The 130,784-nt window shown below is 44.7% G+C and overlaps 1 protein-coding gene across 2 annotated transcripts; it reads right to left on the reverse strand.

Moving 5' to 3' along the window:
- Positions 1–10,752: 10,752 nt before the first annotated feature.
- ZMPSTE24 (zinc metallopeptidase STE24) lies at positions 10,753–91,379 on the reverse strand. Of its 2 annotated transcripts, none has more exons than XM_030538893.1 (10): positions 91,196–91,379; positions 89,125–89,271; positions 76,331–76,417; positions 61,774–61,890; positions 55,134–55,286; positions 42,698–42,839; positions 30,431–30,591; positions 28,328–28,432; positions 24,942–25,085; positions 10,753–11,610 (listed from the first exon to the last, which is right to left on the reverse strand). In XM_030538893.1, exons 1-10 carry the CDS (start codon positions 91,316–91,318, stop codon positions 11,386–11,388), a joined length of 1,404 nt encoding a protein of 467 aa, XP_030394753.1. In that variant the 5' UTR covers positions 91,319–91,379; the 3' UTR covers positions 10,753–11,385. The 2 variants fall into 2 exon arrangements, with proteins under 2 accessions (XP_030394753.1, XP_030394754.1); XM_030538894.1 differs by lacking the exon at positions 91,196–91,379 and adding an exon at positions 90,957–91,186.
- Between the last annotated feature and the right edge of the window lie 39,405 nt (positions 91,380–130,784).

A 130,784-nucleotide genomic window follows, 5' to 3' on the forward strand; every position in this document is an offset into this window, starting at 1 on the left:
TGCAGTCATACTGCACCGTCTTCTGGCGAGCAGCCAGGAGATGACAATGGCTAGCAGTCGTACTGCACCGCCTTCTACCGAGCACCCAGGAGCAGCCAGGAGATGACGGCTAGCAGTCTTACTGCACCGTCTGCTGCCAGCCTAAGATGTATAAGAGAGATGAAGTAGATCAAAACAAGAGACCAGATTTGTTTTGTATTCATTTGCTCCCCGCCCCCTCAATAGTCAGGGGAGGGATAGTTTAGTGGTTGAGCAATGACCTGCTAAACCCAGGGTTTTGAGCTCAATCCCTGAGGGGGCCATTCTGTGTGACAGTTGTGTGTGCTTCTCCTTGATGCAACCTGTTACCAAAATATTGGATTTGCCTAGCTGAGAGCCAATAACAGCCTGACAGGGATAAGGAAAAATGCTTTATTTTGCAGAAGAAAGGAGAGCCTGTACCTTGGTATAAAAGACTTTGTTTTACATAAATTTTATACATTTTATACACATTTAGATAAAGATTTTTGTGTGATAACACTTGATTGGTAGTTGTTAAATTTTATATTTTGTTATTTGTTTAGTAAAAACTGGTTTGACGCAAGTTTTCTCTGCTTTGAGGCAAAAGAAAAGAGAGTTTAAAAGTTTAGGCTACTGTGTTTGTGAGGCTTTGCCCCCCCCCTACTGGCCGCTTGTAAGCTATTAAGGGGGGCCAGCAGTAGCTTTTACAGTCCCCCCTTCGGGCCTGACAATCTGTGTGCCATTTAGCACACGTTTATTTTGCAAAGTTACTTTTGCTATTTTATTAATTTTTTGTTGCAGTTTTTGGAAAGTGTTTATTGATGCATTAGCTGCTTTTTTACGTTTTGCAGAAATATTTACAACTGCTTTTTTAAGCTTAGCTATTTTTAACCCAGGAATGAGTGCATGGACAAAAGAGTGGAATCCTATCTGTTTGTCTGACAACTTAGGGATTGGGGCACTGACTATAAATTAGTTAGGTATACCAGGTGGTTTAATTTTTTAAATGTTTTAGTGAATAATTTAGTTTTACATGCATCATTCCCATGGACCTGTCAGGATCTGGTATGTGGGATCCCACACCCCCCTAACCGGTTTAAATGCTTGGAAGGAGCACTGTAAATGTTTACACTTTTACCCAGAAAATGTTTAAATATGTTTTTATGACCACAGATTAGATGGTACTTTTGATGTGTTTGTAAGGGCAATGGGCCAAGTCTGGTGTTTAAGATTATTTTGAATGGCCACTAGCTGGTTATTTAGGAAATTTTGGATTTTTAAACATACTAGATTTTATTGCAATGCCCTTTTAGCCTTAGTGATATTTAATATTATTTTTTTTGGTGTAGTACTATATTACATTTGTTATTTAATTATTTTTGATATTTTAAAAAGGCATTAACATTAATAGCCTTGGAGGGGGTGTATTACAGAGTAATGGGGGAGATGGCAGGGGCAACAAGGTGCCTTTGGTACCTGTTATTTAAAAATTAATTAGGGAGAGCAATACATACTGAAGGATTTATTTAGAAGACAGGGCGCAGCCTGTAGAACAAACTTTAAAATTTAATTAATACCACATGGGTTTTACAAATTTTTATTTGTCAGTGTATAATTTTTTGTTTTTTTACCAGGATTAGTTTTCAATACTTTTTGTAGTTAGGAATTTTTGGACTTTGGCAATTTTAGTGGAGTGTTTTTTTTGTGTGGTTTTTTTTTTTGAAACAGTTGTGGTTTAGCACTTTACCGGGGAGAGGTTACCTGCACATTACCCTGTAATGGTTTTGATTTTTTTAGAAAAATCCAAAGGCACAGTAGATTTGTTAGTGGGCAAGGGAGAGGTTATTAGCATTTCACCTTGTTGTTGTTTTTTTGCTGTTTAGAAGGCACAGCAGAGCTAGGAGGAGGAATAGGGTAATTATTAGTAGGAGAATTTTTTTGAGGTGGAGGGGTCTTTTTGCAGTGAGAATTATGGGTCCAAGCAGTTAGTTTTTGGCACTTTACAGCGGTGTTGGTAGTCAGCAGGACTTAATAAGGGCCTTTTTAGCATGGAGCCAAAGCAGTTTTTTGTTGGTGGACCTTTATATAGATTTAGTTTTTTTATTTTAAGGAGTGGCAGGGCTGCTAGGGTCTTTGGATAGCACTTCTTTACCTGTGAGAAAGGAAATCTAACATATTTTATTAGTGCCTGGCAGTGTTTTGCAGATTTTATAGCTGTTTGGGCACATTTAAGCCCCCTCCTTTCTTGGTTGTTAGCCAAGTTTAAGCTGTGAGCAGTGTTCTTGAATGGGGCCAGTTTTATTTTTAGCTTAAGCATGCTATTTTTAGTTAATTTATTTTTTATTTTTTTTTTAACTTATAAAGGAAACTTTTACTTTATATATATATATATATAAATAATGAAAGCATAAAACATTGCCATTATACAGCATATTGGTATTATTATTTAATATATGCCATATATACTTTTTTACTAAAATTATTTTTTACAGAGCTTTGGAGCAACAAGCCAGGACAAGCACACCTACTTTGAGGAGTTTACTTAATACAATTTTTAGTTTAATAACTTTTTACCATTTCCATCCCTTTGGCTAGAAACTTGAGGTAGCCAGAAGGATTTGATGTACAATATGGGGAGTGGGTTAACTTTTTATGTTTTTGCTTTTAAAGACTGTTTGTAGGCAAATTTTAACAACAATTTTTTTAATTAACAATTTGGCTAATGAAGTTTTTTTTTTAATTTAAGCAAATGTGTTAGACTTTAGTATATTACATTGTTTTGATTTATTTAAACACTTTGTATTTTAAGTTGAATAAAACAAGTATTTACATTTAACTTTTTTGTTTGATTTTAAATTACTATTTTATGAAACTATTAAACATAACAATTTTAGCCATGAGACAAATACCACAAAACAGAACATAGAACATAAAATATAATTTTTATTGAGCCAGTAAATGTATGGTACTTTAAATGCTGTTTAGCTGGCATTAGTTGTTTTTTTTTATTATTTGAAAGACAAAAAAAAAAGAGGTTTACTCTTTTGGGCAGTTAATTATTGCTTAAAATATACAAATACTTTTGTTGATTTTAGACAAAACAGAGGAATTACCTCATATTTTTTGGTATTTGTTTTATAGGCAGCCCAGGTTTTAGTGACTTTTACCTTATCAGTTAGATAATTTGCATTAATATAGATGCTTTTTGGCTTCCTTTTGGATTCAAAGTTATTTACAGCTTACCTTAAAAGGGACATAATTAACTTTACCAGAATTTTGATTGCTTTTTATTTTTAACTTTTGTTTTTAACACTGAAAGAAAACATTACTATTTATAGTGCCCCTTAGAGCCTAATAAAACTTTAATTACATAGCACTGTATACATTTTTAGCTAATTTAACTAAATTGTTTATAGGCAAATGATTGCAATTTAATAATTTTTGCCTGAATTTATTTACAAACATTTTAAAGACACCAAGAACTTTTTTTTAGCATTTTTACAAAGTTCAACTGCTGTTTTCTTCAGCAACTACAGTTAACTTTTTACTTTTTTTTAAATTACTTGCTTGTTTTCCAACAGCCACTTTTACTAACTTAAATTACCATTTTAAGTATTGTCCTGGGTATTTGAAATTCCTATGCTTATATTTACTTTTTTTTTTTAGCTATACTTTCAGAATTTTTTAACCAGTTTTTAAATTTTTGTTTGTTGCCTGCCTGCCTGGGCCCGATCCTGCTTTTCTTGCTGAACCGTCTCTTCCATGGGCACCAACTTGTTCCGCTACCAGTTTAGCTAGGAGGGTGGGCTTCTCAACTAGCCCCCAACCTTTCTGGTCTCTTCCCTTAAACATTTTTACTTACAAGACTACCCGAGTCCTCCCTCGTGAGGCTTGCCACCTGGACAAAACACATGGCCCATTGGCGTTTAACTTTTTAATTTTTTTTGACATTCCTTTTTGAACACTGGGTAAAGACCATTTACTTAACATATAATTCAAAGGACTATTCTTAGAGGGTTTATTCAGAGACCCACCCATCTGTCTGCTGACACTCAAACCGGACAGAGAATTACACAGAGAACAGAGGGAATTACGGTCTAATCCAGGTTTTTCTACTTCTACACACTGACCGCTACAGGGGACGAGACAGAAGGATATCAGTTCGACCTCAGAGTTTCATCACACGCAATAGCTTCCACCCTGAGGAATTACGAACGAGAGGTTCAGTTCTGCCCACACACCTAACGCCCAAATGAACAGAGCAAAAAAACAACAGTAACCAGTTAAACAGAACCGAACCAGATCCAGATAACAAACCAAACCAGATAGTTTCCTTATCCTATTAGTGCTCACCTTATCGGAGCACGAACCCCAGGGGCTGCGGTGAAGTGAGGAAGAGGGGTTAAGCACCCCAGTGGCGCCACTCCTAGTTTGCCGCAGCCATCTGGAGTCCAATGTCCGAGCTAGGAGAGTCCCATCTGGGTCGCCAGAAACTGTTACCGAAATATCGGGTCTGCACAGCTGAGAGCCAATAACAGCCTGACAAGGATAAAAGGAAAAATGCTTTATTCTGCAGAAGAAGGGAGAGCCTGTACCTTGGTACAAAAGACTTTGTCTTACACAAATTTTACAAACCTTTTATACACATTTAGACAAGACCCTTGTGTGTTAACACTTGATTGGTAGCTGTCAAATCTCACACTTTGTTATTTGTTCAGTAAAAACTGGTTTGAAGCAAGTTTTCTCTGCTTTGAGGCAGAAGAAAAGAGAGTGTTTAAAAGTTCAGGCTACTGTGTCCATGAGGCTTCTGCCCCCCGCTACTGGTCGCTTGTAAGCCATTAAGGGGGGCCAGCAGTAGCTTTCACAAACCCATCCCCTTTGTTGATTTTAATTCCCTGTAAGCCATGTCGTCAGTTGTCCCTCCCTCCAGACAGACAATGGCAGACAATTGTTTCATGCCTTTTTTCAGCGCAGCTGCCATAGCATGGGGCAAGCATGGAGCCCACTCAGATCACGGCGGCAATTATGAGCACTGTAAACACCACACACATTATCCTGCAGTATATGCATAACCAGAACCTGCAAAAGCAAAACCAGGCGAGGAGGCGACAGCAGCGCGGTGATAAGAGTGATGAGAACAGGGACACAGATGTCTCTCAAAGTACAGGGCCCAGCAATGCGGACATCATGGTGTTAATGGGGCAGGTTCATGCTGTGGAACACTGACTCTGGGCCCAGGAAACAAGCAGAGACTGGTGGGACCGCATAGAGTTGCGTATCTGGGACGATTCCCAGTGGCTGTGAAACTTTCGCATGCGTAAGGACACTTTCATGGAACTTTGTGACTTGCTTTCCCCTGCCCTGAAGCGCCAGAATACCAAGATGAGAGCAGTCCTCACAGTTCACAACTGGCGATAGCCCTGTGGAAGCTTGCAATGCCAGACAGCTACTGGTCAGTCAGGCATCAATTTGGAGTGGGCAAATCTACTGTGGGGGCTGCTGTGATCCAAGTAGCTAACACAATCAAAGAGCTGCTGATATTAAGGGTAGTGACTCTGGGAAATGTGCAGGTCACAGTGGATGGCTTTGCTGCAGTGGGATTCCCTAACTAGACGGAACCCATATCTCTATCTTGGCACCGGAGCACCAAGGCAGTGAGTACATAAACCGAAAGGGGTACTTTTCAATGGTGCTGCATGCACTGGTGGATCACAAAGGATGTTTCACCAACATCAACGTGGGATGGCTGGGAAAGGTACATGATGCTCGCATCTTCAGGAACTCTGGTCTGTTTGAACAGCTGCAGCAAGGGACTTTCTTCCCAGATCAGAAAATAACCGTTGGGGATGTTGAAATGCCTGTAGTTATCCTTGGGGACCCAGCCTACCCCTTAATGCCATGGCTCATGAATCTGTACACAAGCAGCAGCTGTTCAACTATAGGCTAAGCAAGTGCAGAATGGTGGAAGAATGTGCATTTGGACGTTTAAAAGTGCGCTGGCGCGGTTTACTGACTTGGATAGACCTCAGCAAAACCAATATTGCCATTGTTATTACTGCTTGCTGTGTGCTCCACAATATCTGTGAGAATAAGGGGGAGATGTTTATGGCGGGGTGGGAGGTTGAGGCAAATTGCCTGGCTGCTGATTACGCGCAGCCAGACACCAGGGCAGTTAGCATAGTACAGGAGGGCACGGTGTGCATCAGAGAAGCATTGAAAACCAGTTTCATGACTGGCCAGGCTACGATGTGAAAGTTCTGTTTGTTTCTCCTTGATGCCCCACCCCACCCCCTTTGGTTCACTCTACTTCCCTGTAAGCTAACCACTCTCCCCTCCCCACTTTGATCACCACTTGCAGAGGCAATAAAGTCACTGTTGCTTCACATTCATGCATTCTCTATTAATTCATCACACAAATAGGGGGATAACTGCCAAGGTAGCCTGGGTGGGTAGGGGGAGGAGGAAAGCACCAGGTGGGGTGGGGGAAGAGGGAAGGACAAGGCCACACTACACTTTAAAACTTATTGAATGCCAGCTTTCTGTTGCTTGGGCAGTCCTCTGGAGTGGAGTAGTTGGGTGCCAAGAGGCCCCCCCACCATGTTCCTGAGCTTCTGGGTGAGGATGCTATGGAACTTGGGAAGGAGGGTGGTTGGTTACACAGGGGATGTAGCAGCGGTCTGTGCTCATGCTGCCTTTCCTGAACCTCAACCATACGCTGGAGCATACCAGTTTGTTTCTCCAGTATCCTCACCCTTGCCTCTTGCCTTCTGTCAGCAAGCTGACACCACCTATCATCTTCAGCCCGCGACCTGTCCTCGCGTTCATATTGTGCTTTCCTGGACTCTGACATTGTCTGCCTCCACGCATTCTGCTGCGCTTTCAGCGTGGGAGGACTGCATGGGCTCAGAGAACATTTAATTGCAAATGTAGTTTTTTTTGGCCTTCTAATCTTCACTAGCCTCTGGAAAGGAGAAGATAGTGTGAGTGTTAAAACAGTTGCAGCTGGTGGAAGAAAAAAAAAAGGGAGTGTGGTAGTTAAAAAGACATTTAGGAGAACAATGGGTAGACTCTTTCATGGCAAACCTTGCTGTTAACATTACATAGCACATGTGCTTTTGGTACAAGGTCGCATTTTGCCTCTTATTGAGAGTAGGGTATGCTGGTTTGGTGTGAGAGATCACTCACGCAGGGCCGGGCAACAGAATTCGGCTTGCAGGCAGCCATGGTAAGACACAGTCTTTTGGCTTCTTTAACCTTCATAACATGTGGGAATAGTTTCAAACCGCAGCACCCTCATTTCCCATACCAAGCAGCCATTGGGTTGTCCATTTAAAATGGGTTGGCAATTTAAAAGGAGGGGCTGCAGTTTTCGGGTTAATGTGCAGCACAAACCCAACTAACACCCTCCCCCCCATTCTCTGGGATGATCGCTTCACCCCTCCCCTCACAGCGTGGCTAACAGTGGGGAACATTTCTGTTCATCCACAGGCAAACAACCCAGCAGGAACGGGCACCTCTGAATGTCCCCTTAATAAAATCAACCTATTTCAACCAGGTGACCATGCATGATATCACTCTCCTGAGGATAACAGAGACAGACAAAGAACGGATGTCTGAATACCAGCAAACACTGGGACCATATGCTGTGTTATGCAATGATTCCAGATTACGTGCTACTGGCCTGGCGTGGTAAAGTGTCCTATCATGGAGGACGGAATAAAGCTGCCCTCCCCAGAAACCTTTTGCAAAGGCTTTGGGAGTACGTCCAGGAGAGCTTTATGGAGATGTCCCTGGAGGATTTCCACTCCATTCCCAAACACATTAACAGACTTTTCCAGTAGCTGTATTGGCCGTGAATGCCAGGACAAATTAATCGTTAAACATGCTTGCTTTTAAACCATGCATAATATTTACAAAGGTACACTCATCAGAGGTCTCTTCTCTGCCTGGCGGGTCCAGGAGGCAGCCTTGGGTGGGTTCGGGGGGTACTGGCTCCAGGTCCAGGGTGAGAAACAGTTCCTGGCTGTTGAGGAAAATGGTTTCTCCACTTGCTTGCTCTGAGCTATATTCCTCATCCCCAAAACCCACATCCCTGTTGCGTGCTACTCCATTGACGGAGTCAAAGCAAAGGGTTGGGGTAGTGGTGGCTGCGCCTCCTAGAATGGCATGCAGCTCATCACAGAAGCGGCATGTTTGGGGCTCTGACACGGAGTGGCCGTTTGCCTTTTTGGTAGGCTTGTCTCAGCTCCTTAAGTTTCACGCAGCACTGCTGGGGGTCCCTGTTATAGCCTCTGTCCTTCATGCCCTTGGAGATTTTTTCAAATGTTTGGGCATTTCGTCTTTTGGAACGGAGTTCTGATAGCATGGATTCCCCATACAGCGATCAGATCCCATATCTCCAGTTTGGTCCATGCTGGATCTCTTTTGTGATTCTGGGACTCCATTATGGTCACCTCCGCTGATGAGATCTGCACCCACCTGCAGATTGCCACACTGGCAAAACAGGAAATGAAATTCAAAAGTTTGCGGGCCTTTTCCTGTCTACCTGGGCAGTGCATCTGAGTTGAGAGCGCTGTCCAGAGTGGTCACAATGGAGCACTCTGGGATAGCTCCTGGAGGCCAATACCGTTGAATTGTGACCATACTACCCCAAATTTGACCTGGCAAGGTCGATTTCAGCACTAATCCCCGCATTGGGGGAGAAGTACAGAAATAAATTTTAAGAGCCCTTTAAGTCAGAAAAAACAGCTTAGTTGTGTGGATGGGTAGAGGGTTAAATCAATGTAACGCTGTTAAATTTGACCTAAACTTGTAGTGTAGACCAAGGCTAAGACTTTCAACTATTTACAGAGTGAAAAGGAGAGTACATTAGGGAATCATAGAATATTAGGGTTGGAAGAGACCTCAGGAGGTCATCTAGTCCAATCCCTTGCTCAAAGCAGGACCAAACACCAACTGAATCATCCCAGCCAGGGCTTTGTCAGGCCAGGCCTTAAAAACCTCTAAGGATGGAGATTACATCACCTCCCTAGAGTAACTCTTTCCAGTGCTTCACCACCCTCCTAGTGAAACAGTGTTTCCTAATATCCAACCTAGTCCTCCCCCACTGCAACTTGAAACCATTGCTTCTTTTTCTGTCATCTGCCACCACTGAGAACAGCCTAGCTCCATCCTCTTTAGAACCTCGCTTCAGGTAGTTGAAGGCTGCTATCAAATCCCTCCTCACTCTTCTCTTCTGCAGACTAAATAACCCCAGTTCCCTCAGCCTCTCCTCGTAGGTCACGTGCCTCAGCCCCTCACTCATTTTAGTTTCCCTCCGCTGGACTCTCTCCAATTTGTCCACATCCCTTCTCTAGTGGGGGGCCCAAAACTGGATGCAACACTCCAGATGTGGCCTCACCAGTGCCAAATAGAGGGGAATAATCACTTCCCTCGATCTGCTGTCAATGCTCCTACAAATACAGCCCAATATGCCATTGGCCTTCCTGACAACAAGGGCACACTGCTGACTCATATCCAGCTTCTCGTCCACTGTAATGCCCAGTATCACAGGGGTAGCCGTGTTAGTCTGGATCTGTAAAAGCAACAAAGAGTCTTGCAGCACCTTATAGACTAACAGACATTTTGGAACATGAGCTTTCGTACGTGAATACCTACTTCGTCAGATGCATGTAATGCCCAAGTTGTTTCTGCAGAACTGCTGCTTAGCCAGTCAGTCCCAGCCTGTAGCGGTGCATGGAATTCTTCCTTCCAAAGTGCAGGACTCTGAACTTGTCCTTGTTGAACCTCATCACATTTCTTTTGGCCCAATCCTCCAATCTGTCTAGGTCACTCTGGACCCTACCCCTACCCTCCAGCATATCTACCTCTCCCCCAAGCTTAGTGTCATCTGTGAACTCAATGAGGGTGCAATTCATTCCATCACCCAGATCATTAATAAAGACATCGAACAAAACTGGCCCTAGGACCGACCCCTAGGGCACTCCGCTTGATAGCAGCTAATGCAAGAGAGGAGCTGCTCCAATGACCGTCACTGGCAGCAAGAAAGAACCGAAGAGGCGGTGGGTTGGCAAGGACCTATATACACCACAATGAAGGTGCCACTCCAGGGGGCTCCACAGTCGATTTGATGGGTATTGCTAGGGAAAAACCATCCGACAATCGTGCACACAGCACACACACACCTACGTGGAATGGATACGAACAATCACTCGAAGTATTATTTATCACTTCACATTACACAAGAACCAGGGTCACCTCATGAAATTAATAGGCAGCAGGCTTTACAACTTTAGGTAAGTTTGAGGAGGATTAGTCCATCAATGGCTATTAGCCAAGGTGGCCAGGGGGACAATGGATATTCTTTTGCCTCTGACTGCCAGATGCTGGAGCCCTGTCCTGTTCATTCCCTCTGAGGCATCTGACACTGGCCACTACTGTAAGACAGGATACTGGGCCACATGGACCATAGGTCTGACCCACTATATCCATTCTTATGAGCAGCTGCCACTCCTTGGAAGCAGCAGGAGTTTTGGGGAGGTGGGGCGGGAGGGGGGGACACAGGGATGACAAAAAGTTGAAAGCTTTCCTCCCTTCTATGGATCTTCTTGCTACCTTTCTGTAGCCCCTCCTCCATTGTCCACAGCCCCAATGAAGGGTGAGAAGATGTCACTGGAGCTGACACCAAGCCCCAGTATAGGGCTGCTGGTTAGAGTGCACAAGTGATGACTTCATCAAGAATGATCCCACACATTCTGGAGATGGAATTTATTGTTATTCCTCCATTGAAAGAAGAGGCAGTTTTATTATACCTAGGAAAGTAGCTTTTTCATTCATTGCACACAGGAATTTGAATCCATGGAAAAGGTGAGCCTTCTATCCAATACAACCACTTTTTAAATACATCTGAACAGTGATTAACTAGCATAAGCATTTGTCACATGAGGAGTTAAGTCACCCAAACCTTTTTCACTGTGAATTAGGAGCACAGGGCTGAGGTGCTGCCAATCAAACTGATGAGGGCAAAAAGCTACAGTTCACCTTACAAAAAAACTGAGAAATTGTCAAAAGCCGCATTCAAAATTTACACAAACTCAAAGGGTGTTTGCTTCTGGGGACGAGGGGAATTGCTTTCCCTCAAAGTGTTCTGTCATGTAAAGATAAAATTTAGTGAAAATGAAAAGCCTTTATACAATATATTCTCCAAATTCAGTCCCACAAGTTATTTTCTTAAAAATTCAGTTCAGTAAATTTAAGACACATTTCAGAAGCTAACTGCATTCAGATCAGGGAACATTGGAAGGATTACTTTAAAAAAAATAAAAAACAGCTCTGAATTTTGCTTCTGAGATGGAAGCACTGTCTCTGAACCAACAATGATTCCAATCAGTCTTGCTTTGCATCCTTCAAGGCTTGAAGTCTTTCTAACAGGGGAGGGTGGGAATAATGCCACATTGAAAATATCCAGTCAGAAACAGGAAATCCCAAGTTATCTTTGTTTAATTTGATCAGAGCAGAGTACAGGTCTTTAGCCTTCCCAAGCTCCTTGGCAAATGCATCAGCTTGAAACTCAAATCGTCGGCTCAATACAGTCAAGCAAAAGGAGAGAACCTGTAGTAGGAAAAACAGATGAAAATGGTATAAAATCTCAGCTGCCTACAGTTTCCTTATAGTGTCGGTAAATCATCCAGCAGGAATACCATCCATCAGCAAACCAGCTGGAAAGTTTTAACATCAGGGCTGTGCAACATTCTGCATTTGAGCTCAGCCCACCTTCCCATACCACCAAGTTGGGAAGTGTTCCAGGAGAGTCCCCAACCAAGTACCCTGTAACCTAGGGGAAGCTCACTGATCTTGAAATTAGTAAACAAATTCAAATCTCACCTCTATTGTGAGCTAATATTTCAGTGCACTTCATAGCCCTTAACACTGAAAACCTTGCACCCCCAATCCTAGAAGATAGTCAAATATTAATCTCCCATTTTACAAATAAGTTAACAGAGGATGCACAAGGCCTCTTCACAAACTGCTGGGAGTAGAGTCTAGGTCATTAATATGGCAGACACACATCTTATCCAATCAGTCACACTTCTCAATATAAAAGTGCCAAATCAGTAGGCATTGGTTATTCCATCTCTAACCACCAGATCGCAACCAGAAGGAGAGGAAGACTCTGAGAGTTCCATTCTCCAGTATTCTGCTCATGTCTAGCAGCATTACCCATAGAAAGAGAGTAAATCAAGTCTATGGTCAGTCTACACAGCAATTACTTCTGTTGCTCAGAGGCAGCAAGATTTCAACACAGCACAGATCTCTGAGGAGTTAGGATTGTGAGAGAACTGTGACAGAACTGTTTAGAACACTGCTTTATTTAATCCACAGAGTGAGAAAGCACTCTCAAAATAGACTTGATAGCTTAAAAACTATTTAATTATGGTGTAAAAAACTGCTGTTTCACATTTCATTCATTTTCACACATTTTGAATGATGGTGTCATAAATGGGCAGGTTGGAAGGTTAAAGATTCGGCTAACATTTTGGTTAGTAATGGAAGAGTACTGTCACATGGGAGAAGCTCATAGCTACAGCAGCTTCTCCAACGTCTACATCAGTGGTTTTCAAACGTTTTTTCTGGTGACCCAGTTGAAGAAAATTGTTGATGCCTGTGACCAAATGGAGCTGGGGATGAGGAATTTGGGGTGAGAGAGGGGCTCAGGGCTGGGGCACAAGGTTGGGGTGCAGGGGTGAGGGCTGTGGGGTGGGGCCAGGAATGTGGGGTTCAAGGGGGGGCTTTGGGCTAGGGCAGGGGGTTGGGGTGCAGAGAGGGGGCCAGGGCTCTGGGGTGGGACGCTAGTCCAAGATGGTCAACGCTAGTCCAAGATGGGCCAGAGACCCCCTTTGGCCTTTGGGATTAGGAAATAACAGAAGTAAAACCCCTTCCCTCTCAAATCTCGAGGAACCTCCGCCACAGCCCCCATACGTAGGAGGATTGCACCTCCTGGATGAGGAGCTGCTCATGAGAAGACTCCCTGAAAAGGGACAGGGATGAGGGGATGGATAAAAACTGAAGGATATTCTGACAGTCACTATACTCAGGATCCAATGGGCTGATGTTATGTATGACCATGCTGGGCTGAAGAGGAATAGACAGTCCAAAAATAAAAGGGGAGGCAGATCTGAAACAGCGACTAGTACAGTGCCCTTGGGCACACCTTCAGAAGGCCTGCTTGGGCCTGCCACTGCATCTGAGACCCCAACTGGAAGGCTGAGGTGGATGGGAGTGGTTGGTGCCATTTATAACTTCCACCTTTTTTTTGTAGGGCTCCTGTCTTGGAGGTGCCAAAAACTAATGAGGGTGCTGGGGCCTGTATTGCTTCCTGGAAGCTGACGGAGTGTACAGGGCTAAAGAATATAAGATGGCCCTTGAGTCCTTCAGGCTGTGAAGTCTTGTGTCCAAGAAAAGAGAGGAGCCTTCAAAGGGAAGGTCCTGGATAGACTGCTGAACCTTGTGAGGAAGGCCATTCGACTGGAGCCAAGAACACCACCTCACGGTGACAGCAGAGGTCACTGTCCTGGCTGCCAAGTCGGCAGCATTCAGAGCAACCTGGAGAGAGATCCAGGCCAGATTCTCATCCTCCTCCAAGAGGACAGCGAACTCCTTTGTTGAATCTTTGGGCAGGGAGTCTTTAAATTTAGTCAAGTAGTTCCACAGATTAAAATCATATTTCCCCAGCAAAGCCTGTTGGTTGGAGATACGTAGTTGAAGGCCACCCATCAAAAAGATCTGGTCTCTTGGTGTCTTTGTGCGTAGGGATAGTGCTTGACTGGCCCTGCCTCTTCCTTTCATTTGCTACAGACACCATCAGGGACCCTTGTGGGGGAATGTGAGTACAGGTATTCGAACCCGCTTGCTGGCACATAATACTTCTTCTCTGCCTTCTTTGAGGTAAGGGGCAGAGAAGAAGGACTTTGCCACAGGGCCTTGACCAGTCATATCATTACCTCACTGATGGGCAAGGCAACCATGGAGGGAGCTGCTGCAGCCAGGATATCAATAAGGCCGTGAGACGTCTTTTTGAGCTCCTCAATGTCAAGACCCAGTTTCGCAGCAAACTGCTTCATTCAGGTCCTGATGAGCCCTGAAGTCACCCTGTGGAAGCTGGCTACTGGGTCCCATGACAGCCTCATCTGGGGAGGATGAGGAGGATTGCATCAGAGGAGAGGTTCCTTCCTCTTTCTCTGGCTCAACTACATCTGCTGGAGCCATCTCCTGGACGTCGGTACTGCGGTCAATATTCGAGTCGGGGTCTGCTGCTGAGCAGGAGGGAGTGGTAGCCAGTCTCTCGGAAACCACTGAGTAGGAGCAATGGGAGGGAGGGCCCAATACTGGGGGAAACCTCTGGGGTTCCAGTAAGGCTACTGTATCAGCCACTGACCTGCTGGCCAGGTGCTGGTAAGGGGGTCGTCACCAAAGTCTGGTGATATATAAGCTGGTAGGCTTTAGATGGCATGTAAGGTTCCCCTTCAGACTCAGAAGAGGAGTCCTCTCAGAAACCACAGTGGAGCGGTACTCGCTTCTGCCTCCATGCAGTGCTGGGGTTCCAGAGAAGGACTGGTTATTGGGATGCCAGGATCAGGGAAAGCTTGACCCTAGAGGGTGCCAGGTATCCAGTGCTGGGAAAGGAGCCCAATGCTCTTTGTTCCCTCCCTTGCCTCCAGTCACCAGAGCCAGCAGGTGTCCCACTGGAGTTGACAGGACCGGTAGAGAAAAAAGATTCCTAGCTGCTTGGAAAGCCTCCAGTATTAATGCAACCATCAGATTGCTGGCACCGCGGTAGCTTCCAGGTATCAGCAGAAGGTCCCGGACTAGACTCAACACTTTAGGCAGAGATGACGGTGCCATTGCGGGCCCAAGAGTGGCCTGGCACAGGTTTCACTGTGCTGCCTTCCCCCGCTTGTCTTTCTTCTGTGTTGGCAAGCGCCCTCTGTTAGTGCACTGCTTCTTGTGCTTCTTCCTCAGCACCAGAGATGGTGAACCATTCTGGGAAGAGCTCCGTCCTGGAGGAGTGCTTCGCACCAGTGCTGAAGTACTTGGTGCCAAATGGAAGCAGCTTGGCTCTGAGACCGGTCTGAGGGCATCTTCAACGAAGATAGCCTTCAGCCTAATGTCTCTGTCCCTTTTAGTGCAGGGTCTGAAGTCCTGACAGATCTGGTACTTGTCCCTCACATGAGTTTCCCCCAAGCATTTTAAGCAGCTGGAGTGTGGGTCTCTCATGGGTAGAGGCTTGCCACAGGAGGCACAAGGTTTGAAGCCCAGGGACCAGGGCATGCACAGTTCCCGGGGCAAACAAGTCCCTTGACAATAGGAACTTACTAACTATATAAACTAACACTGATTACAAAAAAATATATACACCAAACTATGATAACTGCAAATGAAACACTGAGAAGAAAGACTTGCAGGAGCAAAAAGGGTTGTTCCAGCAAACGTCAGGGGAGGAAAGAAGGAACTGAGAGGGTGAGAGGCCGGCAGCACCCCTTACACTGGTGCATAAGTATGTGGCTCCAGAGGGTGCAAGAGCTGGCCCAACGGATACCAGTGAGGGAAAAATATCTGGCAATGGTGCGCACACACTCTAACATGGAATGGACATGAGCAAGCACGTGAACTCTCTCTTTGTGAAATGTTGTCTAGGGAAGGTGTGCTAAGATGGCTTCCAGCTCACTGGCTCTCCTGACTGAAGCAATGCCCACTATGAATGGCCACCTTCATGGACAGTGAGGCCATGGCACATGTTGCCATAGGTTTGAAGGGTAGACCGGTGAGTGTTGACAGGACAAGGTTAAGATTCCACTGAGGAGTAGGTTTAAGGATCAGTGGGAAGGTTCTGATAAAGCCCTTCACAAATATATGAGTTGAGTGTGTAAAGATGGAACTCTTCTCCAGAGGGATGAAGGCACTAAGCGCTGCTAGATGTACTTGCATTGAACTAAGAGCTAGACATGTATTCTTCAAGGGTAGGAGTGCCCATGGTACCTAGAAAACTTGGTGGAGTTGTGCCCAGTCCAAAAAGTGTCTCCATTTGACTAGGTAGCAGGTTCTAGTAGATTCTTTTCTACTTTGGTTAAGGGTCTCCTGAATGGCAGCAGAGCAAGAACATTCTATTTCCAGTGCCCATCCAAACATCAGACTGTGAGGTGAAGTGAGCATGGGTTGGGGTGCTTGATTTTCCCCTTGTCCTTGGTTAGATCAGGAAATGAGCAGATCCTGATAGATTGGTGGGTGGACATCATTAGAAGTTCAGTGAACCAGAACTGTCTGGGCCAGTAGGGTGCTAGGAGAAAGATGGTGGCTTTGTTGTGGCCTACTTTCCCTATGACTTGTGGGTGTAGGCAGATGGAAGCAAAGACGTATCTGAGGCCATCCATCCAAGAACTAAGAGATCACCACTCTTGGAGTTGTGACCCATTGCTCCCCTGGAATAATATACCAGTCTAATAGGTGTTACTGGTGGTAGAATGTCTGTGCCTAACCGGGTAAAGAATGTCAGTGAAGCCAAACGGCAAAAATTAAGATGTCTGTACACTAATGTGAGGAGCCTAGGTAACAAAATGGAGGAACTAGAGCTACTGGTGCAGGAAGTGAAACAGGATATTATAGGTATAACAGAAACATGGTGGAACAGTAGTCATGACTGGAGTACAGGTATTGAAGGCTATGTGCTGTTTAGGAAAGACAGAAATAAAGGCAAAGGTGGTGGAGTAGCATTGTATATCAATGATAAGGTAGACTGTAAAGAAATAAGAAGGGATGGAATGGGTAAGACAGAGGCTGTCTGGGTAAAAATCACATTGGGAAAGAAAGCCACTAGAGCCTCCCCTGAGATGGTGCTTGGGGTGTGCTACAGACCGATGGGATCTGATTTGGATATGGATAGAGACCTCTTTAATGTTTTTAATGAAGTAAACACTAATGAGAATGGTGTGATCATGGGAGACTTTAACTTCCCAGATATAGATTCATAGATTCATAGACTCTAGGACTGGAAGGGACCTCGAGAGGTTATCGAGTCCAGTCCCCTGCCCTCATGGCAGGACCAAATACTGTCTAGACCATCCCTGATACGACATTTATCTAACCTACTCTTAAATATCTCCAGAGATGGAGATTCCACAACCTCCCTAGGCAATCTATTCCAGTGTTTAACTACCCTGACAGTTAGGAACTTTTTCCTAATGTCCAACCTAAATCTCCCTTGCTGCAGTTTAAGCCCATTGCTTCTTCTTCTATCATTAGAGGCTAAGGTGAACAAGTTTTCTCCCTCCTCCTGATGACACCCTTTTAGATACCTGAAAACTGTTATCATGTCCCCTCTCAGTCTTCTCTTTTCCAAACTAAACCCAATTCTTTCAGCCTTCCTTCACAGGTCATGTTCTCAAGACCTTTAATCATTCTTGTTACTCTTCTCTGGACCCTCCCCAATTTCTCCACATCTTTCTTGAAATGCGGTGCCCAGAACCGGACACAATACTCCAATATAGACTGGAGGACAAGTGCTAATAACAATAATAGGGCTCAGATTTTTCTGGATGTGATAGCTGATGGATTTCTTCACCAAGTAGTTCAAGAACCAACAAGATTTGGTTTTGGTGAGTAGTAAGGACCTCAAAGAAGAAATGGTTGTAGGGGACAACCTTGGTTCGAGTGATCATGAGCTAATTCAGTTCAAACTAGATGGAAGGATAAACAAGAATAGATCTGGGACTAGGGTTTTTGATTTCAAAAGGGCTAACTTTAAAGAATTAAGGAAATTAGTTAGGGAACTGGATTGGACTGAAGAACTTGTGAATCTAAAGACAGAGGAAGCCTGGAATTACTTCAAGTCAAAGTTGCAGGGACTATCAGAAGCCTGCATACCAAGAAAGGGGAAAAAATCATAGGCAGGAGTTGTAGACCAAGCTGGATGAGCAAGCATCTCAAAGAGGTGATTAAGAAAAAGCAGAAAGCCTACAAGGAGTGGAAGATGGGCAGGATTAGCAAGGAAAGCTACTTTATTGAGGTCAGAACATGTAGGGATAAAGTGAGAAAGGCTAAAAACCATGTAGAGTTGGACCTTGCAAAGGGAATTAAAACCAATAGTAAAAGATTCTATAGCCACATAAATAAGAAGAAAACAAAGAAAAAAGAAGTGGGACTGCTAAACACTGAGGATGGAATGGAGGTTAAGGATATTCTAGGCATGGCCCAATATCTAAATAAATACTTTGCCTCAGTCTTTAATAAGGCTAATGAGGATCTTAGGGATAATGGAAGGATGACAAATAGGAATGAGGATATGGAGGTAGATATTACCACATCTGAGGTAGAAGCCAAACTCGAACAGCTTAATGGGACAAAATCAGAGGGCCCAGATAATCTTCATCCAAGAATATTAAAGGAACTGGAGCATAAAATTGCAAGCCCATTAGCAAGAATTTTCAATTAAATCAGTAAACTCAGGGGTTGTACCGTATGACTGGAGAATTGCTAACACAGTTCCTATTTTTAAGAAAGGGAGAAAGAGTGATCCGAGTAACTATAGGCCTGTTATAGTTCGACATCTGTAGTATGTAAGGTCTTGGAAAATTTTTTGAAGGAGAAAGTAGTTAAAGACATTGAGGTTAATGGTAATTGGGACAAAATACAACATAGTTTTACAAACGGTAGATCAAGCCAAATCAACCTGATCTCCTTCTTTGAGTAACAGATTTTTTAGACAAAGGAAATGCAGTGGATCTAATTTACTTCGATTTCAGTCAGGCATTTGACATGGTTCCACATGGGGAATTATTAGTTAAATTGGAAAAGATGGGGATCAGTATGAAAACTGAAAGGTGAATAAGGAACTGGTTAAAGGGGAGACTACAACAGGTTGTACTGAAAGGTGAACTGTCAGGCTGGAAGGAGGTTACTAGTGGAGTTCCTCAGGGATCAGTTTTGGGACCAATCTTATATAACCTTTTTATTACTGACCTTGGCACAAAAAGTGGGAATGTGCTAATAAAGTTTGCGGATGACACAAAGCTGGGAGGTATTGCTAACACAGAGAAGGACCGGGATATCATACAGGAAGATCTGGATGACCTTGTAAACTGGAGTAATAGTAATAGGATGAAATTTAATAGTGAAAAGTGAAAGGTCATGCACTTAGGGATTAATAATAAGAACTTTAGATATAGATTGGGGACACATCAGTTGCAAGTAACAGAGGAGGAGAAGGACCGCGGAGTATTGGTTGATCACAGGATGACAATGAGCCGCCAATGTGATATGGCCATTAAAAAAGCTATTGCAGTTTTAGGATGCATCAGGAGAGGTATTTCCAGCAAAGATACGGAGGTGTTAGTACCGTTGTACAAGACACTGGTGAGACCTCATCTGGAATACTGTGTGCAGTTCTGGTCTCCAATGTTTAAGAAGGATGAATTCAAACTGGAACAGATTCAGAGACGGTTTACTAGGATGACCCGAGAAATGGAAAACCTATCTTATAAAAGGAGACTCAAAGAGCTTGGCTTGTTTAGTCTAACCAAAAGAAGGTTGAGGGGGGATATGATTGCTCTTTATAAATATATCAGAGGGATTAATATCAGGAAGAGAGAAGAATTATTCAGGCTTAGTACCAATGTGGACACAGGAACAAATGGATATAAACTGGACACTAGGAAGTTTAGACTTGAAATTGGATGAAGGTTTCTAACCATTAGAGAAGTGAAGTTCTGGAACAGCCTTCCAAGGAGAGTAGTGGGGGCAAAAGACATATCTGGCTTTAAGACTAAGCTTGATAAATTTATGGAGGGGATGGTATGATGGGATAGCCTAATTTTGGCAATTAATTTAGCAATTGATCTTTGATTATCAGCAAGTAAGTATGCCCAGTGGTCTGTGATGAGATGTTAGATGGGTTGGGATCTGAATTACTATAGAGAATTATTTCCTGGGTGCTGGCTGGTGAGTCTTGCCCACATGCTCAGGGTTTAACTGATAGCCATATTTGGGGTCGGGAAGGAATTTTCCTCCAGGGCAGATTGGCAGAGGCCCTGGAGGTTTTTCGCCTTTCTGTGCAGCATGGGGCACGGGTCTCTTGCTGGAGGATTCTCTGCAGTTTGAGGTCTTCAAACCACAATCTGAGGACTTCAATAACTCAGACGTAGGTTAGGGGTTTGTTATAGAAGTGGATGGGTGAGATTCTGTGGCCTGCATTGTGCAGGAGGTCAGACTAGATGATCATAATGGTCCCTTCTGACCTTAAAGTCAATGAGTCTATAATACATAGAAAGCTTTCTGTTTGGGATGCAAAGAAGTCCCACAGTGGAGTACCCACTGTGTAAATATCATGGTTAGGACTGTGCATGAATCTGCCATTCGTAGTCTGTAGAGAAAATTCTGCTTCTTTGCTGGAAGGGAGCTGTGAATATCCAGGAGGTAGGCAGCCTGTATCATGATGTAGCTCCTGACACATCAGTTCCAAAGTCTGATAGGTCACAGGTAGAGGGGACAGGATCTTGCTCCTCCCTGTTTATATACACCGCTGTGATAATATCGTCCAACATTGTCTGCACATGGAGCATGTGTATGAGGGAAAGGAAGGCCTTGCACCCTAGGCAGACTGCCCTCAGTTCCAGTAAGTTTATACGTAGCCTGGCCTCTTGTGGGGTCCAGGTACCCTAAGCAAGGTGGTAGTCCCGATGAGCACCCCACCCCATGAGAGAGGCATCGGTCACAGTTGTGGTCCTGAGTGCAGGAGAGCTGAAAGAAGTCCCCACCATGACCTTTTCTGGGCTTGATCACCAAGTGAGGGAGGTGATAACTCTAAAGGGAAGAGTCACCTTGGAGTCAACGTGATCCCTGTTTGATTGGTAAATCAAGTGGAGCAAAACTTCCAGACATTGCAAGTGGAGTCTGGCAAACTGCATCACAAAGGTGCATATGGCAATGTAGTATAACAGAAAGAGAGACCTCTGCACTGCTGTTCATGGTCTGCAGGTGATGCAGGAAATCAGGTTGCTCATCGCATAAAATCTGTCTGCAGGGAGGAATGCTCTTGCTCTTTTAAAATTTATTGTCCTTGTGGGTGACAATATGGACTTTTCTTCCTTTATTCAAATGCATAGGGGCGCAGGAAGTTGCACAAGAAACCGGCCTAAGTCATACAAGTACAGAGATACCCAGCAATTGATAGCCTGCTGGGCAGCTGCTGCACAGGGAACTTAGGGGAGCAGGGAGCTGATGGGAGGCTGGAGGTCCACACTGGTTCCAAGCCCCTACAAGCTAGTTCCAAAGGGCTGCTCTTTCTGCAAGCAGTGGACGAAGCAGAGAGCATTGCGCAAATGTAATAATGAAACGTTAACCGGGACAACTTTAAAGTGAGGAGTTCCTGTAGCTGGGAATCCCATATGTCCACAGAAATACGGTACAGCTCTCTCCTCTGATTCTGAGGACTCTTCCATCAGTAGTGGCAGTACCATTGGTACTGGGGCACTCCTACCTAATGGTTGGAAATGCAACTGCTCCTCAGACATTGATATAGATTCCTCCTCTGGAGTAAAGATCTCCCTCAGGTGGACAGAGTCAGAAAGGCGTGGAGACTGTGGATAGGGAGGAATAGATCCTCTGTTGTTACGTAAGTCTCTGAACAGCCTGGGGTCCAAGAAGTTCCAGCAGTCATGCCTGAAGGACCCTACTCATCTGTTGCAGCTGAACGATCATTAGATAAACAAGGTGGTGTTGATGACAGGTCTGGACCAGCACTCATAGATAGAATTGGCGAGCGTTTGTGCTTATGCTTCGGTATCACAGTCACCATGGGAAACAGATGGATCTCTCCTTTTACACATCTTGCCCTCCAACCTGGGGATCTTTGGCAGAGGCAGTTCCATGGGTTCTGAGCACAATGCCTGACCTGACTTGGACCAGCTTGGGAAATGATCGTGTTTCTTATGGACAGTCCACCCTAGGGATCTATTCTTGTACCCATGAGTGTATCTTCTACTCTCAAGGGGAGCCATGGAGGAAGAGTCCTGGGGCTTCAGTGTTAGAGGTTCTTCTCCAAGGCATATGCTTGGAGGGACATTATTGGTCAGTTGAGGCCAATGGACAGGGAGACACCTCACCCAGACAGTACAGGCACCACTGATGTTCGTCACGGATGGAGAAGGAACAAGGGCAGGAGATGCAATTCTTGAATTTCCCTCAACCGGGAGGGAGGAGAGGGAAACTACTCTCTACCAACTACAAATTTAAACTGTTAAGCTAAGAGAGAAAACTATTTACAAATACTTTCTACTTTACTGGTTATGCACAGAATGGAGGAGCACGTTTCTGACTCAGGCCATGTGGCAGCAAGAAGGAACTAGAGAGGCATCAATCCGCACTGCCTCGTACACCCTCAGTTGAGAGCACGAGAGGAGCTACTGTGCATGTGTGGGTCAACGAACACTGATTTTGAAGAATTTCTGGATTTGGGTGCACGGTGTGCATGCACACCCACATGTGGAATACACATAGGTACCATCACTCAAAGAACTTACTTTAGGGGTATAGTCTGGACTGATACAAAAAACAGCACAATATATTGCAATTTCAGAGAAAAGTTGCCCACTTCAGACACTACATGCGGAAGTTATAGCCATCATAAAGGCTACTTTGACACAAAGAGTGTAAAATCAGTGACAGAGGTCTGACTAGTAGTATGGCAATTATATCTATGATGAGGTTTCACTGTGCCGCTCAGCATTTTCTGAAGAATAATCCGAGATGACTTTCTCAGAAACCACTTGAGATGAAGATGAAAAAATTACTTATTCTCCTATTATCAAGAAGAGATTGCTGAGGGCTGTTCCTGGAAAGCAGTTTCAAGTGTAGGGCCAGCAGTTCTTGCTGCCATTCTAGTGCAAGGATTTTTGCCAATTTTGTGTTGATGTTTTTTGCACTGTACCCAGTCACTGAATTTAAACCAGTTTTTGGCATATTCTGCATGAAGAGATTTCCTGGATGCCTGTAGGGTCTCAGTTACTTTAGTGGACTTGCCTGTTTCAGGACAGCTAGTTCACAGCAAAAAGGTGAGATGAACAGAGAAAAGGATATTAATACCCTCTTTGCAAGTACCTAGCTGGGAAACAAATATGTGATAACGGACTCTTATCTAGCAGACAAATGTGTAACACGACTGCACTGGGAGCTCATGTTCAGTTGACTATCCATCAGAATCCCCCAAAGCTTTTTCAGAGTCACTGTTTCGGCAAAGCCTACATTCTTTCTTCGGAGATGAATATATTTACATGCTGTTGGAATCCAGATATATTTTGATTATATTTACTGTTGGAAAAAACTTCACCATCATTTCCAACCTCATGAACCTGGCTGCCTTTCCAAATACAGTTTGTGATCCAGAGGCCACACTCACTAACATTACATAAATAAAAGCACTGATATACTGACGGTCAATTCAATGCAAAGTGAGAGCTGAAAGTGAGCAAGAGAAGTCAGTAGGGCTTGAAGGGGTGGAGGAAAGAGGCAATTTAAAACTTAACTGCCCTGCTGCCTTTCCCTCACACTAGGGTTCAGAAAGGCCAAGGGGATAGTAGGAAGTGAGGCAGGAATGTACAAGTTCTGACAGCCTTTGCAGCTCTTGTATCTTATTTCATTTTGGTGTCTGAAAACATAGCGCTCTCCAGAGAAATGACAGTGCAACAAACAAATATCTCCAACAGCCAGAGATGGGACACTAGAGGGGAACAGCTCTGAGTTATTCCTAGATATCTAGTTGGTGGGTCTTGCCCACGTGTTAACTGATCGCCAGATTTGGGGTCAGGAGGGAATTTTCTGTTAGTTAGATTGGCAGAGACTCTGGGGGGGATTTCACCTTCTTCTGCAGCATGGGTCGCTGATTTCAACTATTGTAAATGGTGGATTTTCTGTAACATGAAGTCTTTAAATCAAGATTTGAGGACTTCACTAACTCAGCTAGTGGTTATGAGCCTATTAGAGGAGTGGGTGGGTGAGGTTCTGTGGCCACAATATGCAGGTCAGAGTAGGTGATTATGATGGTCTCTTCCGGCCTTAAAGTCTAAACAGAACACAACATAACTCACTGAGCTATAAGTAAACATTGAGAGAAAAATAAACAACAGATGGGACAAACAAAAAGCAAACCAGTAGCCATTTTACCAGAGAACATTTTCTTGCAACAGCCCTCAAGTTTCAGAAAACAAAATCAGTAAAACTGCATTTCTGTACTGATTGTCACAGGAGTCATGGATTCCATGACTTTCAATTTAAAAAAAAATATCCCTAGCTTGATGCTTTGGGGTGTGTGTGACCAGACAGATGCCATAGTAACAGCTAGACCGACACGGCTGCCAAGTGAGAGACTGGATGCAGAGGAAACTGAAACAGCAGGAACTCTTGAAAGCGCTAGTGCTTTGTCAAGTAGTCCCGGGACTGAGTCAGGAATGCAGTAGGTGCTGCAAGGCTCCAATGATGGGCACCAGAGTAGCAATTTTAAAATAGTCTTAACTGTTAATTAAATGTGAAAATTATTGTAAATTACTTTTACTGAAAATAAAAACAGGCTATTTTGAATAATGCAACCTGTGCATTGGGATTTTTACTAAAAATTCATGATTTCCCTTTTTTCACTTTGACCAGCGGGATCACTTACTTATTATTTGAATTGTAGTAGTGTTTTACACCCTGCAGTCAGAGACTGTGAGGCTTATTGTAATTTACTATGACAAATCACTAACCTGAATAAATTAAAAAGAAATAACAATCTAGCAATCAGAAACCTCAAACTATTCCCTGAAATAATAACACATTAGCGAAGTGATTATCAACAAAACACAGTATGATATTCAAATGTATATCTTTTTAAGAGGCCATTTCACAAAGCTAAGTTTTACCTCATTATAAGGTGAAAAAATGAACTGGAAAATAATCATCAGTCCTATCAGGGTGGGCTGAGTCTCATAGAAACCAAATGCAGCAAAGAGTTCTTTCTGACCAATTAATACTGCAAACAAAAAGAAGCAGAGGAAGGAGTTCATCTATAAAGAGAGGAAACAGAATATTCTCATTAATATAATCCTTTCAACCATCCACAAAATGATTGCTTAAATGCTTATTACAGAGATGCTCAGAAGCAGGAGTCCTGCTGAAAAAACAGCCTGTGATCATATAATTAAACACTGAATCATAATGCATATGCACAAGGGGAGGGAGGTGCTGGAAAAATCTTTGAAGATCCCAACAATAACCCTATCTTGAGTTCCCTTCCCAACGTTCTGGAATCATCCCTTAATCCATCAAAATTGCTCGTGTTTGCTCCCTGGCAGTCTACATGACAGTTCCCGAGCATTCTTTGCTATTGTCTCCTGTCCCATCCCAGGGTGCAGCACACTTGCTGCTTTCTTTATCTTGGTCACCACAGATGTTCCACATTATGTCGTCACTGTCAGGTTACCACTTGGGATCAGTCTCCATTTATTCCTTTCAGGAATTTTATTTTTATCCACACAGCTAAAACTCTCACCCAGGTGCTCATCATCTCCCCCTTGACTTGTAACTTTTTTCTCCTACTTCTTTATGTAACGGGATCTCCAGGGTGCAGCCTGGGACTGTGGGACCGCTGTGCCCCTTTATCTTTCCAGTTTGGGCTGTCTCTCACAATGCCTTGCTGGTGACAAGGAGCAAATCCCTCCTGGCCCTATTATCACTCAGCACAACAGCATGTGGAGCCCCACACCCAGCTAGATTGCATGAATTCTCCCAGAGTCTGGTAATCAACAGCAGTTTAGAACGGAATACTGGATATCTTCTATGAAGACAGAAAACTGTTCGAACTAGACAATGCTGGAGCGCAAGGGAGATTTGGGGAATGTTTCTCTAGCTCTTGTGCATTGTCTAGATTGGTTTGCATGAGTAAACTTATTTTGTCAGACCTTGTAGCCAGATGCAGCCCCGTCCATGGCTTGGCCTCTGCCACGCAGGAGCAGCTCCTGCTCCATAGGGAGGAGGGGCAGCCACAGCCCCCTACATCTGCTTTTTAAAATGTGTCTGTGTAGACTTTCTGTTATGCCAGCATCACCATGCTCTTAAAGTGCAGTTTGCAGTTTTCTGTCTGAACCACAAACAGCAATGGAAGTCGTCGCTGATGTGAGGGGCTTGTTTAAAGCTATACTACCAGTTGTATTCATGGTTATGAATATGTAATCAATATGTGAGGAGTGAGAGAGATAGTATGAGTGTATGAAACCAGTTGCAAGGCTTAAACTAAAATATTACCATGTAAGGACAATCAAGGTGCGTATGGGACTGCATATACACCTATGGCAGTAGTGGCCAGAGAGAGGTAACCCACAACAGCAAAAACTCAGGACCAGACCAGAAGTAGCAGAGCCCTCCTGCAGTCCCGAATGGGCTTTGGTGACTCTCGTCGCCTAGCGGTTCGATCTCTGGGAAGCTGGAACCTGGCCAGTCTCAGTCACCTAAGATCAAAAGCAGCACCCGCGTCTGCGGCCTGTTATCAGTATGCATGGAATGTGTGTGCGAGTATAATTGCGTAAATAAGGGAAGCAAACAATAAATCAGCCCTCAGTATTACTTCAGTTTGACCTTTGTTTGTGGTTATTTCTTGACTGGTTCCAAAAAAGGGTAGCAACCTCAATTCAGAATGTTGGGGTGGCCCTTTCATTGCAGCCTGTCCAGTTACCTCATTTTGGAGACCATGGGGAAGTGCTCTACTCCCCAAGTAGAAGGGAACATAAGAACGACCGTACCAGGTCAGACCAAAGGTCCACCTAGCCCAGTATTTGTCTGCCGACAGTGGCCAATGCCAGGTGCCCCAGAAGGAGTGAACCTAACAGGCAATGATCAAGTGATCTCTCTCCTGCCATCCATCTCCATCCTCTGACAAACAGAGGCTAAGGACACCATTCCTTAGCCATCATGGCTAACAGCCATTTATGGACTTAACCACCATGAATTTATCCAGTTCTCTCTTAAACCCTGTTATAAGTCCTAGCCTTCACAACCTCCTCAGGTAAGGAGTTCCACAAGTTGACTGTGTGCTGCGTGAAGAAGAACTTCCTTTTATTTGTTTTAAACCTGCTGCCTATTAATTTCATTTGGTGACCCCTACTTCTTGTATTATGGGAATATGTAAATAACTTTTTGTTAACCACTTTCTCCACATCACTCATGATTTTATATATCTCTATCACATCCCCCCTTAGTCTCCTCTTTTCCAGGCTGAAGAGTCCTAGCCTCTTTAATCTTTCCTCATACGGGACCCTCTCCAAACCCCTGATCATTTTAGTTGCCCTTTTCTGAACCTTTTCTAGTGCCTGTATATCTTTTTTGAGGTGAGGAGACCACATCTGTACACAGTATTCGAGATGTGGGCGTACCATGGATTTATATAAGGGCAATAATATATTCTCAGTCTTACTCTCTATCCCCTTTTTAATGATTCCTAACATCCTGTTTGCTTTTTTGACCGCCTCTGCACACTGCGTGGACATCTTCAGAGAACTGTCCACGATGACTCCGAGATCTTTTTCCTGACTCGCTGTAGCTAAATTAGCCCCCATCATATTGTATGTATAGTTTGGATTACTTTTTCCAATGTGCATTACTTTACATTTACCCACATTAAATTTCATTTGCCATTTTACAGAGCACTCTTGTCGGGAGTAGAACACCATTCTTCTAGAGCATGATGGAAAATGCAACACACACACCCCACTCAGGGAATCCAGAACTTCAAAAAGATGTAGTAGAGGAACGATTTGGGGAACATGAGAGAAGCTGAGACTTTGGGGGATAGGGGGATGTTTTGTAGTAAGAGGAGGACTAAAACGCTGGCTGTTGTCTCTCTTTGTTTGGACTGTACTAAGCTTTGCATTCCCTGAGAGTGTGACTGGATGTGCTTGGTAGAGGAGTTGCATGCAGGATGCAGAACTCTAGATGGGAATTGTAAACAGGCATCGATCCTGTTTCAGATTCAGAAAGAAGTAGGGGAGCCAGACAAAGTAGACAGGAATAAAGTGCCAACTTGGGCACTTTGCCATGGGTTTACAATACCATCCCCAAATAGCTGCGAAGATGCTAGTGTAGGACATTGGACACAAAGACATCTGAATGGCCCAAGGCCTGCTACAGACCTTCCCTTCCAGAAGAGTTCATTTGCTGCAGGCAGCATGATTGTGTGTGAACCATGGAGTGTGACAATTCTGGATTGTTGAACACAGTAATGCTTCAGGAATACCACCAATATACTACTATTTACCTGGCTGATGACAATATTTTTGATAGTGTGACCTAGCTTCCAGTGACCCAGTTCATGGCCAAGCACTGCCAAAACTTCTTCATTTTTGCATCCTTGCTTCTTACTCTGTGCAAAACGAGAGAAAAATCTCAAACATCTCACATAACATGAGTAATCAATTTCCTGTCTGCTGTTCTGTTTTCTCCAAACTACATGGTATGCCAGCTCAGAAAGCAGTTATTTTCCTCTTACAAGCAGAGGAATACAAGTAAAAACTAACCTCTTGTAATATTCTACCCCTTTTTTATAGGGACTCACTCATAGGAGCTGGACTGTGCCTAATAACCATTAATGAAGCTACAAACTTTTAAACAATAGTTCAGTGATAGCTGAATAGGGATAGGGATAGCTCAGTGGTTTGAGCATTGGTCTGCTAAACCCAGGGTTGTGAGTTCAACCCTTGAGGGGGCCACTTAGGGCTCTGGGGCAAAATCAGTACTTGGTCCTGCTAGTGAAGGCAGGGGGCTGGACTCCGGGGTCCCTTCCAGTTCTATGAGATAGGTATATCTCCATATATTATACTACATAGTCTTATTTATCAGCAGATGGTTCTATCAACATAGACACACTTTTATACAGAACTTTTATAATGTCTCTCCACTTATAATGGAACTGAATGAGTTAAATTAACAATATAATGAATAATCATTGAGCTTTATCTGTTTGTTCTCATTTGCTATGTCTGGGGGCCTTAATATACCTCTAAAATAAAAATTCTGGTCTCTAGGCAAGGAGACAACAAAATGAGCTACTGAAAACCAGGAGACATTAACTAAAAGGAAGCTGGACACACAGAGATGGTGCAATGCCCTACCCAGAGTGCTCCATAGAGGAGACAGAAGCAAAAAGAGAAGATTGAGGAAAATTCTTGTTCAGGTATGAACATAAGAACAGCCATACTGGGTCAAACCAAAGGTCCATCTAGCCCAGTATTTTGCCTTCTGACAGTGGCCAATGCCAGGTGCTCCAGAGGGAATGAACAGAATAGGTGATCCATCCCCAGACGCCCATTCCCAGCTTCTGGCAAACAGAAGCTAGGGACACCATCCCTGCCCATCCTACCTAATGGCCAATGATGGACCTATCCTCCATGATTTTTTCTAGTGGACACAGAAAGGACTATCTGCTGCTTGGAAGAAAACTCTGCTGAGCCAGCTATCTTCATAATGCTGAGGATGTCCTAGATTTTGTTTTGTCCTTGTCCTCTCTCTGCTGGTACAATACTGTCCAGCCTGACATACAGGATGGTGGAGAAAGTTATCACTGTGCAATCAGTCTTTGTAAAATAAATGTGCTTATACTACTGAAGAACACATCATTTGGAGACATCTAAATGTGTTCTTCCAAACAGTTCAAGTCTGAACTATTTCCCCAAAACCTTTATAACCTTTATAATTGGGGCGGACTGAAATCTACTTTTTTGGTTCAAGTCAGTTTTACAAATTCAGTCTGGTGGATTACATTTGCTATCCTGACTCTCTGAAGATGCAGACTTTGTTCTGCAGAACAGGTCTGTTTCTGGCCCCACGGCTGAAATATAACCAGGAGACCAACCCACTCCCTCTCCGCCCCTGACGGCCCTTCCTGGATTGAAGTCAGGAATCTTTTTGCCAGTCCCTCAAGACTCAATATGAAAACATGCTGCTGACAGCCTGGAAAAGATTTTTTAATGGGGATAAAAGTAAATTTATCAGGTCTCCAGCTGAAGATAGATACAGGTGAGGGATATACCAAGGTCTAATGAGGGAAGAAATGGTATAGGAAGGTAGAACCCAGAACTTTTGAGGTGGAGAGAGAGGCCAGCAGAGTTCTCAAGAGGTTTTTAGGAACCTCGAGCCAAGATTCTAGAACTCCTGGTGTTGCACCCATCCACAATCTTAGAAAGTGCATTTGTACCAGTGTCTCAGAGAGTCTCTTGTAAATAAATCATGAAGTTACAAATACTTTCAAGGTTTTGTTTTTACAGGTTCACAATCCTACAACAGAATATGGAGAAGATGTAAGGGAGAATCTCGCTGGGGAACCAGGAAAATTACATGACAGGAGAACAAAAATAAAGCTCACTTTGACTTTGGACTTTGTGTCATCATCTTCACCATCTTCTCCCTCTGGGTGATCTTTGTTCAGTGCAGAGTAATCTTCCAGGAGGGTGTCAAACAAAACTATCCGCTTATTCTTGAAGAAGCCATAGAAATAAGCATTGCTATGGGAGGAACGCTTGGAACCTAGCGGGGGTGAAAATTCACATTAAAAACATAGGTCAAAGTACTTTGTGTGCATTAACGGTGCAACCTTCTATTTAAGTCTTTCAAGGGCATTTCCTCTCCACCATGAGATCAGTAGGCATTGATTCATTGCAAAATGCATTAAATCTCAGGTTCAAGCACATTTTTAGACACTCCGTTAGGTTTGTTTAATCTATTACTGTACTACATACATACTGTAAAACCTTTTATAGAGGCACTGTGCATAACATCACAGTTAAGGTTGTGTTCTGAAAAGGACTTACAATGTGGCACAAAATTTTCTCTGTATGAAAATAGCCTTTAAATGTGAAATTTTTTTTAGTTTTAGTTTAGCACCATACAAAAATCAATGCATCATATTCAATGGATTTAAAACTAGCTAGCTGATACATCTCGAAGAGTAATTCCATATGGGGAATAGTTATGCAATGGGTATATTTCTATTGGGGTCTTATAAGGATGTGTTCTTGGTCCACTTCTATATGAAAACTTTATCAATGAGAGGGAAGAAAATATAAATTCCTTGCCAGAAAAGTTTGCAGATGACACAAAAATTGGTGGAGTGGTAAACAGTAAGAATGAGTCAGTTCTACACAGCAACATGGATTGAATAGAAAGCTGGACTAACTTGAACATGCATTTTAGTATAGGTTAATACACGTCATACATCTAGGAACTAAGAAGTTAAGTCACACTCTTAGGATGGAAGACTATCCTGAAATGCAGAGATTCTAAAAAGGACTTAGGGCCCTCGTGGAAACCAACTGAATGTGAGCTCCCAGTGAAACATGATGGCTAACAGCATATCTGACAGGTGCATATATAAGAGTAGAACACTGAACTAAAAAATATTAAGGTGTTATTACCACTGCATACAGCATTAGTGAGACTGTTACTGGAATGCTGTGGCCACAGAAGCTACAAGAATGATTTAAGGTCTAGAAACATGCGTCACAGTGTGAGTCTAACGAAGCTCTATCTATTTAGCTTATTTAAAAACACCATTAAGAGATGCTTTGTGCACAGCCTAAGCTCAAACACAGGAAGAGGGTTTCTGACTGTAAAGGGCTCTCTCGTCTAGCAAGCGTAACATGATCCAAAGGCTGGAAGCAAAGTAAGATAAGTTCAATCTAAAAGAAGGCATACATTTTTAATGGTGAGAGTAATCAACCATTGGAACAATTTATCAAAGGATGTGGTGGATTCTTAATCACATGGGGTCTTTAATCACAACTGGATATCTATCAGTGCAGGGACCACTGGGTGAAATTCTCAGGCATATGTAATGCAGGAGACCAGACAAGATCATCATCACAGTCCTTTTTTGGCCTTAAAAATATATGAATTATGCCCCTTGAGTTTTATATAGTTTTTGTTTAGCTCTGTGTAAGAAATATATCTCTTGTTAAAATTTTTCAGGAGAGTTTCTCATGTTTGATTGTTGGTGTGTGTATTTAAAATATTATAACTGAGCTTCCAAAAAAACAGTCAGAGGAAAATCTTGAGTAGATTAGTATCAGAGGGGTAGCCGTGTTAGTCTGGATCTGTAAAAGCAGCAAAGAATCCTGTGGCACCTTATAGACTAACAGACGTTTTGGAGCATGAGCTTTCGTGGGTGAATACCCACTTCCTCAGATGCATGTAGTGGAAATGTCCAGGGGCAGGTATATATATGCTAGCAAGCAAGCTAGAGATAACGAGGTCAGTTCAATCAGGGAGGATGAGGCCCTGTTCTAGCAGTTGAGGTGTGAAAACCAGTTTGGCCGATGTACATAGCAGAGGGCCATTGCTGGCACCACCCTATATCGAAAACCTACCGACCGCTATGCCTACCTTCATGCCTCCAGCTTCCATCCTGGACACATCACACGATCCATTGTCTACAGCCAAGCACTGAGGTACAACCACATCTGCTCTAACCCCTCAGACAGAGACCAACACCTACAAAATCTCCACCAAGCATTCTCAAACCTACAATACCCGCACGAGGAAATAAGGAAACAGATCAACAGAGCCAGACGTGTACCCAGAAGCCTCCTACTGCAAGACAAACCCAAGAAAGAAACCAACAGGACTCCACTGGCCATCACATACAGCCCCCAGCTAAAACCCCTCCAACGCATCAAGGATCTACAACCCATCCTGGACAATGATCCCACACTTTCACAGGCCTTGGGTGGCAGGCCAGTCCTTGCCCACAGACAACCTGCCAACCTGAAACATATTCTCACCAGTAACTGCACACCGCACCATAATAACTCTAGCTCAGGAACCAATCCATGCAACAAACCTCGATGCCAACTCTGCCCACATATCTACACCAGCGACACCATCACAGGACCTAACCAGATCAGCCACACCATCACCGGTTCATTCACCTGCACATCCACCAATGTAATATACGCCATCATATGCCAGCAATGCCCCTCTGCTATGTACATCGGCCAAACTGGACAGTCTCTACGGAAAAGGATAAATGGACACAAATCAGACATTAGGAATGGCAATATACAAAAACCTGTAGGAGAGCACTTCAACCTCCCTGGCCACACTATAGTAGCCATCCTGCAGCAAAAAAACTTCAGGACCAGACTTCAAAGAGAAACTGCTGAGCTTCAGTTCATCTGCAAATTTGACACCATCAGCTCAGGATTGAACAAAGACTGTGAATGGCTTGCCAACTACAGAACCAGTTTCTCCTCTCTTGGTTTTCACACCTCAACTGCTAGAACAGGGCCTCATCCTCCCTGATTGAACTGACCTCGTTATCTCTAGCTTGCTTGCTAGCATATATATACCTGCCCCTGGACATTTCCACTACATGCATCTGAGGAAGTGGGTATTCACCCACGAAAGCTCATGCTCCAAAACGTCTGTTAGTCTATAAGGTGCCACAGGATTCTTTGCTGCTTGAGTAGATTAGGTACAGATACTTCTTAAAGGAAATATTTATGTATAAAAGACAGTTCTAAAGCAAACTCCTGAGCAGTGAACAGGAGTTTCAACCAGAGCACTTTCCTGCTAGACGTATAATCCAACTCTGGTAACATCATAACTAGTGAAAAAACAGTTATTGTGATCTTCAAGGGATGTGCTACATTTTCCTTCCCTCCTGAAGGGAGAGTTTTCCTTCCTGTGCATAAACTGCAAGTAGCAGCTGCATTGGACGAAAGTTTGTAATCTTGAAAATACCAAATTTAGAGTCTGACTACATGGATTTTGTGCTACTATAACTATAATCTGTTGGAAACCAGTATAAAGCGATACAATTCCCTAGTATACCAGTGTAAAAGTTGTTATAGCAATGTAGCTTACTCCTTTACAGGTACAGAAATAAACTATACCAGTATAAGCACCTTCATACTAATATAACTGCATCCACACCATGATGAATGCTGATTTCACTAGTTTCATTATAAAAGGCACACTCTGAACCAAAATAATTCAAATTGGTACAAAACTATGTGAAGACTCAGCCTTATGCAGCATTAAAGAGGCTGTGATCACAAAATGAAAGAACCACATACGTCTACACAATTAGATGTACCACACTGATAGGAAGTACTTAGTGTGACAACCATAGGAAATATCACTAGGGAATTAACTAGAGCAATGGTAGCGAATTGCAGGGGACAGACCAGACATAACTCAGACTCAAAGTGTCACAAACGTAACAAACTAAGGTATCACAGAATGTGAAAAGAACACTTTTTTAATTGTTCTCGTAGATATCAATGTTAAGAGCCTGGACTGGAAGGACTGGAAATTTGTGTGAGAGAGAAAAATTCTTCAATAGTTGCTATTATAGAAACCTGGTGGATGGAGTCATGTGAATATTTAAATCCCTGGTTACCAACTATTTAAGAAGGAATGGGTGGGTAAAATTATAATACCCAAATCTTATGTAATGTTATCTCTATTTTACAGATGGGGAAAACTGAAGAAGAGAGAGGTGAAGCGACTTGCCCAAGCTGTCCAGCAGCCAAATGACAGAGCCGGAAATAAAACTCTGGTCTCCTGATTATTCTAGCCATCAGACCAAGCTGCTTGCATAAAAAGTAGCATTACCTGTTTTAGTTACTACAACTTTGAAACACAGTCTTTTGACTGATTATTGTCCAGTGTTTTAACTGGTAAAGCATAAGATGAGGTACTAGCATTTAACCTGGATGACACATGAGGATTTAGAAGAAATAGTACTGGAACAAAGCACCAATTTAAAAAGCCACTTGGTCCAGGTGGTATATCTCTGCTAGTGTGGGGTTTTTTACACCCTCCTTGGAAGCATATGGTACTGGCCATTGTTAGAGGCAGGATACTGGACTAGATGGACCTTTAGTTTGAAGAAGAGTGAGGGGGGATCTGATAGCAGCCTTCAGCAACTTGAAGGGGGGTTCCAAAGAGGATGGAGCTCGGCTGTTCTCAGAGGTGGCAGATGACAGAACAAGGAGCAATGGTCTCAAGTTGCAGCTGGGGAGGTCAAAGTTGGATATTAGGAAAAACTATTTCACTAGGAGGGTGGTAAAGCACTGTAACAGGTTCCCTAGGGAGGTGGTGGAATCTCCATCCTTACAGGTTTTTAAGGCCCAGCTTGACAAAGCCCTGGTTGGCATGATTAAGTTGGGGTTGGTCCTGCTTTGAGCATTAGATGACCTCCTGAGGTCTCTTCCAACCCTAATCATCTATGATTCTACGGGTCTGATTTAGAATGGCAATTCTGGTACTTGGATACATGGAAAAGATATCTGATAGTGGAGGACTCTGCAACCTTGCTGACAAAGGCATAACAAGAGGCAATGACTGAAAGTTGAGGTTAGAGAAATTCAACCTTTAATTCAGAGGCAATGTCCTAACTGAGAGGTTAATTAAACATTGGAACAGTTTATGAGGGGAGGTGATGGGTTCAACATTGCTTGGAGCCTTTCAGACTAAACTAGATATATTTTTTTAAAATGTACTTTTATCCAGCTTCTGGGAGAAGTTCTGCATCCTGAGTGCTGGGGTTGAGCTGGATAGTTGTAGTGGTCCCATCTAGCCTTGGAAACAGTGGATCTATGAACCCCCTTCATTCCCTTCCTTCATGGGCCTTGGGAATTAACACTTACAGCTCTGCATTAAGTTAACATCTATAATCAAATCTCATGCTTCAGGGCTTCAGATGGTCATCAGCACAGGTCAGGAAGGTATCTTCCCCGGCTCTCCCCCAGTACACAAGTGGCCAGATGTATTCTCAATCTCTCTTGCCTTTTTTTTTTCTCTGCTTTCCTCTGAAGTATCAGATCGGCCACAGCTGGAATGGAGGCTACATGTAGTGGGCAGTGCTCTAAGACGGAATAGAGAATCCTCTTTCTAGATGCTTGACTAGTATCTTGCTCACGTACTTAGGGTGATACTGATAGTCATATCTGGAGTCAGAAAGGAATTTTCACGTGGTCAATTTGGCAGGGATCTGGGGGAAGAGGTGCATTTTTATCTCTGCAGCTTAGAGTATGGCTCACCTGTTGTGATCATCTGGGCATATCTCACCTAATCAATCTCCTGTCACTGCAGGGACCACGGGCATTGGTGGCACCTTGGTGGCTCCCTGTGGCACACAGTTTAATCTCCTGAGAACTGAAATGCTTTTGTCTAACTAAAGTCTTCGGACTTAATATGGGGTATCTTGGTGAAAATTAATGGCCTGTGCTATACAGGAGGTTAGACTAGATGATCTCATTGTCCCTCCTGACCTTAATCTCTATGAAATTAAGAAATTTGTATGTCCCCAAGTTTATGTTGATGACTCACATCTACCTCTTTACTAGAGACCAATCTCCTTCCATCTAAACTAATGTTTCCATCTCCTTTTCTGAAAACTCCTAGTGGACATCAAGCCAGCAACTAAAACTTAACATAGTCAAAATAGAGCTCCTGATCTTTTCCTAGAAGCTCTCCCCTGCACATCTTATCTCTAAATCAGTGAAGAAATGGTACCTTCATCCTTTCTGTCCCTCAAGTCCATAATCTTTGATTAATCTTTGACTCAGTTCTCTTCCACTGTGTCAAGCACAAACTTTTATTCTTAACTACAAAGCCCTTCACATCATCTTCCCTATAATTTTATTGCACTGCCCATCAGGCCAGCATTGATAGCCTGATCCTGCACCACTTCCACAAGTACAGGCTACTCTTCAGCATGGGAGAAGCTTATGCATGATGCCGCAAATAATCACAATGGTGCCTTCTGGCTTTATAAATTTATGTAATTAATGTTGCAAAAGAGTTAAGCTGTATGAGACCAGGGACCCTGATTACATTGATACTGGCACACAACCACTTTAGAATAGCTATGATGACCTGACCCTCCTCCCCTCATATAGATGCAGCTATGTCTACAGAAGAATCCTTTTGTTGACATAGCTATTGTCTTTCAGGAATATTGAGTTTCTGTACCAATGGAAAACCCCCTTCTGACAGTGTAGGCTGCATCTACGCTACAGGGTTATGTTGGCATAGCTAAGGTGACATAGTGATACTGCTATAGTCTTCATATTGTAGACATAACCCTAAGGCTCCTTTTGCTACTGGGAAACTCAAATTTCTGCATTTAAAATATGTTTCCTCTTTTGGATAGTTCATACTGAGGACTAAATCCTTTATTTGCTACAAACAGAAAATTGTTCAAAAACGCTGTTTCATAAATATGTGGAGTAATTTTTGCTAGTTTTAGGAATTATTAAAGCCCAAATGTTGTAAGTGCTCTAAAATCTGTATGGTTACTTGGAATGCCTCATGGGAGTGTGGGGTTTGGTCAGTGACCCAAATTTGGGGTCATTTGAACCAGGGGTTCCCAAGACAGAGTCCATCCCAAAAAACAGTTTTTCTTAAAGTTCATATATCTAGCAATGAATTTTTGCTCACAGGGATCAAAGCAGAGCTGAGATCACACCAGGGTCTCAGGTGCTTGAGAGTTAGCCACCCACTAGCCCTTTGGGGGGAAATCAAATTATAACCTTATAAGCCAAAGACTTTAGTTCTTCTGTTAGGAAAGGCACCCTCTTAAATGCTTGATGGCATGTCAAACACATTACACCAAGCAAGTGCTGAGAGAGAGGGGTTAACTATCTGGAAACTAACTCTACATCACCAGACCTGAATGACTCAAGGGAGAATATACCAATTACTGAATCTAAATAGCTTCCAGACACTGTGAATTCAAATCCAGCCCAGGACAGAAATATGAAATAAAAAGAAAAGGGGCGCCAATCTGTCAGAGGGCTTATTTTAGGGAAATACAATCTGAATACAGCAGAATATTCAGAAGGTAATTAAACTGTTTTTAAAATAAGTTACATGAGCAAATGTGTAACTTCCCAGGGAGGGAAGCATGATTAGTGGTGGAAGAGTAGGTGGTAATAGGGGGAGAGGGAATTGGGATGCAGTGAGAGGAAGAGAGGTTATTTGGATTCATGGGGGAAGGGAGGGGTGGGACACTGGGATGGGGGTCCTGGTGGTGACAGGACGACTGGGGGAGAATAGGAGCAGAGGCACCTCCCAGCCCCACATTACCCACCCATGTTTGCACCCCAATCTGGGGACCCATAGACCATCTATGGGGTATGGCCCCTCTTCCTGGCTCTCCTTGTGATCTGGGAAGCCTGCCTTTCGGGGGGGAGAGAGGGGAACGGGGGACACGAAGGTGTCTAAGCCCGTCTCCCTACTCCTCCTCTGTAAATGGGGGAGTAGGGAGTCTATAGGGGTCTGACTCCTCTATAGGGGTCTGACTCTTCCTTCTGATCCCCCCATGTGAGCCACGATCTGTGGAAGCCCTGTCCCTCTGGGTGGGGAGCTTAGAACAGGCACCAAGAACACATGGCTGAAACTGGGAATGCATAACACAAATTGGAAACTCTCCTGCAGTCGGGAGGGGAGAAAAGAACACCATGAATGCAGCAGTTGATGTTTCAGAGCTACTGTTTCAGGCTATATTTAGCTCCACTGGGTATGCTTTTTCAGCTAAGAACATCTAATTGAGATGAATGGATCACTTAACACCTCTCTGAGCCTGCTATGCTGTTTTTGTGTTCTGGGTGCTAACTGGACTGGAAGGGGAGGGTGACTTAGAAATGTTGGCAGGGAATGGTGGGGCAAAGGAAGGAGAAAGACACTCACACCAGTCTTCTCTTAGGGCTTGTCTACACTGGCACTTTACAGCGCTGCAACTTTCTTGCTTAGGGATGTGAAAAAACATCCCTGAGCACTGCAAATTTCAATGCTGTAAAGTGCCAGTGTAGACAGTGCACCAGCGCTAGGAGCACTGCTCCCAGCACTGGTAGATATTCCCTTCGTGGAGGTGGGTTTTTTAGAGCGCTAGGAGAGCTCTCTCCCAGTGCTATGCTGTGACTACACAAGCCACTTTAAAGCACTGCCAGTGAAGACGTGCCCTAAGATGCTTAAATCTTTTGGAAAGCACCATATAATAAAACTGTCAAGATTTTGGGACACAGACAATGTCTGAGATTTCTCTCACTGGCACTGTCACCCACTACACGCTGCAAACATTTCAAAGCATGACCATCATCCCCACTGCACTATAACAAGATGTACAGGAAGGGGAAAGGAGCACTGAGGAATCACCTAGCAACCAGTGGAAAGATCACTGGACTGGAACCATTTCTAGCTCTGCCACTGGTCTGCTGGGTGACCTTGGGCAAATCACTTCAACTCTGTACCTCAGTTTCCTGTAAAATCGAGATAATGAAAAGTTCTTTGACCTCTAGTGAAGAAAAGCACTGCACAAAAGCTAGGCCTTTTGATCAGCAAGTTTGCAGATGACACTAAACTGGGAGCAGTGGTAGATACATTGAAAGGTGGGGATAGGATACAGAGGGACCTAGACAAATTAAAGGATTGGGCCAAAATAAAACTGATGAGGTTCAACAAGGACAAGTGCAGAGTCCTGCACTTAGGACAGAAGAATCCCATGCACTGCTACAGACTAGGGATAGAGTGGTTAGGCAGCAGCTCTGCGGAAAAGGACCTAGGGATTACAGTGGACAAGAAGCTGGATATGAATCAATGGTGTGCCCTTATTGTCAAGAAGACTAGCGGCATTTTAGGCATATAAGTAGAAGCATTGCCTGCAGATCTAAGGGCACGATCATTCCCCTCTATTTGGCATGGTGAGGCCTCATCTGGAGTACTGTGTCCAGTTTTGGGCCCCACACTACAAGAAGGATGTGGAAAAATTGGAAAGAGTCCAGTGGAGGGCAACAAAAATGATTAGGGGGTTGGAGCACATGACTTATGAGGCGAGGCAGGGGGAACTAGGATTATTTAGTCTGCAGAAGAGAAGAATGAGGGGTAGTTGCTTTCAACTACCTGAAGGAGGGTTCCAAAGAGGATGGATCTAGACTGTTCTCAGTCGTAGCAGATGACAGAACAAGGAGTAATGGTCTCAAGTCGCGGTGGGGGAGGTTTAGGTTGGATATAAGGAAAAGCTTTTTCACTAGGAGGGTGGTGAAGCACTGGAATGAGTTACCTAGGGAGGTGGTGGAATCTCCTTCCTTAGAGGTTTTTAAGGTCAGGCTTGACAAAGCCCTGGCTGGGATGATTTAGTTGGGGATTGGTCCTGCTTTGAGAAGGGGGTTGGACTCGATGACCTCCTGAGGTCCCTTGCAACCATGATATTCTATGATTCTATGATGATTCTGTGATTATTACCTAGCCCAGTAGCATATCAGCTGCAAACCTAGGTAAGAGGCAAAACTAGCTAAATGGCCACTGCTCCTACCAAAAACAATAATCTTTTTGTTTAAAAAAATTAAATTCTATGGCAAAATCCTTTGTTAACGCAGAGTTAAGGTTGCCCAGTAGCACCTCGTCCCTTTCCAGAACATAAAGTTCAGCAAAACTTAAACTTCTGAAAATCAGGAATACAGAATTAGAGATGACTACACAACCTTATCTCTTTGAAGCAATGCTTCACAACACTCATAACACACACACTCCCACTCTGCCTTGTAATGGACAGCTGCGACCTGCACTTGCCCTGTGCTCAAACACTGAAACTACTCCCTTGACAGAATACCAAGCTTTCATTTCATATCCTTTTACAACTCCTTTACATTTGCATACAGGATGCCACTCTTTCCTCTATCCATCATTAATCATCATCAATTCCCATTGACTATTGCCAGCTCCAGAGGGGCAAAGTTAAGGTTGTATGGGCATTTACCTTAACTCTGCATTTCCTGGTTTCAGAAGTCTGAGTTTTATCAACAGGCAACCTTAACTCTGTTAAAGTTTTAATAAGACTGATTTAAACACTAAAAGCTGACCCAAAGCCCAGTGAAGATAATGGAAAGGCTCTCATTGATTTCAAGGGGTTTTGGATCAGATCTTAAGTTAGTACCATAATTAATTAATAGGAAGAGCTGATAATGATAGTGATCAGGTAAGGTTTCCAAACACTTTCCATTGTGAGCCTGTTTTTTAAGTTGCTCAGAACTTTGCCAAACTGTAATAATTTGGGCTAATTTTCTCCATTTTTGCTCTTTACCTCAGTCTAATGTTTTGTACATTTCAACAATTCAGCTATTTCCAAGAATTATGTTGGGGAAAAAAATAGGTCGTTTTGCAAATGTTCAAACACCGCCCCACCCCCACTATTTCTTTAAAGAGCTCCAGTGCCTCAGTAATGTGGAATGCGAAATTAAAATTTGGATGGATACTCTTTAGGTCAGAGGTGCTTTTTGCTGTCCTCATGAAAATTAACCTGTATTTGGCCTCTGAAAGTTGTCATTCACACAAGATGAGCAGAGCCTGTTAGAGGCTCACTGCTGAAATTATAGACCTTTTTCACCAAGCACATTCCCATCCCCACCGCTCCCTCCGCGGCAATTCCACTGTACCTGTTCCTAGACTCTAGAGAGCCGTACATGGCTCTGGATGGGATACAGGCAAAACAGGAGCTGCAAAATATCCTTTTGACCTAAGAGAAGGTGTGTTGTGCTAGAAGTTAAGAGACAACATGGGTTCTAGTCTAAAGGCTTCTACTCACTGGTATTAACAATTCTATGCATTCCACAGCCCTTATTCTTAAGCAAGGTATCATACCTTACAAGACATGCTAATATAATTCACCCCATTTTGCAGACGTAACACAAGGTGGCATTTGGAAGAGTCATGAATAGAACCTAAATCTCATACATTGATCACATTGCCTTTCTGAATAAATGTGCTTTGCTGTACCGTCTAACCACTGTACTTGAGATCCCTGCCAGAAACAAGAATAGAACCCAGGAATCCTAACTTACAATATTCTTCTAACAAAGAGTTGTGAAAAGCCACTGGCAAAAGGGTATGACATCCACTTCTAGCGGCAGGTCCACACAGAAGGTAACAGTCTACTACTACTAATACTCCCTTAGCTCAAGTAGTAGAGATCTCTGCTGTGAAATAAAGATCTTAGATTCAGACTGTTGATGACATGTGTGGGGTTGATATGTTTCCACATGATGAATTTTCAGACGGTTTTAAACCTAGGAAAGTATGTTAAGGTTGTAACGTCAAATTCTTAAAAGTTAGAAAATCCCAGAATGAAAGTTGCTGGGTAACCTTAATTTGACTTCCTTGTACGTATGTATTATGGCACTGCCTTTAATCACGATGAAAGAATTTCATTCATTGGATACTTGCTTCAGCAACTGTAGAAAATGGACATTCAGTGAGGCACAGGGTTGCAAAAGGATTTTCCTTTGTTTAATGCACTGAACTGGGACCCAGGAAGCCTGATTTTATTCTTTGCTCTACAACATATTTCCTATAAAATGCTGAAAATACATACACATGTATTGGGGTGGGGGGGCATGCTGAATTAAGGTTGCACAAGCAACTTTCATTCTGGCAACTTTATTATAACTGTACTGACCCTAGAACACAAACAGCTCTATGCTCCTTCATGGAAATAACTAGAGCACATGCCCTGACCTAAAGCATATGAGTTGGCAAACTTAAATAACGCCCCCAAAACAATAAAAATAAAAGGAAACTAAAAAGTAAGGGGCTTATGAACACCATCTGTGTGTTTACTTAAAAGTCTCACCTTCTACAACATAGACCTTAGTCAAAGGAAAGTCAATACTTTTTGCCATCGTTTCAATTGCTTGTTTGAGTTCTCCCTCAGGAAGTGGAATGAATTTATCAAACAGAGGGGCAATGTAGTCTGCGTATATTGTGACAAGAACCTGCAAAGAAACACAGGTGTTAAAACCAGGCATAGAAAAATCCTTGGTGAACTAGACCAAAAGTAAATCTTAAAACTTGAAAATAATATTTGTTTCTAGATTTTAGAACACAAGTAAGAAGCCTTCAGCAGAAAGTAGTGTTAAGGAGCCATTCCCTTAGAAGAGGGACTGAAAGAAGACTATGCAGAGAACAAAGTGAGGCACTGAAAATCAGACTTGTTCCCATTACAGTAAAAGTTTGCAATCCTTGAAGACTTCCTCTGATTGGAACCACTGACTAGTCAAAACTTGGATGCAATTATCCTTTCAATTTTTTTTTTAAAAGGAGATGAAGTATTCCATTTATTCCTCCTCTGACCATTCCACACAACACACTCATTCTTTAGCACAGCACCTTTACCCTGAAAGCGTGGGAAGACTGTCAGTGCTCCTCACTGCCAACATTTCAACTGACAGGGGAACAAGCCTTGCAGATCTGGTGAGCACTTTTCTGCCTCTAGCCATAAAACCAGGACTCTTTCAAATTTAAGACTTTAGAGGCCCAAGTGCCCCAGAGTGCCAGCAACCTGGAAAATATATATATATATATTTTTCTTTTCAAGGCAAGAAAAGGAGGGTGGAGAGATGAGGAGAAAATGGCAGGGTGAGTGTCACCATGCCTCAGTGGGTCACAACTGAGAATACCAAATTCAGGACAAACTCTGAGAAATAGAGAAGACTCCTCCCCCCCAAACAGGTGGTTATTCTCCCATAAGATGTACCAAACGAGCAACAAAAGTAAACTTCTGTTTCACAACACTGGCTAACAAGCAGTCTCCTTAGGCATGTCAGTCTTTGTAACACCACTAGACTTAATGATGAGTGGTTTTTTTAAAACCAATTTCATCAACCAAAGGGAACTTCTGATCCCAAAGGACCAGACACAAACCCAGGTCAATATACAATTCAGATCTTATCCAATAATCACGCTGTTGCCAGTCCTTGAGTATCTAATATCTAAAGGTTTATTTATAAAAAAGAAGGAAAGGTGAGAGTTAAGGGCATCAAATACATATAATAAATGCAAAGTTCTTGGATCAGGCCTGTAGCAATGATGGAATAAACTGCTGGCTTAAGTCAAGTCTCTGGTTGCTTCCAAATCATTGGAAGGTGCTCAGTCCCTTGGTTAGAATGCACCCATTAGAATAAGTTCATAGTCCAGAGAGCAGAGCAGGAAAGAGGCAAAATGGAGATGTTTCCAGGGCCTTTTATAGCTTCTGCCAAGTGAAGAGAAACCCATTGTTCTAGTTTGTGGAAAACTATGATGGGGTTTGGAGTTATATGTGCAAGTCACATGTCCATGCCTGCTTTGCTTAGTCATAGCAGAAGCTATTACCCACACTCTAGTTAGAATATCCTCAGGAAAAGCTCATTAAGTGTAGACAGGCATCTTCCATGGCCCATTGTGAGTTAAGTGTTCTTTGATGGGCCATTCAACATATATAGTTCCTTTGCAATGTGCTGGCTGAATACCTTGTGGGTGTTACTACATGAGCAAACAAATTTGAAATACAGGTACATAGTTAATATTCATAACTTCAGATACAAAAGTGATACATGCATACGAATAACAATCATATTCAGCAAATCATTACTTTTCCATTGACACCTTACTTGACACACTTTGTATAAAATTTGTTGCAATTATATAACAGTGGTAGAAACAATGATCTACATGGTCATGTTTTAATCATATAACATCACAGTGAGTACAAGCTGAGATCAAACAATCATACAGTCATACAAAGCAGGTATTTAGCATGATCCGTATAACTTATGCTTCTGGAAAAGGAGCTAGGACTTGGGTAGAATGGGTCAAAATAACAGGGCATTTTACTGACTTTTTTTCAAACAATTTATTTTTTACAAGAAATGTTGAAATGAAATGAAAATTTTCATTTATTTCTCTTATTATATTTTTCATTTCCATTCATTTTAATTTCCATTAGTTTAGTTTTCAGAAACAAACTTTTTGGTTGTTGATTTTCATTTTTCTACATCTCCCCGACTTCTTTTTTCATCTGTTCCCTCTTTACCCCCGCTGAAAAAGCATGGGGAAGTTAAAGCAAGACAAACCTACTCTCCCTTCCTTATATACATTTCTGACAATGGAAAAAGTTAGAAAAAAGTTTAAAGTTTGAGAAAGTGGACGGAGCGCGGGGGGAAGACAACATTCACTTTACTTTTTTCAACTGGAAAATGGAGGCGGGGGAAGTGAGCACTAAAAAAATCAGAAAAAGCTCCAAACAGATAGCTCCATCTGCAGCAGAGTGCCCCATTCAGAGAGACCATTTTGTTCTTCAGAAACTGCAGCAGCAGCAGAGGATTTCTCAAAAGAAAGGACTTCTACCATGCTTGGTAAACTTAATAGGCAGAATCAGTAACAGTAAAGTTAGAGACACAAGGTGGAGAACGCAATATCTATTATTGGACTAACTTCTGTGGTGAGAGGGACAAGCTTTTGAGCTTATATAGAGCTCTTCTTCTGGTATGGGAAATATGCTCAGAGTTTCAATTCCCAGACCTGAAGATAAGCCCTGTGTAAGCTCAAAAGCATCTCTCTCTCACCAGCAGAAGTTGGCCCAATAAGAGATATTACATCATTCACCTTGTCTCTCTAAAATCATTGTAGCCATGTTAATTCAGGAACAATGCATACAGTACAGGAAAGTTGACTGTTGTAATCCAGCTAAGTCAAATGTCTGACCTGCTTAATGTCATGGACAGCCACATGACATGTTCAGATTCTGCTGGTTTGTCTTTTAAAAAAATAACACATTCTAGCACAAAAGTCTCCAAAACATGATCCAAGTGTAAAACAAAGTTGCCTTTTTCCACGTGCAGACAGTCTGACTCAACTTCCCCACCTCCATTAATCTCACTCAAAGGTGTAAATCTAAAGCCTGAAGATGACATTTTAAAAGTCAAAACCAACTATTTCATTGCTGACCATGGTAGCAGACGGAAAAGGAGTGAAGCACATGTGAAATAAGAAACAGGGAGCCCACAGACCTCTGCACTAATGTCATGAACGCTACACAATTCTCCTGTGCTTTGCAGACCCACAGGAAGCATAGTAACAATGGGGGACACGACAATTTCTTCAAGGACTGTTTGCTGAGGGACACAGTGAAAACTTGTTGGTGGCATTTACAGAGTAGCTGCGGATGGATGAGCACTGCTTCTGAACACAAGAAACAAGCACTAATTGGTGGGATCATATGGTAATGGAGGTTCAAGATGATGAGCAGTGGCTGCAGAACTTTCAGACATGAAAGGCCAGATTCCTGGATCTGTATGCCAAGCTCACCCCAGCACTGCAGGGCAGTAATACCACATTAAGAGCTGCACTGACAGTGGAGAAACAAGTGGCAACTGCATTCTAGAAGCTTGGAAACAATGGATTTCTACTGGTCAGTGGGAAACCATTTTGCAACTGGAAAATCCACAGTACATCTCAGACAGGCAGGGTGGCTCCAACGTCCCTCAAATGAGTGATCTGCGCAATGTTGTGATCACTCATGCCTTGTACCTTCCGACGTGCCTGGACACCATGATGAGGAACATCGCAGAGTGCAATGCAGGATGTCATCAGGAAGCAAATAACCAGGACCCCCTCCAACCAACATGTCACAATCTAACTGAACGGCTCACTGGAAGACGGATTTGGAAGAAATGAGGGAAACTTTGCTTAGCTCTGGATCTGTACCCCCAATGCTATGTGACAAATAGGGAAGCATATCAGCTGCCACTGGATGTGGTGTGAGGAACATCAGGAGCTGGGAGTCCTGGTGCCACAGGTAAAGAACACAAGAGCACACAATCATCACTCCGAGAGCCAGAACCATGCTGGAGAGGATCCTGAAGAATGCCATCCGCTGCCAGTGTGTTGAAATCTTGAAACAGAAACTGGACCAGGGGAAGGCCTTTGAGGTGATGTGTATGTGGGATGCCAGCAACCACTTCCTCGCAAGGGCAGTTTCACCCGATTTGCTGAGAGGAGGTTCATCCACAGGGCCCAGTTCAACTGCGTCCCACTGAACAGAGCCGTCTGCCATGGGATACGGGACAAGTGATGCAGGAAATGCGGCTATGCCAGCGAGATATTACCCCATGTCTTGTGTAGCTGCAAGTCCCATTCCAGAGCCTGGCAGCTGTGACACAACACCATCCAGAATCGCCTAATCAGAGACACCACCCGAGGGGAAGGTTGCTGTTAACTCCGCCATTCCTGGAATGGAGAGCCAACTGCGACTGGACACCATTACTGCCAATGTGGAATGGAAGAAGATAGTCACAGTGGACATTACAGTGTCCTTTGAGAAGAGGTTCCCAGCCTTCCACAACACCTGAGCTCGAAACGTGAAGAAATACAATCCTCTGGCCATCGTTTGAGAGCTAGACATTATAAGGTTCAAACACACACTCTGATCATCAGAGCCCAGGGCACATGAGAATTCAGTAATGACTGAGTGTTGCGGGAATGTGGAATCAGTCAGTGCTACACTCATGGTGTCGGACGGCATCAGGTGGTCAAGGGACAGCTATCTAGAACACATCACCAGACATTGGCAATACCATGAGAGATGAGTTAGAATGTTAAGAACATAAGAACGGCCATACCAGGTCAGACCAAAGATCCATCTAGCCTGGTATCTGTCTACCGACAGTGGCCAATGCCAGGTGCCCCAGAGGGAGTGAAGCTAACAGGCAATGATCAAGTGATCTCTCTCCTGCCATCCATCTCCATCCTCTGATGAACAGAGGCTAGGGACACCATTCTTTACCCTTCCTGGCTAATAGCCATTTATGGACTTAGCCACCATGAATTTATCCAGTTCCCTTTTAAACACTGTTATAGTCTCAGCCTTCACAACCTCCTCAGATAAGGAGTTCCACAGGTTGACTGTGCGCAGTGTGAAGAACTTCCTTTTATTTGTTTTAAACCTGCTGCCTATTAATTTCATTTGGTGACCCCTAGTTCTTGTATTATGGGAATAAGTAAATAACTTTTCCTTATCCACTTTCTCCACATCACTCATGATTTTATATACCTCTATCACATCCCCCCTTAGTCTCCTCTTTTCCAAGCTGAAGAGGCCTAGCCTCTTTAATCTTTCCTCATATGGGACCCTCTAAAAACCCCTAATCATTTTAGTTGCCCTTTTCTGAACTTTTTCTAGTGCCTGTATATCTTTTTTGAGGTGAGGAGACCACATCTGTATACAGTATTCGAGATGTGGGCGTACCATGGATTTATATAAGGGCAATAATATATTCTCAGTCTTATTCTCTATCCCCTTTTTAATGATTCCTAACATCCGGTTTGCTTTTTTGACCGCGTGGACATCTTCAGAGAACCATCCACGATGACGCCAAGATCTTTTTCCTGACTCATTGTAGCTAAATTAGCCCCCATCATATTGTATGTATAGCAGGGGTTATTTTTTCCAATGTGCATTACTTTACATTTATCCACATTAAATTTCATTTGCCATTTTCTTGCCCAATCACTTAGTTTTGTCAGATCTTTTTAAAGTTCTTCACAATCTGCTTTGGTCTTAACTATCTTGAGTAGTTTAATATCATCTGTAAACTTTGCCACCTCATTGTTTACCCCTTTCTCCAGATCATTTATGAATAAATTGAATAGAATTGGTCCTAGGACTGACCCTTGGGGAACACCACTAGTTATCCCTCTCCATTCTGAGAAATTACCGTTAATTCCTACTCTTTGTTCCCTGTCTTTTAACCAGTTCTCAGTCCATGAAAGGACCTTCCCTTTTATCTCATGACAGCTTAATTTATGTAAGAGCCTTTGGTGAGGGACCTTGTCAAAGGCTTTCTGGAAATCTAAGTACACTACGTCCACTGTTTTTCTATGTGTCTGATGATTTTATTCTTAACTATTGTTTCGACTAATTTGCCCGGTACCGATGTTAGACTTATCGGTCTGTAATTGCCGGGATCTCCTCTAGAGCCCTTCTTAAATATTGGCGTTACGTTAGCTAACTTCCAGTCATTGGGTACCAAAGCTGATTTAAAGGACAGGTTACAAACCTTAGTTAATTGTTGTTGAAAAAGTAACTGAAAGTACTTCCCTGATGGATTGTATTTTCTAAGGGACAAACTATCTTAAATTCTCAATTAATGAGGGACAATTTTCACTAATTGCTATATTTGCTTTCCACAACCAACTCTCTGTATAACTTTTAAGAACATAAAAATGGCCATACTGAGTCAGACCAAAGGTACATCTAGCTAAGTATCCCATCTTCCGACAGTGGCCAAAGCCAGGTGCCCCAGAGGGAATGAACAGAACAGGTAATCATGAAGAGATCCATCCTGCCCCCATTCCCAGCTTCTGACAAACAGAGACTAGGGACACCATTCCCTGCCCATCCTGACTAATAGCCATTGTTTGCCCTATCCTCAATGAATTTATCTAGTTCTTTTCTGAATCCTGTTATGGTCTTGCCCTTCACAACATCCTCTGTTGAAGAGTTTCACAGGTTGACTGTGCGTTGTGTGAAGAAATACTTCCTTTTGTTTCTTTTAAACTTGCTACCTATTAACTTCATTTGGTAGCCCCTAGTCCTTGTGTTATGAGAAGGAGTAAATAACACTTCCTTATTTACTTTCACCAGACCTCAATCATATCCCCGCTTAGTCGTGAAAAGTCCCAGTCTTGTTAATCTCTCCTCATACAGAAGCCGTTCCATATCCCTAATCATTTTTGTTGCCCTTTTCAGAATCTTTTCCAATTCCAATATATCTTTTTTGAGATGGGGTGACTACATCTATACATAGTATTCAAGACTTGGGCGAACCATGGATTTATATAGAGGCAATACAATATTTTCTGTCTTCTTATCTATCCCTTTCTTAATGATTTCCAACATTGTTTGCTTTTTTGACTGTTGCTGCACGTTGAGTGGATGTTTTCAGAGAATTATCCACAATGACTCCAAGACTTCTCTCGAGTGGTAACAGCTAATTTAGACCCCATCATTTTATATGTATAGTTGGGATTATGTTCTCCAGCGTGCATTACTTTACATTTATCAACATTAAATTTCTTCTGCTAGTCTGTTGCCCAGTCACCCAGTTTTGAGAGATCCCTTTGTAGCTCTTTGTAGTCTGCCTGGGACTTAACTATCTTGAGTAGTTTTACATCATCTGTAAATTTTGCCACCTCACTGTTTAATCCTTTTTCCAGATCATTTATGAACATGTTGAATAGGACTGGTCCCAGAACAGACCCCTGGGAGACACCACTATTTACCTCTCTCCATTCTAAAACTGACCATTTATTCCTACTCTTTTTTCCCTATCTTTTAACCAGTTACCAATCCATGAGAGGACCTCCCCTCTTATCCCATGATAGCTTACTTTGCTTGAGAACCTTTGGTGAGGGACCACGTCAAAGGCTTTCTGAAAATCTAAGTACACTATATCCACTTGTTCCCCCTTGTCCACATGCTTGTTGACCCCGTTAAAGAATTCTAGTAGATTGGTGAGGCATGATTTCCTTTTACCGAAACCATGTTGACTTTTCCCCAACAAATTATCTTCATCTATGTATCTGACAATTTTGCTCTTTATTATAGATTCAACCAGTTTGCCCGGTACTGGAGCTCTTTTTAAAAATTGGCATCACATTAGCTATCCTCCAGTCATTTGGTACAAAAGCTGATTTAAATGATAGGTTAAATTGATAGGTTTCATGAGTGATGTACCCAAATATTTGGATGCTAATATCTAAATTATATTATTAAATTTATTCACCTAAATTTAGGTTATTGCAGATTATGTACCATATGTATTTTATGATCTTTCAACCAGCACTGCTGCTGACTCTTGTGGTACCCCTTTCCTGCACTCACCATGCAATTTTTTCATAGATGTCCATGTTTCCACAGCCAGTCCATAGCTGTGTTCCAATGACTCCTTTCTACTCCAGACAGGAGAGCATTTAGTGTGCGGAGCCAACATGGTTGGTTTGAGTCATACAACTATTGAAGCCAAGGGTTAAATTTGGGAAAACAAAGTGACTTAGGGACCTAAGTCCTACTGAAAATCATTGGGACCTGGAGTACAAGATCTGAATTATCTGGAATATTTAGAATCTAAACATTCCAGTTCCCTATTTGCATTTCTGGAGTTTCTTGTATCTGTAGCATCTAATTATTTTTTATAAAGGACATGGCAAATTCAGAGGTTTCTCCTGCAGAAGAAGTTATGATCTTTGGCTGTTTTCAAAATTTCACACTAAGTGACTTAGGAGACTAAATCCTCATCAAGGGGGACCAACTTGCCCATATTCAACCATCTTTCAAATTTATTCTCCTAATTTTCTAGGACTTTCACTCTTCATCAAACTATGGGCAGACACATAGCCCACTCTGCATGACTGCATGAACTATTATTCTGGATTCCAATACCTTTAAATAGCTCTCCATACCAATGAAAACTACAAGAACATTATTATTTTAGTTGCAGGCTTTGTTGTGCTTCATAGCTTGGACGCAATTAAGAAATGGGCCCAAAGGATTGCTATATTAGAACTTTATTCTTTAGTTACTTAGCACAAGGAGGAATGCTATAATTGTTTTGGAGATACATGCAGTACACCAGTAGATCTCAAACTTTTGTACTGGTGATCCCTTTCACATAGCAAGCCTCTGAGTGAGACTCCCCTTATAAATTAAAAAACACTTTTTTATATACTTAACACTGTTATAAATGCTGGCTACAAATAGGGTTTAGGGTGGAGGCTGCAGCTCACGACCCCCCATTTAATAACCTCGTGACCCCCTGAGGGGTCCCGACCCTCAGTTTGAGAACTCCTGCGGTACACAATATTTTTTCTTTGCCACTTTTGAACTGCCTTTCCTTCTTCCGTAAACCTAAGATCTGATACAAATACATTGATATTACCTCATCCACCATGTCTTTCTATACAAAAAATACTAAGTAATACTTATTTGCTGCCAAGCTGGAAAGTAAAACTACTGAACTGGTGGAAGTCAGTGGCAACACATCTGGAACCAGAGTTTGCTGAAATGCCAGACCAGCTTTTGACAGACATAGACTCTTCTCCGGGTACAGAGAGACTATTTTCTTCATTTCAATTTATTCCACTAGTTCAGTTCAATGACTAGCTCATTCAGAAGTTAAGAAACCAACTGGGAGTTGAAAAAAGCAGGAAAGCTTGTTTTCCTTTTCCAATTTATGAACAAAAACTAGATATCAGAGGGTGAGAGGTACTATTCTAAGATCTTGAAGGACATGGTGTGAGATCCATGAAGGGACTTCGGCACTGGAATGCTGAGTGTCACAGTGCCTAACTTTTATGAGCCTAGAAAATCACAGGAACCACAAAGCTAAGTTAGATGCCTAGGCTCCCTATACAATGAATGGGGAGAGGTAGTTTCTTAAGAAAGCAATCCACAAAAGTCAGTATGCTAGGAGAGAAGCTGCCTAAGCTCGCCAATAGGAGACGCCAAGGAGAGGAGGATGTGCTAAACCCTGCCCCTCTCACAAAGACAGGCACGTAAATCCAGGCTGCAGGAAAACATCTAATTCTGCTTCGCAATCCACGAACAGGAACCCACCCCAGAGTCAGACAGCTTAGGTGCCCAAGGCATTTCTTTCAGGACTCCACACAAGATGGGGAGGCATGGTGTGTGGTGGGTTAATAATGAAAGAGTGATTGGAGCAGGGACAACTGGATGAGAGACAGAGAATATGACTATATAGTCCAACGGTTAGGACACCCACCTGGAAGGGAGGAGACCCTATGTACAGTCCCCCTGCTTCAATCACTCTTGGATTATTTACTTACAGTGAAACAGCTTCAGCAGGAAAGTGAAGGAGCCCACGCCAGAATATCCCATAGCTCAACTGCTAGAGCGCTCTCTAGACTCATAGACTCAGACTCTAGGACTGGAAGGGACCTCGAGAGGTCCTCGAGTCCAGTCCCCTGCCCTCATAGAGGTGTGGGAGACCCTGGTTCAAATCTTCTCCCCCCTCTGCCTGGGGTGGGAAATAAGCCTATGACTCCCACAACCCAGGTGAGTACTCTAACCACTGGGCGGAAGGTTATAAGTGGGTGACAGCCACATTACCAGCAGGATTGAATTGGGACCTGATCCACTGGGTGTGCTTAGTGAGCGAGTTTAGGCAGCTACAGGGTTCAGCAAAAATTCTGTGGATCACAAATGTAATTTAGGTGTCTAAATCTCTGGTTTAGGCAGCTAAGTACCTTCACAGATCACACCCACACTGACCAGAAATAATCAGTTCAATTACAGATCATACTTCCTTTGCTTAGTTAATCCGTTTTAAAGGCAAAACGTGTTTTGATAAACTCTCTTATGTTTCCAGCACATTTAAAGGTAGTTTTATTTAATAAAGTTAAAATGCTGTTTTTGTGCACTTGAAATTGAATTTCCATCCAAATAAATGTTGACACAAATCACAAATGTTTATTAAATAAGAAATGTGTCATTCACCATTTTCTAAAATTAATAAATTAAGAATTTGAATAAGTGTAAGGAGTTAAAATATATAATGGATTAAATAAATGTGTATAGATATAACATATCCTCCTGGTTAGTAAAAGGCACCAAATTTAGTGCAAATTTAGTTCAAAGGCTACATTTAGTTGCAAATAAACCTGTTTTAATGGTTACCAACCTTTTTTAAGGAAAAAGGAACTAAAAAGTACAAATGCAAAACATGATTAAAGTCAATTATTTTAAATACCTTTGATTTAAATCAAACCACCCTGGATTTGGAATAAAATAAAGTTATTGCTGGTAAAGCCTGCAAGTGACAAAAATTGGTGGAGAGGCAAACAATGATAAGGACACATCAGTTCCACAGAGCGATCAAAATCACCTGGTAAGCTGGTCTCATCTTAAAAAGGGGTTTAATGAAGCCAAATGTCATACATCTAGGAGCAAAGAGCACACATAGGTCACACTTATAATATCAAGACCTGTATCTTGGAAAGCATCATCTCTGAACAGTACAGTCATGGTGGAAACCAACTGAACATGAACTCCCAGTATGATGCATTGACTAAGACAGTTAATGCAATCCTTATGTTAGCCAATATATTTTTCTAGAAGGCTTTGTACATTTTGTATTTATGCAAAGCTGTATAGCTATGAACCAAACTCCTAGCATGCTTTTGCACTTATGCTAAGCTTATGGTGAACTGCATATAACCTTTGTTCTTTCTGTGCGCTGAACTTATCAGGAATAAGATGTGTTCTGTAAAGGACTGTTATATAAGAACAGCTGGTAAGTATCGTTAGTGTAAAATTGTTTGTATCACTATGGTCTGCTGCTACTTGTACTCTACAGTTCACAAACATCTGGAAAGTTATGGTGTCTGGTTGGTATAGATGTCTTTGTACGCTGAAAAATAGATATGAAGCTAGATAAGGAAAAGGATGTAAGGCATACTAATCTTCTACTTGCTGTAAACAAATGGACAAAAATATGTCAGATTAACTCACACTTTGGAGCAGACACCGATGATGTGAGCTGTGATTGCTGTGAGACCACTTCCCAGAGACTGATAACGTACGACCCTCTCTGTGCTGATTTTTCTATTTAATAAACCGACTGAGTTATCTAACATTTCATTAATGAAAAACGAACCCTAACAATTGGAAACAGAAGCAGGGAAATAATACCTTCCCTACTTCTACTTGATACTACTTCTGTCAATATTCATGAGATCATCATGGAATACCAGGTCCAGTTCTTCCATCAACCTAGCTACTGCTAGGTCTCCAAAAGTGGAAAGGTGGATTCTGGATTCACTACAGCGAAGGGAGAATCCCTCGGATCACTGAAGTATTTTAAGTGTAGACATACCCTAAGTGCTACGTAACTGAAGACCAGTGGCTGGATGTTTGAAAAAGGATGTTAGATACTGCTGACAGAAATCCACGTGGTCAAACTGTTATTGCTTCTTGACAGAAGACACTTCAATATTAGATTAAATGTATTTTTCATTTAAATGTCACATTAATAAGCTTTTATGAACATTCAGAAGAATAACAAACAGGAGCTGCTGCTGCTGGACTAATGATAGTAATAAGATTGTAAAGACTGATAGGGTTTCCAGCTTAAATTTCTTCCAATTTTAAGAGATATATTATTTAAAAAACTGTGCACTGTACTCCGAGAACAACTGGACATTCAAAATGGATAAAAAAGTACCTCCATACTCACCAAGGAAACAACTAATGTGAACAGCCAGGCATAAATGAAGAAGTAGTCTCCCCCTATTTTAATAATGTAAAGCAGAAGAGAGGTCACAGGCAACAGAATACACTGAGTCACGATAAACTTCTTGACGGCATCCTTAAAAAAAAATCCCAGTGTCTGTAAAGAAAGAACATTAGTGATATACATATTGTAGATAGCTAAGTGGTATTGTGGGTTAATGAACTGGTCTTTCACCTAATGTTCAAAAATTATTCTAGGTTATAAGTGAGAGGAATACAGCAATACTGGTGTGTGCCATGGAGCAACACAGCACAGGCAACAATTAAATTTTGAAAGAACAGTTACTTGCCTTTCAGGAACTATGGTTCTTCAAGATGTATTCTCTACATGGATTCCACTCTGGTGCATATGCATCCCATGAATACCATATAGGATTCTCTTGATCAGCAGTATCCAATGGAGCTGCACTTGAACCACAGATGTCCTTGCACCCCCGCCCCCCACTCAAAGATAAAAAAAGTAGAGGGAGCTCAAACAAAAGGGAACTTTTCGTAATATTTTTATGAAGCCTATGTGTGCCTCAGCTTCCCTCTGTACTTTCCATTGCTATCCGGGGAGGTGGGGTGTTGAAATCTGCTCTCAGGGCAGCACAGCAGATATGAGGTGTTTGCGTCGCTTTCCTGTCTGGGCCACAATGAACAGGTCCTTAAGGAATCGGATGGAACCTGCCGAAAGTGACCCATATCAGTGCATGAGAAAATGGAAAACCCCAATGACCAAAACACTCACAATCACCAAGAGAAAGGTGTTTTTTCCCCACCACCACTCAGCAGGGAAGATTAGAAGAGACCAGCTCAGAAACAAAGGACAGAGAGGTGACTGGCATGGGATTAAGAGTGGTTTCTCAAAAAGGCTGGCTGCTCTCATGTGGGACTCACAAAAGGGTCAGAGTCAAAAGCAATAATGGAACCCATTACACCTTGGCTAATGGTTTGCTCTGGCTTGGCCAGATGGACACACATTTTATTTCTCTGTGTAAACTAAGGACTTCCAATGTTGTATTCCAGTTAACTAATAAATCCTATTCTATTTTGAAAAGACTGCTTGATGTCACCGCAAGTATTTGCTGAGGTGCACAAGCCTCTGATTAGGAGTCTATCACAGCTGGATTTGCTGGCAAAGCTCACAGTGTGAAATAGGAGTGCTTGAGACCAAAAGTTCAGCCTCTGAGTGGGTGAGGCTGCATGGCCTATTCTGAAGGAAACCCCTTGGGAGTCTATTACTGAAGGGATTTCTCCAAGACACTGTTTAAAATCTTGGGCATAGCATGAACCCTGTGGATCTGTGACACTTGTTTTTTCTAAGTCGGTGCAGCAGGCCTCTTTCAAACAATGATGTGCTGTTTGGCTTCCCTCTAGTTTTAACAGAGCTGTGGAAAGAAAACTGGAAGATGAATCAGCTGATCAAAATGAAAATTTAAGATTTTTTAAAGAAAGAATTTCAGATGAGGCTAAGAGTTACATGGTGTTCCACAAAGACTAATTAAGGTGGACCAAACATGAATTTCCTCTACTCTCTCTGTTTATATTATGTAGTCTTCATAGACAAGTGGCATAAAGAGCAGGCTCTGAGGGTATCAGAAGAGGGACACATCAAACCAGTAATACTATGCTGAGGTCCTAGAAAGGAGGGGGCTCCCGGACTGGGGGAAGCACATAAATGAGCTTCTTGAGGAATCTAACAACTGCAGGGTAGGAAACTATGCTATGGCCCTGAACAGGTGGATGATGTGCCCATAATGCTGCTAACTATACCCTTTATGGATTGCCCTGAATGTTTTAGGGCAAGCAGACAGATCAGAATAACACAAACCAACTGTTCCATGGCTGTTCCAGGACTTCCAAGGGAGACGGGGATGTTCATTAGAGATTTTACTACTACACATCAACATGTTCTGGACTTACATAGAATAGCTTCATTCGATGTCTGTTAGCTAGCCAGCATCCAGGCTGCCAGATATAATGATGTTAGATTTGGGTGTAAGATACAACCTCCATTTTTGTGAAATCACACCGGGTAGAACAGGAGTGATCTACAGCTGTACTGACAGATTTATCAGATGAGAGTACCAGAACTGTCTAAGTCAAGCTGGAACTACCATAATCACTGAGACTGAATCCTGTCCAAGTTTCCTCAGGACCTGTGGTATTAATGGGATCGATGGTTAGGCATACATGAACTCTGGTGTTCATGAGATGAGGAAGGCATATGACAGGGACCCTGGGATCAAACATCTCTGAAGCAGAACATCCAGCATTTCTTGTTCTGGACTGTGGCAAATAGGGAGGCCCCAAAATAGACCTACCTGCAAAAGATACTCCGCACAACTGAGTTTCACAGATAGCTTGTGGTTGTCTGATCTAGCTATCTTAGCTGATCCAATGGGGCATTTTGTAAGCTTGGAGGATGCAAAGCCACAGGTTAGATATGAAGACCAATGCACCAGCCTAATGACTTCTTGACAGAGCCAAGCTGATCATGCTCCTCCCCACCATTGCTGTTGTATTGTCCATCATCACTTGGATTGTGGATCCCTGAAGCAAGGGTTGAAATGCCACACATTCTAGATGTATGGCTCTAAGCTCAAGGACATTAATGTGGAGAGAATTTCCAGGGGGAGAAAAGGAGAGACAAGAGGCACAGAAGAGTCTAAGGTGGTCCAGATGAGCTCCCCATCTGAGTGTGTGGCATCCGTCATCAACTTCTTGGCAGGTGCTGCTCTATCTGGGACAAGGTGTTGTAGTTCATAGAAAGCTTACTGTGGAATAAAAGAGAAGAGAGAAGATCTATAGTATGTGAGGGGCAGCTAGTGGCCTGAACACCTATGCAAAAGTTGTTCTAGATGCATCTGATACAATGGAATGTTCAATGTCTGCTTTCACTATGGCAGACAGGGCTTTGTGGCTTCAGTCTTCAGGAATATCCAGGGAGTGCCAAATGACCACTGAGGACCAGCAAACTCTCCATGGACATGAAGATTCTGTGAGAAGTCCTCTCCCCATTAGATTGATGCTCACCACCTGAATGCTGGACCCAAGGACTACATGCACAGATTAATGGTATATAAAAGTGTGACTGGCTCTCCAGGTAGATGCCTGACAAATCTGCTGCATAGTCAGGCTCTTCTTTGGCCCAGGAAGTTGAGCTTTGATTTGCAACTTACAACACAGATCATCAATATAAATCCAAGTCAAGTTTGCTCAAACTGTTCTGGATGCCTTTTGTCCCTTTTTGGGGGTTGTGGCAGAGGACAAAAATGTGGAGAATGTAAAGTCTTGAGTTCTAAGACAGTAACGTTTTAGGTTTCTATGACAAAAGGGCACCTTATTACAAAACACTAGGAAAGAACCAACGTTCCTGACATAGCACCACAAGATGATGGCTACTACAAAAACTTTTGTAGACAGCAAGCAGATGGCAAATGCCTCACTGATTGAGAACAAAGAATGAGATGGGTGAAGAGTGAAGGAAAGTAAGGTCTACGCTCTAGCTTTTCCATTCCCTGGACCCTAGTGAGCAGAGGATAAGAGCCAATTAACCAGCTGAATAACAGTTTCAAGAAAAGAAGTTAGCCACTTGAGGTGATGTAGGATTAGACCACTTTCCAAGACATCTGGAGAAAACAAATCCAAGGCCTACGGGAGTTCTGAATCTCTTAAAAAAATACTAAGCAGAAAAATTCCAGACATTATAATAGAATTTGGAGCGGACTGCCTGCAGAATTTAAGGAGAACATCAGTTGCCTGACCAAAGAAACCAAAATATTTCAAGGAAACATTCTCAAAACAGGGTTTGAGGTGAAGATTCTCTACGCCTTTGTGAACTACTGGGCCTTGAGACAGTAGATATGGAACTAGGGGAAGGCAAGCAGATCCTCGGCTAACAGCATCAGCAATTCATAGAACCAATACCTAAAGGGAATCAAGAATGATTATCTTTCCTCTACAACTTTCAGATTCCTCCAAATTCAGTAAAAAGGGGTAAAGAAAATTTATAAATCTCTTCTTCCCTCTCCATTCCAAGGGATTAAAAAGGCATCCATTGTTCAAATGTCTCTGCACTCGCAACAAAAATCAGCATAAACTGGGTAGGCGTTCTTGGCTGTGGAAAGCAGATCCAGACCTGGATAGCCCCATTTTCAGCAGAATGGCCATGTGTTCAGAAGCCTTTCCTTTGACAGGAAGGCATTCGAAATGTAAGAACCTTACAAGATGAGCTGGTCTGAGGGAGGTAAGATAATGTTTTGCAAACATTATAAAAACTGCTTCTACAAACCAGTGCCTTGCTCCAAGTTCTGCTTTGCCTAAATAAGTAATCCACTATATATTGTCCAGTTGGATGACTATTAGGGCAAATTGCATGGACTGGAGTTCGAAAAAAATCCATACACTTCTTTGCCTCCTTGGCCAGGTGCTGTAAGTCAACCCAAAGATAAGCATTGCTCACTGGCTTTGGAAATGACTGACCAGTAAAAGTTGTGGAGAGGTACATTTTTGTTTAGATGCATGAGGTTTCCACAAGCCCACAGATTGCCTAAGGATGGCTAAGAAGGAAATTACTTTTCTCAGAGTTGATTATAAAGTCCATGACTGGGCTGATCTTTACACTTGATGTCTGCCTGCCAAGAAGGATGGAGTATCTAGAAACTATCAGCAGCCGTTGGCACAATATGCATCTTCTGTGAGCAAAATACTGTTGCTATGACAACCATTTTGGAGAATACATGCAGAGCAGATGGTAGGGCAAGATAATAAATTGAAATAGTCATGGTCCAGAGCAAACATCAGGCAACCTCTGCTTCATGAGAACATACTGTCCTGAAAAGGGGAAAAATGGGTCTGTCCTCTTTTTGCTTCTTTATGAAGATGAATGAAAGGCTGAAAGTGGTTTGGTTCTGAACCCACAACACTCTTCCCTCAGATGTTTCTCAGGCATTTAAATGTGTGTGAAAGAAGTGAAATAAAACGAAGTTAAGTATTTTGAACATATGTCATCTCCCTTCTCAGTTAATCTGTAGTATCTGTGATGCCATGTTCATACTGTCTCCATGGTCCACAGGGAATTTCAGGAAAAAATTGCTAGGCTAGACATGTAATTCTAATGTGTGAAAAGAAGATGATTTTGGGGAGCGGAGTGCGGGGGAACAGAGAGGAGATAGGAGGAAATTTTTCAGGCCTTCTTTATACATCATAGTAAAAAAGCCTCAGTTATTTTTCGTTTGTGAGTCACCTGTAAGTTGATGGAGGCAAAACAGTCTCCTGGTTCTACTGCAGTAAGGGTGAAGTAACTGCTACCCTGGCTCTACTTGGAAATGTCTAGAAGTGACAAACAACTAGTTCAGTTACTTTAGGTCTAGCTTTGACTCAGTTCTCCTGGTTCCTGGGAAACTGCAGACAGAAATGAGAAAATCCCAGGGCATCTGATACTGTGCTCTTGCAGGTGAAGCAGATAAATTGTCTATAATATGAGAAAGGGCTTCCCTGACTGATTTCCCAACTTTCAGCCTGTGTTAAACTGGAACTTTCTGGTGGGCTCTGGGCCCTACAGTCCTTTCCGGGACAGATATAGTGCTGTGCAGACAGCTACAGCCAAGGCTTCAAAGTCCACAGAAATAAACTGCCTATTATGATCTGGATAGGAATGTTTCCCTCTCACAGAAGCAAACCCTTTCTTCAGAGGAACTGGAAAGAACTAGGGCGATGGAGGAAGGAAGGAACCAGGCCTGATTTACCCTGAAGAGGTATCCCTAGCTGAGCAAGAGCTAAGGCAGAAATTGAGAAGGGGAAACTCTTTGAAGAGAAAGGTCCTGCCAGTGTAGAAGGGGGACCAATGCAGGTGATGGGAAAGGGGCAGTTTAAGGAAACTGAAGCTGCTGTTACAAGACACGTGAGTAGTTTGCAGGAGGTGAGAATGAAGAGGTGACTCTTCTGGTTTAGCAGAAGGCAGAATTCATGAGGCAGATTAAGAAGGTAAACCAGAGATGGTGCTCTCAACCCCACTCAATCAACTACATGAAGTGCCTTGACTTGGGTGTCAGATGTGCTTCTCAGGAGGGGTAAGCAGCCGCCTGGCAAAGGAACACTCATTAGACCTCTTCAACACAGAACTGGTAGGGAGAACCAGGTTGTACGAGGCAGAGACAAGACCTGACAGTGGAAGTGATAAAGCAGGAGAGATTCTTGGCTCCACAACTAGGGTATATATTTCTTCTTCTCTTTGCTGCAACAGCTGCCACCATCTTCCCTGAACAACTTGACGTAAGACACGACTGACCCATTCGTAGCTGCTGGTGTGATGTTTGTGTGAAGGTAGCTGCAGAAAGAACTAAGTACTAAGAATTTGTGGTCTGGAACAGAAAATGATCTGACGATATATGGGAAAGCAGAAGCTGTCAGATCTGTGAATTATGGTCAAAACATTCAGAAATTTAGGTTCCCACAGAAACATTAATGTCACATTGTATGTGGTAAAAGAAATACTACTGGCAAACAGGAGGTATTAACAGATATTTGTCCACCTGGCATTTTCCATAAACTAACTTTAATTTGGAAAGCTATTTCCGTACAGGTATATTTCACAGTACCTGCTGATTGAAGCCATGTCTCTCCTCTATGACAAAGGTATTATATAGACTCCATGGTAGGCCAGTTACCGCACTGAAGAGTGTAGCAAGCAGCAGGAACACCAATGACTGAGCGATCTATACACAAGAAAAAGAGTTCCTACTTATAAACTTCTTACAACATAATTTAGACATCTTATTGCCAATAAAGCAATTGATATAAACAGTATAACAGGAACCGGCTGAAAGATAAAGCTAGATAAATTGAGGCTAGAGATAAAGTGCAAATTTTTAATGCTTGGGTCATTAACCAATTGAACAACTTGTCTGGAGATGTAGCAGGTTAAGACTCCATGTGACTGAATAAAGTTTGGACATCTTTCCAAAAACATAATGTAGCTTACCCACAACATTTAAGCTTAATGAAGGATTTACTGGGTAAAATTCTTTGGCTTATGCTAATCAGCAGCTTGGACTAGATGATAATAATGGTCCTTTCTGGCCTTAATACCTATGAATCTATAAACACACATTTATTAGTATTTGAAGATAAGATAAGAAATATAAAGGGCAAAGAGCGAATATGTTAAGTCCAACAACGTAACTGACATAGGATACCCTAATTAGAGCCCAGGATACAGAGGGAATTTATATATACAAATTTCTGATAACAGGATACCCTCCTGAGTCTTGATTTGGAATGAGTGCCATATAAAGAGCTGCATTATACATGGCAATCCACAACAAAATCCTTTTCCATTTAAGACTATAGAACTTTAATTTGGGTTCATTTCCAGGGTATAACAGTAAATTCTGTACTTCTAATGAAAGGCTCTCTTCTAGTTCATCTAAAGGTCTATTCCCCATGCAGTCAAGTGAAGGTACCTAAGGTCCAAATGACAGACCTTTCTTGTTTGTTATGATAAGACCAGTTTCCCTGGTAGAGGTTCCACTAATCCTTTTGACAGATGCGTCAAATCCAGATACCACTGTTGTCTGGGCCACGCTGGTGCTATTAAAATCACCCTGGTTTTGTCCAGTTTTATCTTATTCTCCAAATAAGGAGAAATGGAGGAAAAGCATACACTAGACCCTGACCCCAGTGTATTAGAAAAGCATCCAATACAGATTCCTTTTCTTTGCGTGCCCTGGAACAATATCTCTGGCATTTTCTGTTGTTGCTGGATGCAGACAGGACTATTATTGGGTTCCTTCATAAACTGAAGAGGTGATTCACCACTTCATCCTTCAAAGACCATTCGTGCATCTGACCTGAGGACCTGTCCACATGATCTGCAAGAGGGTCCTGTCCCCCCGTTATATGAATTACTACTAGATAAATATCACGTTCTAGACAATAGATTTTTGCCTCAGATCCCTAGGTGGCCCCCTCAAGGATTGAACTCACAACCCTGGGTTTAGCAGGCCAATACTCAGACCACTGAGCTATCCCTCCCTTAATATAGCTTTGAAACTTTACTATGCAGAAGAAAAATGCTGCTTTTAACCATCTTAATTTAAATGAAACAAGCATAGAAAATTTCCTTACTTTGCCTTTTTTTCAAAAAATGTTTCCCTCTCTTTTTTTAGTAGTTTACATTTAAACACAATACTGTACAATACTTGCTTTTGTGTGTGTGTGTGTTTGCTGCTGCCTGATTGTGTACTTTCAGTTCCAAATGAGGTGTGTGGTTGACTGGTCAGTTCATAACTCTAGTGTTCTACTTAATATACATGCTCTGCCTTCTTAGGTATGCTGCAACAAGAGGCATTTTGTAAACATCCTGGGTACAAGGGACAACTGAAAGGAAGGACCTTGTACTGAAAACAGTCCTCTCTAATAACAAAATGCAGATTCTTCCAATTACACTGTCTTATAAAAATGTGGAAGTATGTGTATCTTTTAAGTCCAGACCTGCAACCAGTCCTGGAGGGGAAGAGACAATATTACAGAAGTTAGAGACAACAATGCAGAAGTTAAATTTCTTTATAGAAGTATCTCCTTAAATCCAAACATTTTTAAATTCTTAAATTTTCTTAAATCCAAAATAGGGCAAAAGCTCCCATTTTTGGGAGGGGAACGGGGAATTAGAAAAATAACACAAGTAAAATCCTTCCCCCTTGATCCTGTGGAACTACCTCTATTGCACCTAACTATAGTAGAAACTGAACCATGTTTTTAAACAAATTGATATCTCTGTCCAGATATGAAGCAGGTGGGTTGGTTGTGTGTGTGTGTGCGCGCGCGCGATCGGGATTGAATTGAATTGTGTAAAACATATGAAATAACTTTTAAATCCATCTGTCTGATGTTATTAACTCCCATTGGTAATAAAAACAGGACAAGTAGTTTCAAAATAATGGACAAAATGTGCAAATAGACTGACTTGAAGCTCCATGTCCTTATGTCAAATCTGATATCTTGGAGGAACTGTAGAAGATAAAGACAAAACACTTTCCTTTTATTATTGTGAGGTTTGATTTTCTTCCTCTGTTGTAGTTGGTGTTTTGGGGTGTAACGTTGAGGTTGGAAATCACATGCCCTTCTCTGATAATTGTAATCATAGAATATCAGGGTTGGAACGGACCTCAGGAGGCCATCTAGTCCAACCCGCTGTGAACTGAAAGAGACTAAGAAGTTGAGTATGCTCTTTAATATTTGTTTAATGGAATTGAATATGGCCTCTTCCTTGTATTAAAGAAACCTAAAGATCTAGTAGTAGATCTTATATTTATACTTCTTCAGCATCCTCATCAGTCTGAATACTAAACAGATCTTCTTCTTCAAATGGAGGCTGGGAACATATCAGTTGGAAGTAACAAAGGAGAAGGACCTCTGAGTATTGGTTGATCACAGGATCGCTATGAGCTGCCAATGTGATATAGCTGTGAAAAAAGTGAATACAGTCTTGGGATGCATCGGGCGAGGTATTTCCAGTAGAGATAAGGTAGTGTTAGTACCATTATACAAGGCACTGGTGAGACCTCATCTGGAATACTGTGTGCAGTTCTGGTCTCCCATATTTAAGAAGGATGAATTCAAACTGGAACAGGTACAGAGAAGGACTACTGGGATGATCCAAGGAATGTCTTATGAAAGGAGAGCTTGGCTTGTTCAGCCTAACCAAAAGAAGGCTGAGGGGAGTTATGATTGCTCTCTATAAATATATAAGAGGGACAAATACCAGGGAGAGAGAGGAATTATTTAAACTCAGTACCAATGTAGACACAAGAACAAATGGCTATCAGGAAGTTTAGACTTGAAATTAGATGAAAGTTTCTAACCATCAGAGGAGTAAAGTTCTGGAACAGCCTTCCAAGGGGAGCAGTGGGGGCAAAAAGACATATCTGGCTTCAAGACTAAGCTTGATAAGTTCATGGAGGGGATAGTATAATGGGATAGCCTAATTTTGGCAATTAATTGATCTTGGACTATTAGCGGTAAATATGCCCAATGGCCTGTGATGGGTTCTTAGATGGGGTGGGATATGAAGTACTACAAAGAATTCTTTCCTGGGTGTTTGGCTGGTGAGTCTTGCCCACAAGCTCACGGTTTAGCTGATCGCCATATTTGGGGTTGGGAAGGAATTTTCCTCCAGGGCAGACTGGCAGAGGCCCTGAGGGTTTTTCACCTTCCTCCGCAACGTGAGGCATGGGTCACTTGCTGGAGGATTCTCTGCACCTCCAAGTCTTTAAACCAAGATTTGAGGACTTCAATAGCTCAGACATAGGTTAGGAGTTTGATACAGGAGTGAGTGGGTGAGATTCTGTGGCCCGTGTTGTGCAGGAGGTCAGACTAGACAATCACAATAGTCCCTTCTGACCTTAAAGTCTATGATTCTGTCACAAGGGAGTTCCACTAATCTTAACCATGTGTGTCTCTTTTATGAGACAGCCAAAGCTACTGATCTTGCTTAAGTATCTGAGGAGTCAAAAGGTGCTCTCAATGTCCTTAGTTCTGTCTAAGGAGAATGCTAGTGCTCTTCTAACATCTAGCATATGCAGAATCGTCTCACTGTTGTCACAATGTGGTTTTTGGGGGAAAAGCAGGGAGAGGGTGCTACTGATTCATATAGAAGGTGGAGGCAACTTTAGGGAGAAACTTGTGATGAAGCCTCAGGATTACTTTGTCTTTAAAAAAAATGGGGGGGGGGGGATTAGAAATGCTGTCTTCATGGGCAGGTGTAAGAGGGAGCAAATAGCCATGGACTCAAAGGGAGGTCTAGTCAAAGCCCTGAGAACTAGGTTAAGATCCCAAGTCAGAGCAGATGGTCTTACATGCGGGAAGAAATTCCCAATGCCCTTAAGGAAGAGAAAGTTTCTCACCTTGTGCAGTAATGATGGTTCTTCGAGATGTGTCCCCCTATGGGTGCTCCACTGTAGAGTGTGTCGGCGTCCCTGCACTCCTGACCAGAGAATTCTGGTGGCAGTGTTGGCTCAGCTGACCCCACCATGCTTTTCCAAGAAACTAGCCCATGCTGCACAGGCAAACCCTCCCAAGTTCCTTCTCTACAACATAGTGTGTGATGAGAACTCCAAAGTAGAGTGAAGGTGGGTGGGTCATGGAGCACCCACAGGGACACATACCTTGAAGACCCATCGTTACTGCACAAGGTGAGTAACTTCCTCCTCCTCCTCTTCTTCTTCGAGTAGTGTCCCTGTGGGTGCTGCACTGTAGGTGACCCTGGAGCAGTATCCCACACTGGAGACTGGGACTTTGGAGTTGAGGTGGTGATAGATAGTACCATAGCGCCGAATCTGGCATCTGCAGAAGAGTCCCCCGGGATGGCATAATGTTCTGCAAAGGTATGTGAAGATGCCCAGGTAGCTGCTCTGCAGATTTCTGATATAGGAATACCTTTGGAGAAGGCGATAGATGAGGAAACTGATCTCGTAGAATGTGTGCACATTATGGATGGGGATGCTAAATTGCGAGTCTCGTAACAGAGTTTGATACAGTTCAAGACCCATCTGGAGAGTATTTTGGCAGAAACAGTTGTGCCCTTAACCCTGTCCACGATGGAGAGAAAGCGTTTCAGATTTTCAAATAAAAGGCCAAGGCTTTCCTTATATCAAGCACATGGAAGATGGCTTCCCCTTTATCATGGTGAGGCTTGGAATACTACACTAGAATGTGAATGATCAAATTAGGGGGCAGGTGGGAGAAGAGGAATTCCATGTCCTTTACTGGCACACAGTATTTTTATTGGCCTGCTTGCATGTTGGTGGGACTGATGCTGGGAGTTTGGCAGGGTTTAGGAGGGCCTCATTAATAGGGATGGCCATTCTGAATGAGACAGAGGGGTGTAGAATGTCCAAAAGTTTATGGTGTGCCTCATTCATCTCTTGTACTGGTAGTTGTAATTCATCTGTCACCCTCTGAACTAGCTCCTGGAAAAACTTGAAGTCGCCTGCCAATGACAGAGGAGGGGACATCACTAGTCTAGTCTGGTGATGAAGACAAGAAGCTAGTCTGGGGGGTAATCTCCTCCTCAACTTCAGCCTCCTGTACCTCTTCTAACTGTTCGGGGGCTTGAATGCCTTCGATGCAGCAGCCGAAGGGAGGTGTATCATTGGCTCCTGATAAGCCAAGCTCGAGTCACGGAAGGCATGATATCTATGTGCCTGCCATTGGTCACAGTAAAGCCACTGAGAGAGTGGGAAGAGCCCTGGAGGTTGGTACCACACCTGCCCATACCAAGGAGCTGGTGGTCAGAGGGGCAGTACAGTTGAGATCAATACTGGAAATAAATACCAAAGTGTGGATGAGAGGAGTGGCAGGAAACTCTTCTTCTTCGGCAATCCCTCAATACAAGGATGGTGTTTGTTAAGGGAGTCGGTGTATGGTGTGGAGCCACTGTGTTCTGCTCCTGTGCCAAGTCCTTCCAGTTTGTTGGAGTAACACCTCCATTTTGAAGTTGTACTCTCAGTATGTCTTTGAGATGCTTCCACTGTCCTTTGCAAGCCCTTCTTCCCTGACTTAACTGAGAGAAGAGTACTTGCTTCGGGAGGCGAGTGTCAGGTATACGTACACAGTGGCCAGCCCAGCAGAGGTGAGGGTTCATGACTTGCACTTCTAACGCTACTAATGTTGGCTGCAGAGAGACCACTGATGTTAGTGCGTTGGTCTTCCCAGCTGATCCTGAGAATCTTCCTGAGGCAGCGCTTCTGGAACCACTCCAGACACTTGAGATGTCATCTGTAGATTACCCAAGTCTCACCCATAGAGAAGGGTGGGGATGACAAGTGCCTTGTAAACAAAGATTTTGATGCCTGTTTTCAGATCCCTATAATTGAAGACTTGTTTGAGTAATCTTCCAAAGAACGTGCTGGCACAGCTGATCCTACATTCAATTTCTGTGCCAATGCTGGCTGTTTGTGAGAGATGGCTGCCAAGGTATGGAAAATGGGGGATCTCTGCTGATGGTGTTTTGTGGAGTACCAAGAGTAGTTTGTGCAGGTGAGGGCTGATAAGAGTACCTTGGTTTTCCCGATGTTGAGACAGACACCCAGGCTGTGATAGGCATCTGCAGACAGATTTAGGATGCTTTGCAGATTGACCTTTGTGTATGCGTTATCTGCCAATTGTCATGATCTTAGATTTTGTTTGGAGACATCGGAGATTGAGGAATTGGCCATCTATACAATACTCAATCCCAATTCTGTCAGGAAGTTGGCTGCGGATGAGAATCGAGATCATGGCAAGGTAAATGGAGAACAGTGCTGGAGTGATCACAGTGCTGCTTGACACCAGTGCGAATGAAGAATGGTTCAGTCTCTGAGAGGCTGCACAGAATGGTGGCAATCATCCCATCATGGAGTAGTCTGATGATATAAATGAATTTCTGTGAACAGCCAAATCTACACAGCACCTTATAGGGCCTCATGATTGATAGAGTCCAAGACCTTGGTTAGGCTGATGAATGCTATGAGCAGTTCCTGGTGTTGCTCTCTGCACTTCTTCTGACTATGTCATGCCAGGAAGATTATGTCAGTTGTGCCTTGGGATGGTCGGAAGACACACTGTGATTCGGGGAGGAGTTCCTCAGCAAGAGAAGCAGGATCCATGCAAGGATCTTCCCTGCAATACCTCTGTAGTTCCCACACAAAGATTTGTCCCTTTTCTTGACAACGCTGGCGTTCTTAAAGTCAGGTGGAATTTCTTTGCAGGTCCAGATTTTGTCGAGGAGTTGGCAAAGTTTGTGCTGGAGCATTGTTCCACCAGCTTTAAAAACCTCAACAGGGATGCTGTCTGGGCCTCATGCCTTGTGAATTTTTATCTGGGTAATGGCATGCCAGAGTTCCTCAGAAGATGGGGGATCAGCAAGGTGTTCCATTGCTGAGCATTGTGGAATGAACCTGATAGTGTCTTAAGAGACCATGGATTCAGGTTTAGTAGGCTCTCAAAGTGCTCTTTCCAGTGTTGTTTAATAGCTGCATTATCCTTGAGGAGGGTGGAGCCATCCTGCAAATGTAAGGGGGTTGGGCCTTTAGAGCTTGGACCATATATAACTTCTGCTGCTTGAAAGAAGCTTCTTTGTCATCCCGGTCTACAAAACCCTGGATCTCAGAGACCGTCTCTTGCCACCACTTGTTTTTGATGTCATGTAGCCTCCTTTGGACTTCCGCTTAGAACAGGTGATAGGCCTCATGTTTTCATTGGTTAGAGGAATCATTTTGCCAGTTACAAAATGTATTTCTTTTCTGTTGAATTAATGCTAGGATTTCTTCGTTTTTGTCAAACCAGTCTTGGTGCCGATGAGTGGAATATCCTATGGTTTCAGCAAAGGCATTGTGAATGGTATTTTTATGTTGATCCCAATGCTCTTGAATGTCAATGATGTTGTCAGGCAAGTTAGAGTATTTCAGACAGGTGTTACTGGAAAGTCTTGCTGCTGGCTTGGTCTTGAAGTGCTTTGACGTTGTACCACTTTTGCTTAGTCTGTGGATGTTTGCGGTGCTGCAGATACATGACTGATATTACTAATCACTGGTCTGTCCAACAGTGATCTGTACTTCTCATAGCTCGTGTTATATGATGTCGGTGTTTCATAGTGTACAGGAGGCTTTGGGATGGAGGGTAGAGGAGTAAGGGTGCAGCAGGCTCAGGAGAGGGGGTAGAGGCCTTGGATCAAGGGGTGGAGTTGGGGCAGGCCTGGGGTTGAGCAGTGGAAAGTTGGCACCTGTAGCTCCAGCCCTGGAGTCAGCTCCTATGCAAGGAGCTGCATATTAACTTCTGAAGAGCCACATGTGGCTACCGAGCCCCAGGTTGACCACCCCTGAGTTAGAACATCTCCTAATGCCCCTGGGGGGGATGGGTAGATGGGCGTTCCCTCCAAAAGGGAGGGAAACGTAAACTAAAGTTTTCTTTTTCATTTTTTTTTAAAAACCCAACAGGGTAAATGGAAACACTTACTAACTATTAAGAAGAAAAAAAGAACCAAAAACAACTACTATTTATGCTAATGATGCAGAGAACAAAGAGACAACTGCTCACTCCATTCCAGGCCACAGCCTGTGGAGAAGGAAGTGAGGTGGGGTTTGCTTGCATAGTGCCAGATAGCCTTGAGGCAGACCATGAGGGAGGGAGAGTGCAGCTGAACGGACACTGCTAACTAAAATCCCTGGTTAGAGGCACAGGGGCGCAGATACACCTACAGTAGAGCACCCCTAAGGACACTGCTCGAAGAACCACCCCAGTGATGGTTCCGGCTGGAAATATTTCTGTGTCTGCGGGTCCAGTGAGGCTGCATTGAACTGTTGATAGTATTTTTTTCTGGTTCTAATCTGTGATCTGCATCTCTCTTCTGGCCCCAATCCATTCACGGCTCTGATGGAAATGGAGACCATAACTTCCTTAAAAAGGAAAGCAGTGAGGAGTTCTTCTCCAGAAGCAATCTTAGGGGGAGGCAGCAACGGAGAGCTCCGTCTCTTTCCTATTCTTTGATGACTCGCAGAGAAGTAGACAGCCTGATTGGTTGTAGTAACACATGACACATCCTGAGAGGCAGTACCTAGTATAACTGTCAGCAGAGCTGTAGTCGGGTCTACCTGATGAACTGCTGCTTTAACAGTAATACTATGCAGAGCTGTGCTATTTAATGAACGCTCATCAGTTCTTTTAATTGGATCCACAGACTCCTGCAGATCCAAGAGTCTGGCTTTACAATAAGAGTCTGTCCCTGTAAATTCTCCTCTCTTTGTAATAAGGCCGACACAAAGGATCGCAACCAAATCTTTCTGAGACAGGACAGTTCCGGAAACAGAGTCTTTCTCCGAACCAAACCTTTTCTTCTTTTCCGCATCCTTAACTCTCAAAGTTAACTCCTTCGTGCATAATTTCAAAAGGCTAAATTTTTGCATGACTGGAGATGGGGAATTTGCATTTACCTCCCTATAGACATTTCCCAGGAAAACCACTAAACACTTTTTATTCACGAAGTCCATGCTTGTCTGGCACAATGTCTAATACAGTTCTTTCAACCCTCAGGTCTCATGTCTGTCACATTACATACAATCCCAGCCCACAATAATACATTTAACACAATGGACCTCAAAAACACAAACTTAATTCAAGATCTCAAAAGGACATTTCAGGAAATTTGCCCTATCTGTCACAACCAGGATTCCACAACCTCTCTTGGAAGCCTATTCCAGAACTTAACTACTTGTACAGTTAGACAGTTTCACAAATATCTAACAAATCTTCTTTGCTTCAGATTAAGCTGATTACTTCTTGTTCTACCTTCAGAGAACAATTGATCACAGTGCCCCTTATAACAGACCTTCATATATTTGAAGACTTATAAGGTCACCCCAGTAGTCAATTTCTCGAGGCCAGCTTTTTTAACCCTCCCACATAGGTAAGATTTTTCAAAACCTTTTAGCATTTTTGTTGCTTTCCTCTTGACTCTCTCAAATTTCTCCACATCTTTCTTAAAGATGAGGATGTTAGTTAAACAGAAATTAAAAGGTACAGCGCCAAAAGTGAAATCCCTTCAAGCTGCATGGAAACTTTTTAACAGAAGTTCGATTTAAACGTATACCCCAAATTAAAAAAATGCAGTAAGAGAACCAAAAAAAGTCCCACTGTGGGTAAACAACAAAGTAAAAGAAGCTTTGAGAGGCAAAAAGACATCCTTTAAAAAGTGGAAGTTAAATCCTGGAGAGGAAAATAGAAAGGAATATAAACTCTGGCAAATTAAGTGTAAAAATACACCTCTACCCTGATATAACGCAACCCTATATAACATTAATTTGGATAACGTGGTAAAGCAGCACTCCGAGGGGCCGGGGGGGGAAGAGAGGCTGCGCACTCCAGCGGATCAAAGCAAGTTCGATATAACACGGTTTCACCTACAAAGCAGTAAGATTTTTTGGCTCCTGAGGATAGTGTTATATCGGGGTACAGGTGTACAATTAGGAAGGCCAAAAAGGAATTTGAAGAAAAGCTAGCCAAAGACTCAAAAAGTAATAGCAAAAAAATTTAAGTACATCAGAAGCAGGAAGCCTGCTAAACAACCAGAGGGGCTACTGGACAATTGAGAGGCTAAAGGAGCACTTAAGGAGAGTAAGGCCATTGTGGAGAAAATAAATGAATTCTTTGCATCTGTCTTCACGGCTGAGGATGTGAGGGAGATTCTCAAACCTGAGCCAGTCTTTTTAGGTGACATATCTGAGGAACTGTTCCAGACTGAGATGCCATTAGAGGAGGTTTTGGAACAAATTGATAAACTAAACAGTAATAGGTCACTAGCACCTGATGGCATTCACCCAACACGTCTAAAGGCACTCAAATATGAAATTGCAGAACTACTAACTTTGATATGTAAGCTGTCATTTAAACCAGCTTCTGTGCCAGAGCAGACAGTTAAGAGCTACAAAAGGATGTCACAAAACTAGGTGATTGGACAACAGAATAGCAGATGAAATTCAGTGTTGATAAATGCAAAGTAATGCACATTGGAAAACATAATCCCAACTATCTATATAAAATGATGGGGTCTAAATTAGCTGTTACCACTCAACATACCCCAGAATGATATTAGCCTTTTTCACAACTGCATCACACTACTGACTCATATTCCATTTGTGATTCATTATAACCTCCAGATCCCTTTTAATAGTACTCTCACCTAGCCAGTTATTCCCCATTTTTTAGTTGTGCATTTGATTTTTTCTTCCAAAGTGTAGTACTTTGCACTTGTCTTTATTGATTTTCATCTTGTAGATTTCAGACCAATTCTTCAATTTGTCAAGAACATTTCGAATTCTAATCCTGTCCTCCAAAGTGTTATAATCCTTTAACAGCTTGGTGTCATCTTCAAATTTTATAAACATACTCTCTATTCCATTATCCAAGTCAATGGAAATACTGAATAGTACTGGACCCAGGACATAACCCTGTGAGATCCTACTAGATATGTCCCCCCAGTTTGATAGCAAACCATTGATAATTACTCAGAGTAGTCTTTCAACCAGTTGTGTAGCCACCTTATAGTAATTTTTTCTATACGTTTCCCTAGTTTACTTATGAGACTTGTCATGTAAGATTGTACCAAAAACATGACTAAAATCAAGATATATCATGCCTCCAGCTTCCCCCCATCCACTAAAAAGGTAACTATGTCAAAGAATAAAGGTAGGTTGGTTTGGCCCGTTCTGTTCTTGACAAATCCACACTGGCTACTATTTATAACCCTATTAGCCACTAGGTGCTTACAAACTGATTGTTTAATAATTTGTTCCAAGTACTGAAGTTAATTTGACTGGTCTATAATTCCTCAGGTCCCCTTTTTACCATTTTTAAAGACTGGCTAACACAGTACCTTTCTCCAGTCCGCTGGGACCTCAACCATCCTCCATGAGTTCTCAAAGATAATTGATAACATAAGAATAGTCATACTGGATCAGACCAAAGTTTCATCCAGCCCACTATCCTGTCTACCAACAGTGGTCAATGCCAGGTGCCCCAGAGGGACTGAACCTAACAAGTAACAATCAAGTGATCTCTCTCCTGCCATCCATCTCCATCCTCTGACAAACAGAGGCTAGGGACACCATTCCTTAGCCATCCTAGCTAATAGTCATTAATGGACTTAACCTCCATGAATTTATCCAGTTCTCTTTTAAGCCCTGTTATAGCCCTAGCCTTCACAACCTCCTCAGGTAAGGAGTTCCACAAGTTGAATGTGCGCTGTGTGAAGAAGAACTTCCTTTTATTTGTTTTAAACCTGCTGCCCAGTAATTTCATTTGGTGGCTCCTAGTTCTTATATTACGGGAATAAGCAAATAACTTTTCCTTATTCCCTTTCTCCACACCACTCATGATTTTATATCTAAAATATCCCCCCTTAGTCTCCTCTTTTCCAAGCTGAAAAGTCCTAGCCTCTTTAATCTCTCCTCATATGGGACCTGTTTCAAACCCCTAATAATTTTAGTTGTCCTTTTCTGAACTTTTTCTAATGCCATTATATCTTTTTTGAGATGAGGAGACCACATCTGTACGCAGTATTCAAGATGTGGGCATACCACCGATTTATATATGGGCATATTGTCCATCTTATTCTCTATTACTTTTTGAATGATTCCTAACATCCTGTTTGCTTTTTTGACTGCTGCTGCACACTTCTTCAGAGAATTATCCACAATGATTCCAAAATCTCTTTCCTGATTAGTTGTAACTAAATTAGCCCCCATCATATTGTATGTATAGTTGGGGTTATTTTTTCCAACGTGCATTACTTTGCACATTAAATCTCATTTGCCATTTTGTTGCCCAATCACTTAGTTTTGTGAGATGTTTTTGAAGTTCTTCACAGTCTGCTTTGGTCTTAACTATCTTGAGCAGTTTAGTATCATATGCAAACTTTGTCACCTCATTGTTTACCCCTTTCTCCAGATCATTTATGAGATAAATTGAATAGGATTGGTCCTAGGACTGACCCTTGGGAATACCACTAGTTACTCCTCTCCATTCTGAAACTTTACCATTTATTCCTACCCTTTGTTCCCGGTGTTTTAACCAGTTCTCAATCCATGAGAGGATCTTCCCTGTTATTCCATGACAACTTAATTTACATGAGAGCATTTGGTGAGGAATCTTGTCACAGGTTTTCTGGAAATCTAAGTACACTATGTCCACTAGATCCCCCTTGTCCATATTTGCTGACCCCTTCAAAGAACTCTAATAGATTAGTAAGACACGATTTCCCTTTACAGAAACCATGTTGATTTTTGCCCAACAACTTATGTTCTTCTATGTATCTGACAATTTTATTCTTTATTATTGTTTAGACTAATTTGCCCGGTACTGACGTTAGACCAGGAGTCCCCAACACGGTCCGCGCGGGTGTCGTTGGTGAGAGAGACAAGCTTTCGGCTTACAAACCTGAAGAAAAGCTCTGCATAAGCTCAGAAACTTAGGGGGAGGGATAGCTCAGTGATTTGAGTGTCGGCCTGCTAAACCCAGGGTTGTGAGTTCAATCATTGAGGGGGCCACTTAGGGATCGGGGGCAAAAATCAGTACTTGGCACTACTAGTGAAGGCAGAGGGCTGGACTCGATGACCTTTCAAGGTCCCTTCCAGTTCTAGGAGATGGGTATATCTCCAATTATTTATTTATTTATTTTGTGTGTCTCACCATATTGCATACAAAAATGGAGGATTCACATTAACAGCCCAGAGTGACCATCATGCCAGGGCACTATTTCCAGGAGTCATATTCTTAGCATAATGTGGTGCTCAGGATTTGGGGAAAAAACCAACACCCCAAGTTCCCTAGCTATGCCAACCTACCTGTGCAGACAGAGCTAGGTTGATGAAACAATGCTTCCATTAACCTAGCTACCATCACTCGAGGCGGTGGAGTGCCTACAGTTATGCAACAACAGCAAGCATCTACCCTACAGCTGTACCACTATAGTGCCCATAGTGTAGCAACAGCCTTAGACCATGTCTAAAGGAGATTGGGATCCATGACTAGCATGGCCAGTGAAAAGAGAGGAGCTGAGAGATGGGTAAGGAAAGGTAATTTACCCCCTCTATGGTAGTTACACGGGGATCTGCCAAGGCAATAAATGAGAGAAGGAAAAGAAGTTTTTCTTTCCATTTTAAATTATTCACTGTAAGTAATTTTTCTTACTTGTCAGGGCTTCCAGCATTGAGAATAACACCAATTCATTCACCCAACAGACATCACCCAGGAAGCCTCACACTTCCTCCCCACATCTCTGATCTGGAAAGACCACATCTAGGAGTGAGCCCTCTTTGTGTCCATTCTGAGACTGCAAAAGGATGCCACTAAAAAACTGATAACCATCTTAACTGATTTGTGTGACAATAAGCTGTTTGGTGGCCAAAGACCAGGCAGGATTTGAATTAGTGACCTAGTAACAAAAGGCTTCATATACTATTATCAGTCCTCAGAACCAGCCAAGTTCACCTATCAGAAAATTCACTACAAATATATAATCTTTTTTTACTCTACAGTACAATAAAACTAAATGGGAGCTTTACCATAAATTCTGTTACACACACAGTTTAGGAACTCACCATTTTCACAGTTAAAAATGCCTACCTCGTATTCTGGTTCAAAACCAGCACAGCCAGAGATTTGTCCAGATACATTCCAAAGGAAAGGAATTCCTCCACAGAGAAGAATCAGCTATAACAAAACACATGCAATAGATTCAATTCATTCTGTGTTATGAAGGAGTAAAAGAGCCTGAAAAGGATGAGACCAATTTTGAAAAGTGACCTGGAATTTTTTTTAAACATCTTTTTGCTTCTTTACAATATATAAGAAACACCTGAAAGCTGGCTCCCCTCCCCCTCTTTAACCTTGGACACCAGGAAGAGCAAGTCAGGGTATGTCTTCACTGCCCGTCGTATCGGCGGGTAGCAATCGATTGCTCGGGGATCGATATATCGTGTCTCATCTAGACGCGATATATCGATCCCCGAACGCACTTATATCGATTCCGGAAGTCCACCAACCCGAACAGAGTTGCGGAATCGACAGGGGGGAGCTGCGGACATCGATCCCGCGCCGTGAGGACGGTGAGTAATTCGATCTTAGATACTTCGACTTCAGCTACGTTATTCACGTAGCTGAAGTTGCGTATCTAAGATCGATTTTCCCCCGTAGTGTAGACCAGCCCTCAGACCTTCCTTGGTTTTGCTTGGGAAACGCTGGGACATCTCAGGGCATGTTTACTGTGGCCTCTACTACTTTAATTCAAGATTTGTGATACATCTTTAACAAAGGCTTCTTTATTCAGAATGACAACCAGTAGAGTTAACTAGCTGATAAAAAACAAAAACAGACTTTGAAATACACCTCTACCCCGATATAATGCTGTCCTCGGGAGCCAAAAAATCTTACTGTGTTATAGATGAAACCGTGTTATAGCGAACTTGCTTTGATCCGCCGGAGTGCGCAGCCCCACCCTCCCAGAGCACTGCTTTACCGCGTTATATCCGAATTCGTGTTATATCGGGTAGTGTTATATCAGGGTAAAGGTGTAGTCTGACTTACTTCCTTAGCTAGTGTGATATCACCTTGCACTCAGATCTCAGAAATCAGAGCATCTTCCAGCCTGGATAGGACCTAACAAGCAGAATTATTTATTTATTTATTTATTTATAGAAAAACAACATTCAGGCTGAAGTTTAGATACCATAAAAGATGGCAAAAGGACACAAGAAAAACTGTTTCTGCCCTTGCAAGTTGCCTCTAACCTTTTGTAGCCTCTAATACCGAGAATTCTAGTTATTGACTAAAGGTAATATAAAGACAAGTTGCTAATCCTCTTCGGTAAAAGATCATGAATAAAGCAAGATGAAAGGGGGAAAAAAAAACAACCCTAAAATCACTTACTGGTAATTCTGTTAGTTGCAGTCTCCTCTTCTATCATTCTACTACACAGGATTAACGACCAGACAGTGCTGTAGTTTCATCTATTGGAAGAAAGGAGTCAAAGAGTTCGGAAACCCCATCTTGATTACATGAGTTTCAGCCAGAAAGCCTCCCTCTAGTTTAACTTTCAAAGTCAGTTTGTAAGACACCAAGAGAAATAACAGGCAAGCACCTTGTAAAGAGAGGGGGTGGGGGAAGGAGGGGAGAAGAGGAAACTATGACAAACATAATTACCAGTAAGTAATGTTCCTTTGTCATATGCCTCTCACTTCTCCCACCTATGAAAGTGCATTACTGGACAGATAGTGTATGTAACAAGCAGTTGTCACAGGAGGTGCAGGGGGCCTACCTTACCATGTTGCTAGCTGTGCCCTGGAGCCAAAAGACAGCCTGAGAAGCAAAGAGGCCCAGTTAATGAGGAGGTATACCAAGAAGCAGGATGATGACCACATTGCCACCTTATATACCTAGGCAATGAATGCTCACTGCCCATAAAGAGGAGACTTTTCTAGCCAAGTAGCACCTGATAAATCCAAGCCAAGCCCACCAACCTAGTCATATGCTGCAAGTATGCAGCCTAAAGCACAAAAAGCAACACTGGCATTACCTGCAGCCTTTAAAACCCTCAAAACAGAGACAGCTGTTTTGATTTTCTAAATTCCTGAGAATTATTAAGATTACTTGAGAACATACTTAACAAAACACAGCCTATTGTCCAAAGGGCATACCGGGTTCAGACAGATGAAGAACAATGGGTTCACTCACATGGAACTGGGTGTTCACTCTGGTGACAAACAGCAAGCTAACAATAAAACTTTCTGGAAAGAACAGAGGGTGAAGGAGAAGGGATGATTAAAGATGAGCTCACTCCCTCATCATTGTGAGATTGTTGCAACAAAGAAAGTATCTTAAAGGACAGAAGTCTGCCCTAAAGCGTCGAAGAATTTCATATCCTAGCCTGTTAATGAAGATCAAGTGATACTGAGGGATCCCAAGATGAATCACTAGTCTTTAAGACACACTAATATTGACAGAAGGAACTCTCAGAATGATAGAAATGCAGGTCTGTCTAGAGGGAATTCAAAAAGTCATCTAACGTAGGCTCCTGGGCTGAAGCAGGACCAAGTAAACCTAAACCATCCCTGACAGGTGTTTGTCGAACCTGTTCTTAAAAACCTTCAGTGATGGGGATTCCACAACGTCCCTTGGAAGCTTATTCCAGAGCTTAACTATCATTATCAACAGAGACATTTTCTTAATATCAAACCTAAATCTCCTTTGTTCCAGATTAAACCAATTGCTTTTTATCCTACTCTCAATGGACATGGAAAACAATTGATCACAGTCCTCTTTATAACGGTCCTTAACCTATTTGAAAACTTATTAGATACCCCCTCAGTCTCTGTTCCTCAAGACTAAACCACACTGTTTTTTACCCTTCCTCATAGGTAACAGAATCAAAGAAGATTAGGGTTGGAAGAGACCTCAGGAGGTCATCTAGTCCAACCCCCTGCTCAAAGCAGGACCAACACCAACTAAATCATTCCAGCCAGGACTTTGTCAAGCCAGGCCTTAAAAACCTCTAAGGATGGTGATTCCACCACCTCCCTAGGCAACCCATTCCAGTGGGGTCAGGTTTGCTAAACTTTTTTTTTTTGCGCTCTCTTCCGGGTTCTTTCCAATTTGTCCACATTCTTCCCTCATGTGTGGTGTCCAGAACTCAACACAGTACTCCAGAGGAAGCCAGCTAGAGCAGAACTACCACCTTCCATGTCTTACACACGCCTGTTAATACACCCCAGAATGACACCAGTCTTTTTTGCAATTGCACATTGTTGACTCATATTCAATTTGTGGTCCATTCTAACCCCCAGATCCTTTTCAGCACTACTATCATCTAGTCAGTTATTCCCTGAAGTGGGACTTACCAGAACTGCAGCTCTGGACTTTGTGGATGCAAAGATGCTACCACAGAGCTGTATTAGCTATGGCAACAAGCTGCAAGCTGAGGCAAGATAAAATAGTTACTAACCTTTCATAACTGTTGTTCTTCCAGAGATTTTTCCCTCAGAGGTATCCGTTGGTCCAGCTCTAGCAGCCTTTGAGTTGTGCAGTTATGCACTGGTATAAAGAGCACCACCAACCCCACGACTCCTTGCCGCGTTCCCTCTTGCCGGTAATTTCAACAGAGAGGTAGGAGGGTCAGTTCTGGAATGAACATAAGCAGCAAATCTCGAAGAACAGTTACGAAAGGTTAGTAACTTTTTTTTTTATTTCGAGTGCTTGCTCGTGTCCATTCCATACTAGGTAATTCACAAGCAGTACCCCTCAAGGTAGACTTGGAGTTCATGGACATGCTGACTGCAATACTGCTCTCCTGAAACTGACATCATCACAGATCTGTTGGATGATGGAGTAGCAGGAAGCAAAGGTATGAACCAACAGCCAGGTAGCAGCTCTGCAGATGTCCTGGATTGGTATCTGTGTGATGAATGCTGCCTAGAAAGCCTGATCACTATGGCCAGAAGCAGAACCTTCGCCTGTTTGCAGCAAGTTTGGATACAGGCAGTTACCCAGGATGAAATTTTTTTGGGATGAGACAGATACCCTTCTCATCCTTTCTGCTACTGCTACAAAGAGTTGTGTGGACTTGCTGAAGCGCTTAGTTCTCTCACTATAGACTGTGAGGGCCCACCTAACATCCAATGTTCCCCAGTAATATTGTGAAGTTTTGGAAAGAAGACAGGTAGGAAAATGTCCTGGTTGTTGTGGAATTGCGACACCACTTTTGGTAGGAAGGCCAGATGGGGACACAGCTGGATCATGTCCTTGAAGAGCACCATATAAGGGAGTTCTGACATAAGGCTTAATCTCAGAGACCTTTCTCGCTGAGATGATCGCTATCTGGAAGGTGACCTTCCAAGAGAGAAGCAGTATGGGACATGATACTAATGGCTTGAAGGGAGGCCCTGTGAGTCCCATGGCGGGGGGTTGGTTCACGAACCTAAGGGTAAAGTCTTTCCAGCCCCTTGAGAAACTTGACTGTCATCTCATGGAAGAACACTGATCTGCCATTCACAGGCAGGTGAAAGGCTGAGATGGCTGCCAAGTGAACCCTAATCGATGAAAGAGCCAGATCCTGATGCTTTAGGTGGAGCAGGTAGTCCAAGATAGACTGCAGAGAAGACTGGAATGGAGAATGATTCTGTTCAGAGGCCCAACAAGTGAAATGTTTCCACTGGGCCAGCCTGGAGGAAGGCTTTCTACTACCTAGCAAGACCTGTCGAACCTGATCTGAACAGGCCTGTTCCTCAGGCTTCAGCCACACAATCACCATCCAGTCAGGTGAAGGAAGGTGAGGTGAGGTTTGGGTGAAGCAACTAGCCATGGTCTTGTGAAATCAAGTCCGGGAGGAGTGGAAGCAAGCAAGTACACTGAACCAATGCTCAAGTCCTGAGGAACCACACATATAGGAGGGCTTGGCATCTCCTGGACAAGAAGCAGCTTGAGAGAGTCATCCCTGAAGAGGGACAGGGTGCAGGGCAGGAGGGAGGGGTGGATGAAAACTGGAGAGCGTAACTGACAGTTACTGTACTCAGTACCCAATGGTCCGATGTTATATCTAACTACACTGGGTTGAAAGGTGACAGGCAGTCCAAAAATAAAAGGGGAGATGGATCTGGAGTCAAGACTGGCATATCGCCCTCAGACATACCTTGAAAATGCCTGCCTGGCCCTGCTGGGATATCTATGAGAGCTCGTTTGGGAGGTTGTGGTAGAAGGGAGGTGTTGGCGCCACTTATAACCCTTTCCCAAATAGGAGCCCTACAAAAGAAAAGGAGACACTGCAAACCTGAGAGGCTACTGGGGCCTAAAGTGCTTCCTGGAAGCTGCAGGTACATAAAGGCCCAAAGAGAGAAAGGTGGCCCTCCAGTCCTTGAGGCTATCGAACTTTGAGTCTGTCTATTCAGAGAACAGGGAGGTGCCCTCAAAGGGGAGGTCCTGAATGGACTGCTGCACTTCAAGAGGGAGGCCACATGATTGCTGATGACTGCTGATACTATAGTACTGGCTGCTGAGTCAGCCACATATGGAGCTGCCTGGAGGGAAGTCCTGGACACAGTCTAGATCTCCTCTAGAATGGCTGTGAACAACTCCTGCCTTGACTCCTATGGCAGAGTCTCCTTAAATTTGGACAATGAGTCCCACAGATTAAATCTGTACCTTCGCAGCAGGGCCTGCTGGTTGGAGATTTGTAACTAAAGGTTGATTGTCGAAACCATACATCGAAACAGGCCCAGTCTCCTGGACGCTATTTTTGTGGGTAGCATTCAACTGCCCGTCTGTCCCACTCATTCACTGCCAACACTACCAGAGACCCCGGTGGGCAGCAAGGGGGGGTGAGTAAAGGTACTCAAACCCACTGGTTGGGACATAGTATTTCTTTTCTGCCTTTTTTGAGGTAAGGCCACTCTGGAGGGAGCAGTTGCAGCCAGGATGCTGATTAGGCTGTGTGCTGACTCCTTAAGCTTCTCAACTTCCAGGCCCAAATTCACAGTGACCCTTTTCAGGAACTCCTGGTGAGCCCTGATGTCATCCTGCAGGAGTGGGTTACTAGGGCCTGCAACTGCCTCGCCGGGGATGACAAGGAGGCGGCCTGTGCCAGAGGGTGGGCTCCCTCCTACTCATCCACCTTCCACCAGAGCCATTGGGGCCATTTACCAGGGTCAGTACTGAAATCAGGGTCCAATGTCAGACAGGAAGAGAGAGTAGCTCACCTTTCTGACACCACTCAGTATGAGCATTGGGAAGGGGGGCCCAGTACCAGGGGAAACCCTGAAGGATTCCAATACTGCCACTGTATTAGCCAGTGGCCCAGTGGCCACGCACCAGCAAGAGGGCTGGTACCGAAGTCTGGCATGTAGGCTGTGTACCAGTAGGTTTTGGGTGCAGCCAAGGATTCCCCTTCAGACTCAGAAGAAGATTCTTCCCCTGGAGATCACAGCAATGCCAAACCTACTTCTATCTCCGGGCGTGCTGGGGAACCAGGGACAGGCCAGTGACTGGTCCATTGGGACCATGGAGGACTTGGCTCTGGACGGTGCCACATGGAGCTTGTTGACCCTTGCTCCTTTCTGTCCCTGGTTGTCTTATCTGATGAGGGTCCTTGAGGGGCCAGCAGGATCAGGAGTGACGGCAGGTACTTTGCTGCTTGGAAAGCCTCTGGGATTGAAGGAACCAGCAGACATCTGATCCCCCAGCTGCTCCCGGAAGTCGGTGGCCGGTCCCATACTGGACTCAACACTCTAGACAGAGTTGGCAGTGCCATCAGAGACTTGGGGGAGGACGAGTGGCCCGATGCGGGTCTCACTATGCTAGTCACTCCTTACTTGTCCCTCCTCTGCCCTAGAGGATGCTCTCTCTTGGTGAGTTGTTTCTTATGCCTCTTCCTCTGCACCAGGAATAGAGAGCGGTGCTGGGGAGCACTCCACGTGGATGTTGAGGTTCTTGGTGCTGATTCAGAGCAGCACGGCTCTGAGGCTGATCTGAGGACCACCTTCATAAGAATGGCTTTCAGCCAAATGTCCCTATCCTTTCTCATGTGGGTTTTGAAGTCTCTGCAGGTCTGGCATTTCTCTTTAATGTGAGACAGTTTAGGCAGCTAGGGTGCAGGTCATCAACTGGCATCACCCTGCCACAGGAGGTACACGGATTGAAGCTCAGGGATCAGAGCATGCCCAGCCCCTGGGGTGACAAGTCCCTCAACAACAGGGAAAACTACTAACACTACCATATACTCTGACTCTAAGAACTATACGCTAACTACAATAACTATACAAAATATGTACAGAGAAAGTCCAAACCACTGGGAAAGAAGCCAACCGTCCTGGGTGGTAAGAAGGAACTGAGAAGGTGTGAGGCCAGAGGCACTCTTTGCATGCGACTCCAGAGAGTGCTAGAGCCGGGCCAATGGATACCACCGAGGGAAAAATCTCCAGCAACTGTGCACATGGAGCGCACAAACATAGCATGGAATGGACATGAGCAAGCATTCAAATAAGTTGATAGCAGGCAGGCAGATTGATAGAGCTGTAGGTGTGCCTTTTGTGGCAGCCCATGATTCCAAGCATGAGGGAAGACTGAACACGCCAACATCCCTTAGGTGGGCTCATGACCATCATGTTTCTTCTGGGGTGTTACTTCTGAGGATTGGGGAAGGTTGGACATACCAGCATGCCTCTGACCAGTGGGATTCACAATATGTGAATAGCAGACCCCAGCTTAAAGCCCCTGATTTGGGGCACTGCTCAACTGAAGAGCTACGAGCTTTGCTTTCCACACACTCTCACTGATTTAATGCAGTGTGACAGCCTCGTGTTTTTCCATTAGCCCCGGTCTACATTAAGGGGTTAGGAAGAATTTAGCCGCGTTAGGTCTATTTTAAAATGAATGTGTCCACACAACCAACCCCGTTCCGTCGACTTAAAGGGTTCTTAAAATCGACTTCTGTACGCCTTCCTGGCGAGGGGAGTAGCACTAAAATTGACCTTGCTGGGTCAAATTTGGGGTAGTGCGGACCAAATCGACAGTACTGGCCTCCGGGAGCTATCCCAGAGTGCTCCACTGTGACTGCTCTGGACAGCACTTTGAACTCTGATGCACTAGCCAGGTACACAGGAAAAGTCCCAGGAACTTTTGAATTTCATTTCCTGTTTGGTCAGCATGGTGTACTCAGCAGCACTGGTGACCATGCAGTTGCACCAGAAGCGTAGAACACAGAATGTTTCTATGCTCCCCCTATCATCTCTGTCCCTGAGGTTATTGCAGATTAGAAGGCGAAAAAAATGCACTTGTGATAACATGTTTTCTGAGCTCATGCAGTCCTCCCACACTGATAGGGCACAGCTTAATGCATGGAGGCATTCAGTGGCAGAGGCCAGGAAAGAATTAAGCGAGTGCGAAGAGTGGAGGCAGGACGCAATGCTGAGGCTAATGAGGGAGCAAACGGACATGATGAACCATCTGTTGGAGCTGCAGGAAAGCCAGCAAGAGCACAGATCCCCGCTGCGTTCACTGTATAACCACCTACCCTCCTCCCTATGTTCCACAGCCTCCTCACCTAGACGCACAAGAACACGGGAAGGGGGAGGCTCTGGGCACCCAGCCATTCCACCCCAGAGGATGGCCCAAGCACCAGAAGACTGCCATTCAAACAGTTTGATTTTTAATGTGGCTACAATAAGCAATGTGGGCTTGTCCTTTCCTCTTCCCCCACCCCACCTGGGCTCCCTTATCCGTTATCTCTTTTTTTTTTAATTAAGAAAGAAAGAATGCATGGTTTCAAAACAATAGTTACTTTATTTCGAAGGGGGGAAGATGGTTGGCTTACAAGGAATTAAAATCAACGAAGGGGGCAGGTTTGCATCAAGGAGAAACACACACAACTGTCACACTAAAGCCTGGCTAGTCATGAAACTGGTTTTCAAAGCCTCTCTGATGCACAGCACTCCTTGCTGTGCTCTTCTAATTGCCCTGGTGTTTGGCTGCTCAAAATCGTACGCTAGGTGACTTGCCTCAACCTTCCACCCCACCATAAACATTTCCCCCTCTCACAGATATTACTGAGCAGACAGTAAGCTGCAATAACAATGGGAATGATGGTTGCGCTGAGGTTTGACCTAGTCAGCAAACAGGACCAGCAAGCTTTTAAATGTCCAAAGGCACATTCTACCAGCATTCTGCACTTGCTCAGCCTATACCTGAACTGCTCCTTACTACTGTCCAGGCTTCATGAGCCATGGGAGCAAGGGGTAGGCTGGGGTAGGTGTGACTGCGCAGTGCTGCCGGATGGGAGAGCAGCCTGAGGCAGAAGCCTCCAGGTCACATGATATTCCAGGCAGGACTGAATCTCCATGAGATGAAATTTAAAGAAGAGAAAGACCTGGAGTCTCTGGCTCCCATTCAGTGCTCTAAGAGGAGGATAGCCATGTCTGTCCAGGCACCCCTGATCGAGCTCATCGAGGTCTGCCAGGAGCACCCAGGAGACATATGGTGATGGGGAGCTCAGCAGGCTCCATGCTTGCCGTGGTATGGCATCTGCATGGGTAACCCAGGAAAAAAAGGCACGAAATGTTCGTCTGCTGTTGCTTTCACAGAGGGAGCGAGCGAGGGCAGGGGAGAGGCAGGGGAGAAGGGGGCCTGACGACATGTACCCAAAACCACCTGTGACAATATTTTTGCCCCATCAGGCATTGGGGGCTTAACCCAGAATTCCAATGGGCAGCGGGGACTGCGGAAACTGTGGGATAGCTATCCACAGTGCACCGCTCTGTAAGTCAATGCTAGCCACAGTAGTGAGGATGCACTCCGCAGACTTCATGCGCTTAGTGTGAATATACACAATCGACTGTATAAAATCGATTTCTAAAAATCAACTTCTATAAAATTGACCTAATTTCATAGTGTAGACATACCCTTAGTGTCCATACAAGACAAAGAAAGAGGGACAGAGACTAAAAAGAGGAGATGAAGTGAAGCCTCCAACTTTCTGCATAGAGAACACAAAACTGGAGAGGGGATGTTCTGACTGAGGCTAATGTTATCAGGATGAGGTTCAGAATCCCTTGCTTTTTTGCTTCTAGTAGGTGGTACCATGATACCATCCGTCCACTAATCCACTAATGTAGGATGTGAAAAAAGAGATGACAGTTTAACAAATAATTTTTTCCATTTTTTCCATTCTTGTTTTCAAAATTAGGCTATTTTAAATTTAAATAAAAAAATCTAACCAGGTCTGTAGTTGTCCAAAAAAAGGGGTTTTATGTCAAAACAATTTTACAATCTGCTGGAAAAATCCTAACTCACATACCACGAACATGAGTGTTATATCAAGAACTGTAAAATACATGTATACACACAAACACAAAATGCAACTTGAAGTTCATGAAAAGTACTGAAGAAATCCAAGTTAAGATGGAACTTACTTTCTTACCTCTGCTCCCTTGTGTGTATGTTTTACAATAGTCTAATTATACGATCTTATACTATTTCAAGCTGATGCTCTTTTCCCAATCTTGTTTTATAATTGATCAGCTTTACATTATCACATAACGGTTCATGATCATAACTGTGCAGTATAACTTTAATGACAGACCTGTCATGTAAGTTGTTTTCCACAACTTGCTTTGGAAACAGTTACACTTCTGAAGGGTGTTTGCACTTCATGATTATTTTTCTAACTTCTAATTAAAATTATTGTGAAAACGAAAATCCCACCCCATAAAACTGACATTAAAATACAGGTATGTTTCTAGCTTAACTGTTAATATTATTGTAAAGGAGTGTTTTAAAGTACAGAACACAATAGGAACAGTAAAATATACTAAAAATATACACTAATTTACATAAATATTAAGGTGCTTAACATTGTAGATACAGAACTTTAATTGATACTGCATATAAAAACTAATAATGTCTTATCACATTTTATTATAATGCATTTACATGTTGCTTACATTTTACTGGATACACCTCTACCCCGCTACGTGACCCTATATAAAACACAGGCTCGCATATAGTGCGGTAGTAGCAGGGCTCTGGCGGTGCTTTAGAGGGGAGCCCCGGGCCCTTTAAATCACCGCTGGAGCCCTGCTGCCCCAGGGCTGTGGCTGTGGGGCTCGGACAGCGCTTTAAAGGGTCCGGTGCTCCAGCTGCTGTGGGGAGCCCCGGGTCCTTTAAATCACTGCCGGAGCCCTACCGCCGCTACCCTGGGGTTGCAGCAGCAGGGCTCAGCCGGCGATTTAAAGGGCACGGGTTCCCCACAGCGGCTGGAGCCCCAGGCTCTTTAAATCACCACTGCAACCCTGCCACCGCCACCCTGATATAATGGCATTTCACCTATAACACAGTAGGGATTTTTGGCTCCCCATGATCACGTTATAGCAGGGTAGAATTGTATTTTGTTCTGTGTATCATTCGCTACTTTCCCACCATAGCAGACAGCTAAGTTCCCTGTAAGCTGCATGGCCGCGCAGCAACCTATTTAGGCACTCAGGGAATCAGCCCGGGGACCTGCCATGGCCAGGGACCAGATGGAGGAGGGGTGCCCCTCTTGCAGCCCCAACCTAGACCGGTCCCCAACTCTGCTGCAGCCTGGACCCAGCTGCGGTGGCATGGATTCAGGCACTGCCCAGCCCAGCCCCAGGCACAGCTGGGGTGGCACAGACCCAGGCACCCCTCCCCCAGCCCAACCCCAGCCTAGGGGTTGCTGTGGGGAGAGAGAGAACTGAGAGGAGTTCTCTCTCCCCGCTATAGCCCAGGAGCACACTCTTACACCCCAGGCCCCACCCCAGAGCCCACACCCTCAGCTGGAGCCCTCACACCCCTGGACCTCAACCCTCTGCCCCAGCCCTGAGCCCCCTCCCACACTCTGAACCCCTCGGCTCTACCCCCACCACATGAATTTTATTATGTGCACCAATATGAAGGTGATGTATGACACATCACCTCCATATTGGTGCACGTAACAAAATTCACTCAGCACATGGGTGGGAAAAATTAGAAGGAACACTGGCAGACAATACTACAAAATGCTACCCATATGAAAACTTACAGTGTTTTCTTTACACACTTAAGAAATAGATCATGTAATTGAAGACTTAAATAGCGCACCCACACAAGGGGACACAACTATGGTTGCAGATTCAAATTTTCGCATTATATTTTCTAGGTTTTTTTGGTATATTTTTTTTAAAAGGAAAAACAATCAATACAAATGCACACATACTGTCCGGGAAAAGAAAAGAGGAACAATTCAAAATCATAACGTAAGATAGCCAAGTCTAGCAGGCTTATAAGTTCTGCTGATGATGAATTACTACCAGATGAATGTGGTAATTGTCTGCATGCTGTCCTAGCAAGGAAACTACCCAGGGCAATTTACTCTAAATCCGTAGATATCCACTTTATATCCGTGGATATTTGCAGACCATTTTTGTAGATCGCGGATGAAGGCAGATCCAAATTTTATATCTAAAGCCCAGCAAATCCTCTGATATCCACTTTATATCTGCAGATATCTTCATCCATTGAAGCATATATCCATGTATTATTTCTATGGATTAGGGATCAGAAGCAGATACAAATTTTGTATCTGCACATGGTTCTGTGTCAGCACAGTGGCTTTCTTGTTAACAGAGAAGTAATGTGCTGCTATGTTCACACTGACTAAATAATTTTTTTTTGACAATTAGATAGCAATCTTGGTGTAAAAACTCACTTTTTTGGCAGTGACGACATAACCCAAAGCTGGAAACCTTACTAAAGACTGCACTCATGGTATGAGGCTTATAAGGCACATAACAGCATTTACCCTGGAGCATATTTGAAGGATTAAATACATTCAGATCGAATGAAAAGTATTGTATAAATTATAGAGCAGCTATGGTACTTACAGTGCCCTCTAGCTCTGAATACAGGCCCGACCAAAAACTGAAAGTACTTTTGTCCAGTTGATACAAACGAGATTTTTCAAAGGTTTCCGAATCCATGATCTGTCCTAATTCCCATGGGACATGTGTTGTTGTTCTATATACCTTCCTCTGAAAGAGAGAAAGACATACTAAAATTAACATGTTGGGGAAGAGTCAAAATGGCTTTTGTAAATGGATATCATGTCTCACCAATCTATTAGAATTCTCTGAGGGGGATCAACAAACAGGAGGAGTAGAGTGACTTGAACTTTCAGAAAGCCTTTGACAAGGTCCCTCACCAAAGGCTCTGAAGCAAATAACCAGTCATGGGATAAGAGGAAAGGTCCTCTCATAGATCAGTAGCTTGTTAAAATATAGGAAACAAATGGTAGGAATAAACTGTCAATTTTCACAATGGAGAGAGGTAAATAGAGGGATCCCCCAAAGATCTGTACTGGGACCTGTGTATTCGTAAATGATCTGGAAAAAAGCGTAAACAGTGAGGGGGCAAAGTCTGAAGGCAATTCAAAATTACTCATGATAGTTAAGTCCAAAGCAGACTGCAAGGGATTACAAAGGCATCTCACAAAATTGAGTGGGCATGATAGATACAAAATGTGGGGTCTAAATTAGCTGTTACCACTCAACAAAGAGATCTTGGAATCATTGTGGATAGTTTCCTGACAACAGCTGCTCAATATGCAGCAGCAGCCAAAAAAGCAAACAGAATGTTAGAAACAGGAAAGGGATAGATAAAAAGAGAGAAAATATAATAATGCCACTCTATAAAACCATGGTACACCCGTACTTTGAATACTGCATGCTGTCGTGGTCACGCCTCTCAAAAAAGATACATTGGAATTAGAGATGACTACAGGGGAGATAAAATCACGAGTGGTATACAGAAAGTGAATGAGGAAGTGTTATTTAACATAACACACAAATCAAGGAGGGGTGGGTCACCCTAAAAAATTAATATGCCACAGATTTAGAACAAACATAAGTACTTCTTCACACAACACAGTCAACCTGTGGAACTTGTTGCCAGGGAACACTGTAAAGCCCAAAAGTACAAATGGGGTAAACAAAGCATTAGATAAATTCATGGAGAATATATCTAGCAATGGCTAAAAGTGAAAATGATCAGGGTTGCAACCCCATGCTCTGGGCATCCCTACCTCTGACTGCTGGAATCTGGGACTGGACAACGGATGATGGATCACTGGACAAATTGCCTTATTCCGTTCACTCTCTCTGAAGCAACTGGCTCTGGCCACTGTCAGAAGACAGCATATTGGGTTAGACAGACCATTGGTCTGACCCAGTATGGCCATTCTTATGCTCTAATAAAATTCTACATTAGATTTGTTATTATAATTTCAGTAAAGATGAAACAATGTCCAGTACTAGGTTTGTGTGATTCTTTATGTATCAAAGCTACATGGCAACAGAATCTCTAGACTAACTTGTTCTCAAAATCCTGTCAAATGATAAATGTAAAGTCGGAGTGATTTATTATTTCAGAGACCAAAAGCTGACATTGGAGTTGCTTATTTATTTCTCTTATTTTAAGATATGTTAAAAAGCGGTTTAAGATCATCCCAGGAATGCTCTGTGTCTCAGAGCATGACACGGGGAGCCATGGTGATGACTGAGCAGAATCTAGGTAGAGGATCACATTCTACCCACCAATTCCACTGACTTCCCTAGCAGAACCAAGCATGCAGGCAAGGCCTAAGCAATGCCCTACGCCAGCGCTTTAACATCATACTGGGGAAGGGTAATGTTAGAGCTCCGGGTCCCCGCATTCCCACCTGCCACCACACGCTCGGAGCTTCACGGGCTTCTCCTGATTCCCCGCGCCAGGAGCTCGGTGTGCTCCCCGCTCCCCCCTCCAGAACCGCCGCCGCTTCCTCGGCCCCTGCGCGCCCCACTCGGCAAGGCACGAGGCGGACAGAGGCGGCCGGTGTTCCAGGCGGCCCCAGAGAGGCTTCACCGCCCGCTCTGCCCAGCGCCAGCCGCCCGCTGCTCCGAGCCAGGGCCCTTCCCGCACCTGCCGACGCGCCAGGAAGGCCTCCCACAGGTACACGGCCCAGGAGAAGAGCAGCACGGAGCAGAAGATCCGCTTCTCCACGGGCAGCTCAGCCCAGAGCTCCGCCAGCAACGGCAACGCCATGGCGGAACGCGCCGCCCGCAACCGCCTCGTGTCCTTGCCGACTTCCGGCCCGGTGCCACGGCAAAACCCTCCCCTCCACTCCGACTTCCGTCCGGGCAACACGGCAAAACCCTCCGCTCCACTCCGGCTTCCGGCCCGGCGCCACGGCAAAACCCTCCGCTCCACTCCGGCTTCCGGCCCGGCGCCACGGCAAAACCCACCCCCACTCCGGCTTCCGGCCCGGCGTCTTGCAAAACCCTCCCCTCCACTCCGGCTTCCGGCCTGGAGTCTCTGCAAAACCCTCCCCTCCACTCCGGCTTCCGGCCCGGCGTCTCTGCAAAATCTCGGCTTCTAGCCCAGTGTCATCGCAGAAACAGCTGGTTTCTGGTGCCAGTATCACCGCGGAACCCGCCCCCGCTGACTTTCGGCCCGGTGTCACCATAAAAGTGGCTTAAGAAAGAAAAAAAAGGACTAAAATATTTGTAATACAGCATCACCAGCTGTTGGAGACTGCAGAGAATACAGTCAGAACCGGGGAGCTGTTCGCTATTTTTAAGCCATCTGAAAAAAAATAAAAGCATTGCTTGTAAAGTTTGCAGGTGAGACACAGATTGGTAGATTGGTAAATACTTATAAAAATAGGTTAATTTGCAGCGTGGTCTAGATCGCTTGGTTTAAACTGAGTTCATTCAAGCAACAGAATTTTTTTTTTTTAATGTGGCCAAATGCAAGGTCATACAGCTAGGAACAAAGGTTATAACTTTAAAAAGTGGCCCAAGTGACATAAGACCCATTGACTTGATGTGTTTTTGAAGAATTTACCCAAAGAGTGAAGTGTCAAAAAGGGATCCCTGTGGCTACAGACTATTAAAAGTCCAGTTGGCAGCGCAGGGAGGGCCCAGGGCTAAGGCAGGCTTCCTGTGGCTCCTGAAAGTGGCCACCAGGTCCCTGCGGCCGGCCCCTGTGTCCAAGGAGGCTCCACATGCTGCCTGCGCCCCAAATGCCAGCTAAGCAGCTCCCATTGGCTGGGAACCATGATCTATGGGAGCTACAGAGGCCGCAGGGACCTAGTGGCCACTTCCTGGGAGTGGTAAGTGCTGCTGGGACCCTGAACCCCCTTCCACACCTCAACCCCCTACACCACAGCTCTGAGCCACCTCCTGCACCCCATACTCCTCATCCCCAGAGCCCACACTCCCTTCCACATGCCAAACCCCTTGGCCTCAGCTCCAGAGTCCCTGCCTGCACCCAAACTCCCTCCTAGAGCCTGCATAATCTGTATGTCTAGGAGCCTCTGCTGGTATAGTTTTAGAGGCATAGCTGTATTGACAAAGCCTTTTACTGCAGCCTAGCCCTAAGTATGAGAACAGATGGATATAGGCAGATGGAGAAGTACAAAGCAATAATGAGGCAAATTTTCTAAATAGACAAGGAAGATACAGGGTAGGGGAAGGCATGTAAGCAGGGTGAACAATCTGATAGCAGTGAATGTGATGTCAGTGCCATGATTTTGGGGGGCATGGATTTAGTTAGGTGGGAATCAGCTAAATAGAAAGAAAAGGGAAAGAAAGGAGGAGAAGGGGAAGAGGAGGAGGGGTTGGTGTGTAGTGAAGCTGAGCTAAAGAGACTTGGAGGGAGGGGAAGCTGTTTGAGCAAACATCTAATCAGCACAGGGCAGAGAAAGAATATTTTACAAGTTTGATTGTAATGTCCAAAGGTGGAAAATGTGTGTGGAATGTTGGCGCATAGCCAAGAAAAAGGAGTTAGCAGTTTGACCTTAGTATATAGTTGGTCTGTTGGCAGGCAGACAAACATGAACTGAGATCAGATAAAGGTCATTCCAACATTGCAGGGAAGGGCCAGTCAGGTATGCTCAGTGCAAAACTAGGTAAGAGTCACCAGACCATAATAGTAAACAGATCATAATACTCAGGCTAGTTGTGCAACTGCTTTGACTGAGACACAGCATTTAGCAGTTATGATTGGTCTATAACAGGGGTAGGCAACCTATGGCATGTGTGCCGAAGACGGCACGTGAGCTGATTTTCAGTAGCAAACTCACTACCCGGGTCCTGGCCACCGGTCCGGGGGGCGGCTCTGCATTTTAATTTAATTTAATTTAAGATTAAGCTTCTTAAACATTTTTAAAACCTTATTTACTTTACATACAACAATAGTTTAATTATATATTATAGACTTATAGAAAGAGACCTTCTAAAAACGTTAAAATGTATTACTGGCACGCAAAACTTTAAATTAGAGTGAATAAATGAAGATTCGGCACACCACTTCTGAAAGATTGCCGACCCCAGGTCTATAAGAACGGACTAATCAAAGAGGCTCTAAATGTGATTGGAGGATAGAGTATGTTAATGTCAAGATTGGGAAACAAGCCAATCTGAAATGGTCTAGTGGCTGATAAAAACTGAATAAAAAATAGGCAGTCAGCAGGCAAAAGTCAGTGAAGATAGGGAGCCAGGAAAAGAATAAGCATGCTAGCTATAGTGTAAAACATAGCTAGAAATAGGATTAATGAGTATGTATATGTTTGTGTGACTAAAGATGTGTGTTTGTATTATGAATGTTAAACTTTATGCAAGCAGTTTTTTAAAGCTTTTTTTAGCAGATTGGTTCCCAGTTGTGCAATCACACTTTCCGGCAGGAAATTTTAAAAAAACAAAACATAAAAAAAACAAAACAAAAGCAAACTAACCGAAAACAACAACAACAACAAAAACCCAACAACCACCCAGAAGCCACACCCCTGAAAAAGCCTCCAAACAAGAAACATGCTACTTAAAGAAATGAATAGTCAATTACATACACAAAGAAGCTGGAGCAGGCTTGGCGGCAGCCTTGTTGCTTGCAGCATAGGTGGGGGAAGGAGAAAGGCCGAGCACAGGGCCACGGTGTTCTGTTTTATACCCTTAGTCCATGTGCTTGGAGAGTCCAGGCATGTGGACCTTGCTGAGTCACTCCTGTGAATTGTAACTCCTCTGTGGGACAATGGCTGGTGATGTCTGTTCAGCACACACCTGGGCGCTGGTTTCCTCCCTTGTCATTGTCTCTGGAGAGCTAGTATCTGGGTGCTTCCCAAACTCACAGTATATTTTAGTGACAACCATACAAAACATTCTCATAACTTTGTATGTATTAATGATATACATATTTAGATAGAACAATGCCTTTCAGCAGATCATAACCTTTCCCCTGGTACCTCACATGGCTTGCTTTACATGGACTATCACAATTATATATAAATGAGGAATATAGAATCATAGGATCACAGAACAGGAAGGGACCTTGAGAGGTCATCTAGTCCAGTCCCCTGCACTCAAGGCAGGACCGAGTATTATCTAGACCATCCCTGACAGGTGTTTGTCCAACAAGCTCTTAAAAATCCCCAATGATGGAGATTCCACAACCTCCCTAGGCAAGTTATTCCAGTGTTTAACCATTCTGACAGTTAAGTAGTTTTTCCTAATGTTCAACCTAAACCGCCTTGCTGAAATTTAAGCCCATTGCTTCTTGTCCTATCATAGAATATTAGGATTGGAAGAGACCTCAGGAGGTCATTTAGTCCAATCCCCTGCTCAAAGCAGGACGAACACCAACTAAATCATCCCAGCCAGGGCTTTGTCAAGCCAAGCTTTAAAAATCTCTTAAGGATGGAGATTCCACCACCTCCGTAGGTAACCCATTCCAGTGCTTCACCACCCTCCTAGTGAAATAGTGTTACCTAATATCCAACCTAGACCTCCCACACTGCAACTTGAGACCATTGCTCCTTGTTTTGTCATCTAAGAACAGCCTAGCTCCATCCTCTTTGGAACCCCTCTTCAGGTAGATGAAGGATGCTATCAAATCCCCCCCCAGCTTTTCTTCTGCAGACTAAATAACCCCAGTTCCCTCAACCTCTCCTTGTAAGTCATGTGCCCCAATCCCCTAATCATTTTCATTGCCCTCCGCTGGACTTTCTCCAATTTGTCCACATCCCTTCTGTAGTGGGGGAACCAAAACTGGACACAGTACTCCAGGTGTGGCCTCACTAGTGACGAATAGAGGGGAATAATCACTTCCCTCGATCTGCTGGCAATGCTCCTAGAGGTTAAGAACAACAATTTTTCTCCCTCCTCCTTGTAACAACCTTTTATGTACTTGAAAACTGTTATGTCCACTCTCAGTCTTCTCTTCTCCAGACTAAACAAACCCAATTTTTTCAATCTTCCCTCATAGATCATATTTTCTAAACCTTTAATCGTTGTTGCTTGTGTCTGGAATTTCTCCAATTTGTTCACATCTTTCCTGAAATGTGGTGCCCAGAACTGGACACAATACTCCAATTGAGGCCTAATCAGCATGAAGTATAGTGGAAGAATTACTTTTGTGTCTTGCTACCAATACTCCTGCTTATTCATTCCAGAATGATGTTTGCTTTTTTTGCAACAGCGGTACACTGCTGACTCATATTTAGCTTGCAATGCACTAAGACCCCCAGATTCCTTTCCACAGGACTCCTTCCTAGGCAGTGATTTCTCATTTTATATGTCTGCAACTGATTGTTCCATCCTAAGTGAAGTACTTTGCATTTGTCCTTATTGAATTTCATCCTATTTACTTCAGACCATTTCTCCAGATCATTCTGAATTTTAATCAATATAGGGGTAACAGGATGCTGTCCCAAGGTATAGAATGTCACAATTGTATCAAGGAAGGTTGGTTATACTAGCTAAAGAAAATACTTTGTTTTGGAAGAATACTGCCTGAGTGTCATAGAATCAAAAAAGATTAGGGTTGGAAGATACCTCAGGAGGTCAATCAATTATATCCGAGGGCTGTATCAGTGTCCTCCCAAAGGCAGCAGGTTTAAGCTGTAGCAGGAAGTTTTTCCTACATTTCCTGCAAAACCATGACAATTTTTCTAAAACCGTCCCTCTTTCATCTTACTAAAACAGATAAATGAGTCAAGTGATGGGAACCTCTGGTAAATCCAGGAAGGGGTAATAGGTGAGCTATTGTGGTGGTATCCTCGGTCTGTTTTGTGGGGTTACAAATATTATAAAGGTATAAGCTTATTCTCAAGCTTATTTAGTTGGGGTTGGTCCTGTTTTGAGCAGGGGGTTGGACTAAATGACCTCCTGAGGTCTCTTCCAACCCTAATGGTTCTATGATTCAATACTGGGAAAAATTATAATGAAAGTAATGAACAGATTATGGCCCGATATCGGCCTTTTTGTGATTTTCATGGACAGGATATCAAGGCGCAGCCCGCTCATGGCGTCATCTGGTGTGGTGACTTGGAGGTAGCATCTCTGCATGCGCACTTGAACATTTCGCTGCTGAGTGTGAAGCAGCTGGGATAAGAATCAGCACCTCCAGATCAAAGGTCTTGGCCCTCTCCTGGAAGAAAGTGGACTGCTCTCTCCAGGTGAGGGCAGCAGCTGCCCTTAGTGGACAAATTAACGTATCTAGAGGTCCTGTTCATGAGTGATGGCAAGCGGGAGTGTGAGATTGACCAGTGGTTCAGTGCAGTGGTGGCAGTGATGCAGACGTGGTGGTGAAGTGGGAGCTGAGTTCTCAGATGAAGCTCTTGATTTACAGGTTGCTCTATGTCCCCATCCTCACCTATGGTCATGAACTTTGGATAATGACCAAAAGGATGAGATCACAGGTACAAGCGGTGGAAATGAGGTTTCTCTGCAAGGTGGTTGGGCTTACTCTTCAAGATAGGGTGAGGAGATCAGCTATTTGGGAGGGCCTCGGCGTAGAGCCGCTACTCTTCCGGATTGAGAGGAGCTAGCTGATGTGGTTCAGGCACCCAATAAGGATGCCCCCCGGGAGACTTCCATTGGAACTATACCGGGCACATCCCACTGGGCAGAGGCCCCGAAGATGACCCAGGACATGCTCCTGGCTGGCCTGGGAATGCTGGGGAATCCCCCAGGAGGAGCTGGAACTTGTTATGGAGAAAAAGGAGGTCTGGTCCTCCCTACTCTCCATGCTTCTGCTGCAACCCTCCCCAGGAAAAGTGGCATTATGGAAAGATTTTTTAGAGGTCCAGATCAGACCACTGCAATTATAAAAGTGATGTACAAAGATTCCTACCATATTGTAATAATTCTTAGAAAATTAAGCAACTGGTTCAAGTCAAAGTTTGGTATAAAGCATTTAACACTTTGGCCAGTGCTACAGTATCGGTTATTGTCTTTCCCTCCTCATTTAATAATGGTCCGATCTTGTCCTTGGTCTTCCTCTTGATTCTTATGTATTTGTAAAATGCTTCCTTGTTACCCTTTATAGCTCTAGCTATTTTAATTTCAGTTTGTGCCTTGGCCTTTCTAAGTTTGTTCCTACATGGTTCTGTTGTTTATATTCATCCTTTGTAAACTAACTTAGTTTCCACTTTTTGTATGACTCTTTTTAGTTTCATGTCACTGAAAATCTCTCTTACCATACTTCCTCACTTTCCTATACATTGGGATAGTTTGCTCTTGTATAACATGTCTCTGAAAAACTGCCCAATGCACCTGAACTCTTTCTTCCCGTAGCCTTGCTTGTTAAATTCTGCCTTCTTGAAGTCACTGTCTTTATTCAGCTCTTTTCCCTTCATTCCATTCATGATCACTTTCTTCCAAACTGCCTTCCAACTTCAAATTCTCAACTGGTTCCTCTGTTTGTCAGAACCAAATCCAGAATAGACTCTTCTTTAGTCACTTTCTCTACCTTCTTTACTAAAAGGTTGTTTCCAATGCATTCCAAGAACTTTTTGGATAATCTGTGCCCTGTTGTATTGTTTTTCCAACAGATGTCTGGGTAAATAAACATAGAAGAACAATCAACTTGGTTTTATGGAAAAAAAATCTTGTCAAACCAGATTTCATTCTTTGAAGACATTGGAAGTTTGGTTAACTGTGTACATGTAATATACTTAGACTTCGGTAACGCATGACATTCTGATCACAAAATTTGCACTATACACTATTGATAACACGTTAACAGGCTTGTGAATTGGCTGACATTCAGACAAAAGGTATTTTAATACAGCCAAATGTGAAGTTATACATTGAGGAGCAAGACACCCAGGCCATACCTACAGATTGGGGAACTGTATCCTGGAAAGCAGCAACTCTGAAAGGGATTTAGGGGTCATAGTGGACAAGCAATTCATTATGAGCTCCCACTGATTCTGAGGCAAAAAGGGCAATGCAATCCTTGGACATGTAAATAGGGGAGTCGTGGATAGAAATAGGGAGACAATTTTATTTTTGTATAGAACATTGATGTGATTGATACTAGAATCCTATGCTACTGCTGTCCACATGTTAAAAAATTGGAGAGGATGCAGACAAGAGTAACAAAAATGACTTGAAGACTGGAGAAAATGCCAGCCAGTGAGAGGCTCAAGGAACTCAATCTGCTTAGTTTACCAAAAAGAAGGCCGAGAAGTGACTTGACTTATACATAAGTGCCTCTACAGGCAGAAAATACTAGATACTAAAGGGCTACCAGAAGCTGAAGCTAAATAAATTCAAATTTGGAAATTGGTAACTTTAACTCCCTGTGGACCCTGCTGCCATGCACAACTTCTCTAGTGCACATTGATCTTCCCCACTTTGAAATGGAAATGGATGAAAACACAGTAGAGAACTTTTAGCATGTGGCAGCAGGGTTCATAAAGACAGTTAGTGCATGACAGACTAAGTTGCTATGCACTAACCATTCACCTAGCCAAGCCCCAAGACCGGATGTCTTTCAGCAAGGTATGCTTTACTCAAACACATTTTAGGGCATGTCTGCAATAGCAATTCCTGTTTAACTACGTTGAATTAACTTCCTCAGTGGATGCTCTTATACTGGAATAAGAGTTCCTTATTTCAAATTGGCTTCCAAAATGAAGTAAACTAATTCAAAATATGGCGCTTGTTTTCCAACGTAAGAGTCTCCACAGTCACAGAATATAATTTTTTTTAAAACAAATATTAAGAACATAAGAATGTCAGACCAAAGGTCCATCTAACCCAGTATCCTGTCTACTGACAGTGGCCAATGCCAGGTGCACCAGAAGGAGTGAACCTAAAAGGTAATGATCGAGTAATTTCTCTCCTGCCATCCATCTCCACCCTCTGACAAACAGAGTCTAGGGACACCATTCCTTACCCCATCCTGGCTAATAGCCATTAATGGACTTAACCTCCATTAATTTATCCAGTTCTCTTTTAAATGCTGTTATAGTCCTAGAATTCACAACCTCCTCAGGTAAGGAGTTCCACAAGTTGAATGTGCGCTGCATGAAGAACTTCTTTTTATTTGTTTTAAACCTGCTGCCTATTAATTTCATTTGGTGACCTCTAGTTCTTGTATTATGGGAACAAGTAAATAACTTTTCCTTATCCACCTTCTCCACATCACTCATGATTTTATATACTTCTATCATATCCCCCCTTAGTCTCCTCTTTTCCAAGCTGAAAAGTCCTAGCCTCTTTAATCTCTCCTCATATGGGACCCATTCCAAACCCCTAATCATTTCAGTTGTCCTTCTCTGAACCTTTTCTAGTGCCATTTTTTTTTTAGATGAGGAGACCACATCTGTATGCAGTATTCAAGATGTGGGCATACCACTGATTTATATAAGGGCAATAATAGATTCTCCTTCTTATTCTCTATTCCCTTTTAATGATTCCTAACATCCTGTTTGCTTTTTTGACCACCTCTGCACATTGCGTGGACATCTTCAGAGAATTATCCACGATGATTCCAAGATCTTTTTCCTGACTCATTGTAGCTAAATTAGCCCCCATCATATTGTATATATAGTTGGGGTTATTTTTTCCAATGTGCATTACTTTACATTTATCCACATTAAATTTCATTTGCCATTTTGTTGCCCAATCACTTAGTTTTATCAGATCTTTTTGAAGTTCTTCACAGTCTGCTTTGGTTTTAACTACCTTGAGCAGTTTAGTATCATCTGTGAACTTTGCCACCTCACTTTTTGCCCCTTTCTCCAGATCATTTATGAATAAGTTGAATAGGATTGGTCCTAGGACTGACCCTTGGGGAACACCACTAGTTACCCTTCTCCATTCTAAGAATTTACCATTAATTTCTACCCTCTGTTCCCTGTCTTTCAACCAGTTCTCAATCCATGAGAGGACCTTTCCTCTTATCCTATGATAACTTAATTTACGTATGAGCCTTTGGTGAGGGACCTTGTCAAAGGCTTTCCGGAAATCTACGTACACTATGTCCACTGGATCCCCCTGGTCCACGTTTGTTGACCCCTTCAAAGAACTCTAATGGATTAGTAAGAAACCATGTTGACTTTTGCCCAACAAGTTATGTTCTTCCTGTGTGTCTGACAATTTTATTCTTTACTGTTGTTTTGACTAATTTGCCTGGTACTGATGTTAGATTTACCGGTCTGTAATTGTCAGGGTCACCTCTAGAGCCTTTTTTAAATATTGGCATTACATTAGCTATCTTCCAGTCACTGGGTACAGAGGCCGATTTAAAGGACAGGTTACAAACCCTAGTTAATAGTTCCGCAACTTCACATTTGAATTCTTGCAGAACTCTTGGGTGAATGCCATCCAGTCCTGGTGACATGTTAAGTTTATCAATTAATTCCAAAACCTCCTCTAGTGACACTTCAATCTGTGACAATTCCTCAGATTTGTCACCTACAAAAGCTGGTTCAGGTTTGGGAATCTCCCTAACATCCTCAGCCGTGAAGACTGAAGCAAAGAATCCACTTAGTTTCTCCGCAATGGCTTTATTGTCTTTAAGGGTTCCTTTGGTATCTCGATCATCGAGGGGCCCCACTGGTTGTTTAGCAGGCTTCCTATTTCTGATGTACTTAAAAAACATTTTATTATGAGTTTTTGGCTAGCCGTTCTTCAAACTCCTCTTTGGCTTTTCTTGTAACATTTTTACACTTAATTTGGCAGTGTTTATGCGATTTACCTCACTAGGATTTGACTTCCACTTTTTAAAAGATGCCTTTTTATCTCTCACTGCTTCTTTTACATGCTTGTGAGGAGTTACTGTACATTAGGTGTTTCACAGAGCAGACACCATGCTTATTTACATTCATATTTTGCTTCCCCCTTCCTTTTTTTTTTTAGATCTTCAGTACCTAACTGTTCAAAACTTTCATATTAGAGATAAATTAAAAAGGAAAAGTTAATCATTTTGTGGTAACTGGAGGTCTTTGCGATATGTTGTCCCTATGCATGTTGCACTTCAAATTACACCTGTTCTGTATGCCTGAGGCTGGAAAATTCTTCCTAGAAGGATCTGCACATGCACCCGTGCTGTCCTTGTTTTCCACACCAAGAGCATAAGGGGCTGTGCTGGTCCGGCACCATCTCAGTTCCTTCGCCACTGCAAATCTTCTCAACTTTTCCAGACTACTGTACCCCTTTCAAGAGTCTGATTTGTCTTGCATACCTCAAATTTCACTTCACTTGCTTAGAAAATCAAACACAAAAATATGAAAGTGTCACAGCACACTGTTACTGAAAAAGTGTTTACTTTCTAATTTTTACCATATAATTATAAAATAAATTGTTTAGAATTATGTGATACAGCATGGCCAGAGGGCAGCAGGGGAGGGTTAGAAGGGAGCCTTATTCCCTGAAAGGGGAAGAAAGTTTGCTATAGATTAACTAGAGCACCTGACACTAATTAGAGCACCTGCAGTCAGTCACATGATAAAACCCCCTGCTTCAATCAGACAGTGTGGGAGTTGGAGCAGAAAGGATTGGTATTGGAGCAGAGAACAGTTTGAAGGAGTTGGAGCAGAAAGAATTGGTGTTGGAGCAGAGAACAGTTTAGAGAAGTGCTGCGGTGGGCTAAGAAGTCCTAGACCCTAGGTGAGGGGCACCTGGCTTGTGCAGAGGGAGGGCAGGAAGCCCCCCACAAGCTGAAGGGCAGGAGAGGAAAGTAGCCCAGGGGAAGGAACCATCAGTTCAAGTGGTTCACCACTCTCCTCAGGGCCCCTGGGCTGGGACCTGGAGTAGAGGGCGGGCCCAGGGCCCTCCCTCTCCACTCCCCTCTTCTAGGATACTAGTGGGGCAATTAATATTCCAATTTAGGGGCAAGAAATGGCACCCTGAACGCCCCCAAGAAGAGAAAGCGTGAGACCCATCATAATAGTGCTGGCAATTTGCCACACGTAGTGTCAGTAGGATTTGTGCGCTGGAGACTTAAACTAGGGTTAGCCAAAACCCTCCCATCCTTAAGATGGATGACATGGTCAATGCCCTAATACAAGCCACCGTGGCCCAACAGGAGGCTACCCAGGTCCAAGCAACCACTCAATAGGAGGCAACTCAGATGCAGCAGGAGACTAATTATCTGTTTATGAGTCAGGCTGCCCAGGACCGAGCCCTACTGAAAGACCTGGTGAACCAGATGAAAGTGGAACTGAACCACAACTGTGAAGGGACCCGGACCATACGGCCAGCCATTGCCTACAGAAAATGACACGGGAGGATGATGTGGAGGCATACCTCCTGGCTTTTGAAAGAGCAGCCCTGCGGGAGGCCTGGCCCCAAGATCAGTGGTCTGGTATCCTTGCCCCATTCCTGTGTGGAGAGGCCTAGAAGGTTTACTATGATATAGCCACAGAGACTGCAGCAGATTACCCCCAGCTGAAGGCAGAGATCCTGGCCAGATCTGGAGTAACGACAGCATTGTGAGCCCAGAGGTTCCATGAGTGGCAGTATACGGAGGACAAGACACCCTGATCACAGTCATCTGACCTGATCCACCTGACCTGTAAATGGCTGCGCCCTGAGGCCCTCAGCTCTGAGAAGATGATGGAGGTCCTGGTACTGGACCGGTATATGAGGTGGCTACCACCAGGCCTCCAGGCTTGGGTTGGCCAGAATGACCCCTCCACCTATGATGAGTTGGTCTCCCTCATGGAAAGACAGCTGGCAGCCCATGAACTGTTCCAGACCCTAGGGGGGGAGACACGGCAATCCAGGAAGCCAACCCCAAACCCAAGCCCCTGGACTGTCGAGAACTACAGGAGAACTGTAACAGGGAGGAAAGACACTGAGGAATGGCCTGAGGCCAAGAAGGGACCTGGGGGTTTGGGAAGAGAGGTGGGGGGGGCAGCCAAATAGCCCCAGGCAGAGGGTGACAACCGGAATAAGGGGGAGTCTTAGTGTGGGGAATTGGGGTATATAGCAGCCCAATGCCCCAACAGGGAAGAACCTATGCAATGTAATCTGGGGAATTACAGGGAGCAGTGTGGCCTAATCAGCCTGGTAGGGGTCACAATGACTTCACATGGGTATACAAGATCAGTAAAAATGAATGGTATTAAGACCATAGCATTAATAGATTCTAAGAGTGCTGTCACGTTGGTCTCGGGGAAGCTGGTGGGGTGAGACCAACTAACCCGGGCCAAAAACACAGGGGTAACGTGTTCATGGCACCAGGAATTTCTACCCCACAATCCCAGTACGGATTGAGATCCAGGGGAATACTACCAGGGTGACTGCAGGGGTGGTCCCCAAGCTCTCCATCCCTGTCTTAATTGCTATGGACTTCCCCGGGTTTGAGAGCTTACTTACCCCAAGAGAGCCAGGGGAGGGTAGCAACCCCCAGGCTGAGAAGGAGGCACCTACAGATAGACTCACCCCAATGTTTGCCGAATTTGCTCCAGAGTTATTCTCATCCCCTGGGAAACCCCAAAAGTCTAGGCGGGAAAGGAGGGCAGATAAAAAATTAGGGACCAGGATTCTAGCAGAGAATCAAAAAACTTCTCTTGTGGGTAGGCGAACCCATTCAGGAGGCCAGGAGATAATTCAGTCCAGGGAGACTTGGAGGCGGTTCCTAGCCCAAGTAGGGGCAACCCAGGGGGTAAGAGTAGAAATAGGCCACCTAGAATTAGGTCAGATTGATACCGCACGTGAGAATTTCGGGCAGGAGCAGGCCAATGATACGCTATATGCGAATGTGAGGGAGGAGGTAGTGGAAGTAAATGGCGTACCTGTGGAAGGAAAGATCAAAGGCCCAAGGCCATATTATGTGCTCAAACCCTATCTCTTATACAGGATAGAGCAAATACGAGGGGAAGAAGTAGAGCAACTCTTAGTACCACGGAAACACACAAGGGCACTATTAGAGTTAGCACATAGTCATCTATTTGGGGGACATCTAGGAGTAGACAAGACACTGGATAGTGTTCTAAGAAGGTTTTATTGGCAAGAATATGCGCAGAAGTCCAGCGCTATTGTGCCTCCTGCCCTGAATGCCAGTTGCATAGCCCCCGACCTTATTTGTGGGCCCCATTAGTACCTTTGCCTATTATTGAAGTCCCTTTTTAGAGGATAGCCATGGACATAGTGGGCCCACTGGAAAGATTGGCATGGGGCCACCGAAACGTACTAGTCATCCTTGACTACGCCACACGATATCCAGAAGCCATTCCTTTAAGAAACCCCACATCCAAGACAATAGCAAAAGAAATACTCCAGGTTTTTGCCAGAGTGGGCATCCCTAAGGAGATCCTGACAGACCAAGGAACCCCCTTCATGTCAAAATTAATGAAGAACTTATGTGCCCTACTCCGCATCCAGGCCATACGGACCTCAGTCTACCATCCACAAACAGATGGACTGGTTGAGTGGTTTAATCATAGATTCATAGATAATCGTACCCTTAAAAGTATGATCCGGAAGGTGGTAGCACAGGACGGAAAAGACTGGGATACCCTTCTACCGTATCTAATGTTTGCTATACGGGAAGTCCCCCAGGTGTCCACTGGTTTCTCTCCCTTTGAACTACTATACGGACGCCACCCATGCGGGATATTAGCTATCGCCAAGGAAGATTGGGAAGAACAACCCAACCCAGGAAAGAATGTCATTGAGCATATGACACAGATGAGAGAGCGAATAACTCGAGTAACCCCTATAGTACAAGAACATTTGGAAAAAGCACAAGAGACCCAGTGAACATATTACAACCGTCAGGCGAAAGTACGGAGATTTCAGCCGGGGGAACGGGTGATGGTGCGAGTGCCGACAGCAGGAAGCCAACTTCTGGCCAGCTGGCATGGACCATATGATATAGTGGAAGCCATTGGGGAGGTGGACTATAAGGTCAGACAATCAGACTGCCGAAAGCCAGAGCAAATCTACCACGTCAACTTACTGAAGCCCTGGCGTGACCGAGAGACATGTCTGGCCATTTGAGGAGCTCCACCTCAGACAGACAACCCACAGGGGCAGGTAAAGATATCTCCTGAATTAACCCCAGAACAATGAACACAGGTCATTAAGATGATCCACCGGAACCTGGCCATACAACACTGGTCCAACATCATATTGTCATCAGTCCCAGAGTAAGGGTGACGATAAGACCATACTGAATACCGGACGCTAAAAGTGAAGAAATTAGGACGGAAGTGAAGATGCTGGAACTTGGGGTTATTGAAGAATCATAGATGCATAGACTATCAGGGTTGGAAGGGACCTAAGGAGGTCATCTAGTCCAACCCCCTGCTCAAAGCAGGACCAATCCCCAGACAGATTTTTACCCCAGTTCCCTAAATGGCCCCCTCAAGGATTGAACTCACAACCCTGGTTTAGCAGGCCAATGCTCAAACCACTGAGCTATTCCTCCCACCATTTAAAAAAAAATTAAAGATGGTAATCACAAATTAATGGACATATCCTATCTCCTAGAACTGGAAGGGACCTCAAAAGTTCATCAAGTCCAGCCCCCTACCTCCACTAGCAGGACCAAGTACTGATTTTTGCCCCAGATCCCTAAGTGGCCCCTTCAAGGATTGAACTCAACCCTGGGTTTAGCAGGCCAATGCTCAAACCACTGAGCTATCCCTCCCCAGTCAGTGGTCCAGCCCTATCGTTCTAGTCCCCAAGCCTGATGGCACCCTGAGGTTTTGCAATGACTTCCAGAAATTGAATGAAGTATCCCAATTCGATGCCTATCCGATACCACACATTGACAAGCTAGTTGATCAGTTAGGCAAGGCCCGATCCCTAACCACTCTGGATCTGACCAAAGGATATTGGCAAATTCCCCTGGCCAAGAATGCCAAGGAAAAGACTGCCTTCTCTACACCCGATGGCCTATTCCAATACACTGTCCTCCCTTTTGGACTCCATGGGGCCTCTGCAACATTCCAACGGCTTATGGATAAGTTACTGCGATCCCAGGCCAAGTATGCCGCCGCCTATCTAGACGACAGTCATCCATAGCCCTGACTGGGAAACGCACCTAGGAAAAGTAGAAGCAGTGCTAGATGCCCTGCGGAAGGCCAGCCTGCGTGATCAGACTAGCTGAGGCCAGATACCTCGGGTATGTAGTAGGGAGAGGTTTGGTGAAACCCCAGTGGAACAAAATGGAGGAAATACAAGGTTGGCCTCGACCAGTCTGCAAAAAGCAAGTCAGAGCATTTCTAGGGATAGCAGGATACTATCGGAGATTCATCCCTCATTTTGCCATAAGAGCAGGGCCATTGACGGATCTGATAAAAGCTCGGGGCCCCGAGATAGTAAAGTGGACTGATACGACAGAAGCATTTGCAGATTTAAGGACAGCCCTATGCTGCCATCCAGTACTCATAGCCCCAGATTTCGAGAAGGAATTCATCCTACAAACAGATGCCTCAAAGGTAGGGCTAGGAGCAGTCCTTTCACAGATGGTAGGGGAAGAGGAACACCCAATCTTGTACCTCAGCCGGAAACTCCTCCCCAGGGAACAAAAGTATGCTGTCGTTGAAAAGGAATGTCTGGCGGTAAAATGGGCTATGGAGACTCTCCGCTACTATTTACTGGGGCAGCGGTTTACCTTTGTGACAGACCACGCCCCGTTCAAGTGGATACACAGAAACAAGGAGAAGAACGCAAGAGTGACTAGGTGGTTCCTATCCCTGCAGCCCTTCCATTTCCGGATACAGCATAGGGCTGGAAGCCAACATGGCAACACTGATGGCCTATCGCAACAACACTGCCTCTCGTCCCAAGTAGTCCAACCCCATGGTGTTGAGTGGTGGGGGGGAGAGATATGGGATACAGCATGACCAGAGGGCAGCAGGAGAGGGTTAGAAGAAAGCCTTATTCCTTGTAAGGGGAAGAAAATTTGCTATAGATTAACTAGCGCACCTGACACCAATTAGAGCACCTGCAGTCACATGATAAACCCCCCTGCTTCAATCAGACAGTGTGGGAGCTGGAGCAGAAAGAATTGGTGTTGGAGCAGAGAACAGTTTGAAGGGAAGCAGAGGAGTTTGGAGAAGTGCTGCGGTGGGCTAAGAAGTCCTAGACCCTAGGTAAGGGGCACCTGGCTTGTGCAGAGGGAGGGCAGGAAGCCCCCCACAAGCTGAAGGGCAGGAGAGGAAAGTAGTCCAGGGGAAGGAACCATCAGTTCAAGTGGTTCACCACTCTCCTCAGGGCCCCTGGGCTGGGACCTGGAGTAGAGGGCGGACCCAGGTCCCTCCCTCTCCACCAGGACACTAGTGGGGCAATTAATATTCCAATTTAGGGGCAAGAAATGGTGCCTTGACCCCCCCCAAAGAAGAGAGAGCATGAGACCCATCATAATAGTACAATATTGTATAAATATTGTACTTGCATTTCAGTGTGATACTTGAGCCTGTTTTTCACTTGTGAGGTTGTCTGACGCATGTAACTTATCTTCGTGGGTGGGGGGGAAGTGAGAGACAATTGCTTTGCTTGCTCCCCTGCACTTGTAACCCCCCCCCACTACCTCTCTGAGGGTTGCAACCCCCAGGTTGAGAAAAACTGATATAGATGAGTTGAGTACCCCAGGAAGATCTGTGTACTCCCCAGGGTATGTGTACCCCTGGTTGAGAACCACAGGAGCAGTGCACTACACATAGGGACATCATCATCTTAAAGAGCTCCAATTACTACAAGGTGAATAACTACTCCCCCTTCAACTGCTTGTCACAATGTGTAGGTGCACCTCAGGTAACTCACAAGCAGCCCCCCCCCCAGGGTCTAGGACTTCTTAGCCCCTCCCCCCCCTTGAGGTGAGTGTTTAGATCCTTGTTCCAATACTGATTGAAGGACTCCTTTGCCTAGGGAGGCAGCTGAACCAGCAATCTGTGCCAAAATAGTGCTTTGCGAAGGTGTGGACTGAGCCTCATGTAACCATTCTGCAGATGTCTGTGACAGGGACATCTATGAATAATGCTATTGGGTCTCTCATTGACTGTGCTTTCAAGTGCTCTCATGAGGGATCTTGTTCAGCTTGTAGCACAGCATTAAGCAACCTCAGATCCATTTTAACAGCCTCCGAGTGGAAATGGCCTCATCTGTTTTGCAAAGTAGACAAACAGAACTTCCACAATGCCAGTCTTCTACAGGTAAAAGGCCAGGGCCCTAAGCAAGGTAAACTCATCCTGCCTGCAAATGTGCAACTTAGCATAGAACACAGGTTGATATGAAAGTTCAATACCACTTTAGGAATCAATTGGGTGTAACATCTGTGATAGAGTTCCTCCTCTACCTTGGTGGGACCTGCACTTATTGGCAGATTTTGCTTGCCTCAGAGATTCACAGGAACCCTCAGTTTGGCCACTTTCGTGGCTCAAATCTGCTGTTCACTCAGATAACCTCATCACTGGCCAGTATTGGGGGAAAAAAAAAAAGAGTAAGAACAATCGCCGCAGTTTCTGCTGATCCACTATGTGGGTCAGGGAACAGCCCAGAGAACTTTCCCTCTGGTGGATCATGAGTTGGGAGGTTTGGGGGGGAACCCAGGCCAACCCTCTACCCTGGGTTCCAGCCCATGGCCCTGTGGACTGCAGCTGTCTAGAGTGCCTTCTGGAACAGCTGCGTGACAGCTACAATTCCCTGGGCTACTTCCCCATGGCCTCCTCCCAACACCTTCTTTGTCCTCAGCACAGGACCTTCCTCCTGATGTCCTCCCTAACGCTTGTACTTCTCAGGCCTCCAACAGCACGTCCTCTCACTCCCAGCTCCTTACGCACACACCATTAACTGGAGTGAGAGCCTTTTTAAACCAGGTGTCCCGATTAGTCTTAATTAATTCTAGCAGCTTCCCAACTGGCTACCGGTGTCCTAATTAGCCTACCTGCCTTAATTAGTTCTAGGAAGTTCCTGAGTGTTCTGGAATAGTCCCTGTTATTTTACCCAGGGAAAAGGGACCTGCTTAAGCTGGAACTAATGTATCTGCCTTTGACCACTTTCTTGTAGCCAGCTGGCCTGACCTTGTCACATATCCCCCCCATCTGCTCAACACCACAGAGTTGGGCAACTTAGGACATCAGGCAGTGTACTCGCGATAAGCCATCTGCATTGCAATGGTGGCTTCCGACCCAGTGTTGTATGGTGAAGTGGAAAGGTTGTAAAGACAGGAATCATCTGGTCACCCTTGCATTCTTCTATTTCATGCACGCCTCCAGTGGATGCAGCGATCGGTCACAAGGGTAAACTGTCATCCCAGGAGATAATAAAGTGTTTCCATGGCCCATTTCACAGCAAGGAGCTTGTCCATAAGATGCTGGAAGGTGGTAGGTGCCCCCATGCAGTCCAAAAGGAAGAACAGTATATTGAAACAGACCCTCTGGTGAAGAGAATGCAGTCTTCTTTTGCATCTTTGGGTAGGGGAATCTGCCAGTATCCCCTTGTTAAATCAAGGGTGGTCAAAAATTGGGCATTGCCCAGGTGATCAACTAACTCATTGATGTCAAGTATCAGAGGGTAGCCGTGTTAGTCTGGATCTGTAAAAGCAGCAAAGAATCCTGTGGCACCTTATAGACTAACAGACGTTTTGGAGCATAAGCTTTCGTGGGTGAATACCCACTTCCTCAGATGCATGTAATGGAAATATCCAGGGACAGGTATATATATGTGTGCTAGCAAGCAAGCTAGAGATAACGAGGTCAGTTCAATCAGGGAGGATGAGGCCCTGTTCTAGCAGTTGAGGTGTGAAAACCAAGAGAGGAGAAACTGGTTCTGTAATTGGCAAGCCATTCACAGTCTTTGTTCAATCCTGAGCTGATGGTGTCAAATTTGCAGATGAACTGAAGCTCAGCAGTTTCTCTTTGAAGTCTGGTCCTGAAGTTTTTTTGCTGCAGGATGGCCACCTTAAGGTCTGCTATAGTGTGGCCAGGGAGGTTGAAGTGCTCTCCTACAGGTTTTTGTATATTGCCATTCCTAATGTCTGATTTGTGTCCATTTATCCTTTTCCGTAGAGACTGTCCAGTTTGGCCGCTGTACATAGCAGAGGGGCATTGTTGGCATATGATGGCGTATATTACATTGGTGGATGTGCAGGTGAATGAACCAGTGATGGTGTGGCTGATCTGGTTAGGTCCTGTGATGGTGTCGCTGGTGTAGATATGTGGGCAGAGTTGGCATCGAGGTTTGTTGCATGGATTGGTTCCTGAGCTAGAGTTATTATGGTGTGGTGTGCAGTTACTGGTGAGAATATGTTTCAGGTTGGCAGGTTGTCTGTGGGCAAGGATTGGCCTGCCACCCAAGGCCTGTGAAAGTGTGGGATCATTGTCCAGGATGGGTTGTAGATCCTTGATATGCGTTGGAGGAGTTTTAGCTGGGGGCTGTATGTGATGGCCAGTGGAGTCCTGTTGGTTTCTCTCTTGGGTTTGTCTTGCAGTAGGAGGCTTCTGGGTACACGTCTGGCTCTGTTGATCTGTTTCCTTATTTCCTCATGCGGGTATTGTAGTTTTGAGAATGCTTGGTGGAGATTTTGTAGGTGTTGGTCTCTGTCTGAGGGGTTAGAGCAGATGCGGTTGTACCTCAGTGCTTGGCTGTAGACAATGGATCGTGTGATGTGCCCAGGATGGAAGCTGGAGGCATGAAGGTAGGCATAGCGGTCGGTGGGTTGATGTGGGGTATGAGGCATGGGGTATGATGTGTTAACTCATTGATGTGGGGTATGAGGCATGCATCAAATTTGGATCTCTCATTCAGCCGGAAGTCATTACAAAATCTAGTAGTACCATCACAATCGGGCTCGACTATTGACTGTGGGGGTTCTTCAATGACTCCTAGTTCCAACATCCTTTTTACCTCTGCCTTGATCTCCTCCCTTTTTGCCACTGGGACCCGGTAGGGCCTTAAAGTTACTTTTGCCCTAGGGTCTGTGATAATTTGGTGATACGCTTCAGTGGTCCGGCTTGGTTTGGTTGAAAATACGTCCTGGTACTGATCATCTCAGTTACCTCTTTCTTATGGTTCGGTGTCAGATCAGGGGATATTCTGATCTACTCATATAGGTTATTTCCCTGGATTGGGGCCCCTTGGGCCACCACACATGCCTCTCACTGGTTCCAAGGTTTCAAGAGGTTAATGTGATAAATTTGTTCTCGTTTCTGGCATCCTGACTGCCACAACTTGTAGGTTACTTCTCCCACAGGTTCAACTACCTCATAGGGCCCCTGCCATTGGGCCAGAAGCTTGCTTTCTGCCATGGGCACTAACACCATCACCCAATTCCCTGGTTGGAACTGTCAGACTTTTGCCTGGCGATTGTATTGGGTTCGCTGGGCCTCCTGTGCCTTTTCCAAATGTTCCCATACAATAGGGTGACCTGGGCACTCCGGTCTCACATCTGCAATACATGTTCAGTTATGCTTCTCCCCTCATTGGGTTCCTCTTCCCAGATCTCCTTGGCGATATCTAATATGCCATGGGGATGATGCCCACATAATAATTCAAAGGGTGAAAATCCAGTTGAGGCCTGAGGTACCTCCCGGATGGCAAACATAAGGAAAGGTAATAGGGTGTCCCAATCCTTCCCATCCCAACTTACCACCTTCCTTATCATAGTCTTGAGGGTTCGGTTAAACTTTTCTACCAGCCCATTGGTCTGTGGATGATAGACTGAAGTTCTAAGGGTATGTATATGGAGCAGCGTACAGAGGTCCTTCATTAGCTTTGACATAAATGGGGTTCCTTGGTCTGTTAATATCTCCTTTGGTAGCCCCACTCGGGCAAAGAGCCCCACCAACTCTTTGGCTATCGTTTTAGAGGCTGTGTTTTGCAGGGCGATGGCTTCTGAGCAGCGAGCAGCATAGTCCAAAAGAAGTATATATTGGTGACCTCGAGCCGTCTTCTCCAGGGATCCACTAGGTCCATCACTATTCGTACAAAGGGGACCTCTGTGATGAGAAGGGGTACTAAAGGTACCCTCAAGTGAGGACAGGGCCTGTGCAGCTGACACTCCGGGCAGAAGGCACTATACCTCCATACTTCATGTACTCCGGGCCAGAAGAACCATCATAGGACTCATGCCAGGGTCTTCTCTACCCCTAGATGCCCCCCCAAAAGATGACCCCATCTATTTCAGTCACCTCCTTCCTAATGTTGTCGTACCTTGGATTTTCAGCCTGGTCCCATCCAAAATTCTCTCTCCCGGAGATGGTCTGTCCAAATCTCTGCTGCCTCTCCTGGTTCAGAGATATTAAGGTGGGGGTCAGGCTCGGGCATTTCCTCCTCCGGGGCAGCCTCCTTTCCAGCTACCCTGGTCTGCCTGCCTACAAGGGTGACCCTCTGTCCCTGGGTCAGGATCCGAGTCCCCAAGGCCTTAGCTGCCCTTCTTTCCTTTTTCATCTTTCTACCTGACATGGGATTGGAAAACAAATCCGGGGATATTTCAGAGAAGACTGGGGGTTGACAGTCTACTATGGATGCCTTACTAACTTCAGGGTTCCCTTCTTTCTCAAATCCTCGTACTGGGAGTAAGTCTCCAAATCTTGGGAAGTCCCTCCCTGTGAGCACCGGGTATGGGAGTTTAGGGACTACAGCTGCTGCTACCTCAGTAGTGTTCCCCTGGATTACAATTTTTACTGGGATGGTGGGGTAGTAACTAACTGTCCCATGGACTCATTTTATCCCTGTATGTTCAGCTTGCAGCAACTGACTACGCTTCACGAGCTTCCCTCAGATAAGCATGATTGCACTTCCCGAATCAACCCGTGCCGTGGTCTCTACCCCATTTAGTTTCACTGGTCTGGTGTACATATGTGGGGTTAGTGAGATCCCCCACACAGTGGATTAGGGCGCATGGGTCTGCCCAGTTCCCCAGGTTACACTGCACAAGCGCCTCAGCAGTGGGATACTGTGCAGCTATGTGTCCCCACTCCCCGCGGGTTTAACATCTGTATGGGGCCCTAGGCATTCCCCAGTCTCTTGGTTTGGGCAGTCTAACATCACGATCCTCTTCTCCTTCAGTGCTCCGACTTTTTGTGGCTTCTGGTGGGCCTTCAGCCCCTCTCTTTTTCCACCTGGGCTCTCCTGGTGGCCCAGTCACCTGAGCTCTAAGGCTTGCTGCTGCTAGTTTAACCCTGGGTGCCTCTTCCTTAACTGGTCGAGTCAGCTCCCTCGCTGTCCTTCGCCTTTCTACCAGTGCAACAACCTCATCATAGGTGGAGAGTTCGTTCTGGCTTACCCAGGCACGAAAGTCTGGCAGTAGCCCCCTCACGTATCAGTCGATGACCAGAACCTCTAGTATCTCTTCCAGATTCCTGGACTCAGTTTGCAACCACTTGCGTGAGATGGATGAGATCATACAATTGGGACCGCAGGGTTTTGTTGTGCTGGTACCTCCACTCGTGATGCTGCTGGGCCCACACTGCTGTTATTACCCCAGATCTGGCCAGGATCTCTGCTTTCAGCTGGAGGTAGTCTGCCGCTGCCTCTTCAGACAGATCATAGTAGGCCTTCTGGGCCTCCCCACACAGGAATGGAGCGAGGATGCCAAACCACTGATCTTGAGGCCAAGCCTCCAGTAGGGCTGGCCTCTCAAAGGCCAGCAAGTATGCCTCTATGTCATCCTCTCCCATCATTTTCTGCAGGCAATTGCTGGCCCATATGATCCGCCATCATGGCCACGGTTCATCTCTGTAAGGACCTTCACTTGATTTACCAGTTCCCTCAACATAGTATGGTTTTGGGCAGCCTGGTCCCTCAACAAGCAATTGGTCTCTTGATGCAGCCACACTGCCTCTTGTTAGGCAGCTACCTGGACATGGGTAGCCTTCTGCTGGGCAGCCCTGGCTTGTATCAGATGTAGCCCACACTACATCTTCCATTGTGGTGAAAAACAAACCTGCTCCCTTTAAAAAAGGAAAACAAAAAAAAATAGCCTCCTTCTGCTGCGCTGTGCACACCAGATCCTACTCCTAATTCCAGCTGTGACAAAGTTCCTCCTCTACTTTGGTGTGTCCTGCGCTTATTGGCGGATTTTGCTTGCCTCAGAGATTTACAGGAGTCCTCAGTTTGGCCACTTTCATGGCTCAAATCTGCTGTTCACTCAGATAACCTCATCACTAGCCAGTATGGGGAAAAAAAGAGTAAGAACAATTGCCGCAGTTTCTGCTGATCCACCATGTGGGTCAGGGAACAGCCCAGAGACCTTCCCCTCTGGTGGAACCTCATAGGCTTTAAGGTCAGAAGGGACCATTATGATCATCTAGCCTGACCTCCTGCACAAAGCAGGCCACAGAATCTCACCCATCCACTTCTATAACAAACCCCTAACCTATGTCTGAGTTACTGAAGTCCTCAAATTGTGATTTGAAGACCTCAAGCTGCAGAGAATCCTCCAGCAAGTGACCCATGCCCCATGCTGCAGAGGAAGGCGAAAAACCTCTAGGGCCTCTGCCAATCTACTCTGGAGGAAACATTCCTTCCCAACCCCAAATATGGCAATCAGCTAAACCCTGAGCATGTGGGCAAGACTCACCAACCAGCACCCAGGAAAGAATTCTCTGTAGTAATTCAGATCCCAACCCATCTAACATCCCATCACAGACCACTGGGCATACTTACCTGCTGATAATCAAAGATCAATTGCCAAATTAATTGCCAAAATTAGGCTATCCGATTATACCATCCCCTCCATAAACTTATCAAGCTTAGCCTTAAAGCCAGATATGTCTTTTGCCCCCACTACTCCCCTTGGAAGGCTGTTCCAGAACTTCACTCCTCTAATGGTTAGAAACCTTCACCTAATTTCAAGTCAAAACTTCCTAGTGTCCAGTTTCTATCCATTTGTTCTTGTGTCCACATTGGTACTAAGCTTAAATATTCCTCTCCCTCCCTAATATTAATGCCTCTGATATATTTATAAAGAGCAATCATATCCCCCCTCAACCTTCCTTTGGTTAGGCTAAACAAGCCAAGCTCTTTGAGTCTCCTTTCATAAGACAGGTTTTCCATTCCTCGGATCATCCTAGTAGCCCGTCTCTGAACCTGTTCCAGTTTGAATTCATCCTTCTTAAACATGGGAGACCAGAACTGCACACAGTATTCCAGATGAGGTCTCACCAGTGCCTTATATAACAGTACTAACACCTCCTCATCCTTGCTGGAAATACCTCGCCTGATGCATCCTAAAACCGCATTAGCTTTTATAACGGCCATATCACATTGGCGGCTCATAGTCATCCTGTGATCAACCAACACTCCGAGGTCCTTCTCCTCCTCTGTTACTTCCAACTGATGCATCCCCAATTTATAACTAAAATTCTTGTTATTAATCCCTAAATGCATGACCTTGCACTTTTCACTATTAAATTTCATCCTATTACTATTACTCCAGTTTACAAAGTCATCCAGATATTCCTGTATGATATCCCAGTCCTTCTCTGTGTCAGCAATACCTCCCAGCTTTGTGTCATCCGCAAACTTTATTAGCGCATTCCCGCTTTTTGTGCCAAGGTCAGTAATAAAAAGGTTAAATAAGAGTGGTCCCAAAACTGATCCCTGAGGAACTCCACTAGTAACCTCCTTCCAGCCTGACAGTTCACCTTTCAGTACGACCCGTTGTAGTCTCCCCTTTAACCAGTTCCTTATCCACCTTTCAATTTTCATATTGATCCCCATCTTTTCCAATTTAACTAATAATTCCCCATGTGGAACCGTTTCAAATGCCTTACTGAAATCAAGGTAAATTAGATCCACTGCATTTCCTTTGTCTAAAAAATCTGTTTCCTTCTCAAAAAAGATCAGGTTTGTTTGGCATGATCTACCTTTTGTAAAACCATGTTGTATTTTCTCCCAATTACCATTGATCTCAATGTCCTTAACTACTTTCTCCTTCAAAAATTTTTCCAAGACCTTACATACTACAGATGTCAAACTAACAGGCCTATAGTTACTTGGATCACATTTTTTCCCTTTCTTAAAAATAGGAACTATGTTAGCAATTCTCCAGTCGTACGATACAACTCCTGAGTTTACTGATTCATTAAAAATTCTTGCTAATGGGCTTGCAATTTCGTGTGCCAGTTCCATCAATATTCTTGGATGAAGATTATCTGGGCCCTCCGATTTTGTCCCATTAAGCTGTTCGAGTTTGGCTTCTGCCTCAGATGTGGTAATATCTACCTTCATATCCTCATTCCCATTTGTCATCCTTCCATTATCCCTAAACTTCTCGTTAGCCTTATTAAAGACTGAGGCAAAGTATTTGTTTAGATATTGGGCCATGCCTAGATTATCTTTAACCTCCATTCCATCCTCAGTGTTTAGCAGTCCCACTTCTTTTTTCCTTTTTCTTCTTATTTATATGGCTATAGAACCTTTTACTATTGGTTTTGCAAGATTCAACTCTACTTGGCTTTTAGCCTTTCTCACTTCATCCCTACATGTTCTGACCTCAACAAGGTAGCTTTCCTTGCTAGTCCCGCCCATCTTCCACTCCTTGTAGGCTTTCTGCTTTTTCTTAATCACCTCTCTGAGATGCTTGCTCATCCAGCTTGGTCTACAACTCCTGCCTATGATTTTTTCCCCTTTCTTGGGATGCAGGCTTCTGATAGTTTCTGCAACTTTGACTTGAAGTAATTCCAGGCCTCCTCTGCCTTTAGATCCACAAGTTCTTCAGTCTAACCCACTTCCCTAACTAATTTCCTTAATTCTTTAAAGTTAGCCCTTTTGAAATAAAAAATCCTAGTCACAGATCTATTTTTGTTTGTTCTTCCATCTAGTTTGAACTGAATTAGCTCATGATCGCTTGAACCAAGGTTGTCCCCTACAACCATTTCTTCTATGAGGGCCTCACTACTCACCAAAACCAAATCTAAAATGGCATCCCCTCTTCAACTACTTGGTGAAGAAATCCATCAGTTATCGCATCCAGAAAAATCTGAGCCCTATTATTATTACTACTAGCACTTGTCCTCCAGTCTATATATGGGAAGTTAAAGTCTCCCATGATCACGCAATTCCTATTAATGTTTACTTCATTAAAAACATGAAAGAGGTCTCTATCCATATCCAAATCAGATCCTGGCGGTCTGTAGCACACCCCAAGCACTATCTCAGGGGAGGCTCTAGTAGCTTTCTTTCCCAATGCGATTTTTGCCCAGACAGACTCTGTCATATCCATTCCATCACTTCTTATTTCTTTACAGTTAACCTCATCATTGATATACAATGCTACTCCACCACCTTTGCCTTTATTTGTCTTTCCTAAACAGCTCATAGCCTTCAATACCTATACTCCAGTCATCGGGATCAGGAGTTGGGAGGTTTGGGGGGAACCTGGGCCCACCCTCTACCCCGGGTTCCTGCCCAGGGCCCTGTGGATTGCAGCTGTCTAGACTGCCTTCTGGAACAGCTGCGTGACAGCTGCAATTCCCCCAAGGCCTGCTCCCAAAACCTTTTTTTGATCAGAACCAGAAATGCCAGCAGGGAGCATGACAACTGTTCAAATTGCACCTCATCGGGGCAATAAGACCAAATTTAGGGTCCAAGCTGGCACTGAGAAGCCAAAATAGGCACTGTGAACACTTGTGTCATCTGTCTCGGACCACAAGTGGCACAAAGGAATTGAGATGGCAGTGGTCCAGCAGAACTACTTACATGGTGTGCATGGAGCATGAGGAGAGCAGGGCTATTGGCACACAGTGAGCAGATGCTCCCAGGAAGAAATCTTCGGTCTCGAGTACATGCGCAACCTGAAATATAGCATACCTAGGGACAAGCACTTGAACAACATTTAAAAAACACAGTACAGAGACAGTCATTTTATTATAGGAAAAAACTGAACTATCAATCCCATGTGTGCTTTGAGTGTATGACAGATGCATTTTTCATCCTTTTGCATTCAGTCACTCAATAGCTGCAACAACAATCAATGAATGCAAACTCTAGAGTGGAGTTATGCTATTAGAGTCTAACAATTTTCTTTATTTGTTAAAAAGCCCTTTTAAAAGCCAGTGATGAGATTTATACAACTATATCCTTAGGCTATGGAAAGACAGTCCTGTGAAGCAAGGACTTACCTTTTTCCGTAATTGTTGTTCATCAACATGTTGCTCATGTCCATTCAACTCAGGTGTGTGCGCTCGCCACATGCACCGGTGCCGGAAGTTTTTCCCTCAGCAGTATCTGTAGGGGACTGGCTCTGGCGCCCCCTGGAGTGGCGCATGTATGCCGCAGCATATAGGGCACTGCTGGCCCCCTCCACCCTCAGTTCCTTCTTGCCAGAAACTCCACCAGTGAGGAAGGAGGGTGGGTCGTGGAATGGAGATGAGCAACACATCTCGATGAACAGTTATGGAAAAAGATAACTGTCTTTTCTTCGAGTGATTGCTCATGTCCATTCAACTTAGGTGACTTTCAGCAGTACCTCTGGAGGCAAGTAAGGAGTTCACGGATATGCAGATTGCTACACAGCTCTTCCGAACCCACCATCGTTCCCGGCCTGCTACGTGATTGCATAGTGGGCCATGAACGTATGTGCCAAGGACGATGTCATTCTGATCCAGGACATCTGTAAAGCTGTGTTTGCCAGGAAGGCCTCTGAGGATGCCTGTACTCTAGTCGAGTGGGCTCTGACGATCAATGGTGGAGGGACTCCCGCTAACTCATAGCAGGTCTGAATACAAGAGGTGATCCACTTAGAAATCCTCTGCGTGAACACTGGGAGGCCCTTCATCCTATCAGTGGTAGAGATGAAAAGCTGAGTCTACTTTCAGAAGGGTTTTGTCTGATCTAGGTAGAAAGCCAGAGCCCTTCTTATGTCCAAAGTGTGAAGATGCCTCTCTTCACTAGTCTTATGGGGCTTAGGGCAGAAGACTGAAAGATAGATGTCCTGGCTCATGTGAAAGGCAGACACCACCTTGGGAAAGAAAGCAGGGTGGGGCCAGAGCTGGACCTTGTCCTTGTAGAAGACCATGTATGGTGATTCTGAGGTCAGGGCTCACAGCTCAGAGACTGCCTTGCTGATGTCACTGACACCAGGAAAGCTACCTTCCAAGATAGGTGAGATAGCAAGCATGAGGCCAAAGGCTCAAATGTGGACCCATAAGCCTGGACAGAACCAAGTTGAGATCTCACTCAGGGGTCGGGGACCAGACTTGAGGGAAGAGCCACTCAAGGCCTCTAAGGAACCTGACTGTCATGTCATGAGAGAACACAGTCTTCCCCTGGATTGGTGGATGAAAGGCTGAAATGACCGCCAGATGTACCCTGATAGGAGTGCGCCAGGCCCTGGTTCCTTAAATGAAGCAGGTAGTCCAAGATTGACAGCACCGAAGAATGTGAAGGGGAGATGCCCCATTCAACTGCCCAGTGGGAGAACCTCATCCACTTTGCCAGGTAGGTCTGCCTAGTCGAGGGCTTTCTACTCTCGAGGACCTTCTGGACCCCCTCCAAACAGGCTTGTTCCTCAGGGTTCAGCCACACAACATCCATGCCATGAGGTGGAGGGACGTGAGGTTGGGGTGCAAGAGTCGGCCATGATCCTGTGACAGCAGGTCCAGTTGGTTTGGCAGGGGCCACGGAGGGATCACTGACAAACTTGATAGCATCCCAAACCAGTGCTGGCGAGGCCACGTCAGGGCGATCCTGATAACCTGTGCCTTGTCCCTCTTGATTTTCGCTACAACCTTGCTGATGAGCAGAATTAAAGTGAATGCATATATCAGGCCTCCTGCCCATGGCAGGATAAAGGCATCAGAGAGGGAGCCCTTGCCCAGACACCGTCTGGAGCAAAACCTGTGGCATCTTCTGTTCTGCCTGGTGGCGAACAAATCCACGTAGGGAGTTTCCCCACCTCTGGAAGATCGTGCCAGCTACCTGTGGGTGGAGTATCCACTTGTGGTGAGAGGAGAAGTCCCTGCTTAGGTGATCTGCTAGCGTGTTCCTGGCACCTGGAAGGCAACACGCTTCCATATGGATTCCATGATCGATGCAGAAGTCCCAAAGAAGGTCCCAGAGACAGAAGTCCTAAGTTCCTCTTGGCAAAGGGCCAAGGGTCACGCTCCGCTTGCCTGTTGATGTAGATAATTGAGGCTGTATGGTCAATGAGGACTCTGATCACTCTGCCTGACAGGTATGCTAGGAAGACCACACACGCCCTGAACTCTTTGATGTTTATTTGTAGTGTCAACTCCTCAAGGAACTACATACCTTGGGTATGGACGGTGCTGAGGTGCGCCTCCCAGCCGAGGTCTGAGGCATCCGAAACCAACTTGACTGAAGTGCTGATGAAGAGAATTCTTTCCAGGTAAATACCATCATAAGGATGGTGACGACCTTCTCTTGGTGGTCCCTGGACTGGGCGTAGACCGTCACCAGCCATTGCTGTAGGGGTCACATCCGGAGCCTAGTGTAGCGCACCACATATGTACATTCTACTATGTGACCTAGTAGGCGCAGGCAAACCCTGGCTGTGGTCAGGGGGAATGCGGAGACTTCTGCGATGAGGTCCATCAGTGCCCTGAATCTCTCTAGCGGCAGGAACACCCTGGTGCAGGTCGAGTCGAGTACTGCGACGATGAACTCTAGCTTCTGTACTGGAACTAATGGGGATTTTGTGTTGTTCACCAACAGGCCAAGGCGATGGCACATAGCTAGCAGCACCATAATGTCCCCTTGAAGCTGGAGTTGCCCTTGACGAGCCAGTCATTGGGGTAGAACTAGATACCCCGATGTCCGAGGTAAGCCGCCACCACCGACATGCACTTGGTAAATAGCCATAGTAATGTCGCTAGGCCAAATGGAAGGACTACAAACTGATAGTGGTCACGACCTACCGTGAACTGGAGGAAGTGTGTGCGCCCCTCAAATATGGTGATGTGGAAGAATGCATCTCTCAGATCAAGGGCGGCGTATCAGTCTCCTGGATCTAGGGAGGGGATGATGGAAGCCAGGGAGACCATGCGGAACTTCAGTTTTGCTAAGTAGTGGTTCATGCCCCACAGGTCTAGTATGGGCCGCAGACCTCCCTTGGCTTTAGGGATTAAAAAGTATTGGGAATAGAGCCCCTTGTTCCTGTACTCCACAGGAACTACCTCCATCACACCCAGCAGTAGTAGACCCTCTACCTCCTGTATAAGATGATTTTTGTGAGAGGGGTCCCTGAAGAGGTATGGGGATAGAAAGTAACAGAAGGGTGTAACCCTGCACCACTGTATTGGGGACCCATCAGCCTGATGTTATAGATGCCCATTCAAGGAGGAAGGAAGAAAGACGCCTGGCAAACAGAGAGGAGGAAGGATCCAGGGACTAGTCTGGTAGGTTGCCCTCGGGCATACCCTCAAAACGGGCGCTTTCCCATCTGCTTGATGTGGGTCAAGCCCGCCTGGGATTTAGCCAGAGCGCCTCTTGTAGTCCCTGGATCTTTTGTGGGGAGCCTCCTGGTGAGGGTGGTTCCCCTGGATCTGAGGCTGCTGCGGCTTAAACAGCAGCAGGGCCAGTGATGTACAGACCTAGTGTCTTTAGGGTCATATAGGAATCTTTCAGGCCATGAAGCTTAATGTCTGTGTGTTCTGCAAACAGGGCATGCCTGTTGAAAGGGAGGTCTTGTGCTGACTGCTGGCCTTCCGAAGAAACACCACAGAGGAGCAGCCATGAAGCCCTGAGCAACGAGATGGCCAATGCCATGGTACAGGTGGCAGTGTCTGCAGCGTCCGATGCTGCCTGGAGAGCTGTTCTGGCTGCAGTCAAGCCTTTGGCCAGGATTGCCCAGAACTCCTTCCTAGAAGCCTCAGGAAGGGCACTCTTGAACTCAGTCAAAGCCTGCCACATAATAAAATCATAGCAGCCTAGTAAGACCTGATAATTGACCACCTGCAACTGTAGACTAGAGGATGAATAAACTTTACACCCAAACAAGTCTAGTCTCTTTGGGTCTTTATTCTTAGGGGTAGCCTCTGGTTGATCCTGTCTCTCCCTGTGGTTGACCACCTCTACCACTAGGGAATTGAGAGCAGTGTGTATATAAAGGTATTTGTGACCCTTGGATGGCACAAAGTACTTGCGCTCCACCCTCTTGGAGATCAGAGGCAAGGAGGAGGTGGTTTGCCAGAGGGCATTTGTAATTTGAGCGACCCCCTCATAGAGGGGCAAGGCTACCCTGGCTGGGGCCATGGGGCAGAGAGAGTCTGCAGGTTCCTCTACCTCCTCCACCTGGAGGACCAGGTTGGCAGCAACCCTTTAACAGGTCCTGATGTGCCTTATCATCCTGGGGCACTGTTGGAGGGGGCCCTACTATGGCCTTGTTTGGGGACAATAAGGAGGAAGCCGGCACTAAGGGGTCCTCTGCAACCATAGGTGGTCTGGTGGCTTGCTCGCCCACTTCCTCCTCTGCCTGCGAGGTGCCTGAAGCTGAGGCCTCCTGGCCTGGAGGGGGGTGGGAGAGGGCAGTAGCCTGTCCCTCCGAAGCTCCAGATACCGAACGGGTGGCCTAAGAGGGCTGAGTGAACCCCCATGGGTTCCATGGGTACCACTGTGCTGGCCATGGAGTCTGAGGCCACGGGCCCAGCTGCAGTGCAGCTGATGTAGTCTGCACCAGAGGTGCCAGAGCCTGTCCCGCCACCAAGGAACCTTGATCTGAACCTGATCCAAAGCCTGAGTGGTCGCTTCTCTGCGACCAAGATTGGGACAGAGCCACAATCAGCCCTATCAGTACCGGTTGCTCCTCCCAGAGTTTGATCTGGCTGACCTCGATGAGTATCTGGACTGGGGCCTCAGTGACCGCTGGCACTCGGTGGCTCTGCAAAGGCCTCAGGCTGGCGATATACAACTCACACTTAACGAGCAGTACCGGGCTGTGGAGTGAGATCAAGAACTAGAGCAGGCTTGGCGTTGCGAAGATGTAGCTACACGCGGTGACGCTGCCTTAGGGGATTGGCGATGCTCTGGGGAATGGTACTGTCGGTCCCTACACCTATCCCTGGAGTGGTACTGGTGCCATGGAGATTCTGGGCACTGACTCAAACTCCTGCTGCGGGGGGCGTACGCTTCCAAAGGTCTGTGTCTGGTTACCAGTGAGCTGCGCCTCAAGCCTCTCTGCCCTTGTCCTAGATCTGGAGACTGGATGGGGCTTTGAAGCTTCTGCCTATCACAATCAGAAGTGTGTGGGCTGTGGGAGGGCGCCCGCTGCCAGAAAGGCAGAGACTCTGGTGGTCCCAACATGGGTTTACCCCAGGACCAGGATACTGCAGGAGCCAGAGTGGGAAGCACCAGGAGGGACATGTCCTGTGCCACTTGGAGGGCTTCTGTCATGGACAGCATCTGGAGCAGACAAGAACCTCTGCCGCTATCTGGGGTAGCTGGCAGGGAGCGGGCTGGGCTACATCGCTCGACCTGAGCTGTGGCCCAGGATCCCCAAGGAGGTGAAGAGGTGGCTGGGATGGCCTTGGTTCACCCCAGACTTGTCCTTTCCCTTGCAGGAGACTGGAGACCTTCCTCATCCCATCTTCCTGGGCTTCTTAGCTGGAGCCACAGAAGGAGACTGGTGCCACCTTGTAGATGGTACCAATGGTGCTCGAAGCTGAATTGAAGCACTGCTCCAGCATTGGAGTAAGGGCAGACTCCATCAGGAGCACCGTCAAAAAAAGTCATGCTCCTTTTTCGTCCTGGGCTTGAAGGACTTGCAGATTTTGCACTTATCACTAATACGATCTTTGCCCAAGCACCGTAAACAACTATTATGTGGCTTGCTAATGGGGACCGGAGCATGCCTCAACCTGAGGCGAAGTCTTACTAAGTCTCTAACTTAACAAATAGGTTGAACTAAAAAGGATGGTTACTCACCTTGTAACTGCTGTTCTTCGAGATGTGTTCTAATTCTAATTAGGTGTGTGCGTGCCGTGCGCACGACTGTCGGAAGATTTTTACCCTAGCAACACTCGGTAGGTTGGCTGAGGTGCCCCCTGGAGTGGCACCTTCAGGGCGCCGGATATATGCCCCAGCTGACCCAGCGCCCCCCCAGTTCCTTCTTGTCGGCTATTCTGACAGACGGGAAGGAGGGCGGCTTTGGAATGGATATGAGCAACACATCTATAAGAATAACAGTTACAAAAGTGAGTAACTGTCTTTTCTTCGAGTGCTTGCTCATATCAGTTCCAATTAGGTGACTCCCAAGCCTTACCTAGGCAGTAGGGTTGGAGTGAGATGTCGCAGAGTGAAGGACCGCTGAACCAAATGCAGCATCACACTGGACTGCTGAACTATCGCATAGTGGGCGGCAAAGGTATGCACCAATGACCAAGTCGCTGCCCTACATATCTCCTATATGGGCACGTGTGCCAGGAAAGCAGAGGATGAAGCCTGAGCCCACGTGGAGTGGGTGGTAAGGTTTCAAGCTGGGACACCAGCCAAGTCATAGCATTCATTAATGTATGATGTGATCCAGGATGAGATGCGCTGAGAGGAGACCGGAAGGCCTTTCATCCGGTCTGCCACAGCAAAAAACAGCTATGACGTTTTCCTGAAAGGTTTTGTTCGCTCGATGTAGAAGGCAAGGGCCCTGTGAATGTCCAAGGAGTGCAGCTTTTGTACCAGTCTAGAGGCGTGCGGCTTCAGGTAGAAGCCAGGGAGGAAGATGTCCTGGTTGACATGGAAGGCAGACACCACCTTAGGGATGAAGGTCGGGTGGGGTCGCAGCTGTACCTTGTCCTTGTGGAACACCGTATATGGTGGTTCCGATGTGAGTGCCCTGAGCTCAGACACACACCTTGCCGATAGCTACAAGGAAGCCTGTCTTCCAGGAAAGGTACAGGAGCAAGCAGGTAGCCATCGGCTTGAACGGGGCACCCATGAATCTGGAGAGGACCAGGTTAAGATCCCACTGGTTGTCTAATTTGTGGGAGCAGGTGCTCCAACCCCTTGAGAAATCTAATGACCTTGGGATTGGAGAAGACAGAATGCCCATTTTCACCCAGGTGGAAAGCTGAAATAGCTGCCAGGTGCACTCTGATGGATGATATTGCCAAGTCCTGCTGCTTTAAGGACAGGAGGTAGTCCAAGATGATAGGCACTGATGCCTGTAGAGGGGCCGTATGACTGAGCGCACCAGCAGGAAAAGTGCTTCCACTTGGCTAAGTTCGTGGACTTGGTAGAGGGCTTCTTGTTACTCAAAAGGATCTGCTGTACTAAGCGAGAGCAGCACAGCTCAGATAGAGTTAGTCATGCAGCATCCACGCTGTGAGGTGGAGAGATTGCAGGTCCGGATGACAGAGCCGTCCATGGTTTTGAGTGATCAGGTCTGGCCACAGCGGAAGTGGAATTGGAGTGTCCACTGAGCTCCAGGAGAGTGGTATACCAGTGCTGTCCCTGCGCAGTTTGACCAGGACCCTGTGGACTAGTGGAAATGAAGGAAAGGCGTAGCACAGGTGAGACTTCCACTGTATTAGGAAGGTGTCTGACAGGGAACCAGGGGCGCATTCTTGGAGAGAGCAGAACACTTGGCATTTCTGATTCTCTCGAGAGGCGATTAGGTCTATCAGGGGAAAGCCCCACTTCTGGAAGACAAAGTGGATGACGTCCGAGCAAATTGACCACTCGTGAGCCAGGAATGATCTGCTGAGGTGGTCCACTAAGGTGTTCTGGACTCCTGGGAGAAATGACGCCACCAGATGGATCGAGTGGGCTATGCAGAATTCCCACAGAGAAGTGGCCTCCTGACAGAAGGGGGATGACCATGCTCTCCCTTGCTTGTTGATGTAAAACATGGCGATTGTGTTGTCTGTGAGGACTGCAATGCAATGGCCTTGAATGCGCTCTCGGAATGCTTGACATGCCAAGTGCACTGCTCTGAATTTCTGTACGTTGATGTGCAGGGATAACTCTCCTAACCATAGCCTCTGTGTATGGAAGTTCCCGAGATGGGACCCCAAACCAGGGATGACGCATCCATGACTAGGGACACGGAGAGCTGCGGAGTGTGAAATGGCACCCCTTCATGCACTGATTTGGGGTCCAGCCACCAGTCTAGAGAGGCTAATATCCCTGGAGGAATGGTAACCACCGTGTTCAAGCTGTCCTGACCTGGTCAGTAAACTGTTGATAGTCAGGCTTGGAGTGGACTTAGTCATCCACTGGCATGCCTGGTCACATACGTACAAGAGGCAATGTGCCCCAGGAGGCATAGGCACGTTTTCATGGTTGAGGTCGGGAAGCTTTGCAGGCCAGGGACGATGTTCATCAGGGATTGGAAGCATGCTTCCGGCAAAAGTGCCCGGGCTAGGCCTGAGTCTAAGACTGCTCCTATGAATTCTATCCTCTGGGTTGGTAGTGTGGATTTCATGACATTGAGCAAGAGACCCAGCCGAATTGAACACATTTATGGTGAGCTGAACATGAGACTGCACCTGATCCCTGGAGTGACCCTGAATAAGCAGTCATCGAGATACGGGAACACTTGCACCTGCTGTCGACGAAGGGGGGCAACCACAACAGCCACGCACTTGGTAAACACCCTGGGGGCCCTGGAGAGGGCAAAAGGGAGGACGGTGAATTGAAAGTGCTGTTAATTGATCACAAAGCGAAGGAAGTGTCTGTCTGCTGGTTAGATCGCAATGTGGAAGTACGCTCCTTCATGTCGAGAGCGGTGTACCAGTCTCCAGGAAAGGAATAATGGTCTCTAATGAGACCATGAGGAACTTCAACTTTATCATGAATTTGTTGAGTCTGCATAGGTCCAGGATGTGCTGAAGCCCACCCTTGGCCTTAGGGATTAGGAAGTAGTGGGAGTAAAAACTCCTGCCGCTTGATTCTCTTGGAAACTCCTCTATCGCCTGCACATGTAGGCGTGATTGGACCTCCTGTAGAAGGAGGTGCTCGTGAGAGGGTCCCTGAAGGAGGGTGGAAGGGGGGAGAAAAAGCAAATTGGAGGGAGTATCCCCTTTCTACCATGCACAGGACCCAACGGTCTGATGTTATGCGAGACCACACACGGAGGAAGTGGGAGAGACAATTTTGGAAAGGCAGGGAAGGATCCTGAATGGAGACTTGAAGGTGCACCTGAGGATGGAGCACCAAAAGTTCTGCTTAGGCCCTGCTGATGGCTTGGGAGGGCCTTGGCCCTGACTGGCTTGATGCCCAGTCTGTTTTCTTTTACCATCTCGGCCGCGTCTTCTAAAGAAGTCCTGTCTTGGTCAAGGGTAGGATCTCTGAGGCTGCGGACTGAAGGGCCTTCTCTGCGTTACCAATGTATGCATGCCCCCAGTGAACGCATAATGGCCCGGTTGTCCTTCAGACTGTGCAGCCTTAAGTCTGTCTTTTCAGAGAATGAGCCCTGGCCATCAAAGGGTAGGCCTGGAGGGTCTGTTGCAACTCTAGTGGTAAGCCAGAGACCTGCAGCCATAAGATGCGGCGCATGGCTATGCCCTAGGCTAGGGTGCTGTCCGCCGCGTCCAGAGAGGCTTGTAGGGAAGTTCTTGCCACCTTCTTGCCCCCCTCTACTAGAGCCTCAAATTACTCTCTGGACTCCTGCGGAACCAACTCTTTGAATTTTGCTATAGAGAGCCATGAATTATAAATCATTTCAGATCAGGAGTGCCTGCTGGTTGGCCACCCTGAGCTGCAAGCCTCTGGCTGAGTACACCTTGTGCCCAAACAAGTCTAGGCGTCTAGCATCCTTAGATTTAGGTGCAGGGGCCTGCTGACCATGCCATTCCTTCTCGTTGACCGAAGCCACAACAAGGGAGCATGGTTGGGAGTGTGTGTAGAGGTACCCATATTCCTTTGAGGGGACAAAGTACTTCCTTTCCACCCCCTTAGCCGTAGGTGGAAGAGAGGCTGGCGATTGGCATGTATAGTCCATATGATGGGGAAGGCCACTCTGGATGGTGTCTCCGCCGACAGAATGTCCACCACAGGTCCTCTACCTTCACCACCTCCTCTACCTGGAGGTTCATATTGTATACCACCCTGCGGAGCAGCTCCTGGTGGGGGCGCAGATCCATAGGAGGGCCTGAAACCGTAGTTCCCGCGACTGCCTCATCAGGTGAGGATGAGGAAGATACTCTCAGGACTAAGAGATCCTCTTGTGGAGGATCTTGTTGTTCAAGGTCCACCACGCTGGGAGTGTGGGCCTGTATTGGCACTGGAGCAGTTGCCTCAGAACCCCCCCGGGGTGGGGAGACACTGTGGCCTCCGGTACTCAGGGCTCCGAAGGGGCGGAACAGGAAGCCTGGTAGGCCTAGGGGATGTGAAAGGACCACTGTGGGGGTTCCTGGCCCAGGCCCTGGCCTTCTTCCAGCCACTGGCCTGCACTGCCCTCACCCTGCACATGGTAGCCACCTTGTAAGCGTGATGATCTTGAGATGGCCAAGGCAGTGCCGTACATGACGGACCTGAGTCCCCTGGTGCTGTATGGTGCCGGGTACCAGAGGGCAGTGATGCAGAGCGGTATCAAGACAGCTATCGGAGAATGCGGTCGTATCAGTACCTGGAGCCTGATCTGGATCTCGATGGTGACCTCCAGCGAGATAGGCACCGGGATCAGCTCTGGGACAAGTGCTGCTCTGATCGGTAGCGGGAGTGGTGCCGGGAGTCCGATTGGTACTGGCTGTACTGCTATTCAGATCTCCACGAGCCGGAGCAGTGTTGTGAGTATGACTGGCACTGAGAATGAGATTGGTGCTGGGGCTGCGAGTGACGCCATGATGGGTGCCGGGACCACAATCGGGACTGGGACTCGTGCTGTCCTGCTTCACTTGGCAACGGTGTTCATCTCAGAGGCCGTTTTCCCTTCGACAGCACCGTCCACACTGGAGTCGGCTCTGTGAGTGCAATCAAGTCCCGTGCTGTTGAGGTCTCTGGCGTGGAGGGCAGTCTCAGCTCGACCACGTTGTGCACCGGAGAGCTTATGTGCACCGGACTCGATGGCCCTTGCGGTGCTGGAGTCAACAGTGCTGGAACCACTGGTTGTCCGGTGCCTTCCAGCAAAGGAAGTGGCTCCGATTGTGGAGCGGGAAGTGTCGGTGGCTGTTGAGCTGGCAAACAAGCAATTGGCACCTGCTTGGGTTGCTGCTTCTTCTGGTCCAGAGACAAGGACTGGCGACGTGGTGGAGGTGCTGGTGAGATCTGGTGCCGCGAGACTTTAGCAGAGTCCAAACGTGGTGCAGGGCCAGTTGGTGCTGCAGGAACACTCCGCACCGAAGACGACGGTGCCGAGTCTCGGTGAGCGGAGGAAGGAACCAGGCGAAGTGCCGCCTCCATAAAGAGCTGCTTCAGTCTAATGTCCCGCTCCTTCTTAGTCCTCGGCTTGAAGGCTTTACAAATGCGGCACTTGTCCACTTGGTGAGATTCCCCCAGACACTTTAGGCAAGAGTCATGGGGGTCTCCTGTTGGCATCAGCTTCAGACGGGCCAAGCAGGGTTTGAAGCCCGGAGACCCAGGCATGAGCCTGGGTACTGGGATGGGGAAGAGGGGAAAAGACCCTCTTCCACCCCTCTAAGTAAACCATTTCTAACTATCCTAAGTAACTAGTAACAACTATCAACAACTAATCACAAACTATCAACAGGTACTAAGTGAATGCTAGGGAGAGTGGAGATCAGCGAAGCTGCGCTCCACAGTTCCAACGACCGTCACAGATGGTAAGAAGGAATGGAGGGGGCTCTCAGTCGGCTGGGGCATATATCCGGCGCCATGAAGGCGCCATTCCAGGGGGCACCTCAGCCGACCCACCGAGTGTTGCTAGGGTAAAAATCTTCCAACGATTGTGCATGTGGCATGCACACACCTAATTGGAATTGATATGAGCAAGCACTCGAACAAGAAGGAAACTATATACAGTAATATTTGCAAGAGGAAAATGAGTTCAAACAAACAAAAAGCAACACCTCTAGCTAAAGCACTGTCAATGGCAGCAAGTAGGAACTGAGGGTGGAGTTGGTTGGTGGCGCCCTACATGCCGTGGCATATGCACACCACTCCAGTGGGTGCCAGAGCTGGTCCCCTACAGATACTGCTGAGGGAAAAACGTCCAGTGTGGCAAGCACACATACGTAAGTTGAATGGACATGAGCAATCACTTGAAGAAGTTAGAATACATTTTTCTATTTTGAATACAGTTGCTTATTACTTTAAACTTCTTTCCCAAGCCTTTGTATTTGAAATACAACCTGAATTTTTTTTTCTAGTATGTTCACTTTTTTAGAATCATGGTCTATGAAAACCCACTTTCACATTATTTTTGTCAGAACCAACTGTCAGAATTTTTAAAAGTAAAAATAGTGGCTCTG

This window comes from Gopherus evgoodei, chromosome 20, assembly GCF_007399415.2.
Source record: "Gopherus evgoodei ecotype Sinaloan lineage chromosome 20, rGopEvg1_v1.p, whole genome shotgun sequence".
In the NCBI taxonomy this organism is placed as follows: Eukaryota; Metazoa; Chordata; order Testudines; family Testudinidae; genus Gopherus; species Gopherus evgoodei.

Bases quoted from the DNA above. Each gene is read 5' to 3' on its own strand.
- ZMPSTE24 (XM_030538893.1), bottom strand. From the start codon at position 91,318: ATGGCGTTGCCGTTGCTGGCGGAGCTCTGGGCTGAGCTGCCCGTGGAG. The intron at 55,287-61,773 runs GTACTGTGAAAT...CTTTCTTTACAG, and splicing joins GACATGGCTTCAATCAGCAG to ACACTGGGATTTTTTTTTAA. The intron at 11,611-24,941 runs GTAAAACTTAGC...TTCCTACTACAG, and splicing joins TTTTTTCACCTTATAATGAG to GTTCTCTCCTTTTGCTTGAC.